General features: G+C 36.7%; 1 protein-coding gene and 1 long non-coding RNA gene across 2 annotated transcripts; one reads left to right on the top strand and one right to left on the bottom strand.

Moving 5' to 3' along the window:
- Window positions 1-70,074: 70,074 nt before the first annotated feature.
- Window positions 70,075-123,823, top strand: LOC132124722 (chondroitin sulfate proteoglycan 4-like). The gene is made up of 10 exons (XM_059535874.1): window positions 70,075-70,202; window positions 99,914-100,077; window positions 101,532-105,080; window positions 106,516-106,983; window positions 115,173-115,349; window positions 117,297-117,495; window positions 118,305-118,436; window positions 118,687-118,844; window positions 119,479-119,662; window positions 120,102-123,823. The coding sequence occupies exons 1-10, from the start codon at window positions 70,130-70,132 to the stop codon at window positions 121,901-121,903; spliced, it is 6,906 nt and encodes a 2,301-aa protein (XP_059391857.1). The 5' UTR covers window positions 70,075-70,129; the 3' UTR covers window positions 121,904-123,823.
- A 926-nt stretch (window positions 123,824-124,749) lies between these two features.
- On the bottom strand, window positions 124,750-127,895 carry LOC132124723 (uncharacterized). Its single transcript, XR_009426798.1, has 2 exons — window positions 127,796-127,895; window positions 124,750-125,346 (listed from the first exon to the last, which is right to left on the bottom strand). It is a non-coding gene; the product is annotated as an uncharacterized LOC132124723 (long non-coding RNA).
- Window positions 127,896-144,179: the final 16,284 nt, after the last annotated feature.

Raw genomic sequence — 144,179 nt, 5'->3', positions numbered from 1 at the left:
AAGCGGGTTCGCGAATCATTTGAGTCAGTTTGGGGATCGCGAATCATTCGAGTCAGTTTGGGAGTTCGTAGCGGGATCGCGAATCATTTGAGTCAGTTTGGGAGTTCGGAGCGGGATCGCGAATCATTTGAGTCAGTTTGGGGATCGCGAATCATTTGAATCAGTTCGGGAGTTCGTAGCGGATTCGCGAATCATTTGAGTCAGTTCGGGAGTTCAAAGCGGGTTCGCGAACCATTTGAGTCAGTTCAAAGCGGGAGTTCATATGAGTCAGTTTGGGGATCGCGAATCATTTGAATCAGTTCGGGAGTTCGGAGCGGGATCGCGAATCATTTGAGTCAGTTTGGGAATTCAGAGCGGGAACGCGCATCAATTGATTCAGTTCGGGAGTTCGATCATAGCGGGATCGCGAATCATTTGAGTCAGTTTGGGGATCGTGAATCATTTGAGTCAGTTCGGGAGTTCGATCGTAGCGCGATAGCGAATCATTTGAGTCAGTTTGGAGATCACGAATCATTTGAATCAGCTCGGGAGTTCGTAGCGGGTTCGCGAATCATCATTTGAGTCAGTTTGGGGTTCGGGAATCATAGCTCTATATGGATAGGCATTTTTAACTAATTTAGTAGTTCTAATTACGGTTTCCACGCGTGTTTAGGTGTGATATGTGAACTTTGTGTGCCTTTTAACAGACTTGGCAAGTGGCGCCGATACAGGATGGCTGCCTCCGTGACGTGCTCTACAGTTGTTTTTGTGTTTTTGTTAGTTTGTCCTGTCTTTAGTTATATTCCTGCAATCAGTTTCACCAGGGACGAATTGCTGGATATTCGGCAACACACATCTCCCGATATTTCACCAGTTTTCGACTATTCTGATGTTTTGCTAGACATTCTTGTCGGCGGAGCGGCTGCGCTGATCACACGCTTCAAGAGGACGCGCAGGCGGGGAAAGCGAGCGGGAGCGCTTGTGAGACTCAGAAAACGCGGATTTCGAACGCCGTTGCCTAGCATCCATCTGGCAAATCTCCGCTCTCTTCCCAACAAAACGGACGAACTGCTTCTGCTCTCTCGGACAAATAAAGATTTCTCTCACTCTGCTGCTCTGTGTTTCACGGAAACTTGGCTGAATGACACCATACCGGACAGCGCGCTCCATCTGCCGGACTTTCAGCTGTTTAGAGCGGATCGCGATGCAGAATCAACGGGGAAATCGCGCGGCGGCGGGACATGCTTTTACATCAATGAACGGTGGTGTACAGATGTAACTGTGTTAAAGAAGACGTGCTGCTCAAATCTCGAAACGCTCTTCATTAACTGCAAGCCGTTCTATTCGCCGCGGGAGTTTCATTCGTTCATTCTGGTTAGTGTTTACATCCCTCCTCAAGCGCACGTGAGCTCAGCTTTACAGAAACTCGCTGAGCACATCACAGAGATAGAACAACAACACCCGGACTCTGTTTTAATCATTCTTGGGGACTTTAATAAAGCCAATCTCTCCCGTGAACTGCCAAAATACAGACAGCATGTTACTTGTCCCACAAGAGACAGTAATATATTGGATCACTGTTACACAACAATAAAGGATGCATTTCACTCTGTTCCACGAGCAGCTTTGGGACGTTCTGATCACCTTCTGGTTCATCTTATACCGACCTACAGGCAGAAACTAAAATCAGCTAAACCTGTATTAAGGACTGTAAAAAGATGGACTAATGAAGCAGAGCAGGATTTACAATCTTGTTTTGACCTCACTGATTGGAGTGTTTTTGAAGCTGCTTCCACCGATCTGGACGAACTCACAGAGACCGTAACATCATATATCAGTTTCTGTGAGGATATGTGTATTCCTACCAAGACTCAGCTAAATTACAACAATGACAAACCGTGGTTCACTGCAAAACTCAGACAGCTCCGTCAGGCCAAAGAAGATGCTTACGTGAAGGGGGACAATGTCTTGTATAAACAGGCTAAATACACACTGGAAAAGGAGATCAAAGTGGCAAAGAGGAATTATTCTGAAAAAATAAGGACTCAGTTCACTTCGAACGACTCAGCATCAGTGTGGAAAAGTCTAAAGAAGATCACCAATTACAAGACACCACCCCCCAGCACTGTGGAAAATCAACGACTGGCAGACGATCTGAACGAGTTTTACTGCAGGTTTGAAAGAACACCCATCACCTGCCCTGAACACCTCTCCACACAACCGTTCACACCAATAACAACTCCTGCAACCAACCCTGAATGCCTCTCCAAACAAACGTTCACACCATTCACAGCTCCTGCAACCCATCCTGATCACCTCTCCAATCAACCGCTCTCACCATTCACAACTCCTGCAACCAACCCTGAATGCCTCTCCAAACAACCGTTCACACCACTCACAACTCCTGCAACCCACCCTGAACACCTCTCCAATCAAGCGCTCTCACCATTCACACCTCCTGCATCCCCCCTCTCCCCCACACCTGCAATACAAATCAGCGAGGATGCGGTGCGCCAGGTCTTCAGGAAGCAGAAAAGGAAAAAAGCACCAGGCCCAGATTGTGTTACACCAGCCTGTCTGAAATCCTGTGCTGACCAGCTGGCCCCCATCTTCACAAAGATCTTCAACAGATCGCTGGAGCTGTGCGAAGTCCCTTCATGCTTCAAACGCTGCACCATCATCCCCATCCCAAAGAAATCCAAAATTACAGGACTAAATGACTACAGGCCTGTGGCTCTAACGTCTGTAGTCATGAAGTCATGAAGTCATTTGAAAAACTGGTGCTGGCCCACCTGAAGGACATCACTGGACCCTTGCTGGATCCTCTTCAGTTTGCCTACAGAGCAAACAGGTCTGTGGACGATGCAGTAAACATCGGACTGCATTATGTTCTGCAACACCTAGACAGACCGGGGACTTATGTGAGGATCCTGTTTGTGGACTTCAGCTCTGCCTTCAACACGATCATCCCAAACCTCCTCCTGCCCAAACTAACTCAGCTCTCCGTGCCCACCTCCGTCTGTCAGTGGATCAACAGCTTCCTGACAGACAGGCAGCAGCTAGTGAGGCTGGGAAAATACACATCCAGCACCCGTACAATCAGCACCGGAGCTCCCCAGGGCTGCGTTCTCTCCCCACTGCTCTTCTCACTGTACACTAATGACTGCACATCTAAGGACCCCTCTGTCAAGCTCCTGAAGTTTGCAGATGACACCACACTCATCGGCCTCATTCAGGACGGGGACGAGTCTGCTTACAGACAGGAGGTTAAAGAGCTGGCTGTCTGGTGCACTCTCAACAACCTGGAGCTTAACACGCTCAAAACAGTGGAGATGATTGTGGACTTCAGGAGAAACCCCCCTGCACTCCCCCCACTCACCATCATGAACAGCACTGTGACTGCAGTGGAGTCATTCAGGTTCCTGGGCACCACTATCTCTCAGGACCTGAAGTGGGACATTCACATTGACTCCATTGTGAAAAAGGCCCAGCAGAGGTTGTACTTCCTTCGCCAGCAGAGGAAGTTTAACCTGCCACAGGATCTGCTGAAACAGTTCTACTCCACCATCATCGAATCCATCCTCTGCACTTCAGTAACTGTCTGGTTCAGCTCAGCTTCTAAATCTGACCTCAGAAGACTACAGAGGGTAGTCCGGACTGCTGAGCGAATTATCGGTACAACCCTCCCATCTATTCAAGAACTGTACTTATCCAGAGTGAGCAAAAGGGCTGTCAAAATCACTCTGGACCCCTCACATCCAGCACACTCCCTCTTTGAACTGTTGCCATCTGGTCGACGCTACAGAGCACTGAGCACCAGAACGACCAGACACAGGAACAGTTTCTTCCCTCAGGCAATCCATCTTATGAACAGCTGATAATAACTGTGGGACACACTACACTATTTATATTTATATACACTACACTTTTTATCCAACACACATACTTAGCGTACACGTAAATCTTTTGCACATAATATACATGTACATACATGGAACACACTACTTATATTTATATTTATATACACATACACTTATTTATCCAACACACATACTTAGCATACACGTAAATCTTTTGCACATAATATACATGTACATACATGGAACACACTATACTACTTATATTTATATTTATATACACGTACACTTATTTATCCAAACACACATACTTAGCGTACAGTTAAAATTTTTCCACATAATATACATGTACATACATAAATGCTCATTTTAATATATCTGCCATACATTGTCAATTTGTATATTGTCAATCCTTACCCACCTATTTGTATTTTTTTGTATTTTTTATTCCTTATTGTGTTTTTTGTTCTGTCGCTGTTATGTTGCACTGCGGAGCTCTGTCACGAAAACAAATTCCTCGTATGTGTGAACATACCTGGCAATAAAGCTCATTCTGATTCTGATTCTGATCAAGTATATTCAAAAACTAAACAAATCGTGCCTAAAAAGTGCAGGCATCTAGGCTAATGTAAAGTTACATGATGAAGTCATACTAGTGCGCGTGTGCATTTTGAGTGCATTCTTTCACTGCATTATTCGGTGTATTAAAATGCATTTATGAATGTATGTGAATGATCACAAAATTCAAGATATGGGGGTTAGAAAATGTATATATTTATATCATTTTATGTAGTTAATCAATATGACACGAAGAGTGCCATTTCAGTTTTTCTCAAAAAATCAGCATAATTAAAATGTGATATTAAGTTACTACAAACAATAATTTAATTACAAATACAAAATGTTGTAGAATAATGTAATATATGAATGAATAATAGCCTAAAGAACCTTTGTGCCAAAGGGGTTCTTTCTTGTCATTATAGAACCTTTTTAGCATAAAAAAAGTTCTTTGGAGTGGAGTAAAGAACCCTATGGTTCTATATAGAACCCCAATGAACCCTTTTTTTCTAAGACTGTACATTTGTTAATAAAGTAAATAAAACGAAAATTGCAAATAAATTAATAGATATGACCATGGAAAATATTTATTGCAAAATCATTGCTTTCGTGCCGTTTCATTTATGTTTTGCAATTCTTAATTGTTGTTTGCAAAAAGCAAACTTATTTCCCTCAATACTTTAATTTTCGTTTGCAAAACGTTAATTTTTTTGCGTATATATATATATATATGGCGTTAAATTGACTCCATAATTAACCTCTCCCGACCGGCAATCGGTTGGTCGGATGGATTTCTGACATGTCAGAAATTTTGGTCGCCTCTCGTGAGGTATCGCACTATTGAAGCAGGGCTACGAACATTTTCCGCGTTTCCCTCACTGCCCATGCGCGAAACCATAACTAAACTATGGTGACACGACAGTGTGGACTGAAGTGATGGAGGCAAAACTTGTGGAGTTATGGCAAAGAAAAATAAAAATAAAAGAGGGAAGAAAACGCCTGCTTACCTTCAGTTCGCGTTACAAAATGGATAACCCATATTGGCCACGTCTTCCGAGCCACCTGCGCCTCCAGATACGCCGACGGCTTTGGGGGGTTTTTTTGTGGACATTTCAGCACACAGAATTGCGCATATCACCAAAGCAGTGCGTTTATCCCGGGAGAGCATGTTTATTCTGAAACAGCCACAAATATCCGGGTTCTGAGGGATCCTACGTGTTGATTCCCCACAGTGAGCGCATAAAAATCATGAGCTTTGGCTTTACATCGCATGCGATCTACTCGTACAGTGTGAGTTGGTACCTTGCCGAAATCGCACAGAAATCATACACAAAACCAGAAAAGCAAAATTACTGGGAACAGCCTGTGATCAACTAACCGCTGATGACCCTTAACACTAATTAGCAGAAGACTCTAATTAACAGGTGACCCTAATTATTGTTTAGTAGGTGAAGTCAACAGCACACAGTATAAGAGGAGGAGAGAGCACGCACGTGAGTTTTCAGACTACGGATCTAAATTGTTCTCTGTGTTACTCAAGACCCTCAAGGGAAACAACAAAAGCATGGTTTTACTGGTGATGCACTCAAACAGGAAAAATGCATGTGAAAATGGAATCCCTAAATTCGATTAAACCGAAATCAAGAACATTAGCCAGTTTTCACACATTATATTTGGCACAGTGTTTTTTAATTAATAACTATTTTTTATTTGATGTTATTGTATATTCTGTAGGCATGTCTTAACCAAGATCATGTTGTTACTGTATATTTGATTTCACATCCAGAGATGAACATTATAAATGAAAATGTCTTCTCAGTTCAAATGACTTAGAAGTTTTTCTTCTTCTTCTTTGAGAAATGTTAAGCAACGGTCATTCAGACCTAAGGTTCAGTAAACAGGAAATTAATATTAAGTAACTTAACATTTTAAACAGAACCATTATCAACCGAACCAAAATTGGTCCAAATGAAGGCAAGCAGAAACAAGCATCTCTTTTTGTAACATTGTTCCAGAATGGATCCACATTCAAGTGAATCGTGTTTTGCAGTTTGCTGAATTAAATATTAAGTCACTCATTATTTGTTCTATGTATACATATATAAGATGAACATATTTGACCATTGTGCTCGTGTATTCTATAATTCAGACTTTTTTCTCTCAATTCTGAGTTTTTCCAAATTCTGGCTTCAACTGCAAGATTCTCGCAATTTTGAGAAGAAAAAGCCAAACTCTGAATTGAAAGAAAGTCATAAATCTGTTATCTCAAAATTCTGACTTGGACTACTAAGAATTGCAAGTTTATATCTTGCATTTGCGAGCTGTAAACACACAACTATAAGTAAATATTGAAGTTTTTTTTTTCAGAAAATGGAACAGCAAGGTATTTTTTATTTTTTCTTTATTCTGTGACTCAGATTTTCAAGAAAAGGTAATTGTAGGTTTTGTTGGACCCAGTAGCCTAACCCTGACCCTAAGTGTCACAAGTGTTGTGGACATTTCCCAATCCTACACCCCCCTAACACACACACCTCCAACTTCACATCCTGTCATTACTGTCCTACCAAAATAAAGGTCTGAATTTTCTTCTCAGAATTTGGAGACATATAAGTAGACAAATAGTGATAGGACTGTTCCTTAAAAATGTAAACACTTGTAACGATGTAAACTCTGAATTCTGTGGATTTGGTTTGGTTGGGTTTTGTGTGAGAGGTCTGACCTAACTCATTCACACTCAGAAAGAGTGAAACTCCTCCTCGGAGAGCAGACAGATTAAAGAGGCCAACCCTTCAGGCCTCCATTTCATAGAGACAGAGTGTGGAGACTGTCACATATGTATTTGATAAAGAAAACTCAAACACACACATACATATTTGGGCCGCACAGAGGAGAGAGATTACAGAAGATGCTGTTAAAAAGGAACCCGAGGACTGTCCTGGGGTTTTTAACCTTGTTTTGGGGAGCGAAGTCTCTGCAGATGACAAACTGGCCCATGGCATCAACAAGATGAAGTGATACTTCCACCACTGTCATATCAAAAAGAGCAACTTCAGGCCCCCTCACTCTCAGACAAACAGAGAGGGAGAGAGAGAGAGGAGGAGCGCTATATGCCTGAGGACATTTCTAGACCATCAGAAATGGTCTGTCGTCTGTGGAGGATCTTTGTATTTCCTACTCCTCACCTGCTCAGCTGAGACCACATGGATGTCTGCACCGCTGGACGCCCCGAGGGATGTGTTGACTCTCTGATCTCTGGGTCTGGTCACTGGGGGTCTGTCACTCAGGGGAATTTTCCTGGTTGGTGCCGATTTACGGCAGACAGAAGACTGAGAGATGTTTTAGTTCTGAATAGCCGGATTTGTGACGCTAATATGAAGTCTGGTCCAGCTTTTTCTGGTCACAAACCGTCAATTTAGACAGCAAGAGGCTGTCTTGATTGACATGTACAACAAGCTGTTGACAAATAAGTAGAGGAAAAAAAAAACTCTGCAACCCAGTTAACAAGAACATGTTCTAAGAATGTTGTGGCAACATTCCCATTAGGTTATGAAAAGGTTGTTTATGAATATTCTAGTTTAGTCTCATTTAAGAACAAAGTAGATTCTCAGTTATGTGAACATTTTCTAATTTTGCCAAGTTTATGGGAACGTCTCTCAACAAACGGAAGCAAGTAGTAACATTCAAACAAAAAACTTTCCATATTGTATAAATAATATTTTTGTGCTAACATTTTGAGGACACTTAAAATATTATATTTATATAACTAGAAGAACATTTGTACATTATTTTGAGAAGAATAAGAATGTTAGCCAAAGGTCTGAGAATGTTCCCTGTTAACTGGGAGATATTAACAATGTTTTAGAAGAAGAAAAACAGAGAAAGAATATGATTCATTCAAATAATCCACTCATAGTCAATAATCTGCACAAAATCATGTAAATGCATGAATTAGCAAAGTTATGCTGTAATAATATGTTACGAAAATTATTGTGTGAATGTGCTCTGAATTCTAAGGAATATTGTAACATTATTTCAGTTATTCATTTGTGTGTATAATATTTTCATTGGAAATTTCAATGATCATTGATACTGGTGCTTGAATTTTAAGACATTCTTGTGTACAATACGAGTCCGTCTGCATGCAATCTATGGCTAAAGGCTCATGACTTGTGAGAAATGCTCTCTGCTAATGAAAAAGGAGGTGGACTGGAAAAAACTCTTCTGTCTTGCAGACATAATTCCCTCTCTGAAAATTCTTCTTTTATCTTTATTTCAATAAGCTGTTGAGCCTCTGAGAGTGTTTGAGGGGTTTGAGTGTGCCGTGGCAGGACTGCAGTGGAGTTTAATAAGAACAGTAATCTCTAATGGTGCTCCGCTGTGGTTGAGGGTGGTAATATTAAACACGATGGGGGCCCCCTGGTGGAGCCCGACAAACTGCAGGAGCTTCACCCAAAAGCGGCAGTCAGCTGACTTACGTGTGTCCGTGATGAAGCCATTCCTGGCTGCGCGTATGACAAACTCTCACATGTTCTGGCCACCATCTGTAGAGCTGAAATAGGTCTGGCAGAGAAATCACCACGAGATGAGAGACATCAAACCAATTAGAGGATGGATGTAGTGGCCTGGATGCACTGGATTTCTGTGATGCATTATAATGAATAAAATTATCCCTCATTCACACCATAGTCACAATAAAGATAATGCAGAATGACCCATATTCAACCGAACACACCACACCCAACCCACTGTTGAGGGAATATCACTGAGTAAAGCACTCAGACACGGAGAGAGAAAGAGAGAGAGGGGAAAAACAGAACATTAGTTAATGTGTCTGGCAGGAAATGATTAGGACAGAAGCATTATTCGGACTGGAACTTGTTGCAGACCAAACATGAATTATGAGGCTTGTAAAAACACATTCAATATGGCGGCTGTAAGTTGAATAGTGAATGAACACAGTTAAACAAAGGAGTTTTGCTAGCGGGTTAATTAACTCACCCAAGCGCATCAAATGCATATTAACCAAATTTATTCACAGCATAAATGTTAATATTATAGTTTACATCTGCACAAAATGAGGCACAAGTTATGTGCTAGTAAGAATGTGCAGAAGTCAGGTTGTGAATTGTTTTATATATATATATATATATATATATATATATATATATATATATATATATATATATATATATATAATAACAACACTCTAACACTGACAACGAAGAACAGAAGTATAATTAGTTGCTTATTAGCATGCCTATTATACATATAGGCTGTTTATTAGTACTTCCAAAGCACATATTCTGCATGACCATATGTAACCCTGGACCACAAAACCAGTCATAGGTAGCATCGGTATATTTGTTGCAATATACACCAATACATTGTATGGATCACAATTATCGATTTTGAAATCATTAGGATATTAAGTAAAGATCATGTTCTATGGAGATATTTTGTACATTTCCTACTGTAAATATATCAAAACTTAAAGGGATACTCCACCCCAAAATTAACATTTTGACATGAATCAATTACCCCCATGTTGTTCCAAACCCATAAAAGCTTAGGAGCACAATTTAAGATATTTTGGATGAAAACCGGGAGGCTTGTGACGGTCCCATTAATTGACAAGTAAATTACACTGTCAAGGTCCAGAAAAGTATGAAAGACATTGTCACAATAGTCCATCTGTGTGTACTTTTTGTATGCAAAGAAAACAAAAATAGCGACTTTATTCAACAATGCACCAATTTGCCTTAAAGGAACTATCAGTTTCTTCACAAGCTGTAGTGCCTCCTGTGTGCAGCACATGTCTGAAACCTCTCATCCCGTTCACATCATGTGACGTGGGTCGGTCAGAACACTAAACCACACTTACATGTGATTGAAAGCCAGATTGAAATCCAACCCGCAGGACTTCTGGTGTCACGTGCGCTCAAACCGAGTGTTCTGGAACAGTTCTGGGACGTTTGGTTTGAGCATTGTGCGATACTCAGAGCATATCCAAACCCTGCTGAGCTGGTGTGAGAGTTTAAATCAGCCTGCTGGAGATAGAGACGCACACACACACACACACACACACACACAGAGAGAGAGAGAGAGTCCTGACATTAGTATATACTGTCACATATCCTGCCAAAAAAAAGCTTCTAGAGAAACCAAGACTAATCAGATCTGCACTTAATGTCTACATGCATGCAGAATTAATAATAATTATTATTATTATACAAAGCAGTAAATCTAAAGCCTTTCTTTTCATATTTTGTTCTGTCAAATAAAATCACTGTTATTTTGATAAAGCTGCAGTCCGTAAATTTTTTGTGTTCAAAATGTACAAAATTGATATAATAAGCGAGTACACCATGTATCCATTTTCCAAACCGTGTTTTTGACTTGAGCTGAATCACTACAGTACACATAAGTGTTTAAATTCAGACTATTTTATACTGGTTCGGGTAGGTACTGCTGCAGAGTAGCCACCAGTGCCTGCATGATTCATCATAGACACAAACAGAGAGAAACAACGTTCTGTTTATTAACCGCTAGAGTGCTAAAAGTTACAGACTACAGCTTTAAATATGTGTATATCTGTTTTGCCAGCTTTTATAAGTAGGCTATATTAGCTAGCATGCAAACAGCTTAGCAGAGCTAACAGACAATAACTAAAAAAACACAGAACTCAGAATTTTGTCAGTATGCCACACTAATACTCCATTTCAAACACAGCAATGGTTTGACTTGCCTGTCTTGAATATCCACCCTTTCCTGATTTGATTTTATATTTCTTAGCCTTCAGCACTAAGCGTCTCACACTCCAGCAAAGCTAAATGAAATGCTGCTGCAGTTTCTTCATCTGACTCTGTGAACACATCATACAGAATAAAATAATGTTAACACATTAACACTGTGGAACACCAGGTTATCAGGAGGAACTATTCAGTGTTAGAAATAAGCTAATGACTCCAAGTGTGTGTGATGTTTTCAGGAGAGCATCTTGGTTTGTGTGTGTGTTTATGCTGGTGACAGTTCTGTACGCCTGAGGGCTTTAGTGTGTGTGTGTTTGTAATGGTGTGTGAATGCTAGCGGCAAAGAGACAAGTTTAGCTACTCTAAATTAGCTGCTGCATATTTTACACTGTTGACACACAGATAGTGTGTAAAATCTCAAACTATGTAAAAATCAGTGTGTGTTTAATTAGACTGTAAAGAAACAAGGTGGATTCCTGATCTAGTGCTTGCTAGCTAACTGATGCAAATTGCTAATATAATAATAATTGTTTCTCAGCGAACACAGGGCGTTCTCACAACCTTCACTAGTGTTTTATTTGAAAGTTATGATACAGTTTATTAGGAATAAATTTCAAAAAATAATGTTTATGAAACGTTTTTTTATAATTGTATTAATATTTGATATACATTCTCAGCACTGATAGAAAACATTCTGTGATCAACATTCTTGGAACGTCTTTATGGTTTTTTTATATATATATATAAAATTATATATATATATATATATATATATATATATATATATATATATATATATATATTAGGGGTGTAACGATACGCGTATTCGTATTGAACCGTTCGGTACGAGGCTTTCGGTTCGGTACGCGGTAGGGAATCCAAAGTGCACCCAAACACCAGACCTGTTGGTTATTGGAGGATCTTCTATTTCTGGTCTGTTAAACGCATAAGCCATTTTGCAACGAGCCTTCAGCGTGTACTGAGTGAGCGAGCGCCTTACTCTGTAGTGCAGTGATCCTCACTATTTTTTTCACAAGAGCCACATTGGCAGAGCAAAATCAAAAGGCGAGCCACTTTTACGACAACATAAGTCACCTTTGCAAATGTGCATTTCTACATATAAATTGGACATCCCACAAAAAAGAAATAACACGGCCAATACATTTTCGTTTAAGAACAGATTTACTTTAATAGTGGGATGAGCGAAAGCTGGCATGCATGTCAAACAAAATGCCCCCAAAAGAAAAAAAAATCTCTATGTTTTCAGTGCTGATGCATTCATGTAACATTTAAGGGCACCTAAAAGCTGTCACAACGAACCGGCAAAATTAATGATTATGAATATGTAAAATATAGCAGAAGACATTTAATTTTTTTTTATGTCTGTCGGCTAGAAAGATGCTGACTCGTGATCTTCGCAGTAGTGAACGCGCCTGAGAGAAATGCACAGTTCATACGTGAGGGAGAGCAGTCTGTTTTCTTTCGTTTTGAATTGTTTTGTTTAAAAGTAGACATTTCAAGCTTTATATATAGCCTATTTGTCGGGTCTGTGAGGCAAGTAGGCTATACGCTGAGTTTCGGTTCATTCATGAGACAAACTCCAGGTTCACACCGGCTCTTTCGTATCGTGGTTATCTATTTTCTATTTACTTCTTATTAAATCCAGACAATTGGTTGATGAAACCTTGATTAAAATTAAGATACAATTAATACAAAACGAAATCAAATTTAAAGACAGGCTTTGTGCTTTCTGTTTGAGGTCTCAGTGAAAGTTTTAAAGCAGTCTTAGTGCCGCTGTCAGAGCACTCACGTCCGTAACGGAGAACTGTCCCGTCCATAAGATTTTTTTATTTATTTTTTATACATTTCTAAATAAATGCGACTTATAGTCCAGTGCGAGGCTAGGCCTATTTCTTCTTCATGGCGCATTTTTTGACTGATTCGCCTTATAGGCTACTCCGGAGCGACTTATATGCTATTGATAGGCTACACCTGTATGGATTCTCATTTTACTTTTTTAACTCCATTATTGAGCCGAGTTTTGCTTGAAAATAGTCTACTGTTGATGACTGTGCAAGACTAATGGATTCAGAGTCAGGCTTGAATGAGCATGCTTCAGACTCGTGGTGTGAGCAGAGCGAAATTGGAGCGGGAAATGCGACGCTCCGTCCACCGTCCTTTTGAAATTGCCGCTCTGCGCTCTGTCCAAGATCCGCCCGCTCGCGCTCCCCGCTCGCTCCCGCCTCACATGCTCTGAAGGCAAGTGGCAGTGTGATACTGTAAGCTACTATGCGAGCCGCCAGTTATAGCTTGACGAGCCGGGCAATGAGTAACTGTGCTGTAGTGGAAAACGTAGGTTTTAAGAACATGCTTAATGTAATTGAGCCCCGTTACAATATTCCTTCACGAGCTCATTTCAGACAGACCGTAATTCCTGCTTTGTTCCAAAAAACATAAGCCCCATAGAGAACCAATTGAGTAAAAACACACTCAATATAAAGAGTTATAGAGTTCCATATAACAAGTTACATCTTTGTATTTGTTCATAACTAATATAACATTTTCATTTTTTTTTACAAGGAGCTGTTTTTGTTTTATACAGTATGCTGTTAAGAAAACACCATAGAAGATGGGTAAAGAATAGCTCCATCATTGTTCAATGTAAAAAAAAAAAACATACTTTGTTAGTTTTAATAAATAAAACATTTTTATAAAAATCAAGGAAATTTATCTGCTAATTTTTTCTTTTTGCTGTATCTAAAACGTACCGAACCGAACCGTGACACCAGTGTATTGTATCGAACCGAACCGTGAATTTTGTGAACCGTTACACCCCTAATATATATATATATATATATATATATATATATATATACATATATATATATATATATATACTTGATAAACACTGTAATAAATGTTTTTTGTAACCTCTAAATAACATTATATCACAACAATAAAACTGGACATTTTAATATTTTTAGAATTTCACAAATAAGACTTCAAATTACATTATATTTTGGGTGAAAATAAAGATAGTATAAAGTTGTAATAAAAGTTTTTGTAAACTTTAAATATAAAATATATTATATATAAATATATTACATAACTAGAAATATTAACTTTTAATGTTACATCATGAAAAGAAAAACTGACCTTTTAATATTCTTAGAATATTAAAAATAAACGTTAAAATAGTTATATTTTGTTTGAAAAAGTTAAAATGTTGCAAAAATGTTTTTGTAACCTTTAAATAATGTTATATTATGATAAGAAAACTGGACATTTTAATGTTCCTCGAAAATTAAAAAATAGGTTTTCAAATAACGTTAGATTTTGTGTGAAAATAAAGTTAGTAGAGCATTGTAAAAACGTTTTTGTAACCTTTAAACTACATTATATCACAACAAGAAATTTTAACATTCTTAAAATACAAAAACGTAAACTTTAATGTTCTAATCACAACAACAAAATATAGGGATATAATATATTAATATATTAAGGATATTTAATATGAAGGATATTTAAAATCCAAATTAAAATATTAAAAATAAGTCTTCAAATAACAATTTAGGTGAAAATTAAGTTAGTAGAACATTGTAAGAAATGTTTTTATAACCGCAGGAACGTCTACCATGGGCTTCGGATAATTTGGGCAAGGGCGGAGTAAGTTCCAATGCAACACCCTCTCAGGCCCAGACTTCCCTTCGGGCCGAACGGTGTATACCGGCTGGCGGGGTCTCTGTTGTTGCTCCACCACATATGGCTGGACCTCCCACCGATCACCAAGTTTCCCCTTCCCTTGACGCCGATTGTCCCGCACCAGTACCCGCTCTCCAGGTTACAAAGGAGCCTCTTGAGCCGTTCTATCGTACAACCTCTTGTTCTTAACAGCTGCCTTACCGATCCGGTCCGTGACTCATTGGTAGGCCGCATGGAGCTGCTGGTGATGATGGTCCACCCAATCGGTAAGCCCCAGAGGCTCGTCGACCGTAGCCGTCAGATAATCCATAGCCATAATGTGTAAGGGGGCCTTAGGGCACAAGGAAACCAGAGGGGCCCGCACTTCTCTCCGGGCCTTAAAGAGCATACAGCGAGGGCATCCCTGGACACATAAGTTCACTGACACCTCCATCCCAGACCAGTAGAAGCACCTCCGCAACAGGGATACAGTCCTCTCCTGCCCTTGGTGTCCCAACTGGACATGATAAGCTTGTAGCAGCGGCTGGATTTGACCTTCCGGGACTACCACCTGGAGCACAGCTTCATGGGTTACCAGATCCTGGAGCGACAAACCACTCCATCCTTTAAGCAGAACCACTCCCATTGTCCAAGAAGTTTCTTCACTACCCGTGTCTGAGTCCATCTTTCGGCCGCTCCAAGAGGAACTCCCTGCTCCAGGCAAGCCCGTACCACCACCAAGTCACCATTCTGCTTTTGCCGCTCCTTCCATCGCTGCAGATCCCAGCCCCATCTAACAGGAGCTTCCTCCGGGTGAAACCCAGGCGCCTCTACCACTCTTACCATCAATTCCTCCTCCTGCTCAGCCGGGTGCCTCAGCGGCAGTGTTGGGGAGTAACTAGTTACATGTAACGGCGTTACGTAATTTAATTACAAAATTATTGTAACTGTAATTAGTTACAGTTACTACGAAAAAATGAGTAATTAAATTACAGTTACTTATGAAATTTTTAACGATTACAAAGGGGATTACATTTGAATATTTACACACATCCACATACAGATTTAACTGATTTCTTTCCCAAATTGCGCTGACTATTCTGAGACATACCGCCCTAATAATTTCCGGGATGCGGAAACACAGTCTGGTTCATAGAATCCAGTTATAAAAACGGAATGCCTAACGCGGACGGAATATGCCACATTTTGGATGACTAAATCAAAAGTAGGTCAGTACACTTGAATCAAAACATGACATGGACTAGTGTCTGTGAATATAAAGCCCCAAAAATGCAATAGCCTATAAGACTTGCACATTCTGCGTGTTGGAAATCAGGCACGGACTGGACACCGGGAGAACCGGGACAATTCCCGGTGGCCTGGCAGCCGATTTTGCCCCACTATTTAATATCATTATTGTATAATTGCCTGCCGAATGCACTAAAGCGATCATTTGCGAATCCGCCATTTGATAATTAAATCTCTAATAAGTAATGAAGTGTTAGTCATGACTCGCGCGCTCTCTGCGCCTCCGCCAAACGGTTTGGATCAGACTCCGAGTAATCAATGCGAGAGAGAGAGAGAGAGAGAGAGAGAGAGAATAAAGTGCACTGTGGAAGCGCACAGCTGGAGCAGAAAAGCAGAACTACTGTTCAGGGTTTTAGGTCAGTTTCATCTGTAAAGATGCTTTTTTGTCTTTTTTTATTTTATTTTATTTAATCAAGCAGCAGCACGTTGCTCACCATTCATCACTCAAAATACTATATAAAGGACATCATTATTATCTGTTGTAATGTTATAGTAGTAATTTAGCTAAAAAAAAATCTGATTTTTTTTTATAGGTTTAGGGGGAGCTACGACAGACAACAACACAACCCTTACGAAAATTAACATTTTAATATTTAACTATAAATCCAGAGAAAATGGTTACTATTGTTTAAATGTGGTAACCAAAAATGTAAAATTATTTTACAAATGTATTTATTTAAAAATAAATACAAATCCATTTGCAAAAAAAAAACAAAACAAGGTTATTTTACTTTTATATAGGCTAATAAAAGCAAGGTTAATTTTTGTAAGGGAAAAACATGACTCGTGTACAGTATTAGGATTTGTCTATAAAGATATTGTAGTATTGTAGAGTATTGTATTGTAAAGTATAGTTTTGTTCAATCTTGAGTATTAAAGTCAAGAGAGAAATGGATAACAGGGCAAAATAAAGAGACTGGAGAGAAAAATGGAAGTGAAGGTGCAGTTCAGGAGAGAACTTTAAATTATTTTGCATGTCCCCAAATTAAAGATTTAAACCTTTTTTATGTCAGGTCCATACAAAAAATAGTTTTGTCCATGAATTTGTTTGTATGAGTTTGAATTTTCCAGTCCGAATTTTTTTCCCAGTCCGCCCCTCCTGTAAATTAATGGCAAAGACATGGTTTCATTTACTACACAGAGGCCTACTGAAGCTCGCAGTGTTTTCAACCTCTGCTGCCTCAATATAGGAGTACACGAGCACATAAACATAATTTCTAGAACTGCTCTGTGTCACTTCATGCGCATTTTACTTATTTTGAGAAAACTATCATCATATACAAAGAGACAGCAGTTAAAAAAAACACCAATGTTTCAGGAGTTTAGTACACAGAACACGTCACATGCTTATTAGATAACTGTATTTAAGTTGATGTTTATGCTTTTATTTATTATTCTTTAATTAAAAAAAAGTAATCAAAAAGTACTCAAAAGTAATTAGTTACATTACTTTAATAAAGTAATTGAAAAAGTTACACTACTATTACATTTTAAACAGGGTAACTTGTAATCTGTAACCTATTACATTTCCAAAGTAACCTTCCCAACACTGCTCAGCGGGGGGCCACCGTTATCAGACACCGGGAGTCTGGTCAGTACATCAGCATTAGTATGCTCTCGGCCTGGTCGATACTGTAGCTGGAAGTTGTAGTTTGCCAGCTGGGCTACCCACCGCTGCTCGACTGCCCCCAATTTGGCCGTATGTAAGTGTACCAACGGGTTGTTATCCGTGACCACAATTACCTGGGCTCCCCACAGGTAATCTTTAAACTTCTCACACATCGCCCACTTCATAGCCAGCAGCTTGATCTTAAAGGAACTGTAGTTGGAATCATTCCGCTCCGCCGGATGGAGGCTCCTGCTCGCATAGGCGATAACCCGTTCCTTTCCCTGTTGTCGTTGGGCCAATACTGCTCCCAGCCCGGTACTACTAGCATCCGTATAGAGGATAAACGGTTGGGTGAAATCTGCATAGGCCAGAATGGGGGCCTGTAATAGCTCCCGTTTAAGCCTTTGAAAGGCTGTTTCACAGGCTGTTTCACAGGCGGAATCCCAAGCAACAGGGGGAGACCCTCAGCCTCGAGGGTGGCCCGAGCCTGCAAGGAGTTGGTTCAATGGTTTGGCAGTCTTAGAGAACTCTTTATAAAACGCCGATAGTACCCTACAAAACCCAGAAAGGATCTTACTTGCCGCACCGTCTTGGGTGGTTCCCACCCCTGAACGACCGCCACCTTGTCCGGGTCCACAGAAACTCCAGCAGCGCTCCCACAGTGGCCCAGGAATCTCACCTCCTTTCGGAACAATTGCCACTTGTCTGGTTGTAACTTCAGACCATACTTTTCCATCGCTCGGAATGCCTGTTCCAGATGCCGCAAGTGTGAGGCAAAATCCGGGGAATAAACGATCACATCATCCAAATACACCAATGCGGAATCCATCAACTGACCGCCCAGACACCGCTGCATCAACCGCTGGAATGTAGCCGGGGCGTTACAAAGTCCGAACGGCATCCGGTCCCATTAAAAGAGCCCAAAGGGGGTAGCGAACGCAGTCTTCTCACGGTCCCCCTCCTCCACCCATACCTGCCAATCCCCGTTGGCGAGATCTAAGGTGGAATACCATGCCGCCTGTGTCAAACTGGTGAGAGAGTCTTCTATCCTCGGCAAGGGGAAAGCGTCTTTCTTGGTGACTTGATTCTGCTTTCGATAATCCACACAGAGTCTCCAAGCCCCAGTCTTCTTCCGAACTAAAAGAATCGTTGCGGCCCACGGGCTGCTACTCTCGTGGATAACCCCCTCTCCAACATCTCTCGTAACAGGGTACGGATCTCAGAGTACAGAGTTGGTGGTACCGGACGGTATCGTTCCTGACTGGGCGCGGCATCGCCGGTACGGATCGGATGCCTCACAATATCCATACACTTATAGTCCTCGTCATGAGTGGAGAATATGTGCTGCCACTTTGCCAAGAAGCCCTGGAGCTGTAGTGTCTGTTCCTCTTCCAGACCCTCTCCTTGCAACGACTCCCCCAGGAGATGGGCCGGCATCCCCTCTCCAATAGGGTCCTTCTGAGGATCCACTTACCCAAGGGCCACCTCAACCACTGTGGAACTTACTTGACAAAGTGTACTTCTCCGCCTTCCCTCACCTGATAAGGGCCCACCGAGGTAACTCGGACCAACCGCTGAAGGCGATAGAGGGTAACGGGGTAGGGGTTCACATTCCGCAACCTCACCGAAACACGGCCTCCACGAGCCACCGCAAGTCCTCGAGCCACTTCCACATTCTGACAGTCCCAATGAGGCTCCACCAGGACCCAATCCTCTGGTCTGTACGACCGAATGGGTAACCGGGCCCAAACAACAGCTTCGCTCCTTGCCGGGACAGAAAGGGCATATCGACAGGCCACCCGGCCAGTATCCTCCCGATCCCCTTGGGAGCCGGCCATCTGGATCCTACGACAATCTCCCACGATCCTCTCCCATTCTCTCCTTTCCGCCATCGGAGTGGTTCGAGCTGGTCTGACTCGAAACACTTCTTCCCAACAATCTGTAAGAACATTCATGCCCAGAAGCGCTCGATGTACCCCCAGACAATGGTCTCGAACAACCACAACCCCTTTTTGTGGTACAGTAATTCCATGAATCTCAAAATCAGTTACCAAGTATCCAACATAGGGGATATCCAGGCCATTCGCCCCTCTCAGAGTGAGCCACGGGGCTTCCATTCCCTGCAGTTGACAAGCATCAGAGAGCTCTTGGGACAAGCTTTCGTCGATGGGGTCCCGACCACTTGACCCACAGTGGCCGGTGACTCTAAAAACCCCCTTGCGAACCTGGCCGCTGACCACACTGGCGGCTTATGTGCCCAGGCTCTCCGCAGCTGTTACATATTGGCCGTCCCTGTTCATCCCACTGAAACCTCGAACCAGTTAGCCTGGCAGGACGTCATCCCAGCTCACGACCTCCATCAGAATAGGAACGTTCCCGGGGCAAGGTGGGGGCGGTGTGGCCACCCCCTACGCAGCTCCTCCAAGAGCGTTCTAGAAAACTCCGTCATTTGCTCTTTAACATCCTTCATTCCAAGTTCCAAGTTCCGTCTGCAAGGTCTGTTTCCAATCTGAGACTTCCGAAGATGTAGGGGCACAACTCCCACTAGTGGCCATACACACTGAGGGATCAACCGTCTCTGTATGATCCGATTCCAGGGCCAAGGCCTCTTGCCGCAGGCCTTCGAACGTCAGCCCAGGGTCCCGGCGAAGCTGTACGCGTAAACTCTGCCGGATGGGCCCCTCACGGAGTCCCAGAAGGAACTGATCTCGCAATAAGGTCTCTTCTTCCCCCAGGCCATGATCACGTCACCCCTTCAACCTAGCAAACTGCTCTCGTAGTCGCAAGGCAAAGGCCCGCAGGACCGGGGTCCTTGTTTACAATTAAAGAACTGAGCTCTCAGGACAACCACCGGAGTGGCATCACCGTATTGTCCGGCCAGGAAATCGAAGATTTCTTGGGCGGTACCTCGGGTTGCTTCGGGTGCGGCTTGTACTTCCCTCTTGGCCTCGCCTTCAAGTGAATTCAGCACAAACTGGGTTTTCTGCGAAGCACTCAACCCCTGTAGTCCCGCCAGGTACTCCACCTGGGCCTTCCACTCTGCCAAAATCCACTCTGATCCCGTCCTCCATACTTCTGGGCCCAAGGGGCGCCCACAAAAACAGGCATAACTGGAGGCCGGACTGCCGGCAAGTCTTCATCTGCCATCGTGGGTCTCTGGTCACTCAACTCAAGGCAGAACCCTGCCAACTACGCCAAGTTGTCACGGGCCGGTTCCTGATCCCCACTAAATGTACCATCTCGAGGAGTTTACCCAGAGACACCAGAGACGGACAACCAGGTAAGTATAAAAGTGCAATTTTATTAAGTTAAGACCCTAAATACTAAAACAGAAGTTGAAGGAGTTCCCACTCTGTTTCTTCGGTTCAGCAGCAGTGGGGGCTTTTGGCACGATGGTCTCAACCCAACAGATAACCGAACGGGAAGCCACTCAATCCTTCCACTGAGCAGATAGCAGCACAGATAAAACTTCAAGATCTCCACTCCACAGTTCCCTCCCAGGCTTTCGATGTAAGTAATGATTCCTCCTTGGGACAGCCAATGACTAATACCTCACCCAGCGGTTTCCTTTCCGAATATGCCAGCAGATAGTGGGCCGTTCAAGAGTAGGATGGTTTCACTCAGCGGTCTCTCTTCGAAGCAGATGGCAGGTAAAGTGACAGTCTATAATGAGGAGCTTCCACACAGCAGCTTATCTCCGGAGTATAACAACAGAATATGGAACAGACAATGGTAGGATACTTCACCCAGCGGTTTCTTATCCCAGAGTGTGCCAGCAGGTAGTAAGACATGCAGTGTTAGGATGGTTTCGCTCAGCGACTCCTCTTCAAAGCGGACGGCGGATAGGTGACAGTCTATAATGAAGAGCTTCCACACAACAGCTTATCTCCAGAGTATAGCAGCAGAATATGGACAGACAATGGTAAAATACGTCACCCAGCGATCTCTCTTCCAGAGTATGCCAGCAGATGGTTAGACAATCAGTGGTGAGATGGTTTCACTCAGCGGCTTCCCTTCGAAGTGGACGGCAGATAATATGACAGTCTATAATGTGGAGCTTTCACACAACAGCTTATCTCCAGAGCATGACAGCAGAATATAGAACAAACAATGGTAGAATACTTCACCCAGCGGTTTCCTTTCCAAGTGTGCCAGCAGATAGTGGAACGTTCGGTGGTGAGATGGTTTCACTCAACGGCTTCTCTTCACAGTGGACAGCAGATAATGTAACAGTCTATAATGAGGATCTTCCACACAACAGCTTGTCTCCAAAGTATAACAGCAGAATATGGAACAGACAATGATAGAATACTTCACCCAACGGTTCCTTTTCCAGAATGCGCCAGCAGATACCGGAACGTTCAGTAGCAAAAGAGCTGTACCCAGTGGCTTTCCTTCAACATGGGCGGCAATGGACCAGCGACTTCTCCTCAGAGCGGGCAACGACAGACCAACAGCTTCTCCTCCAAGAGGGCAGCGGCAGACTAGAGAACAACTTGTAACAAGAGACTTTTCACAGCAGCTTATCTTCAGGATATAACAGCGGAACTTAGAACAGACAATGACCAAATCGCCTCCCTCCACGACCTCTCTTTACAATACGACAACAGTTTATGGAACAGACAGTAGTACGAGATCTTCACACACAGCGGCTTCCCTCCAGAGCAGACAGCAGAATTATCCACCCACACTCGTGCATATAATTGATCACCTCAAAGAATCTCACGTGTTCACTTCACACTAGGCACTGCAGTCCACAACAAACTCACAGCGATTACAGCCCTCGCTCACGGTCGCCGCCGGCAGCTTCTACCATCTAGATCTTAAATCTCCAACACTGTGAGGAATATTACGAAGAGATTTCAATCCAGGTCTTTCACTAATTTAGAAACGCTATCCACTGGCAATTATATCCACAAATATCAAAGACAAGAGGGCTTTTTTTGATATTTGATATTTTTCACAGAAGAATATCCAAGAGGCACTTAACTGCTGTATAGATGATAAGGGTGTTCAGCCGCTTTCCAATCCACATCCAGTTCACGCTGTGGATTCGTTCCTCCAATTCCCCAAAACGCTGCGACTAGAGTTCTTCCTTCCCGCCGCGCTAGTCCATCCTACTCTGTCTTTCCCCGCTCTGTCTTTTCCGCTTGGTCCTTTCCACCTCGTCCTTCCGATCACAATGTCCCTTTTATATTCCCCTGTTCAGTCTTCGTCCCAATCGCTGTCAACTTCCCTCCCATTGCACAGCTGCAACTCATCCCTTCATTACATCGCGGCGTCTAGACAAAATCCATGGGAGGAAATCCCGGAACCGGCCCGGTGTCACACCAAAACAGCCCCCACCCGGAAACATTTCCCGGGACAATAGTTCCTCCCTCCTGTCATCCCGTGACAGTTACATATAAACGTTCAGAATTTATTATATTTTGGGTGAAAGTAGAGTTAGTAGAACATTGTAAGAAAAAATGTTACCTTTAAATAAAGTTATGTCAAGAAAGCATTATTACATTTTAACATTCTAAGATTATTAAAAATAAGCTTTCAAATAACATTATATTTGTTCAACGAAAAGAAAGTTGGTAGAATGTGGTAAAAAATGTTGTTGTAACCTTTAAATAACATTATATTATTATGATGCAAATCCCTCAGAGGGCCTCAGATGATGATGAATTTGAAAAATCGCATAACCTTACATTGAAGGTAGGACCAGAATACCATAAAACCTTCTTTATGTATAAAAACCAAACCACACACAGTGATCTTAGATCAAAATTAAAACAATATTAATATCTCCATCAAATTTTGACACTGATTATATAAGATGGAGATGTTAGCGGTGCACAAAATCCCCAGACATGGGTTAAACAGGGTAACACATAGAGAAAGAAAGTGAGGAAAATGTTTTTCCTGCTTTGCTGGAAGGCTGTAGAGACTCCTGGTGTAAAAGTGCAGAAATCTCTGAAGTGCACAGACACTCACACAGAGAGACGTGGCCTCAGGAGCATGCAGCCCTCTTTCAAAACATACTTTAAGTGCTTTTAAGGGCTGCAGCTACAAACAGCAATCAGCATCAGTCCAGACCATTTCAGCCCCTCGCCGAGCACCACATCACTCCAGGGAGACACAATAACAATTATTACGATTTTAAATATTGCTTAATACTGGAAAACTAGTTTTTTATATATATATTTTTGAAGGAAATATGAGAATTGTTGGCTCACACAAACCTCACCAACAGTCCTACTGTGCAGGTGCTATAATGTCCTGATAACTTTTAGCCCACTGCTGTGCGGTTGCCAGATCATTGCTACTGTACATGCATAGCTAAACTGCTTCAAATGGTTTTTAGTGTTGATATGCAGTTGCTAGGGTGTTAGCCCAGGGTGTTACTTAATGCGTACTGACAGTGCACAAAATGTTGCTTTGCAATTGTAATTGTTAGAACGGCTGAGGTTCAGCATTCTCCCCTAAAAGTGATCCGACAGACCAACTCGTAAATTGTTGAGACTTGAAACTTGGAGGGATGGTAGTACTTACACCATTTACAATGTCACCAATGTCAGGGCTGACGGGGGGAGGGGGGAATGGGGGGGGGGGTGCTACAGCAATCAAATGTAGGAAAACACTCATAACTGCTAAACTGTCAGTCGTAGGCTCAAGTGTCCATTTCGGATTTTTTTGAAAAACATACATTTGCCAAACTAGTCCTAGGTTTTTCACCCAATCAGAACAAACGCAGTGCATAAAGATTCTCTGTATGTCAATATCAATTATTATCAAAAATACAAGCTGAACTTTAAACTCACTGTTGCGATATAAGGGGTGGAGCCGATTTTACTAAAATTTTCACCAAACTTGGAACCCTTAAGTAAGAGCTCAGCCTTACTGTAAAAAAAAAAAAGAAATGACTTCTCGTAATATGTAATTACATTGAAAAGGTCACACTCAGTGTTTACAAATGTGGAGAATGAGGACTGTTCAAAAGTTGTTGTATGTTCAATGACACATTTTTGGTGAATGGTGTTTGACTTAGTCTTTTCATGTTTGACTTTTTATCCATTTTATTTATTTTTATTTTTTTAGTAAATGGCAGATCGTTTCACTTAATAAGACCCTTATTCCTCGTCTGGTATCGTGTAGAGCCCTTTGAAGCTATACTGAAACTGCAATTTTGACCTTTAACCATTTGGTAGCCGCTGAAGTCCACTACATGGAGAATAATCCTGGAATGTCTCCATCAAAAACCTTAATTTCTTTTGGAATGAAGAAAGAAAGATGTAAACATCTTGGATGACATGGGGGTGAGTAAATTATCAGGAAATTTTCATTTGAAAGTGAACTAATCCTTTAAAGCACTAGAACCCCGATAACTGCTGTTTGAAGCTATATTTTTTATAATTAATTGAGTTGAGTAGTATTAAAGGGATAGTTTACCAAAAATGAAACTTCTGTCATCATTTACCATTTACCTTGATTTTGTTTTAAGCCTTTCTTTTTGCTGTTGAACACAACAACTTAAGGGTGAGTAAATGATGACAGAATTAACATTTTTTGTTGAACTATCCCTTTAACCCAGATACCCCTATCTATAGCACAAACAGTATGATGAATTGTGATATTGACTCTTACCTTAAAACACTAATTACCTGACAGTTCTGAAGTGTAGAACAGACATTCAACCTTAACTGTGATAAGAAATGATAGAGACATAATTATAGTTTCGCAGTCGATCTCCAGCTCTCCTGATGGTGAGAATCTCCCGCAGGCCCGGATTTGCAGCTCTGGATGGTTCTATTTTGGGAGTCGTGTGTCTGTTTTGCCCGGTTCCTGCGGTTCCTGTCGAGCGGATCTTCTGCTCATGCGGCTATACGCACCATTTCTCACCCTGACACTCAAATTTACACCCTGCCTGTTTTCCGCCTGACCTGCTTTTCTCATTGGCTGCTTCTGCACTCTGCCAAATGACACTAACTAAATTCAGCCTAGCTAAAACTCACAATGAGGAAATACATCGGATTTTGACCAGCAAGGTCTTCTCTTTCGGTGACTTGTCTTGCATTCTTTCTGAAACATAAACTGAGGATATTGTCTTTCTTGGAGCTCTGCTCAAATTTCCTCTGATAAATACATTAAAATGTTACTGAATGTTTACAGGCAGGTGGGTTTGGACACACTGTACAGGATTTTTTTTCTTCCCACTTTAAAATATTCCCAGTTTCATTTAAATTCTTGTATTATCTAGAGGCAGATTTTAATGTTCAGAGGTTACATCACTCAGAAGTTCTGCTGTACAATAGTTCAACTTCAGACGCTTCTTAAAAAAATTCTGAGAGAAATAAAAATAGACACAAAGGAGATATTAGCTGGCATTAAAAAAAACAAATTTCTGACTTTTAATTGCACATTTTGGTTTCAAATCGGAGCACAGTCTGAGACATTAAAGGGATAGTTATTACGAAAGGATAGTGGGGACAATATCAAGTAAAACAGATCTTTATTAGGATGAATGGCACCACTCTCAGAGTGAAAGTAGGGAAGCAGACACAGATCTCAGTAATGTTGGAAGATGCAGATGCAGTACAAAGATCCTTCTGAGTGTGATGGTATTTCCGAAGATGACGATGACTAGGCAGCGCAGGCTTGCACGGACAACTCGATCCGATGGTCAGACGTGAATTGGTGCATCCAGTGTAGGTGAATAGCAAAGGGCATAAACTGCAACGGCGAACTTCCAGCTGGCGACAAACCAGGAGACACGATGAGCCGAAGAAACAGGAACACAACAGGTAACATCCATAAAACAACGATCTGACAAACACAAGACGCATGAGGTGAGTATAAATAGACAGTGGTAATGCACAACACCTGTCGCTGATTTCCCGGAGAATAATCCGCGACCACGCCCACACACACACCCACACACGCACACATTCATTCATAAAATACACATACACAGTGCAAGGGATCGTCAATGAATTCCCCAACCGTGACAATAGTTAACACAAAAATGAAAATTTTGTCATGATTTATTCACCTTCATGTTGTTCCAAATCTATATGAGTATCTTTCTTCGGAAACACTTGTCGGTTGACTTCCATAGTAAGGTAAACATTTTATTTGGAAGTAAATGGCTACCAGCAACTTCATCATTTGTGATTTTCATTGTGAATCATTGTGACAAAAAAAATAAAAATATGTGTGAACTACCCCTTTAAGATTTCGGGTCTTTTTCCTCAGAAGAAACATCTAAGGAGTCTTTTTTTATTTATTTCCTGTTTAATATTTGTGATGTCTAGAAGTAACATTTCAGATATTATTTTTTCCCCGTGGACCCTTAATTAATAACAAGTATTCAATGCTTTTTTCCACCAAATATACTCTAATATTAACAGTCATGTTTCCTTGATAAAGTGGTGAATATGATTTTCCGTCGAGAGCCTGTGAAATGCAAAAGGATTCACAGCGTCTCTTATTGCTGTGGCATTCAGGACGCCACACACACACTGAGCAGGTTTCTGTGATGTTTCTCATGCTGCTGGGATTCAAATGGGGATCTTTATAACTGCAGTACTTTGCAATGACACATTTTCCTCAGATAAAAGCCCATTTCTCTGGTCTGACCTGGAAGAAGAATGACCTGGTGCCCCGTCTGCTGTTTTCACTGTCTGTCTCACGCAGCGAGTGTGTGTATGCGTGTGCGTGGCACCAGTTTGATTTGGTTTGTGTTCGGTGGAGAGCGGAGCGATATTGATGGAATGTCCCCTGTAGCCCAGCGAATTTAATTTCCCCAACAGTCGTCCACATCCCACAGTTCTTAGTCCTTACACAATAACAGCTACCTGGAGCAGTTGTGCTTTTCTAAACACATCCTGTATTCAAACAGTGGGCTTTTTCAAACACATTGTGCAGTGTGTATAACACCCTTCAATGCCATGCTCACCTGAGACTCTGAGATCGAAGAACCTACTGTGAATCCAGGCTAAGAAAAAAAAATGGTTACAGGGAGACACTGGCTCGTGTGATGAAACATTAATAAATAAGCAAATATCATATAAACACATAAAACATATATAAAATATAAGCACTGTTTGATAAGTCTCCTCTATGAAAAAAACATCTGTAAAGTCCCATATCACACAGACACACACAACAATCAATTTTAGCTTTCTGAAAATGTTATGAGAATGTGACTTTTGAACGTTTTTTTAAATATTAGAGGAACATTCCGAGGAACATTATAATTTTGAAACCATCATGAAAACATTATTTTGGAATTTTTTTTAAATTCTCAAAACTTCATGTTTTTTTATGCATTAAAAAATGTTTTTTCTTGGTTATGTAAACGTTATATAGAGAAAGCTTCCATTATTCTAAAATGTTATGAGAAGGTTACATTCGAATGTTCTTTCAAAGTTTAAACACAGTTTTTATATTTAAATAACTTTTTTCCTTGGTTATGTAAACGTTAGAGGAATGATTTTGAAACCATTGTGAAAATATTTATATCTGTTTTCTTTTTGTACAATATGTCTTTTTTGTTGTTTTTTTAAGTATTAGGAAAGCTTATTTTTAGTTATGTGAATGTTAGAGGAACATTCCATAGTATGATTCTTTTATGAGAATGTTAAATTTTAATGTTCTCTCGTTATTTACAACACCAATTTTTTTTATATAAATAATAATTTTCCTTGATTATGGGAATGTTAGAGGAACAACTTGTTTAAATGTTCAAAACATACTTTTTTTTGCAATAATATTTTTCTTTTCTTGGTTATGTCAACATTAGAGGAACATTCAGTTCTACCATTCAAAAAAATGTCTTGAGAGCATACTATTTTTATTACTGAGGAAATATATTGAACACTGCTCTGAATAAATTCTGAAAACATACAAACTAAACCATAAGGGTGAGGAGAAGCTCAAATATATAAGGATAAGGAGTACATTGTTCCCAAAGTATGTTTCCTCTCAACATTGTGAGAACGAATATCAAAAATGTCCCATAAGTATTACTTTGAGAATGTTTCATCCTTTAACCTTTAAAAAAAGATATTTAAATGTATGGGAATGTTTCCAGTTAGCTGGGTTGTTACAGGTAAGTGCAGAAAACACCGTTGATTAAAATGATTTATGATATAACGGTATATGTGTCAAATTATGGACATAAGTTTTGCCTTTTCTGTTGCCTTTTCCTTGTTGCCTTACTTGGTTTTGTTCCTGTCCTAGTTTAGTTCATTGGGTCATTATCTTGTTTAGTTCATTATCATTTATCCTCCTCCTTTTTAATTTGTCATTGCAAATTTTTATTTTGTCACATTTGCCGCCATTTTAATAGTGGCAACCATTATCACAGTCTTAAGATCTGTACAGTATAGAAACTAAATGGAAGTGGAAGAAAATGTCAAATGAACTAATGAAAATAAATATTCCAAGTTAGCTTTGTGTGAGGAACCAAGCATGCCGCCTTAATTCAAAATAAATTAATTCATAAAATGCTAAATATGGGGGCTTTAAAGGCATTTTGTGATTAATCTGTGTAATTTCTGCAGTAATGTTTTGGTCTTCTTCTGATCAGAGAGTGCTTTTCTGAAAGAGCCAGTTTGCGCTGACACAATTTAATAACATCAAATCATCTCTTAATGACTCCAAGCTGCACTCTAAATAAGATGAAACGTTCACATGGCTTCGGCACACAATTATAGGCCTTCATTTCATTTGCAGCTGAAAATTCACACTGAAAACCTTTATTTGATAAAACACTTTCTGTTTTGACTCCAAAGCAACTCAATCCTAAAACTAAAATTCAAATGGGAAGAGGTTATTCAAAAATCAAGAAATTCAAAAAACCTTACTACCTTAAAAGTGGTGCATGCAAATCAAAAAGGTCAAACGTTAACCTTCAAAAACTCCTTTTATGAGGGCTGTGGGCAATATTAGACAAAAATGCTGTGCATGGATTCTTACATCAAAAATCCACCGGAAATAGTGAGCTGTGGACCTTTGGAAAGCTATTTTCAGTGTATTATGATTCGGGACGCACTAATCCCAATCTCAAATGCCATTTAGGACGGATATTGTGCAAATTGTTCTTTATCCCAGGTCATCTAAGGATCCTCATTAAATAAAAACCTCAAGCTAATGCGGCTGTTAAAAGGTCTACAGCAATATCATTTTCCCTTGATATGAAAAACATGTCTGATAGGTCATTTGTGATTAGAAGTACCGAGATAACTAAATCAGGCTTTCTTTTAAATATAAATACTGTCCTTTATAATAACAAGCTAGGATAGGAAAAGTAATCAAATGGTATTATTAGAAACCCTTTGTTTGGTTGTTTGGCTTTGTTACCTAAATGAGAACTGGGACTGGAAAGATAACATCCATCATAAACACAGAATGAAAATGATCCAGCTATATTAAAGCAGTGTAATTAACGGGGCAGAAGGGTTTGTTAACCCTGATGTATTAACGAGAGGACAGACTGCAGTAACAGGCTGGAGAGCATGCTAATTAACTCATAAACACATGCGCATCTCCAGAGTTTGCGTAGGGTCGTGAATGTTTGTGCGTTCTGTCGTATTATTTAGTGTAAGTAGTTGTACAGTGTTGTTGAGCCCTGGAGTAGTTGATCTGAATGAGAAAAGTGGCCATAGAAGAGGAATAGCCTGCTATAGCGCCCCTTGTGGCAGCACTGAGAATGCAATGCGCACTCTGTGTTATAAATTGGTCATTTTGAAAAAGCTATGAAAGCACGTTTCCACCATATAATAAAACAATTTAAAAAAGTAACTGTGGCTTCATCTCATAATTTGGACATTGTTTCTTGGAATTCTGAGGGGGGGAAATGAGTGGTAATTGCAAGATATGAACACAGAATTGCAAAGTTTAAACTTTTATATATAAAAACATTTTTCTAGAACTTTTAAGTATATATCTCGCAATTCTGACTTTTTTCTCTAAATTTTCTTTATATCTCGCAATTCTGACTTTTTCCTCAAAATATTTCATTTCTATGTTGCATTTCTGAAAACTTTTTTCTCTAAATTCTGCATTTACATCTTGAAATTCTGAATTATTTCATTAAATTCTGAGTTTATGTCTGGCAATTTTGCCCTTTTTTCTAAGAATTCTTTCTGTTGCAACTCTGACTTTCTCTAAATTCTGCATTTAGAACTCGCAATTCAGATTTTTCTCACAATTTTTACTTTTTTCTCAGAACTCTGAGACTCTCACAATACTGACTTTTTATCTCGCAAGTCTAACTCCTCTTCTTAAAATTTCTAGAAAAAAGTCTGAATTCATCTGTTCATCTGAAAAAACATGATCATCAAAAAAATGTAACATGCACATACTTTTTATTTTTTTATGTATTTATTTATTTTTACCTTGTTATTTTGAATGCTCTCATATAAATATCAAACATAAAAATGAGGGAAAAAAGCAAACCAGTTCATGGGAGAGTCTTTGAAAGCTTCACTATTTCCAGCAGCTCCTTTGGGTGATTCGCAAATTACTTGGCAGGAACAGCCATCAATAAAACCTGTGCTGTGAAGAAGTTCATCTGTAACGTCGGTTTGATGATTGATTTCCACACTGAGCCGATTCGTTTCAAGCGTTTGCTCTGCACATTAACTATTCATATTCATAATCTGTGTCAGTCGCAGTGCTGTGAAAAGCCAGCACTGGTATTATTTTGGAAATACATCAAAGGGAAACAGAGATTGACCAAAATCACACTAAAATAGACCTTATGACATGCACATATGATTGCATAACAAATCTTAAATGCAGGTGTGAAAAGCGAATTCAATCAGATTCACAATTTTTATAGTCAGACTTTGCATAATGCATTTATATATATATATATTTATATAATCTTGCCATCTACATTGTAATAACAAAACAACCATGCATTTTAAATAGAAAAAAGAGAGTATTAAATCCATTTTATCTAGTTAAATTAATAATAAAAAAAAAAAAAATTAGGCATGAACTAAAGAGTATACCATTAGATAAACACAACATTTACGATATATTTTTCTTAACCAACATGTTCAAAATGCTTAAGTATTTAACTACACCAAACAATTGGAGATATCACAATATAAGCACTGCACTGAATATATTATGATATTATTGTATATTAAGGTCCATGCATTGAGATCAAGTGCATCCAGTGTTATTTTAGTATTATTTATAATAATGATATTTATATTATAATAATAAATAATTATTGTATTTATTTATCATATGTTTCTGTGGCTCAAGTGGTAGAGCATTGATGTAGCAGTGCAAGGTTGTGGGTTCAATTCCCAGATAACACGTTAGGTAAAAAATGTAAGCCTGAATGCACTGTAAGTCGCTTTGGATAAAAGCATCTGCTAAAAGCTTAAAAAATAATTTATTTTTAAAATTAGTTATATATATATATATATATATATATATATATATATATATATATATATATATATATATATATATATATATATATATATATATAATCATTTTATTTATTTATATTATTATTTTTTAGCTGTCGTTTTAGTGCTCCAAATTATTTCTATTAGTTACAAAGGCAATTTTGGCTTACATTACGTTTTTTTATCTAATATTTTTTGTATTTCAGTTTTATTTAAATTACAAAGAATTCTTTTTTTTTTTTTTTACAAAAATAATTTTAGTTAATAATAACAACACTGAGACATCATGCAGATGGGAGTTTAAAGCTTTTAGAGATCCTGTGTTCACGCTCTGCCAGATAAGTGACCTGCCATTATCTGAGAACATGAAGATCTCTGTCTTCTCAGAAACCGAACCCAACAAGAAACATCAATTACCAATATTTTTAAACAACTCCGTTAGAGTACAAATATATATATATATATTTGTCCAGAGTGCTCTGCTCTATGGTGAGTAATGCTCAGCTCTTGTCAAATCTGCTGCGGCCGCTGGCAGCACGCCGGTGCAGAAAGCACCCTGGCCATGAAGCTTGGCAGTGTTTGTCAGAGAAAAGTCCAGCACTCGAATTCTGAGATCATTACTGAAAACATCTCCACAGGCACTCAGTGCCCACGTCTCCCGGACCAGAGCTTCATTTCTCAGCTTAAAGGACTTGTCCATGACATTTCAGATTTTGGAGGTCTGCAGAAAGTTTTTGGTTAGTAATGCGGTTGGAGCTGAAGGAAAGGATGTCACCAGAGGAACACACTTCAAGCATTCACTAGCGACTATCCTGAGCAGTGACATCAAAGACGGTGAAGAGGAAAAAGTATGCTTTTAAGAGCCTATGCAAATACATTTTAATTAGTAAATAATGTTTTCAAATATTTTGCATCCAATAAAAGGCAAGTTTGAAATTGCGCGTAATTGGCTCAATTTTAAATTCTGAGTGAACTAACTCTCTTGTCTCTCTGGTCTGATGAAATAATGAAGAGAAAGGGCTAAATCCAACAGGTTAAATTATTGAAATGTTTGCTTGTGGATTTTCCATTGTCGAGTCTCTTGGCACAGTTTTTCCTGACACATTCGTGACCCGGTTTAACTCCACTGAAAGTGGAATGAAATATTAATGGAATTAAGTGACAATCACAAGCTGGCAGTAATCTCAAGCCATTCGTCAGCGCAGCTATTACAGCCTGCCAGAGGCTTTATTTGAGCATACAAAAAAGAACAACACACACATCGGCTCCTAATAAACTACTTCAATTCTGAACTATTCTATATATAAAACTTAATTGCACATCTTTATTTGTGTTAATGCGCTTTTATATGTAACACAGTATTATCATAAGTATTGGCTAATATGAAAGGACAATAAATAAATAGCCTAGTACCAGAAAAAGGTTTACACACACACACAAAGATACATAAATAAACATATAATAACAGAATATAGTAAAATTTAAATAGCATATTTAAATAAATAAACAAATTAACAATTAAATGAAAATAATACATATTAACAGAATATAGTAAAATATTACATTTGGCTGAAATAAATAAAAATAAACAAATATTTATATAAAATAAAATAAAAATTACAATTAAATATAAAGTACTCATTATCTACAAAATAAAGTACAATATAAAAACTATATTAAGGTCTTACCACTAATAATGTACATAATAAATTAAGTATCTCATTTGGCTGATGTGCATGGATAAATAAACATGTAAATAAATAACAGAATGTAGTGAAATAATAATAATTATAGTAATTTAATTGGTATTGCATCCAAAATAAAAGTTTTTGTTTACAATATGTGTGTGTACTGTATATATATATTCACCCCCGGAGCCGTGTGAGGGACATTTTATTACAGATGCATGCACTTTATTTCACGTCTTCTGAACAGTTGAAAACAAACATCCACTTAACCCCACTGAAAGTCTTGGAAGAGCAAGGACAATTTTAATATAACTTCGAATGGATTCGTCTGAAAGAGGAAAGTCACATACACGTAGGATGCTTCGAGAATGAGTAGAAGATGGACAAATTTTCATTCTCAGGTGAACTAACCCTTTAATGATAATTCGGGTTAAAGGAATATTTATTAAAAAAAAATACTATCCTGCAATTTCATTCATTCAAACCTGCATTTGCAAAGCTCCATTAAATGTGACTCTATACAGCAGTATTTTCGAAGTATTTAAGACATTTACGAAGAGAAGACAAAAGCAGAGGGTTTTGATTTCTTTAAAGCTAGGATACAATTGTAAGTTATTCAGTATGGTTATAAAAGAATTAAATATCTGTGGAGTGAAACTGACCTGAACCAAAAAATTCCAAACTGAGCTGTATTAATCAGTATTAATGAGGAAATGTAAATGAGATGGATCGGTTCTGACTGCTACAGTGTGGGTAATTTGTTCCCGAGGGTGTCCTGAAATTAACATGAATTTTAAAACCCTCTGATTTATTTATTATATCTAAAGCCCTTTTTTTATTTAATGGAGCTGAAACAAAGAAATTGGTATCAGTCAGAGGCGTCCTGCCCATTCGAAGTGAGGGGGCACGTGCCCCCTCAGATTTGCCAAGTGGATTTTAAATGCAGCTTCCAAACGAAAAAAAAAAATTGCAGAATATTATTTTTTATATATTTGATACAATCACAGCGGTGTGATTGGATCGTTCAGTGCACAGCATCAGCTGCTAAATTCAAATCTGCGTTTGCAACACTTCATGATAACCAAGCAGAAACTATTCTGTTGCGCTTATGGATGCAATGGCCAATCAGAGATGTCCAGAAGAGTCATCACTGAAACGCAGTGTTTTGTTCACTTGCTCGCTGACTGAATTATTTAGCGAATTCTCTCATCAGAAACGACAAAAAGTGCAGATGTGCGTACGAATGTAAGTAAGATATTCGTTTCATAATGTAAAGTGCTTCAGTGATTTTAATGGGAGTTTTTGAGAGTGCCTGAACTCTGGCTAGACTGAATGAAAATGTTTTTTTGATCATGTAAATGTTCTTTACTCTCTGTAAAATGAAAGTGTTAAAATAAGTATCTTACAATATTGTTATTAAAATTTACATTAAATGCAAATTCAGTCGTATTAAAAATATTTGATGGCATGATATGGCACTTAAGTAAAAAGTCAGGTTTTTATGTGTAGTTAATAGATTACACTACATTTCCATATATTGATCAAATAGCAATCTATAAAGGTGCAAAACGCGTTTACCTACACATATTTGAGAAACGAGATATTTCCTGATATATTAAGCATGTTTGGAATTGTTTTGAATAAAAAGGAAAAAAAATAATAAAAAAATAAGCCTATATCAGTTATACAGTGCTTTCGTAGAATGACTTATACCCCCTTATATACATTTTTTTGTTTTTGTAATTAAATGTGCAAATGTTATTTTCTTTAAAAAAAAAAGCAAATTTTTTGCTTTGTATTTGTTTTATTGCACTGTATTTTTTATTTGTTTTTATGTTATTGCTTTAAGTTAAACTAAATAAAATGAAAAATGTTGCCTTGGAAACTTTTATATTTTATTTCACATAATGACATTTTTTTATATTAATTCGAGTTTCAGTTTAGTAAACTATAATAACACTGGTTTTAAATGACAAAAAAAATAACTGAATAGCTGAAGTGTACAAACGAGCAGAACATACTGTAATTGTAAAAAGTCTGACAAGTTCTTAAAACACAACACATTCCATTTCTTTTTATTTAAAAAGGTACTGCATAATAGGAAGGACCCTTTAAAAACACACGTTTGGTTTTGCATCAGATTCAAATGTTATCAGACATGTTGGTTCAGTAACCCCTCAGTGTAATAACCTGTTTCACCCTGACCCATCCACCACACCTGAACATACTCACACCTGATCATTTCCTGATTAGCTTGTGACCACTGTGCTTTGTGGCCCTTAAAGGCTGTATATTCTCAGTCGCAGGTTGACATTTCCCTCCGTAGATAAGTGATTTTCCTCCAGGCGTCAGCAGGGAGAGCGGAGGAGATGCTGTAATGACCGCTGGTGAACAAGCAGCCTACTATCACTGGAGGGATACAAACCTAAAATCAGGGATAAATTTAATCTCCAGAACATCACATTTATGATAGAAATATTGAGATAAAAGCCAATTCAAACTTGTGCTCACTACAACTTTAATGACAAAGACAAAGAGAAACAATATTGTGGGAATCATATTTCCAAGTAATGAATGATAAAACTATGAGTTAATTTATCCCAATATCACCATGGAATAAAAAAAAGGAAAAAAAAGTAATGGCAACTTTTTATTTCACAAATCAGAAATGTTTCTGTTCTATATCTTAATATTCACGCTTTCTTTATTGCAATTTTGACTTTACTTTTTTTTTCTTTTTTCTATGTTCCCTTCAAAATTTCTATGTTTTTCACTATTCTGACTTTTTGTTTCAGAATTGCCCTGTAATATTTTGGAATTCTGAGGTTATCAAAGTAAAAAAAAAAAAAGTCAAAATTGTAAGATATAAACTCAGAATTGTAAGATGTAAACTCAGAATTATAAGAAATAACCTCAGAACTGTAAGATATAACCTCAGAACTGTAAGATATAACCTCAGAATTATAAGATATAACCTCAGAAACTGTAAGATATAAACTCAGTACTGTAAGATATAAACTCAGAATTATAAGATATAAACTCAAAATTATAAGATATAAAATCAGAATTATAAAATATAAACTCAGGACTGTAAGATGTAAACTCAGAATTATAAGATATAAACTCAGAATTATAAGATATAACCTCAGAATTATAAGATATAAACTCAAAATTATAAGATATAAACTCAGAATTATAAAATATAAACTCAGGACTGTAAGATGTAAACTCAGAATTATAAGATATAAACTCAGAATTATAAGATATAAACTCAGAACTGTAAGATATAAACTCAGAATTATAAGATATAAACTCAGAACTGTAAGATATAAACTCAGAATTATAAGATATAAACTCAGAACTGTAAGATATAAACTCAGAATTATAAGATATAAACTCAGAACTGTAAGATATAAACTCAGAATTATAAGATATAAACTCAGAATTATAAAATATAAACTCAGAATTATAAAATATAACCTCAGAATTATAAGATATAAACTCAGAATTATAAGATATAAACTCAGAACTGTAAGATATAAACTCATAATTATAAGAAATAACCTCAGAACTGTAAGATATAACCTCAGAATTATAAGATATAACCTCAGAATTATAAGATATAAACTCAGAATTATAAGATATAAACTCAGAATTATAAAATATAAACTCAGAACTGTAAGATATAAACTCATAATTATAAGAAATAACCTCAGAACTGTAAGATATAACCTCAGAATTATAAGATATAACCTCAGAATTATAAGATATAAACTCAGAATTATAAGATATAAACTCAGAATTATAAAATATAAACTCAGAACTGTAAGATATAAACTCATAATTATAAGATATAACCTCAGAACTGTAAAATATAACCTCAGAATTATAAGATATAACCTCAGAACTGTAAAATATAACCTCAGAATTATAAGATATAACCTCAGAACTGTAAGATATAAACTCAGAATTATAAGATATAAACTCAAAATTATAAGATATAAACTCAGAATTATAAGATATAACCTCAGAAATGTAAGATATAAACTGAGAACTGTAAGATATAAACTCAGAATTATAAGATATAAACTCAAAATTATAAGATATAAACTCAGAATTATAAAATATAAACTCAGAACTGTAAGATGTAAACTCAGAATTATAAGATATAAACTCAGAATTATAAGATATAAACTCAGAATTATAAGATATAACCTCAGAAATGTAAGATATAAACTGAGAACTGTAAGATATAAACTCAGAATTATAACATATAAACTCAAAATTATAAGATATAAACTCAGAATTATAAAATATAAACTCAGAACTGTAAGATGTAAACTCAGAATTATAAGATATAAACTCAGAATTATAAGATATAAACTCAGAATTATAAGATATAACCTCAGAAATGTAAGATATAAACTGAGAACTGTAAGATATAAACTCAGAATTATAAGATATAAACTCAAAATTATAAGATATAAACTCAGAATTATAAAATATAAACTCAGAACTGTAAGATGTAAACTCAGAATTATAAGATATAAACTCAGAATTATAAGATATAAACTCAGAATTATAAGATATAAACTCAGAACTGTAAGATATAACCTCAGAATTATAAGATATAACCTCAGAAACTGTAAGATATAAACTCATAATTATAAGATATAACCTCAGAACTGTAAAATATAACCTCAGAATTATAAGATATAACCTCAGAACTGTAAGATATAAACTCAGAATTATAAGATATAAACTCAGAATTATAAAATATAACCTCAGAACTGTAAGATATAAACTCAGAACTGTAAGATATAAACTCAGAATTATAAGATATAAACTCAGAACTGTAAGATATAAACTCAGAATTATAAGATATAACCTCAGAATTATAAGATATAACCTCAGAAATGTAAGATATAAACTGAGAACTGTAAGATATAAACTCAAAATTATAAGATATAAACTCAGAATTATAAAATATAAACTCAGAACTGTAAGATGTAAACTCAGAATTATAAGATATAAACTCAGAATTATAAGATATAAACTCAGAATTATAAGATATAAACTCAGAACTGTAAGATATAACCTCAGAATTATAAGATATAAACTCAGAACTGTAAGATATAAACTCAGAATTATAAGATATAACCTCAGAACTGTAAAATATAACCTCAGAATTATAAGATATAACCTCAGAACTGTAAGATATAAACTCAGAACTGTAAGATATAAACTCAGAATTATAAGATATGAACTCAGAGTTATAAAATATAAACTCAGAATTATAAAATATAACCTCAGAACTGTAAAATATAACCTCAGAACTGTAAGATATAAACTCAGAATTATAAGATATAAACTCAGAATTATAAAATATAAACTCAGAATTATAAAATATAACCTCAGAACTGTAAGATATAAACTCAGAATTATAAGATATGAACTCAGAATTATAAAATATAAACTCAGAATTATAAAATATAAACTCAGAACTGTAAAATATAACCTCAGAATTATAAGATATAAACTCAGAATTATAAGATATAAACTCAGAACTGTAAGATATAAACTCAGAACTGTAAGATATAAACTCAGAATTATAAGATATAACCTCAGAACTGTAAAATATAACCTCAGAATTATAAGATATAACCTCAGAACTGTAAGATATAAACTCAGAATTATAAGATATAAACTCAGAATTATAAAATATAACCTCAGAACTGTAAGATATAAACTCAGAATTATAAGATATAAACTCAGAACTGTAAGATATAAACTCAGAATTATAAGATATAAACTCAGAATTATAAAATATAAACTCAGAACTGTAAGATATAAACTCAGAATTATAAGATATAAACTCTGAATTATAAAATATAAACTCAGAATTATAAAATATAACCTCAGAACTGTAAGATATAAACTCAGAATTATAATATATGAACTCAGAATTATAAAATATAAACTCAGAATTATAAGATATAAACTCAGAACTGTAAAATATAACCTCAGAACTGTAAGATATAAACTCAGAATTATAAGATATAAACTCAGAATTATAAAATATAAACTCAGAATTATAAAATATAACCTCAGAACTGTAAGATATAAACTCAGAATTATAAGATATGAACTCAGAATTATAAAATATAAACTCAGAATTATAAAATATAAACTCAGAATTATAAAATATAAACTCAGAACTGTAAAATATAACCTCAGAATTATAAAATATAAACTCAGAATTATAAGATATAACCTCAGAACTGTAAGATATAAACTCAGAACTGTAAGATATAAACTCAGAATTATAAGATATAAACTCAGAATTGCGAGAAAAAAACAAAATTGTGACATATAAAATTAGAATTTTAAAAAGACAAAAAGACAAAATTGCAAGATATAAATTAAGATATAAACTCAGATAAAAAAAACACACACAGAATTGTGAGATATAAACTCAGAATACCAACTTTTTGTCTCGCAATTCTGAGTTTACATCTCAAATTCTACGTTTACATTTCCCAATTATATTACATTATATATTCCCTTCTTTTTTCCCAAGTTTTTTCTTGCAATTCTAAATTTTTTGCAATTCAATTTTTTCCCCGTCATTGAATAAAAAATAAAAAAGGTAATTGCAGCTTTTTATTTCACGATTCTGACCTTATTTCTAGCAATTTTTAGTTTATATCTTGCAGAAACTGAATTGCGATGAAAAAAAAGTTTAAAAAAGGACAGACGATTTAACTGCCTCACATGTATATAATAAACAGAAAAATATTGTGCGATGGTACGGACCCTACTATATAGTAATCGTTATAGTTATCGTTCTTGGTGTGAACAGTCCTTTAACCTTGTTTTTCCAGTGGACTTGTTTTCTAAATTTAAATTGTGCGTATACATGTTCTTTGTGTCCGACTGCAGCGAGCAAACAAGGATATCTGCTATTGTTGTTGGATCCATCCCTAGAGTGGGATGCAAAAGTCAATTTGTTCTTATTTAACCGGAGCTGTCCGTTCGGTTCCTCCTCAGTGGGTTAAACCCAGGGGAAAGTCCTCAGGGAATCTGTTGCCGCCTTCCTGTATTCGCCTTTACCTACCTCACTTCCTGTCTCGCACATTATTCATCATTTAATCTCACATTCTCTCTGTGTAAATACAGCCCGGGCCTTTTCGTCCGTCCCTTCCTGTCAGCAAATACCTCGCTTCAGTGACATGTCGGTTGGAATTGTAAAAGTCATAATATTATAATTGAATCTAAACACCTTTGAACCGCTCTTCGCTCTTCATTAGTATGTTATAGTCAGGAGACTGCAGACTTTTTCCACATTTTCTGCACTGAAAATCTGTGGAACGGATGGAAACATGATAAAACATGTTAAATCATGGTGTCTGAGGATGATTAAAGAGCATTAAAATGTCTAACATTCACTTTTTAAACATCATACATTTACATTCACAAATTTAAGGCCATAAAAAGTCTTGAATATCTTTAGTAGCATAGAAATTAGTCTTAAGAGTAGTTCACGGAAGTCTTTAATAACACTTTTATTATGGCAGTTTCATGCTAGTGCTAAGTGAGCTCTGAGTGCTGCATGTAAATGAAGTGACGACTTTGTCAGTATCATTCGGTTTGTTTTTTTTATTGGCTGTGCATTAAGATCAAGAATCAACTTTTGAGCTGGAAATATACTGTGCTGCATTACAAAGTGTTTAAATGTATGATACAGTATATAGTTTAATGGAATATACACTGATTCAGATTCTTTGCCTTTTTAGTGTTAATACAGCTAAAGACTGCATTTGCTTATGCTAATTTATATACTAACTTCCACTGCCAAAAAAGGATACAATATTAAATAGCCCTAATAACCTGTCATATCCAACATATTAATGTGTTAAAACATTACAATTTAATGAATTAATGTAATCATATTTTACATTACGTATATACTACTAATGGTCTTAAATCTTTGATTTAGTACTAAATTAGTGTATTGACATTTGCATTAAAACATCCTAAAATGTCTTAGATTGAATACAATATTAGCATCAAAGTCTGTACTCATTGCAAATAAATAAATAAAAATAAATAAATACAGTAAAATAATAATAATAATAATTTATTTATAATATAATTTATATTTATAGGGTTAAACTTCTTACAATATTGCAAATATGCAAATCAATTATCTAAAAACTTTCAAATTAAAAATCATGTGAACATTTTTTCAAAAAATCTATTAATGATTAAAAAAAATGGAAAAAATGAAAAAATAAATAAATAAATAAAGCTCTAGCTCGAACTGAAAACATAATCATAATCAAAAGATTAATTAATTAAATTGAAACTTTAGCACAGATATTAAATTGATCAAAATGTTTATAATTCTAAAGAATGCTGTATATTTTTCTATTCTGAAATAAAAAAAAAAAAGGTTAAGCACAACTATTTTCATCATTAATAATCAGAAATATTTCTTAAGGTGCAAATCAGCATATTAGACTGATTTCTGAAGGAAGAATTAAAATATATTCAAATAGAAAACCGCTATTTTAAATTGTAATAATATCACAAAATGTACTGTTTTTACTGTATTTCTGATCAAATAAATGCAGCCTTTGTGAGCATGGAAAATATTTTACAACAGTAGTGTACATACTCAATGTGCCATTTCTTATTCAAATGTGTTATTCAACAAGAAAAAGAATAGAATGGGACTTGATTTTATCTGTTGGTAATTCATTGGATTGTAAAAAGTGGGCATTACACATCAGAATAAAGTCAGGTGTTTGCGTCTGTTCTAAACAGCACCCTCTGGAGTTCTGGAGGTGATGTCGGCGCAGGCAGGAAGTGGCAGCGTGATCTCCTAGAGGCAGTTTCCTGTGTTTCAGGGCACCACACACAGGTAGATGTCAGTGTAATGAAGCTTAACGGCCCGCCGTGACCCGGTGACCTGTGACCTCGTGCGGCGAGCGACTGATTGATTGATGGATAGATGGATGGAGACACACAGCAATGCTTCTGTTGCTGCTGCCTGCTGACCGCTGTGTGCATCTGACCCCTCATAGCCTTTACCTAACAGAGAAGTGACAGATGGACACACACACAAGCTGTGTCCTTCACCCTGCTGCATCTCAGTCATTTAGATGTTTCGATCTGAATGAGATTCCCCAGCTGATCAAAACTGTGCTCCTGAAATGTGTTTCCACTCGACAGCTCATGCAGTTTCTGGCTGCTTTCACATTTAACTTGATTGCTCGGTTTAGACCTGACGTCTCACACTACCTTTCTGCCGCAGGTCTGTTTTCACATAGAAACATGTGGTTGTAAACTGTGATAAATTTTTGCCATCACAGTCTACTGCAGATGTAAACGGCGAGTACTTTATTTGTCAGCTGTGAGGACTGGCCAGGAAGGTGCCAGACTGGAAACTATTGTTTACTTCACTATTTTACTTGTGTCTTTCTGCCATTTGCAAAATTATAAGAGATGAATATTATATTCCAGGGCACAGGTACCCATTTGTATATGAAATATACAAAAACAAAACCCATAAAAAATCAGAATACAATATAGCAAAATAAAATTATATATATATATATATATATATATATATATAATTTTTTAATATAATTTAATAATATATATATATATATTGTATAATCTCTCTCTCTCTCTCTCTCTCTCTCTCTCTCTCTATATATATATATATATATATAAACACTGTGTGTGTGTGTGTGTGTGTGTGTGTATATATATATATATATAGGTTTAACATTATATGTGTGTAAAAAAAGAACAAAAGATTTTAGTGTCCCTTTTGAATCGATTTTGTTTGTCTGTTTAGTTAGTTGGTCCTGGTCACTCTTGTCAGGGTTATTTAACGGTAATGACCAGCTGACTGGAACCAAACTTTAAAATCAAGCAGCCGCAGATCTGAAAAGGCCTCAGATCTCCGGCCACCGGTTCATTCTAGATGTGATTATGAATACCTGCCGGCACAGGTTCACTCTCGTCTGCTGTATAAAGACCAAGCAATGAGTCTTAATTAAGCAGAAGAGATCACAGCCCACAAATTGACATCAAAGGCCGCCAAACTTCCTTTCATTTCAGGCCGAGCGATGAGAATGGACATGCGTCTCTGTCAGCCTGCTCTCTGTCTGTCTGTCTCACATAAAGAGAAGTCCACTCGAGCAGAGGACATGCAGATGTACTCAGCTAACCGGTGAGCGCAACGAAACGCCTCCTGACAGACGTCCTGTTTAATGTCTGAGCATCAAAGCAGAAACTCCCTGATGGACGGGCACACCGGTTCTTCCCGGGCAGCCGGAAACATCAGAGGATCTAAATGGAATGGGGTTCGATTGCTGGGTCCAAAACAAATTTGATTCTTCCCCGTCCACCTGTCAGAGAGAGTACTAGCTGCATCTGTTTAACTAGGGTAAGTTTTGTCAGTCACTCACTCTCCAATCGGTACAAACCTATGTAACTTGCTTTCTTCAGTTGAACAATAAACACAATTATTCTCTGATTTATATGTCTTTTGACCATATTATTAAAGTCATTGGGCACACACACCCTACTCAATTTAATTCAGTAAATTAGTAAAAACTAATTAATGAATGGAAAAAAAAATAATAATAATATAATAATAATTATATATATATATATATATATATATATATATATATATATATATATATATATATATATCATATTTTATATTTATAATGTATGTATATTTTTGTGTTTGGGTTTAACATGATGACATGATGACAAAATATAAATTTGGCTTCATTACCCCGTGTTTTTGATCCTTGGGATTTAGAAGATTATATATCATTAATTAGACAAAATATTTCTGAAAATATTGTGCTTTTCAGTAAAAATGTGCCCACAAAATGGTAAAAAAAAAAACTAAATTTCCAATATAAATAAATATAACAGATATAAACAGAAATATTTAAAATACTGATAAATGAAGAAAAAAAAGATATTACTATAACATAAAGAATTAAAAGAAAGCCAATTTAAAATATTGATAAATATTATATGTGTGTTCATATATTTTTGTAAAATTGTATTTAGAACTATCAAAACTCAAGATCCTTCATAGATTTAAAGTAGGGCTTCAGATAAAGCTGGAATTTGCAAAGAGAGGACTTTCATAACTTTGAATGACCCTTCAGAAAACATTTATGTTGATTTTTCATTAACATGTAAGCAGAAACTAATGTGTCCACTAATGTGTTTCTTAAGGAATCTCATACCTGATTCCCATTCAAATCCACTTTATCAGCATCTTCAATGGATAAACCTTGGAAGCTCCTGCCTTCATATCTCAAAACACATGAATATGTAAACAGACGTCTAATGTTTGGGGATTGTAGGATTTTCTTATCGTCTTGCAGAAATACCCCACGCCTGACTTTTCTCCCGTAGGACAACAAACACAACCGCAGGTACCAGAAGTTCATCTGCTGGGGTCTCAATCACTTGATTACACACACACACACACACACAAGTGTTTTCTGTGCGTAACTGTTGACACAAGTGATTACAGCCTCCAAACCACGGAAGCGGGTGAAGCAAATGTCAGTAACCTTCACAATGACAATAACCACCATTAAAAATAAATTAAAATGAGTGTTCCTGGAGTCTCGGGAAGCTGAATCACAAATCCTCCCGCCGTGTTTTAAAACCACATCCACCAAGGACACTGAACAATAACCAGACGAGGCTTTCCGATCACATTTTCTTCCAAATTTCTACTTCCCAGTGGAAAGGAGAATGCTGTTTTTTCCCGTTCAGAGAAAAGAGCAACCACATCTAACAAACAACAATGCTGTCAGCAGCTGATTTGGCCCTGCGCACCGTGAGCTAGACTCAGTTGGCCGCTTGTCTCGTGTTGCTGTAGGAATGAGGATAACAATGCCTGCAGTTCACACAGAGAACAGGATGAAGTTGGGAAAAAGAGTGTGTTTCTGCTGATATGATCGAGACAAACGCTCAAAATGTGTCAATAATAGGTTTATTTTGTGTTCTGTAGGCCTAAGCTTTCTTGAGATTAAGCCATGAGATCACATGTTGGTTATTTGCGCAGAAACGCTGCTGAAATCTGCCAAAAATGACATTCAAAAGTCACTCCATCTACCAGAAAGTAATGATATTGGTATTTTGTTTGGTGCCTGATTAAAAATCCTGAACAAAAATCGCTGTTTGAGGTTTCCCGTTTCCTTCTCTCCAGTAGCGTTGTTATTGTTAATATATATATATAGAGAGAGAAAGAGAGATAGAGAGAGAGTTATATATATATATATATATATATATATATATATGGATACACACCACACACACACATATATGTTAATTCAAATAAAGCTGAAATAAAATCTCAATATTAGCCTAAATATTAGTTTTTATAATATTATAAAAACTACCTAAAATAAAATAAATTACTTTCAAGTTTTCGTTAAGTTAATCTAAAATGAATTCCAACTGAAATAAATTTATTTATATATATATATATATATATATATATATATATATATATATTACAGCTAATCAGAAATATAAAACACCAAAAAATGTTAATGAAATGAAATATAAAAAATGTAACAACTTTTTCAATATATAAATAAATGCCATACTAGTGTCATGATCCAGTCATGATCCAGAACTTCCGTAAATTCACCACCAGAGGTCAACCAAAACACAGACTGTCACACTACACAGTACACCCTGGACTACATTTCCCATGCTCCACTGCACCAATCACATTCACCTGATAACAATCAAACCATGCACCTGAGACCAATTACACACACACACACACACACACACACACAAACAACACAATCAATCAGACACGCTTTATAAGCATTGGACTTCCACTCACACACTGCCGTGTATTGTTCTGCACATATACCTCTCCTAGCGATAGCTATATACCAAGCAATTTCATGTTTGTTTTCATAGTCTTGTCTTAGTTTCTAGTTTTCATAGTTTAGTTTTTTCCTGCCTTGCCCTGTTTCTTGTGTTTTGTCCCTTTGCTCTGGATTCTGGATTAAACCTCTTGCTTAGCCCTCTGGATATTGTTTCGTTCATCAAAGACCCGCACGCTTGCCCTAGGATTATTATTTGTCTTGCCCTCTATAAACCTGTTTGCCAGTGTTTGTTATAAATATTTTTTATAAAACTGTAAAAATTGATTGGATATTATTCTTACATGAGATAGAATGATTAGCGACAAAAAAGTAAATGTAAAGAATTTAAATGAAAATTACAAATGCTGCCTTGACAACTACTTGAAATAAAATAACCAATTTAAGTTTTTAGTAAATTAATGTAAAATTAACTAAAACTGAAACAAAAATAAATCACAGCTCACAAGAAATGTACAAAAAAATAAGTGACAAATTCATTAAAACCAAATTATTTTATATATATATTTAAAAAATATATATACTGAAATTATTACAATTATATTAAAATAATTAATTACATTAAAATTATTTCCTAATTCTACTATTCAAATTTGGGCAAATAGTCTTACTTCTTGATCGCTAACAGGTGTGTAGTACAAATACATTCCTAGACATGCTACTGTATGTCTGCCAGGTTGCCAATGACCTTTGACCCAGATGTAAAAATGTATAAATAAATAATATACTTGAGTATTGTTAACAACTGAATAACCATTTTCTTGATACCTTGATACTTTAAAACAGCCATTCAACTCAAAGTGCTTCCCATTTTTTCTATATTTTTTCCAATCTAATGGCTTCTTGGCTCCTGCGGCATTATGGGATAGCAAAGGGTTCACTAGCCGCACACTTGAGAACACAGTCTGCTGTCTGCATAATGTGTAGCAGGAAACTGCACACAAGAATGACTTAAGAGACAGTGTTTTGTGTACGAAGACACCATTATGTCACGTCTAATGATCTAGAACAAATTCAAGTGTGCTTTAGAGATAACCAAGTCAATATTTAATGACTTTGATGCTTATTTCTCTGTAGAAATGCAACCATGAGCTGAAAAAAAAGAAAACATGGGCATTTATGAATTCATTTAACTTTCAACTGCTTCATCAAATGGCATATTTATTCTTCCACCAACAACGCAAGATTGAGAGTCTATAAAGCTAGGAAAAATCTAATAAAATGCAATGTAGAAAAAGAAAACTATTAATTGGGGCAGATTAAATAATAATAATAATAATAAAATACATGTATATTAATATAAATAAAATATATTCTCTGTCTTGACTTAAAATGTATAATTTCCTGAATTTGTAATGGAAATCAAGACAAGAATACTGGAGGGGGAAAAAATGCAGTATTATCAACATTAATGTTGGCCTAATCCACATACTCCTCACAAATACACTAATGCCATCTCGTGTGACAAATAAAAAATAAAACTAAGCCAAACTGAACACATGGAGACAAAAAAATCTGAACTGAATCCATCCTTAATATGACTAACAGGGACTCGTGCATATTATAAGGGGTTGGTTTCCCACGCTGTGAAAGTAAATCTGTAAAGGATCTCAACAGACACTTCCACTCTGTAAAATTTTTTTAAAACCATTTTATTTTGGAACATTCTATTTTAGAATTTTCCAAATATTACAAGAGTGTTAGGTTACTTTGAAACAAGCAGTAACATTTAAAAAATGTTCAGAATGTTTTCAGAAATAATACGGCCCAATAAGAATTTTTAAAAACATTTACAGCCAATCAAAATCCACCCTGCTTCAAATAGCTCAATCATTTAAAGCAGATGACACAACAGCGGCACATGACCGAGCGTTATCGTGCGTCAGTGTGAATGCTAATATAGCTAGTTATCGTTATTGTTCTTGGTGTAAACAGGCCTTTAGACTAACAAAGCTATTAGCATCACTAAGTTTAGTTAATCAACACTATAACATCACAGTCATTTTCTATTCAGTGCTCTTTCGGCGTGCTTTCATGAGCAGCGGGATGTAATTCTCCTTCACCTGCACAGAAGTCTCCTCTGCTGCTCGGAGATCCCGTGCTTGTCATTCCAATGTTTTGTTGCTCTTTTTTTGATCTTCAAAGGCGCTGGTTTGCCAGGATAAAACGCAAGAAACAGAGACAGCCTTTCATGATATGTATGTGTCTGGAAGTTTAATGCACCAACACGGGCAGTGTTACGCAGCAGAACTTTTGACGGACGATTTCCAGGCCATGCTGATCTTCTGGAGAAGAACACGTGGATGTTCATCTCGGGATCTCCATCTGAGAGAAGGCAATGTGACCAAAATATCACAGTTTGGGTAATTTTACAGCAAATCTTTGTATTTGTATTTGTATTGTATTGTATTGTATTGTATTGTATTTTTTTAGGGTTATAGTTGTAATGCCCTTTAAAAAAAAATAATCTAGTAAATTAAATACTTGATAAATTAAGATATCTTTTTAACTGATGGACACAAACCAGAATATAAAAGTTTGGCATCAGTGAAAAAAAGATTTATTTTTACACTTTACTTACAGGGTAATAATAATAGTAGTAATAATGTAGTAATAGTAATAAAGTAAATATTTTATTTATTTGTATTCATATTGTATTGTTATTTTATATTTGTTAAATACAAATGATTTATTTATATTATATAATATTATATAAATGTATATTATATACATGTTAAATAAATATTAATATTTCTTCAACAATAATAAAGTAAAATGATGAAAACAATACTATTTAATGGAATTATTATTATTATTATTATTATTATATAAACATATTAACAAGATATATATATATATATATATATATATATATATATATATATATATATATATATATATATATATATATATATATTCATGTTAATATCAAATTAATAACTATTATTGTTGTTGTTATTGTTTATAAATAAGAATTATTAGTAAATAATCATTATCATCATCATTATTATTAACAGGATTGATGTAATGTTATTTAGTATAATAATTGAATATTAATTTTGAAAAGTATTCTAAATCTAATAATATTAGTATATTTAAAAATTAATAATAATAACAAAACAACAAGTTATTCCCTGCCTTGAGTTACAGTGGGGGAAAAAATTCAAAATGATAATGATAATATAAAATAATATTTTAAACATAAAAGCATTATTTAATATCATATAAATCAAATAAACTGATAAAGCAGATAAATATATATATATATATATATATATTTAAACAGGCCTAATTTATAAAACTACATTTTATATTTTATATTTACATTTTAATAATAATGAATGTAATATTAATAATATAAATAACATTATATAACATTAACAAAAAATAATATTCTAATTGAAATATATTAAGATTTTGTAATTATTATAATTATTGTTAATATTAACAATAACAAGTTCTTCCTTGTCTTGAGTTGTATTACTCGTCTGCTCTACACATTAATAGCCCTCAAATACTGTACAGTATATGTACCATGGTATAAACAGTGCCCTATCACAAAATCTAATTTCTACCGTCACACACTATCAAGCATCATTTCGGCCAATCCTGGAGTTAATTACAGTTTTTGACTCACGATTTGGGTCTGACGGTAAACTACTCTCGTCTGTGACATGTGGTGGCTCTAAAAATGTCCACCGGTTTTGTAATGTGGTCACACGACAGCACCACAGAGCGACTCACTCCACCCACGGGAAGACCAGCCCAAACTCTCTCCATCTGCTCCCAGAAAACTGTCCCTCTCTGCTGAACGCATGCCAAGAGATTCGCACTGATGCTGCTTCGCCAGTGTTTTTATGCAACGCAACCTGCTGGCATTTGTTGAAGTCAGTGCGATGAAGCTGCACATGCACAGAAAGCCTGCTCCTGGTCTGTTTGTTTTCCGTTCACGCTTCTATCCCAGTAGCCGATGGGAAGGGTCAGATGGTTTAAATGTTCCTGCTGACATTATTCAGCAGCTGTTTGAATCACAAGCCTGTCAGCAGCAAAGCAGTGTGTGTGTGTGTGTATGTGTGCTTTAACACTGACAGTTAAATGCTGCATTCCAATTTTGGTAACACTAGTGTCTTTTCCTGACAGAAATCATTGTCTGAGGGTTTTGGCTGCTGTTTTCTAGTAATCACAGGCACTTTCTGTTTCCTCTTGTGCACTGACACTGAACACTTCTCACGCATTGAAGGTGTGAACTGAATTCATAACTGCGAGGCTCGTTTGAGGAAGAGGCGATTTAGCGGGCGCAATCTGTCTCCTGTTGTGTTTTACGTTGTTTGTGTGTGTGTGAAATTGCTGATGATGGTTTAGATCCAGAAAGCCCAGCGGCAAACATCTGCTTGGGTTCCACACAAGAAAGCGCAGAACAGCACCATCACGCAACGAGGCCCGTCATCTTTATTCTGCATGGCTTTACATGCACACGCACATATATTTGGGAAACCCATATATGTTAAGAAGAGAGCTGCATGCTAGTATCTTATGAGGCTATTTCAATTTGATCCAATTTACAATCTTAATTTTGAATTTATCCAACCACCTAACTAAAGTCTACCATGTTATACCTATATATCTCTCATGGTCCAATCAAATCTAATCTATTTCAAATCACATAAAATATATATAATAATAATAATAACTACATTTAATATTAATAGTATTATTAATTTATATATATATATTTTATTTAAAATATATTCATAACATTATCAGGTACTTCATAGTCTGCTTATTTGGGATGCATCCTGTTCTGCATTATATATTTGTATGTTTTATAATATATTTTATATATTATATTTTTTTTGGTTATACTCTGAAAATATTTCTGATGATTTGGTCAAATACTCTGTAAATTTCCAAATTAGCCATTTTTACTTTTGCTTACACAGTGTTGCACATTATTTTATTACAATTCTGGTTGATACAAAGAAAAAAAAATCATTTTATAGCTGATAACTGTTTAATAAAGATATAAAATATTTAAAGTTTATACCAGTGGTTTTCAACCTGTGGTCCAATTACTATTAAAATAAATAATAATATTGTTAATATACGTAAAAATGAAAATAAAAGTCATAACATAATAACATCATTTCATATATATAATTAAATAACAAAAAATAAATATTAAACTGTAACTATGCATTCACTATTCGAGCTCGCTGATTGGTTTAAGAATAAACCGCCAATTTATCTTAGATATTTTTGCTGCTAGCTTCTGAGTACTAAGTTATTATCCCAACAATAGCGGGGACAGTTAATTTTTTTGCAATGGGCCGCGCAAACATATGTGTTTGGTTGTGTTGAAAAAGGTTGGGAATCACTGGTCTATACTATTTGGTCTTTAAAAAAACTCCTTCCCTCCATTTTTTAATCAGTATCACTGAAATATGTCATTTTATGTAAATAAGATTTTGTGATTTGTGAGTGCCTTTTCGTGAAAATAAGGCAACATTGGGGCTTGATCCATTAGGATTTAACTGGATTGCAAAAAGTTTACTATGATATTATTTGTTGCGTTTTCCCCCCCATCCACGCAGCAGCCTTGGTTACATCAGCAGAGAAAATGATGAAGATTTACCAAAATAATGTGCACTAATGAATCATGCACAATTAGGCCAGAGGCATTCGTTAAAAAAGTAAATTGGGTCCATTTGAATTTCACATTGATTTTAAAGCACGAAATGGCTGTTCTGGATGCATTAGAGGATTCAAATCTTATGCGATTCAATCATTAGAGCTCTTCCTGTCACTTCAGCTGCACATGACATTTAAATGCATTACTCTGAGAAACCATCTCCGGATGTGAAGCCTGACAGTTTGAACGATTGTTATTTTGAAGGGGAAGATCGTAGCAGGTAAAAATGCGTCTTGTGTTTCTCATTAGATTCAAGAAGCAGCAGCTTCTCCCCCCGTGACCATTCGGCAGCCTGTAGCACAAGTTTATTTAATAATGCACACAGCCTAAATGCATTTCCTCCGCATTTCACAGCAGATTTACAGTCCGATGTTCTTAGAAATCTCATCTCGTTACATCATCAAACATCTGTGTTTTATAGCAGACGGCATGCAGAGAAAACACACGCTCGGATTGATTTAGTCATTCGAATGGATCGGTGAGGTTCAGATGTGGGATTCCCAACACATGGGTCAAAAAAACAAAGCTAAATGTGAATAATATAGATACAGTCACGAGTAAAATTGGTGCAAAGTACTTGGTGGAAGCCAAAGTAGACCGATGCTAACATGAGCAGATTGTACAACATGCTTTCAACCTCAAAAACCATAAACAAAACTAGATGAAGGTTCAAGAAAATGTGTTTATGCCTTGTTTCATTCAGGGAATTCTAGGCCTGTGAAAGCATAAAGCATCAAATATTGTTACGGCATATTGCTTACACCTTTAAATATGAAATACAGCACTATCATCAATACTTCAACTTCAATTTGTGATGTAATGGATCACAAACCAAACTGGTCAGCTCTTCCTGTTATCAAATTATGTCCTTTTATTATTATTATCATTCACACAAAAAGAACAAATAAACCTTTTTCCTTGGTGTTTTTGTCATGCTATGCTTGCTAAATCTTGCTAAGCATTATAAACAACAAATGATGAATGTTTAAGATGAATACAGCTTATTTAAACATGGCACGGCTGAAGATGATGTCACTTCCTCCTGATTATGATTTAAAGGGACAGTTTTAAGGAAGCCATTTTCCAGCACTGAATACAAATAAAAAATAAAATAAAAAAAAGGTAATTGTGACTTTTATCTCACAATTCTGACTTTTTCTCACAGTTGCATGATATAAACTCACAATTTCAAGTAATAAAGTCAGAACTCGCAATGCTGAGAAAAAAAGTCTGAATTGCGAGTTTATATCTCAAGTTTTTCTCAGAATTATTAGCTTAATTTTCGCAATTCTCAATTTTTTCTCACAATTGCACGTTTACATTTTGCGATTCTGCCTTTTAAATGTAGATAATTTACATGTTTTTATGGCCACATCATCTACTTTTTTTTTTACTACATAATAATAGTAAACTGTACGAAAAAAAAAAAGTTTGCAAGTTTAATCTTAAAAAAAAAAAATCGGAATTGCAAGATTTAAAATCTGATGAAATTCTGGAGAAAAAAAGTCTGAATTTCAAGTTAATATCTTGCAATTCCACCTTTTTTTTCGCAATTGCAAGGTTATATTAAGCAATTTTGAGGGGGAAAAAAACACATACTTGTTCGATTAAACTTGCTAACTTTTTTTCCATACAGTTTACTATTATTACATAGTAAAAAACAAAACAAAAAAAAGTAGATGATGGGGACATAAAAACATGTAAATTATCCCAATTTAAATCAAATTAGTATTTTTTATAAATTTGGTAGTTACAGTGTAAATAGTTTAATTATTATATGCATCTTAACTTGGAAAATGTATTGTGTTAATACATTTTTCCTAAATATTTTAAATGTAAACATATATTTTAAATAGAATCTGGCTATATGTAAAATGCATATGCTTTAAAATGTTTAAAAATGCATATTTAATATTTATAAATGTTTATTTTTATTCTAAAAATTCAAAATGTGTTCTTTTAAGGTATAGTGCTTACTGTATAATTAGCTTCTTTTAAAAATTCTAGAACTCTATGGCATGCGCTTTTTTCACGTGTGCGAGGATCTGAATGCACTAGTATCAGTTTGTCTTCATCAGGTTTGTCTAATTATAAATGGGATCCAGAGTCTCCATCTGCTCACAAACACAAGAACTCCTGCCAAACAACACTCTCTGTTTCTCTCTTTCTCTCTATCTCTTTGTTGTCTTTTTTCTGTCCGTCTCTCTCTCTTCCTGCAGTCGATTGATCAACAGCTCCCCCCACAGGTTTGTAAGGAATCTATTTTTCTCTGGTTTCCTAGATTTCAGGCAAAATGTAAAACTGATGAGCAGCACAGTAGTGAAAGCACAGGTTGTGGTATGTTTTGCATCTGTGCTTCGCATGTTTGTTCTGATTCCAGAGAAGCACAGTTGATTGTCTCTCATAGTTCAGTTGACACTGGTCTCTGTGTTGTTGTGGTCCAGCACTGCCAGATTCCCTCAGGAGGTGTTGCTAATCAAAAGCATCGTAAGTGCAACCAGCTTCTCGCAAACTCGACGCCGTTATTTTAGTTTATCTGTCTGTTTATGTTCTTGTGGTGACTGTGAGGCGTTTATTGACTCAGAGCTGATAGCGTGAGACTCGCGCGCGTCTCTGCAGGGCCGCTGGATTGATGCCCGTCACTGAGAGTGTTCAGGTCTGATACACACCTCATAAAGCAAACAGGCTTCATCAACTTGAGAGAAGTCACTGTTACCATGCATCAACCTACAAAACAAATGTCTTAAATATTCTTAATTTTTTTCATTCTTAATTTTTATTTCCCTTGTTGCAATATTAAAATATGTTAATGCATTCTAGTATTAAATATATTTTAAAATATTTCTCACCATGCAGAATATTTCTTGAATTTACCAATCAAAAGCAAAAAAACTAATCCCACACACTATGCAAAAAATATCTAAATATTTATTGACTACATTTCGGTCTTATGACCTTCTTCAGGAATTTTTGATTGAATTGAATTTGACTGAAAAAAAAATTCCTGAAGGTCATGTGACCGAAATGTAGTCAATGAATATTTAGATATTTTTTGAATAAATAGGGCACAGGATTTGTGTTTTGCTTTTTATTTTTTATTTTTTTACTGGCTAGTCTTTGCTTCCAGTCCACCTGTCCATTGCCATCAGGTGTGCAGAGTTTAATTGTTAATTCAATTTACCAAAAAACATTATATTTATTAATTATTTTTTTATTTTGTTTTAGTATTACATATATATTTTAATGTATTTTAATATTAATATGAAAATATATTGTATTATATTTTCATACATTTATTTCAGTATATAATATTTATCATTTAATACATGTTCAATTTTCTTCTTGCTTGATTTTTCATGTGTCATGTTTTAAAATCAAAAGTATATTAATGTTAAAATATAAAAATGTAGTTTCATGAATGTATTACAGTATATAATATTTACTAATTAATAAATATTCTTTTTCCTTGATTTTCTCTTGTATTCGTATAAAATACAGTTTAATAATAAATGATAAAATAATTTCATTAAATATAAAAATGCACTTCAGAATATTCCATCCTGCTAAAATTAGATATTTTTGTGTCCAGAATTAACAAAGTTGACACCCTTGTTTAAGATAACTCTCTCAGTCTCTATCTCTCTGTGATTATGTTAATAATTAAGTTCCAATTAAAAAAACACATTTAACAGACACAATCACCCAAATAGATTCAATTAGACTCTTAATGGACCCTTTGCACAAGAATGTGAAACGGTCATCAGCATCATAAATCCTTGAAAGTTTTTCATATTTGTATTTTTTTTTAATGCATGTACATTTATAACACTGTTCTTTGAATTATATCACCTTTGCATCAAATTACAAAAAAAAAAAAAGCTATTTATAAAGTTATGCAGTGTCCATGGGAACGTCGGTAAATTTGACATCTTTCTTTCTTCTGAATGCCCTTATCAGTTTCTCTCAGTTTTTTCCCTTTTATTGAAAGTCAGGAAAACACTATCGTGGAGTTGTTCTATTGTTATTTGAGCAAATGGGAATGCAAAAATTAGATATATGTGTTGTACTATCCCATTCACGGCTCTTCAATTTAACCCAACTATGACGACTTGCGCTGCTGAGAAACCCGGAAATGTGAGAAAGGTCCATGCTGTATGTGTACAGTATGGCATACATGAGTACTTCATTCAGTGCCTCATAAGTTCATGGCGAATGACTCAAATGCTATGATTCATGTCGGAGCTGGTTGATTTGCTTCTTAGAACTCTTTACTGAAGACTTTTCTGAAATGCCCATGGAGAAAATGAATGAGGGAAATACTTCCCCAGACCAAATCGCTGCTGCGGTTTATTGAACTGAGTAACAATCAACTGCTCTGAAACTCTCAGTGAAGTTATTCAGCAAAGTATGAACAGCACGAACATAAAATAATGTGGTTTTTTTATGTTGTTAAAGGGATACTCCACCCCAAAATGAAAATTTTGTCATTAATCACTTACGCCCATGTCGTTCCAAACTCGTAAAAGCTTTGTTGGTCTTAGGAACACAATTTAAGGTATTTTGGATGAAAACCGGGAGGCCTGTGACAGTCCCATAGACTGCCAAGTAAAATACACTGTCAAGGTCCAGAAAAGTAAGAAAGACGTTGTCGAAATAGTTAATCTGCCATCAGTGTTTCAAACGTAACGTTATGAAGTGACGAGAATAATTTTTGTAAGACTTTATTCAACAACTCCTTTGTCAACAGTGTCCTCTGTGTCTCTCCATATCACCGTAGCCGTGCCACAAGGATGCGCTGTTTCTACGTGTATTTCACTTTGATTTGAAAGAAAACAGCGCATCCATGTGGTGCGGATGACACAGAAGCGCATACACAGCATTCAGTGATATGGAGAGACACAGAGGGGACTGTTGACAAAGAAAAAGTTCAATAAAGCTGATTTTTTTTTTCACACTGTGGCGGGGGAGGCGTGGTTTAGCGAAGTCTGCAACTGGAGAGCGAATGAAGAGATGAGCGGTGGTAAGTGGTTCAGGTGAGAGACAATTAACAGCTGGGTCTCATTGCAGTGATTGGCGTGGGGAACCGGTATTTAAGCCGCACAACAACCGGCAAAGGATGAGAGAGCTGAGGACTCGGGGGGGAAAAGAGCAGAGGCGAGCTGGAGAAACCTCCAAGCAGACAGCACTAACGTAGCGTGGAAAGACGTTTGAACTTGTGCGCATGTGGCGCGACTTTATTTTCTGTTTCATTTTTGTTTTGATCAATAAATACCCACGAGCCTAAGAACACCGATCCCGGTCTCCTTCCTCTTTGTTCATCTGAACCATACCACACACACAAAAAGTGTTCCCGTCGCTTCATATAACCCAGATTTCACGTCTGATGGCAGATGGAGTATTTTGATGACAACTTTCATACCTTTTATGGATCTTGACAGTGTTATTTACTTGCCAGTCAATGGGACAGTCAGAAGTTTCCCAGTTTTCATCTAAAACATCTTAAATTGTGTTCCGAGGATGAACAAAGTTTTTATGGATTTGCAAAGACATGGGGGTAAGTGATTAATGACAAAAATTTTTATTTTGGGATGGAGTATCCCTTTAAGTGTGTATATGACTGACATTCAGTGATCAGAAACTGTTTGATATTCAGATATTCTACAGTTTTGTTTTAAATCATGGAAAGAGCAGATCTGTCTGACACATTAATTCAATAATGATGTGCACCAGACGACATGTATTTGTGTAGTCTTGCATAGCCAGAATTTTGACAACTAGCAAGTCTAGTCCACTTTGCAATTAAATTTGCTATTGTTCGTTGCTTGCTTATTCTGACATATTTTGCCAAACAATATTATATGTAATTTATATTATAAATATATAATATTTATAATATAAATGATTATCATATATTTTTACCATGATTTACAGAAATAATGAAATTCAGTTTAACAATAGTTTGTATACTATATAATCCTTTCAGGCATATTTAGAACAAGAATCATTAGGTGAATATATATATATATATATATATATATATATATATATATATAAATTAGAATGAAGTGGAAAAGTTCATTCATTTCAGTAATTCAACAAAAATTGTCGAACTCCTGTATTAAATAAATTCAATGCACGCAGACTGAAGTAGTTTACGTCTTTGGTTCTTTTAATTGTGATGATTTTGGCTCATATTTAATAAAAACCCACCAATTCACAATCTCAACAAATTAGAATACTTCATAAGACCAATAATAATAAAAATAAAATAATTTTTTTTTAGTGAATTGTTGGCCTTCTGGAAAGTATGTTCATTTACTGTACATGTACTCAATAGTTGGTAGAGGCTCCTTTTGCTTTAATTACTGCCTCAATTCGCTGTGGTATGGAGGTGATCAGTTTGTGGCACTGCTGAGGTGGTCTGGAAGCCCAGGTTTCTTTGACAGTGGCCTTCAGCTCATCTGCATTGTTTGGTCTCTTGTTTCTCATCTTCCTCTTGACAATAGCCCATAGATTCTCTCTGGGGTTCAGGTCTGGTGAGTTTTCTGGCCAGTCAAGCACACCAACACCATGGTCATTTATCCAACTTTTGGTGCTTTTAGCAGTGTGGTAGGTGTAGGGTAGGGTAGGTGCCAAATCCTGCTGGAAAATGAAATCAGCAACTTCAAAAAGCTGGTCAGCAGAAGGAAGCATGAAGTGCTCCAAAATTTCTTGGTAAATGGGTGCATGGGCTTTGGTTTAAAAAAAACCAATGGACCAACACCAGCAGACACTGCACCCCAAATCATCACAGACTGTGGAAACTTAACACTGGACTTCAAACAACTTGGGCTATGAGCTTTTCCACCCTTCCTCCAGACTCTAGGACCTTGGTTTCCAAATGAAACACAAAACTTGCTCTCATCTGAAAAGAGGACTTTAGACCACTGGGCAACAGTCCAGTTCTTCTTCTCCTTAGCCCAGGTAAGACGCCTCTGACGTTGTCTGTGGTTCAGGAGTGGCTTAACAAGAGGAATATGACAACTTCCTTGACACATCTGTGTGTGGTGGCTTTTGATGCCTTGACCCCAGCCTCAGTCTATTCCTTGTGAAGTTCACTCAAATTCTTCAATCGATTTTGCTTGACAATCCTCATAAGGCTGCGGTTCTCTCTGTTGGTTGTGCATCTTTTTTCCTTCCACTCAACTTTCTGTTCACATGCTTGGATACAGCACTCTGTGAACAGCAGCTTATTTGGCAATGAATGTTTGTGGGCTTACCCTCCTTGTGAAGGGTGTCAATGATTGTCTTCTGGAAAACTGTCAGATCAGCAGTCTTCCCCATGATTTTGTAACCTAGTGAACCAAACTGAGTCTTCAAACCCCTAGGTGTTACCCTTTTGTAAGTTTTTAATCATTAAAATGTAATTTAGTTAAATGAGATAATTATACATATAATTCTATTGTATTAACTTATATATAATTATATTAATTATATTATATAATTATTATATTATAATTAGGGTTACAATGGAGCAGAACATTTCTGGTAAATTTCCAAAATAGTTTCCAAAAAATCCTGGAAAGTTTCCAAAAGTTTTAAAAAGGTTACAGAATTGTATTATTTATTTATTTTGCCTCTTTGAAACCCTGTTATATTTAATAATTACAAAATTACAAATTACAAGTAAACTAATTGCCTTACAGTACATATAGTATTTTATATAGTATTTTTTTGTAAGTGTAAAATAACCTTTTTCTTATCCACTGACTTTGTCTTCAAATCTCAGGAGTCACTAGCAGAGGATTTTGAGGGACTGCATATATTCACATGATGTTTATAGCTCCGGTGATCGGCTCTTATGATGACAGCTAACGGATGAACGCTAATGGATGGCTCTCTCCAAATGTTCAGACCTCAGTGTGTGCTTATCAACACTAAATGATGAGACTTTAGCTCAACAGACTCCAATTTCAACTGTCTGACTTTAGTTCACATACGTGTCAGCTGGATATCGACTCACAGGCTTTTTTAACCAGTCAGAGTGTGTTTTAAAGCAAGAGGGAGAGAGGTTTACGTCTCTGAGGGTTTCCTGTTCTCCTTCCTGCTGGGCTTCATTTTACTCCTGGAGATTTTTGATGAGTTCTTTTGGAAAACATCCCTAAAACACTGCTTTCCCTCTCTGTCTCTGTCTCTCTCTCTCTTTTTTCTGCTCTCAGCATGAGAACAGGAGAATTTACTCCGACCCAGGAGGAGCTCAGTGATGGGGGAGAAAGAAATCATCATGCATACAAATCCAGGCAGAGAGAATTGAAAGGTCTCCTGTTCTTCTGAATGTGTTTTTTTGTTTGTGTCTAGAGGGGCATCACGCTGTAATTATTGACTTTTCTTTGACTAGCTCTTTTTTCATCCTCTAAGAGAGAGGGAGGAGTGGAAGCCTGTCATCTATTCCCCAGCGACTCTCACTCAGGTTAAAATGCCGAAATCACAGAGCAGCTGCGGTGTGTTCAACACTAACGTGTGTGTGTGTGTGTGTGTGTGTGTGAGAGGTTGAAGTCTGTTTTAAAGGGTCATACAGTATCTTGGAAGAAAACTATTGCACACTGTCATTTGCATATCTGTGCATGGATAAAAGCTTTGCTTGATTCACAGCATAAATTTGGTCTTACATTTAAACATTGAAGAATTCAGAATATTCAATATGAGGACAGGCCTGTAAGACAATTAAAATAAAATGCCCAAAACATCACCATATACGCTTTCCCCAGAGACAACAAGAAAAAAATTGTTAAGCCACGTGTTTTGTTTCACCTGGTTTTAAGCAATTCTTAAACACCTTTATATGGGCTTGTATACACATAATCAGCTGCATTTTATAAGTAAAATTGTATTGAAAAAAAAAATTGTAAGGTAAATAAAATAACATTAAATATGAATTTTAGATGGAAAAACTAGAGCTACAATAAAATGGAAAAATAAATTACACTGAATCATAATATTTATAACTATTATTATTATTAAAATAATAATAATAGCACATAACAAAATTTATAAAACATACTAAAATTAAAAGCTATTTCAAAATATTATAAAAGTGAATAAATAAAACTGTAATATTATTGGTATGAAAATATATAAATAAGTGTCCATTTACATTTATATAATTCTATAAAATTCATTTATATATATATATTTATATATATATATATATATATATAGATATATATAGATATATAAGTGTTGTCAAACGATTAATCTAAAACGATTAATCACATCCAAAATAAAAGTTTTGTTTATATAATAAATGTGTGTGTGTGTTGTTTATATTATACACACACACACATAGTATATACAGTGCATTTGTATTGTTCTCTATTCCATAAATAATTTTATCATCTTTATAATCTTAATAAGTTATATAAATATTTGTTAACATACAAAAACAAATGGATGTACACAATAAAATTACAAACAATATAAATACAGTATATACAGAGCATGTATTGTATAATGTCACAGACTACAGGATGTCAAATGTCAAAATGTCAAATGTCAAATTTATTTATATAGCACCATTTATACAGACAAGCTGACCAATGTGCTTTACAAAGCAATAATATATCACACAACAAACAGAGCAATAAAAATTAAAAGACAAGTTACAAATTATTAAAAGCAATTGAATAAAAGTGTGTTTTCAGGCATGACTTGAAAACTGACAAGTCAGATGCAGAGCGAACATGATTAGGCAAACTATTCCATAGTGTCGGGCCCGCAATGGCAAAGGCACGATAACCTCTGTGTTTTAACCTGTACCGTGGTATAGATAAAAGTTTCTGTGTACCTGACCTAAGATCTCTGGAAGGATTGTAATGTTCTAGGAGCTCAGATAGATAGAGGGGAGCAAGGTTATTTAGGCACTTATAGACAAATAAAAGAATTTTAAAATCAACCCTAAAGCGAACCGGCAACCAGTGAAGGGATGCTAAGATCGGTGTAATATGTTCACGTTTGCGAATGCCTTTTAAAAGTCTCGCTGCTGCATTTTGTACTATTTGAAGACGTGTTAGAGTTGTTGTAGTAGTCCAGTCGAGATGACAGGAATGCATGTATCACCCATTCAAAAGCTTGGGGACATAAAAAAGGCTTAACTTTAGTCAGCATACGTAGATGGAAAAACAAGATCTGACAACAGAATTCACTTGCTTGTCCAGTTTTAAAAAACTATCTAACGAAACACCAAGATTTTTCACACAGGTATTTACTGGCAAAGAAAGTGTATATGTTTCAGGGAGGTGGTTTAAACTACTTTTAGAAGGACCAAAGAGTATAAGTTCCGTTTTATTTTCATTTAATTTTAGGAAATTTGCAGACATCCACTTCTTTATTTCGTATTAGGCACGCCAACAAGTGCTCGAATGACTTTTTTCCTGCCCGTTTAATAGGGACATAAATCTGAATGTCATCTGCATAGCAGTGAAATGACACATCATATTTTTTAAATATGGATCCCAGAGGGAGCATATATAGGGAAAAAAGCGTAGGGGCCAGGATTGAGCCCTGAGGGACCCCCCATCGAAGGTGGGCAACAGAGGACATAGAGGAGCCAAAACGGACAGAGAATCTTCTATCGGTTAAATATGAACTAAACCAATTTAATACTGTTCCTTTCAGCCCCACATCATTTTCGAGTCTCGACAAAAGAATATCATGGTCCACCATGTCAAAAGTGGAGCTAAGATCTAAGAGCATTAAAATTATAGAATCTCCAGCATCTGTTGTCAGATAGATGTCATTAAAAACCTTCAGTAGTGCTGATTCGGTACTGTGGAGTGCTCGAAACCCGGATTGAAACTTCTCATATATAGAATGTAAATTTAAATAAGAATGAAGTTGATTAGATACAATTTTTTCTAGAATTTTTGAAATAAAAGGCAAGTTAGAGATAGGCCTATAGTTATTTAAAACAGCAGGATCAAGATTTGGTTTCTTGATTGATGGAAGTACTAAGGCATTTTTGAGATCAGCTGGAAAAATCCCTAAACAAAGTGATTTATTAACAATGGTGAGTAAACTTGGTCCTAATGTGTCAAAAAGTTGAATTAAACTACGAGGTGGAATAATGTCTAATAAACAATTTGTAGGCCTAAGATGGGTAATAATTTCATGTAGATGCGAAATAGAAATAGGATCAAATTCATGACAGACTGAGGAGCATGGAGGTAGCATAAACTGAGTGTTTTCAGTGTCGTAATTGTTCTGAAATTCATCAGTACCTGGACTATGATTTTCAATCTTATTAGAAAAAAATTTAAGAAAATCATCCCCATTTAGGTGGGAAGGTACCGGATATGCTTTAATAGGTGGATTTAAAGCAGAGTTTATAGTAGAAAAAAGTAATTTTGTTTTTTGTCTATATTTTTCAGTTATTTGTGTGAAATACTGACATTTTGCCTTCTTAACTGCATTTTGAAAATTAGATAAGGCATCTCTCAGTACTTCGTAATACACCTGAAGTCTATTCTTTCTCCATCTTCGTTCAGCCTGTCTACATAGCCGTCTAAAACTATGTACAGTCTTGTTCAACCACGGCTCAGTTTTTTTCTTTAAGCGTTTAGGTTTAAGTGGAGCAACAGAATCTAAGACACTTACACAAGTAGAATTAAATCGTTTGAAATGTTCATCTAAATCAATATTAGGAAGAGAGCTGTCTAAAAATGCACTATCACAGATGTTTTATACATCTGAGAAAAGTTAGATATAGCAGTTGAATTTAGTGTCCGAGACCAATGTACTGGCTCATGCATTGGAATTGACTCAGGGACCAGAGGTATAGAAAAAATTATTGGCTTATGATCAGAAAAATTAAGTTCACTCATTGTTATGTCAGAAACTGATAGTCTGTGTGTTAAAACCAAATCTAGTGTGTGGCCCTGTACATGAGAAGGGCCATCTACCCATTGAGAAAGTTCAGATGATTCCATCAGATTTACGAATTCCTTTGACAAAGAATCAGTACCACAGGATGAAAATCAATGCTTAATGAAAATAATAAAATAAAGCTGACCATATAATCATGTGTAGTTTTATTATAGGCCATATTAACAATATATTACCAGAATAAATATTTCCCATTACTGCATCTGTTTTACTGTCCCAACCATGCATGATTATATGTGCATATTATATACACATTTATTAGTATTTAGCACTGTTTTTCCCATTGATTTGTGCGGCATTACTGATTGTATAATGTTCCGAATGCACAACTCCTCCATCAGACCATCCAGACCAAGAACCTTTCGGTAGACCATCATTACAGCAGTAAATTACATATGGGTATCTTAAAGAGTATGGCATGTCAAACTAAATTATAACTTTTTGGAGGGAAAACTTTCTGTAACATTTGCTTCTGATGTTAGAGGTTGAATCTATGTTTTCCAGTCAGCAGAGAATGTCTGTAATCTGTCTGGAATGAGCATCTACTCCAGCGATGAGAAACCATCAGCACATCCACTGATCACTATGGCAAACAGCCACACACATGCAGGACAAACGCTGGCAGAACACTATCAATTCAGTGCTGGCAGTGGTGTGAGCTTGAAAATGTCAATGATAAACATTAATAAAGACAGACCCAGAGACAGAGAGATCAGAGGCATCTAATGCCACTTTATGTTGACCAAAGGCTGAACAGACAGCTGTGTAAAGTGCACAGACCATCTCTGCTTGTCCTGGTCTCTAATTCTCCTGTCAAACAGCCCAAACAGTGGCACGATGGAGATTCAGAGGCATTGGATTGAAATCTATCTGGATAGGTGTAAACAGCATCTTATATAGAAAATACTGTATTTGTTCACAGATGTATGACAGACATGAAGTAAATTGCAGACACAAAAACAAGTTACAAACGACCTCAGTGTGATCTGTCCAGCAGAGAGCGCTGTTCTCAAAACTACCCCTGCTGCCTGCTAATGCAAACTCATTCACCCCGAGTTTGTTTTTTGTGGTAAACTGGAGTAAGTGTTGGTAAAACTTAATTTGATAATCCCCTTTAGACATTCTATGAACTATAGCTAACTTTGCAACTAAAAGTCAGCAGCCAATCATCAGAGTTGTAGACTGTTTGCATAATATCTGCTAACACCTATTTTGATGGTCCCCCTACAGATATTCTACTCATCTCAGTATATTCTTCTGCCAAATTAGCAATTCCAGTCATTCCTCTTTTGTTTTTACTAAAAGGTGGAGTACCACGAACATGTAATTCATGACTCCTCTGTCTGTATAGCGGATTAAATGCAATGCCACTAGGTAACATTCTCTAATGGATATTTTCAAAAAACGATTCACATGGAGTAATCTTTTTTAATCTAATATGAAAAAATGAAAATTACCCCATGATTTACACACCCTCAAGCCATCCTAGGTGTATATGAGTTTATTCTTTCATCTGAATGCAATTGGAGTTATACAGTATTATAAGATGTCCCGGCTCTTCCAAGCTTTATGATGGCAGTGAATGGGTCGAAATTTTGAAGATTTTGAAGGCCGAAATAGTGCATCCATCCATCATAAAAAGCGCTTCATACGGCTCTGATGGGATAATAAAGCTCTTCTGAAGCAAATCATTTCGTTCATGTAAAAAAAACAACTTTATAAACTGTCCTATCCTTATTTAAAACTTTATGAACCGTAATCTCTAGCTTCTGATAACTGTTGTCCATACAGTATGTTCACGAGAGAGTGGCATTCCAGCAGATGACGTGTGCATAGCGTAACTCCAGTGAGAATATGCTAATCTCACAAGAACCAAGTTTTGTTTACAGCAAAGGAAACCCAGTATCCTCTTGGCTTATCTCAGAATCCTCCAATATTTTTCTTTACAAATCCTCATTTTGTACTTCCAATTATTGACTAGTGTTTTGTTTTGCTGTCTTCTCTACGTTTGTCACTTCTCACTGGAGTTTACATTACGTCCCACGTCACCCGCTGGAACACCACTCTCTCGTGAACGTGTGTCGGACAGTTAAGGTCATTGCACACTGAGTCCAAAATTTTTGCATGTAAAAAAAATAAATACAGGACCAATGATTCGGATCATGTTCGATTTTCTGTTTTCGCATCCGTAGCAAGCATTTTGATAGGAAAGAATGACGAATACGATAAAAGCGCATACAATTATTTCGTACTCAGTGTGCAAGGACCTTTATCTTTGGGAGGCCATCATTAAACTTCTTTTGATGGATGAATGTCCTTTTTTGGGCTTCAAAAAATAAAAATTGGAAAAATATAAAGTTTGGAAGAGCCAGGACATTTTTTAATTTAACTCCAATTGTATTCAACAGAAAAAAATATGTCGTATATACACCTAGGATGGCTTGAGGGTGAGCAAATCATGGGGTAATTTTCATTTTTGGATGAACTATCCCTTTAAGTGGTCTAATTGTATCATCTGTGGAAGGCGTAGGACCAAAAAATATTTGTCCAGTCATATCCCTCAGTCCAAGGGATCTGATAGGCTGTCCTTCCTGCCTGTCAACATATCTATTTGCATACCTCCACAAACCCTTTTCAGAAAGACATGATACGTCATCAGCTCGTTCCATTACACTAGAATGAAAGGTGTTATTATTGTAATATTTAGCGTTTTCTTACCATAAATTAGACGTAATCTGACAGCGTTGCATTCAACCCTCCACCAGTGCCAACTCTCATCGTGCCACTGGTTATCCTCCTGACTGCCTTTGCGTGGTCATGTGTTTTGGATGAGCTGTGGCTTTGGAGAGTGATTTGCAGAGAGGGTGGGATATTATGCTTTCAAAGCTAGCTTTTTTTTTTTTATTGCTAGCCACTCTAAAATTGTCTACCCTATCTTTAATACTTGTTTCCTTTAACACACTGTACATTGATCTTGCCATGCATAAAAGTAGCCATTGATGCTGAAATGGCAATAAAAACATAGAAAGAAACAATAACTTAATTCTAACGATAACAAAACAGTCTACAAATACTCTAATGAGAGATTTAGCCAACGTGTAGTGTAGTTACCGCATACCAATGTGTTACGTGAACTGAAAATTAAAAAGGGGATATTTTGGTTCTGCATAATTTCTAGTAAGGGCTCTGCGGCTCATATTTAAGAGGATAATGCATATAAAAATTTATGAGCACTATTGTTAACGTACTGAGACAAAAACACTCCAATTTAATGGATCATTAAAGCTGCTGTACTGTAAGTGTGTTTCTAACTTCCATCAAGCCGGATCAGTCCGCCGTCCTCACTCCTAGAACTACATGTCCAAATCCTGTCAGCAAACAGGTAAAATGATTGACAGGCCGAGAGCCGTCTACAAAATTGGCTAACACTCACGACTGCTGTCAGAGAGATGCGTGTGATTTCCCAGGACATCTATTTCAGTCATACAGAGGACCCAAAAAATATTTTGATTCTTGAGTTACACTTAAAATTGTATGAGTTTCATTCCATTAGATGCTTAAATATAAAAGCAAGCAGAAGCAAATTCTGTAGGAGCTTGCGACTTAGTCATTTTGCTCAGTGTATTTTAATCAGCTGGTGTTTTGGTGATTTTTAGTGCATATATGACCCTGTCTTAAGTCGCATGGGTATATTTGTAGCAATAGCCAACAATGTATGGGTCAAAATTTTCAATTTGCTATTTCATTAAAATAAATGCCACCAGGTTTGATATTTTGTTATCTAAAGTAGTGACATTTAGACATTTTAAATGTGTCTTAAGCATCCAAATATTCTGTGGGGCCGCTATCTATCAGGTAGGGATATTACATGTGTGGAATTATAAATTGCTTACAGGAGCTTTAGGCTCTCCGGTAATTTGATACCAGCAGCTCCCATAAATTCGACAGAAACTAAGCGTGGTGCAGAGCTGCGATACGGCACTCCTGAGCTGACTAATATAAACACGAGTGTTTGGGATTCCAGATGATGTCATGAATAAACAATCTAACACTGCTGCGACCATAGTTTATTTTTAGTCTTTTAAAGCCATTGTGACAATGAGTCTTTGTGAAAGTCTGTAAACTATTTTTGGGGGTGTTTTTGAAGAATTACAGCAACACACAGATGGCTTTTTGTGAAATCAGAGATGCATGCCGGCAGACGGGAAGGGAGTGAGGGGGATTCTCAAATGGTTTGTGTTTATTAGGGGTTATGTGTGTGCGTGAGAGTTCATTTTTAGCTCAAGTCCAAGATAAGACTAAATACTTCAAACTGCACAACTGTTAAGCATTACACTGTATAATGATTAGTGGTGTTTGCTAAATTGTCCTATTTCGTCTATACACAATTGATTTCCACCTGGCGGATGATAAAACGGGCAGTAAAACCCATAGATTGACATTAATTTAGGCCAGTAATAAACATCCTTGCAACCACCTTGAAATGCCATAGCAACTACTCAGAACACCCTAGAAACCACCTTTCAAAGTCCAATTTAGAAACTACTCAGAACACTATAGCAACCACATTTTCTTCAGAAAATCTTCAAATCTGTTTGTTTTCAGTAGACGTTACAACAGTTACCCCATTAATGTTCATACTAATAACTGCTAAAAATTCTTCTCGACATACAAACATGAAAACATATTATAAACTCATTCAACATAGATTTAATAAGAATCTAGTTATTTTTATATATTGTTAAGAACCTTTGCATCAATTGCAACAAGATTTCTTTAAGTTCTAAATAAAACAATGATTACTGAAGTATGTTTTGCGATTTCTACTTCAAAATTGAATATAATGTCACTTTGCTTCTAAATTCAACCCCAAATTTTAATGTAGAGTTCTTGAATTGGCTGTCAGGTTCTTTTGAGATTTGAAAGTTATTTTTGTCATACTTCAAGTCCTTCAGTTCAGCATATTGGTTTCTGGGATCTTTAATGCATCAGTGCATAGATGGCTCAAAATAGTCACAAAATAAAAGTTGCTACAAACAGAAGTTGCTATCATGATGCCAAGATGTTGTGGCTGTTTGTAGCATGTTACTATGCCAGTAACCAGGGTGTTTTTTGGTTCCTTACTAATACAACTCAAAAAAAAAACACTTAATAAAGTTTCCAAAATTGGGTTTTCACAATGTTGCCATAGAAGAAGCGAAATTATCATAAAATAACCATTTCTCTTAGTGTAAATGACATTTTAAGAATCTTTTTTCCACTATAAAGAACCTTTTGTGTAATGAACAGAAGTTCCAAGGATGTAAAAGGATCTTCATTGAATCATAGATGCTAAGAGAATGTAAGCTATTTCGGTTCCTAAAACGACATCTAGGTGATTATTTCACACATTTTTCATCCAATCTTCAGATCTTCAAAGGTTTACAGAAACGCTGAGGTCCGTCTGCTTTTTGAATGAAAGCTGAATCATTTTACAGAGCACAGAGGATGGAGAAAAAGAGGTGTAGCTTTTCCAGAGGGGCGTTGCAGGGCTGGGCAGGGTGTGTATTTGTGTGTAAGGGGCTGTTTTTTTCTTTCCATTTGGGGGGGTTCAGGGTATCATTTTCATCCGTGTCCGTCCCGCCCCCTCCATGAGTACACCCTGCACATGCTCCAGGTCCCAAAGTGGCCACAGAGACTCTGAGACTCGGACTAAAGTGGCAAGATGAGCGCCCTGTCTCCGCTCCTGTCTGCCCTCTTTCTGGCACTGCTATACCTGCTCCAGACTTCCAATGGAGGTAAGACTGCTCAATCTCAATGCATTAAGATTAATAAGACAATGTAGCATAATATTACATGTGTCTGAATATTTGAAAGCAGTGCAAAAGTTTTTAAAAGTTGCATTATTGTGTATTCTGCAAGAATATGGAGCTCAGTGGAGAAGCTTCAAACATTTCTCAAAGTGTGTGTTGAAGCAAAGGTTCCCTCACAGAAAAACTCATTCATACTTGTGAGGCTCGAGTCTGTTCTGCCGGTGTGTACAATAAACCCACAGTTCGGCGACCCCTCCTTCTCGTGCTTCCGTTGAGGGCTCTTTGCGTGCATTTGGGCAGTCTGGCAGCGGCTTGCACAGATCAGAGGTCCTAAAATAAAGAGTCACTTTCAGAGGTGTGGATCAGCTGCCCTACGCACAGATGTTCCTGCTTTTCCGCTCCGAGATCTTTAGCAGCTCCTGTGAGACCTGCAGTCTAATTAGCGCGCCAGTTAAAGTTGCACTGAAGTGACCCATTGTTCAGCCTCGCATCAAAGCATTTCTCCATCCCAGCTGCCACAAACTCACATGACAGAAGTGAAAACGGCAACACCGGCAACTGATCCACAATGTGCGTTTGAGTTGGTAGACTAGAAAGAGTGTTTTGGCATCTGCGTCCTGTTTTGTTAAACACCACATGAGGACCATGTGTGGAAACATGAGTAAGAGTAATTGGAAAATAGTCAAATCAACGCTTAACTGGAGCTGTGAGATGGGCTCGGGTGTGGCAGGGCAAGGCAAGGTGGGCGTGGCATGGATTGACCGGGCGTGGCATAAGCAGATGTTCAGAGTAAAGTTGTGTAACAGTCAAATTGTGTCTGGAATAGATTTGGTCAGTTTTAACCCTGTGAAGCCTGGAAAAAAAATCCACTTTTTTTAAATAGAACGTTTGGACCTTGAAACTTTAGACAAAATACATGCATAATTTTTGTCAAATTTGATGCATCAGGCTTTTTCGCCACATATAGTATAATATTCTGAGAATACATTACTCTGAGGCCAAACAGAGCAAAAATATGCAATTTGGTGCAAATGCTAATATTTATATGGCCAAAAAGTAAGATGAAATTCTGATAGCTTGATAGATATTTAAATCACTACTTACATAAAATGCAAATAAATCCGTATATCCTAATATTATGTCTTGGTAAGATATGAACAACTGTCAGTTTTACAGTATTGTACAGGGCAAAACGTTAAGCAAAGCAATACAAGGATGCACAAATGAACATTCCTCAAAAGCCTAAAGTATCATATTTCATACATGATTTTCTTATAAATTATGTACTGATAATCAATAAAATCGAGTTGCTTTTCAGGCATGGCTTAGCAAAGGGCCAGCGTTTCATAGGTTGACAAAGAGTCAGTCTATATTTTGGAACACTTTTAGCATTGTTTGTTTCAGCGATCCGACATGTCAACTTATTTCTTGACTAAGCACATGAGTTTGGGGTGGGGTTTCCTGTTTGATTGGTAGATGGAAGTTAGGGAAACTTACTTGTAAACAACTATTATTTTTACAGTCAAGCTACTAAAATAGCTATAATATATACAGTATATATATTAGTTTGGGGTTCTATCCATTGATTGTTGACTGGATGGACTTAAACTCTCTGAATGTGAGTTTAAGTGGACTAAATTGATTGGCGAAGTCTGGCATATATTACCAGAGAGAAGTCTGTTGTTTTATCATAAAATCCAGTTTGCTTAAAAATGGAAAGTTTGATGCAAATGTTACAAAATGAAATATGGGCATGAATGAATCATTCATATTAAGATCAATACCTTTGCATTTAGAAAATTACATTTCATGGGCATTTTAATATGAATCATAAGGCATAGGAGACTGAATCATGGTGAACCAGATATTATTGACTCTGTAAGCAGTAACACTGGTGGTCTATGAAACCTCCAAACTGATGTCTGTCGCCATGGCAACATGCTACACAAACAGGCCTGTGAGCTGGTAAGAATTTTAGGTTATACAAGGAGTGTGTGGATACGTGTTGTGTTTGCAGCAGTGCATATGTTTGAGTCCGGGTACTTGGCAAGGTAATAAATGTTTGTACAGCTCTGCACATTAGATTAATAAACATAATATTTGCATTTGTAAATTTATGAGATTAGTTCGCCGGTCTCAGAGAGAGCCGCAGTTTCCAGCGCAACAAGGGCTGTCTCAGAAACAGAAGGCAAACATTTATCTTTGCTGATCTCTCAGCGGTCCGCTGTTTGTGATCGGATAATGGGACAAATGTTTTAAGATTATATGCGTACCTTGAATGGAAGTAATGTGCCATACAGAAAAAAAGCAATAAATCTGTCCATCCATCTTAGTTTTAGACAAAGACTTCTTCCCCAAAATTGTACAGATTACCTGATTTTACTCTAGGTTTGATTTCATTTGATTTTGATTCATTTGTGTTTATTTCTGTTCTAAAGTTTTATAATGTGTTCTGTGTTAATAGTGTAAGATATGCGGATGGTGTTTCAGACTGATTCGAACTAGTAACTTTTATTAAAATAACTATTCCTTCAAAGAACCCTCTCAGTTTGAGTTTAACTAGTTGCAAATTATGTGTTTGAGACACTAAAAAGATTCATGTGTTCATAAATTGGACTACACTGGTCATGTAGCATAAAATGAACCAGTGACTAAGAATCATGTGTTCATAAATTGGACTACACTGGTCCTGGGGTATGAGTTTGATTTAATAAAAAGACTAGGTTCATAAGAGTCACTGTTTTTTTATGTCAGGCTACATGTGCTTGATTCACTGTAAAGAACTAGTTCACAGGATTAAGTGACCAGACGTGCCACTTTCCAGGGAAGTAGTACGTCTGGTCACTTTATCATAGGAGTCATTTGTTTATGAATCGGACTAGACTGGTCATGCGGTATGTATTTGATTCACTAAAAATAACTAGTTCATAAGAGTTGTTTGTTTGTGAATCAAATTACACTGGTCACATTGCGTTATTTTTGTCTGCAACCTGTGAGTACAACTGATTTGAAAGACATTTCTTGCCATTATTTTACACTACACAATCTGTTTACTGTATCACTTTCACAACTCAAATAAAGTAGGATTTATTTATTGAGTTTTTGCATTGACTAGATTGCAAATAATCTATATTTTCACCCAGCCCTACCTCTTCCTGCCTTGGTGGATGGTTCTTTGGCCAGCATAAGCTGAAATTCAGCTAGACTTTATGCTGATAGTCAAACATCTAGATATGGGAGACTAACTCTATTTCGGTAGTTGAGGTAGGGTCTGCATCGTTCCCGTCTGCAGTCCCCATGGAAACCTGCCGCCCACACAGGAATCAATGCAGAAAGTTTTGAATCCCTGATGCTTGAGATTTTCCCTTCTCACTGTCCTCCTCAATAAATGATCTGTCAGTATGAAACACCGTACACACACACACAATCTTGACAATACCAGACTATAGGGAAGAGATAAACTCCATACTCTATATTCCTGTAAATTCATATTCATCCAATGGAATCTCATGTGGCACCAAGGAAACACAGACGGTTTGTGGGTTTATATACCGTGTAGACTGGGCAGTCGTCCCCACAGTCGCTCTTGGCCAAATCACTGTCACAATAGATCAGGTTAAATTTATCTTTGAGATCATCACTCAGCTACTGCTTCATAAACAGACCTAAACACACTTGCACCCTAGCGGGATGCCACAGTGTGGTATGTAATATCCTCTTTTGAGAAATTGAGGTATTTGGTATTTGAACAAACCAATAACTTAATATTAATTTAGATTTTTCTTCTAAAATGCCTTAGGAGACACAAATGAAACAATGGTTAACATAACAAGAGTACAGAGATGTAAAACAAATGTAGATGTAGATGCAGTGGTGGACAAAGTACACAAATTAAGTACTTGAGTAAAAGTACAGATACATATAATAAAATATTACTCCAGTAAGAGTAAAAGTACTCCTTTTTCAATTTTACTCAAGTGAAAGTACAAAAGTACTCGATTTTTTATGTACTTAAGTAAAAAAGTACTGAAATTTTATATAGGCTACTTAATTTAATTTTATATTAGCACATATTTTTAATAATCCTACTGCTCAAAATACCTGGAATTTTTCCAAAATAACCACTATATGGAGTCAAGATATATTTTTGTTGTTGAAATGGACTACGCTGATGAGAGTGATGTTAACTGTGAAAGCTTACACTGTGATGTACCTGAGAGAAAACAGATGACCATCTGACTTTCACCAGTAAGAACAAAGTCTTTTAAAGTTTGTTGTTTTACAGAACATCACAGTTAGGCCTATATATGACATGATAATAAGGCCGGAAGTTAGGAAGAACATTTTAAAGGAAAATATAATTATATTTTCAAAATGATTTTTTCAGGGGCGTAGATTACGTGGGGGAAGTGCCCCCCCCCCCACCCCCCACTTTTTATATCACGGAAATTCGTCCCCCGCACTTTTTCGGTCAAGTGTGTTCGCATAGAGGTTTTCAAGAGCTGGTGTGAATAAATATAGATTTAAGCTCAAAGAGACGGGATAGTCTGCACATGATTTGATATTTTATTCGGACCCAGAATACAGCGAGATGAACATCACAGAGCGCTGAACTCTCCTGCAGTGTGTGTTTCATTCATACTCGAAGCCGGAGGGCGCTCTCGCCCAGAAAGTAATATCAGGAAATTCCTAATATGGGCAAAAGCGTCCAGCTATCACTGTATGAAAACAGTTTTTACACAGAAAAAAAAGGCCAGAAACGTTTGGAAACACGAAGACATTAAACATACGATTGCAACAATATATGGTTTTTCAAGTCATCTTCAGCAGGTGATAAATAAAGTATGAACAATGCAGTGCTAATTGACAAAAACATTTTGTAGTATATAAACAAATCATTATTATTTGTTATTGTCCAGCAGTTATAGATTTCTAAGCCAATTAAAAGTTAGAAATTTTAGAAAAAATTAAGTTGCCTATTGTATCCACTACCAGTCAACAGTTTTTGAACAGTAAACTTGTTAATATTTTTTAAAGAAGTCTCTTCTGTTCACCAAGTCTGCATTTATTTGATCCAAAGTACAGCAAAACAGAAAAATTGTGAAATATTTTTACTAACCTATTTATATTAACTGTTTTTTATTATATTTTATTATATATCCATAATATATTATGGATATATTTCAAAATGTAATTCATTGAAATTTCAAAGCTGAATTTTAAGCATCAATACTCCAGTCAGACAATCCTTCAGAAAAAAAATAAATAAATAAGGTTTCTTTGATGAATAGAAAGTTCAGAAGAACAGCATTTATTTTGAAATAGAAATCTGGAATAATCTGAAATAAAAAATTATGTCTTTATCATCACTTTTGATCAATTTAAAGTGAAGGTACATACAGCCAAGTATGGTGACGCATACTCAGAATTCGTGCTCTGTATTTAACCCATCCAAAGTGCACACACACAGCAGTGAACACACACACACACCCAGAGCAGTGGGCAGCCATTTATGCTGGGGCACCTGGGGAGCAGTTGGGGGTTCGGTGTCTTGCTCAAGAGAACCTTAGTCATGGTGTTGCCGGCCTAAGACTCGAACCCACAAAAGAGTCCTTGCTAAGTAGAAGTCTTCATTTCTATAATTTATTTTCCAAAAAACAAAAATTATATTGACTGTAAGCTTTTGAATGATATAGTGCATAATGTTGCAAAAGCTTTTTATTTCACATAAATGCTAATTTTTGGATCCTTATATTCATCAAAGAATACTGAAAAAAAATACTCATGTTTTAAATATTGATAATCAGCAAATCAGCATATTAGAATGATTTCTGAAGGATGTGACACTAAAGACTGGAGTAATGATGCTGAAAATACAGCTTTGATCACAGGAATAAATTACAATTTAAAATACATTCAAATAGGGATCAAATAAATGCAGGCTTGGTGAGCAGAAGATACTTCTTTAAAAACATAAAAATCTTACTGTTCAAAAACTGTTGATTGGTAAGCTATATAGATTAAAGAAATGTTATATAGCCTACATATATAGCATATATAGCATATATATATATATATATATATATATATATATATATATATATATATATATATATATATATAATTTCTGTCCCCCTCACTTCTGAAAAGTGGATTTTGGATTTTTTTTCCCTCAAACCTTGTCTGTGGTGTAAAAAACACCCCTGGCCAAACAGGGTGCATCTCTTCCCACTTTGATAATTACTGTAGTTACCATGTTCTGAACATCACATCCTTTCTTTTCTCCCCAGATGTATATATATATAGGTGGTTGAATAAAAATATTTGGACATTATTTATAAGAATTACCTCAACTTAGCACCAGCAAGCTTGTTAGCTAGACAGTTAGCATCAGCTAACAATATTTACTTATTTTCAGCACGGTTATGAATAAACATTCATGTCTGTCTACTCGTCTAGTTAATCCAAACGTTACTGTTGATAAACAATATAAAAACAGACGTCACATATAGGGATGGTAGCATTTTAATAAAACTGTTAACATTACGGCAGCAGGGAATTTGAACGTGCATGAGTTATAGTATTTAATCTGTGTAATTTTAATGTTTGTTTTTTTTATTTAGTTTTTTTACCTAAAATTGACGTGTCTGCATCGTTTGCACTCGAGCATTCCAGTGGGCTTAAATAGATCACTCTTTACAACGGATTTAGTTCCCAAACAACTGACAATTTTGACCTAAATATGATTTTCAGTTACAATAATTAATCCAAAATTTCGACATTAGTAACTTACTTTTAGCAACATCAGACGCACGCGCGCTCACAAGATCTCCCGGTTCTTACTTCTGTAGACTCGCACTAAACGGTTCAATTGAATCAGTGAGTGGTCGACTCCAGAACAGCTGCTATCCATAGACAGTACGCTGCAATCGGATCATTCTTATTCGTAAACGAATCGTTTGGTGCGATTTGCGATCCGATTTAAATTTATTTTGAAAAGACTCAGTTCGTTCATGATGAATCAGACACCGCTTCTGCATGTCGGAGCACGTGATATATTATAGGGAGTAACGATATGTTTTATGAAATGTAGTGAAGTTAAAAGTACGATTTTATGCTTTGGAATGTAGTGAAGTAAAAGTAAAAGTTACACAAAATAAAACTACTCCAGTAAAGTACAGATACTTGAAAAATGTACTTAAGTACAGTAACGAAGTAAAGCTACTCCGTTACTGTCCACCCCTGTGTAGATGTAGTTTGATGAGATCTCTGGCATTTGATTGCACTTAAATTTATTAAATATTATAGTTTTTAATTTTGTTTTCAACTTTTAAATTCAGTTTAGTTTTTGTTTATTTATGTTAATATTAGTTGATGTTTTTTTCTGAGATTTCTAGTTTCCATTTGTTTTCATTTTCATTTTAGTTTTAGTATTTTAGGTCTGCCAAAGTTAATACTAGTAGCATTTTAAAATGTTAAATAGTATTACTCCATGTCATAACTACATGCAAAGTGAAGCTGCGACACGCGATAAAAGGTATCTTGTCCATGTTAATCACAGTTTTTGTCCTAACTAGCCACAACAGCGGCACGCAAAATGTCTATTTTAGAAACAGTTTCTATTTCTGCGTTGTCGCAGCTGGAGCAACAACATATGACAGTGATAATCTCAGGTACTGATTATGTGCTTTATTCAATGTTAAACCTTTCTAATGTGAGTTTGAATACCATTTTGCATGACATTTATAGCTGTACTTAAAGCAACAAGGGGTTTCCATAACAAAGATGGTATCAGTTACTCAGCATGTACTTTTAATAATGTTACAATTTGTAACATTTATTAATTAGATGATAAACTTGTCCATTTCGCTGGGAGTGCAGTGCGCTTCACAATGGCTATGATATTTAAATGTTTCTGTGGCATCACGTCTGCTTAGAGACTTCAGCAAATGTTCTCATTCATTTCTAACAGAAATGAACTGAATATCAAAGAAATATTCCCTGTGATTTTTCTATTTAAGTTTATGTCACTTCACAGCTTTTCGAAGCAGTAAGATTTTGATTTTGAAAATGATTAGATTCTGTTCTAATTGAGATGCTTATGAAAGAACATCTGGAATGTTTCACAGTACACTAACAAATGAGAGTTGTATGGGTTAATAGTGAAAGTTTAAACCGTGTTGAGTGAATACTTAGTGATTAGATTGAGTTGGCCTGGTGGAGTCTCAAAGGGGAAGTTTTGCATTAGTCATCTTCATAAGACAGCACAAGGAACACCACAACATCACACAGTTTCCTCAGAGACAAAGCTTTCCAGTCTGCTGATCAGGAAACTAGGCCAGCAGCCACTATCTGGCTTGACAAGATCATTTACAGTGCGGTATCGCTCGCACTAGAGAGGGGCACAACTGTCCAACCGCTGGGATGCGTCCATGCAAAAACAGATGGATGAAAAGACATCTGTACTTCACAAAACTCATGAAATAAAAAGTATTTTACAGTGGATATCTACACAAGACAGCATTTATGACATATGGTGTAAGATATAAATAAATTCCTGTTTCTCAATCTGAGAAATCCCATGATGGCACTAAAAATAAAGGCTTTAAAAAGGGTTTTGCGGTCTGATGCAACAGGAGAACTGTGCTTCTTTTGAAGCTTCTTTAGTAATATCATGTATACTGTAGAACTGAATGTTTACCATGTTATTTGCATTATAATTCATTGTGCTTTGAAAAGTACCGTTTAAAAACATCAAAACACCTTATGTTCTTTGATGTATGCTGATTGTTTATATAAGAAGCTAGTTTTAGTTGTTTTTAAATTTGTATTTAAGTACTAGTGAAATGGAAATAGCATGGTAAATAGTAAGTACTACGATATATATTTAAGTAATATAGTATTACTTTTGGTTTATTTACCATAGTCTTTGAAGTACACTGGAGTAAAATGAAAAGAGTATGGTGAATTGACATTGTAGTTATTCAGTGCCATGGTATATCAAAGTATTATACCATGGTACCATTACAACACTTTTTATGAGAGTATAACGTAACACATGAACCTTTTTAATCTTCAAATAATCACTTAGCCAACTCGACAAAGCTATATCATTAAAATAATTCCTGAAAACTAGAATCTTTGTGAACAGAATTTAATTTGTGAACTTCTATGGCTACGGTGCTCTCTGGTTTGGCTAGAGTTTGTGAACGAATTGGCGACAGAACTGATGCTAGAACTTTCCACTGAGATCCTCACGTAGCCGTTAGCATGCCTGCGTGTCAGCTCTGACTTCTGTCCTGCATTAAACCTCCATCCAGCCAGAGGCGGACTGGGTAATTTGCAAACGTCTCTTTAGTAAGGCACTCTCTGGAGACAGAGCAGAGCACTGGGATGGGCCTTTCTGCAGTGGAGGGGATAAATATAACCCGCTCTCAAATGGGGCATGTGCTACCTCAGAGGCTGCTGTTAGCAGACTGGGTGGGGTAACAGCTCGTTACTGTGAGTCACAGCGACACAGTTATTCCGTCATCGCAGGATTCTGTGAGCTTAAAATAAATTGGAGGAAAGGAATTATATGAGCAGAGTGTCGGGAAGAGTGAAAGCTGTCAGTCACAGTCCTCTGAAGCACAACTTCATCTTTAACATAGCAACAGTCTATGCACATCTTAATGACTTTTTAACTAGTCTTTTTTTACTTGCTTTCCAGTTAAATATCTAAAATTTCTTTAAAAAAGAATATATTTACTTGAGATGCAACGATGCTTAAGGTATTAAGACTCCTTTTCAGAGAATGCGCTTTTATATGAGTGAAAAGCAATGCTTAATGTCTTATGCAGTGTTGCATCTCAAATAAATTTATTGTTTTAAGGATCTTCACATAATTTAACAGGGAAATTATACAAAAAGTACTTATTAAGTAATGGGATTTTTGTACTGTAACTTTATACCTAATCTATACCACAACAGTCTCTTTAGATGCTCTACCGCAGCACTCTATATTAAATTTTATACATAAAGTGTAATGCTACTGTATACAGCAGCATGTTCTATAAAGCAATTCTATATCTTAATGCAACACTCTATAACGTAACTCTATACGGTGCTCTTTAATGTATTTCTTTACAACACCAAAGTCTCTATACTGTAATGCTTTATTTTATAACTCTATATAGCAGCATGATCTATAACCAGGCCTGGTGCCAGAGGACATCTCTGTGCCCCCTCTCTGGACCGAAAGGGACAGACAGAATTTAACTCATAGCGTAAAATAGTCTAACTGATTGCTTTTAGATGGAAAAGCTGCCCATACCTCCTGGTCTAGGATATGTTTTCTTCGTAATAATAACATAACAAAATAGATTTGGAAAACAAATTCTGCTTTGGAAAGCGTCAAATGATTTTACAATGCATTTTCGCAGAGGTGAGCAACGTAGCCTATCACAGACATGTTTGTTGATTTCTACAACGCAATAGACAATCAGAAGTGTTTAGGTTGGAATCCACACACTTGCCACTTTTTGTCCAGTGCTGAGTTCTATCATGCTCATAACTTCATAATTTTTTTTTTCTTTAAAGTTTCATTGTGTCGTGACATTCATTGGTTAAAATGGAACTTTGTGATATCATTATGAATGAGTGACAGTTTTTAATAAATTAGGCAGTGCTCTTTGCATGCTGTATACGATAATGCAACAGAGCCTGGTCCACACGCAGGATAAAGGTAAGGAAACGGTTATGAATTATTTGTATTTGCTGCCATGCCAAATCATTCACCTGCTTGCTTTTCTATTTAAGTGTTTTGTGAACATTTATGCTTTAATAATAAATAATTGTAACACTTAACAATAATGTTTTATTAGTCAATGTTAGTGTTAGTTAATTATTGTAAAGTGTTACCCAAATAATTTATTTTGAGCCTTCACTTGAACCTAACAGAAACCACTCCCACACCCCAATGCGGCCCACCCAAGAAACAGACCCCATGGTCATCCAAAGTGCTTTACAAATTGCCTCACATTCACCCATTCATTCACACACCGACGGCGATGTCAGCAATGCAATGCGCCATCTAGCACGTCGGGAGCAGCTGGGGTTAGGTGTCTTGCTCAAGGACACCTCGACACTTGGTCACGTGGAGATTGAACCACCAACCTTCCGTTTTGTAGACAACCTACATGAACCACTGAGCCACTGCAGCCCCATAACATAACATTCCTCAACATTACTTAACAATATTCTTTACACCACCATGTTCTTAAAAGCAGCTCTATACAGCAGTACACTCTATACTGTTACATAACGTAATGTAACGTAATGTTATAGAGCAACTTTATACACTCTATAATAAAACTCTAATGGCGCAACATGCTCTGCAACAAGATTATACCATGACACTCTTATATTAGAGTTCTATTACCAAAACTATAGTGCAACAGGGTGTATAAAGCATCTCTATATAGGAACACACTCAATACTACAACTCTATGGAACAATTCTCTTTAACGCAACTTTAGACCTCAGCGCTCTATAACGTAGCTATATACAGCAACATACAATTAAAAGCAACTATACAAACTATAATGTAAGACACTATATTTACACACTATAATGTAATGTAACATATAACATAATGTTATAGAGTAACTCTATACACTCTATAATGCAACTCTATGGCACAACATGTTTTGTAACAAATTTATACTATGACATTCTATAACGCAACAGGGTGTATAAAACAAATGTACAGCAATATGCCCTATTCAACTCTATGGCACAACATACTCTATGAAGTAACTCTATACTGTGGTGCTCCATAATGCAGCTCTGCAATGCTAAAGGTACTATAAACAACTCTATACCATGCACAACACTCTCTATAAAGCAACTTTATAGAGCAAGCCTATATTGCAACACACTCTATAGTGCTACTCTATACATGACGCTCTATAATGTAACTCTTCAACACTAAAGGGTCTATAAAGGAAATCTGTACCACAACACATTCTACAGTATAACAACTCCACAACGCAATGTTTTTTATAATACAAAACTATGGTACAACATGCTCTTTAATGCAATTCTATAGATCAATATGGTATATAACACAACACTATTTTATGCAACACAGCTGATAAGGCAACTCGACACTGACTTTTGGAAAAACAGCTACTGCTGCTACTGTGTACTGCATATGTGTAGAGTGTGTGGATGGTGTGTGGACTGTGTTTGAAGTGTGTGTGGGTGGGGGGTAATAAGTTCTCTAATACTTCACCAGCCCCTTGGGGAAACATTAGCAGGGCAATTAGCCATTAGCAACTCGTGTGGACGTAAATGAACCTCCTGTTTGGAGGTCTCTAACGATGTGAATTTATTAACCAAATGCTCCAGTCTTCTCACAGACACAAACCGGGTGTTCTCGGGGTGTTTGCATGCTAAGAATCCATATGGATCATTTTAATTGCTGTTAATGGTAAATGAAATCCAGGCCATTAAAGCTCCATGTTCCGTCTCTGAATTCCACAGAATTTTGACCCCGTCCTCGACATAAACACCGGAATGCTTTGGAATCTCAACGATTCCCCAGAGTGCAAGCTATCTATTATATATGAGGTTCTTCTGAGCATTTCTAAAAATTTGAATGTTATCTGTCATTACTCATTAAAATAAGATACTCAGAGCTGAATTTAAAGTAAATGTTTGACCTGTTCTCAATTAGAATCCACCCAGCCACGTAAAAGCCCAGTCAAAGGTCTCCCAAAGTGAGACAGACCGCCAGAGAGGAATCAAACAGCTACTCTGCAGTCCGTTTGCATAACAGACAGTAAACAGCCATGAGTTTAAATCGATAAACTCTCGTAATAAAGTCAGAAGAGCTCTGAATGTTGGTCAGGTCTGGAAGCTTCTGGGGAAGGTCAGGGAATCGAAGGGCGAATCTGCTGGGAGAATTCCAAGCAGCTCCTTCAAAACACTTTATCTGCAAGCAAAAGAGCCAAGCTGCATTCTTCAAAAACAATGAAAAGATCTAATTATCATTCCATATTTCCAGCCCGCATGCACGCCAATAAGCAGCGCCTGAAGTGGCCTTTGGGGAGAATTGCATTTTGATGGATGCGTGAACAGCTGCTATTGTAGGAATGCTGGAAAACCGTGAATTTGACTTCTGTTTTCGCTACGTGCCGCTAGCACAATGCTCACTCTCTTGTAAGCCACTTTGGTACGAAAGTGCGAATATCGTAAATAGTTTTCCATGTGTCACCTCAGTAGAACGAGTAACGTCGCAGAATGCAACTTCAGGACATTGCACAGAACAAACAGAGGTTTCCGAACAGCGCCAGTTCAACTTGGCAGTCTGTCTGACTATGAAGTGCTTTCAAAAGTCATGGAAAATGTGAGAATGATGGATGAACACAACTGCATGAATCCTATTATGAAAAGTCAGGGACAAAGCTGAACTTTACTCCGTTTAACGGATGTGAAATTGAGCGATGCTGGAACGGCTTATACAGGCATTACCGAACATCTGTAAATGGCTTATAATTCCAGACAGTATCTGGATTTTACAGTCTATTCGGTGACTGTAATCCTAAACTATAAAATACAAAGGAAATATTTTATTACCTTTCACAAAAGTATGGTGGAAAATTCAGATATATGCTTAAAAACGGTGTATACATTTTCTTGGCAGTTTTGTCTTCTGCTTTGAACTTCTACAGTAGTTGGTTTTTACTCCAACGAAATATTTAACCTTACAGTTACATCAACATAATGTCCATTTATTAGAATATTTAAGTTGATTTTCATAGAGTTTGATATCTTCTATCCTTTAAAGTTAACATGAAATCAAAACTAACCCTATTTACTTTATTTATACATGTGTCTGGGCTTATTGTGAATGATTTATTGCACATTATGTAGATTTGTTTCATTGAATACCCCTTTTTAATCAAAAATATAAAATTGTTTGTGAATGCTGTTTTAATGTTAAGCTGTAATTATTTTTATTGTGGAAATCTGTACATTTTCAGTTCATGGCATTTCGGCATGCAGATTCCCTGGTCAAATTTCATTAGACATATTTTACCATGATTACTTTGACATGATTTTTCAGTGCCCATTGAGCTGCAAATGTCATGTTGTTTGTGCTTTGCATCCTCCAGTGAACTCTATGTACAATTTGTTCTCAAAACGTGTTTTATTAGGTGTATTAAAGTGTGATGGATGGGCCTGATGCATCAGTCTGGAAGGAAAGGAAGTTGGTTATTTTTACTGAAGACCTTGTAAAGGGTTTTGTAGAGCTATTCTATTGTCATTGGCAGAGCGAGGTAAGATGGACAACGCCCTCGACCAACAGCCAAACCATTTGGCACCAAGTTTAGGGAGCTTCTGGAAGAAGCCGTTATTCAAAGTCTCCTTTTTTGGTAGTTTTTTTATTCAAAAACTGTATTTTTTCCTCACCACTTGGTTTTCCATGATGCAGTGTGACATTAAGTCGGTGGGGTTTCAGCACAAAGACTCTTTCTTCCAACAGAAAAATTACTTTTGTTCAGACTCTTTACTTTATTTGCTCCGTTTTCCTTTTCCACCCGGGCCCCCATCCGCCCTCTCCCCTCCCGTCGGCCCCTCCTGTCTGAGTTTGATTCGTCGGGTGCCTCATGAAAGTTAAAAAAAGCAACTCTCCCTTTCATGAGCACAAAACCACTTTAAGGACTGCCATAGCAGTACTCAAGACAGTGGTGATCCTGTCCCTTCCCGTCTACCTCTGCCAGCAAAACCATAATGACTCAATGAATTGAGTTAATCAGCGGAAATGAGCAACGCTGACAAGGTGTTACGAACCCGCTGTGATTCATAGACACACACACGGCACACATGCAACTAGGTGAGGGAACTCTGAGTAACGGTTGCACTGAAAGAGCATGTTTGTGTGAGATTAGCACTCTATAAACATAGAGCTTTTCAGGCACAAAAGGGGTATAAATGAAGATTTACACACACTTTTACTAAATTACTTAACTTTAGTTAATATTATCAATAATATTTAATAATAAAATATGATTAAAATGTATTAATATGATTAATTCAGTAATATGAATACTATTACTAATACATATACTTTTATTAATTTTTAATTGTAAATATTAAACGTATTAATACTTTTTTATAACAATATTATTTATACAATTATCATTATTATTATTATGAGGTGAGACTCATATTTGAAAAAATTAATTATATTTAAAACAGTTAATACCATTAGTTAAATTAGCTACATTAACATAACATTAATTATAATATTAAAATCATTACGCTTGTTAATAATTATTTATTCAGTATTATTTTTTTTAAATATTAAAAATAAAATTGATTATTATTACTATAATGATCTTAATTATACTTAGAACAGCTGATAATATTTAAATTAAATATTCAGTTTATTATTAAACCAATATTATGAATTTAAATATTATACAAATAGTATTATTACTACTGCTACTTTGAGAGTGACACCTTAGACTGGGGTTGTTTATTAAATTATACTTATAAATGCAATAAATAAAGACAACTGATAATTTTATTATTAATAATAATTATTGTTGTTGTTACTGTGTGTGTGTGTGTGTGTGTGTGTGTGTGTGTGTGTGTGTGTGTGTGTGTGTGTGTGTGTGTGTGTGTGTGTGTCTGTGATTTGCGGGTCGTGCAGTAGCTGGATGGGATGGGTGGGGTTAGACACCCTTGTCCTGCAGTCACACACACACTCTGCCTCTGCCTGTCATCAACTCTGTCATTTACAACTTTAAAATGTAACAGCATGTGTGCTTCAGCAAAAAGATTGTACCACCCAGCACACACTTCTAGATGCTAGACTGTATATAATTTTATCCCAAGCCACCAATTTCCTGTAGCAGTGCTCTTATAATCAAGTCTTTTCAACTCAGTCAAGTCAATATTTCATATTTCTGAAAACTCCTGTCCTTTTATGCATTAACTATGCATAACTACTAACTTTTTAGGCCTTATTTGTTTCTATTTCTTTCCTGTTTATAATTTTAGTGCTTATTTCGGTTAGCTGCAAGGCAACATAAAGCTAATATTCTTTTGATTTGTTCATCTAATATATTATGTCTGATTTTATTATTTACCTTAATTCAGTTACCACGTTATTGCAATCACCAAAAATGTTTTCAATAATGTTTGTTTAACGTTGATATTCATGAACCTTACATCTCGGAAGAATGAACCACACCCATATGCCAAGGTTAGCCAATCATAACCAGGGTAATTTACATATAGCACTTAATGGTACCTACTGTAGCAGAAACAGCCTAGGAGTCTTAATATCATGTGAAAAACAAAACTATGACTTGTTTGGGGTGCAAGAGTCCTTGACTAGCAGGGAAAATGTGTGTGCAATTTATAAAAAAACATTTTTTTAATCAAGTCTGATTTTCTTCATTAGTGCCTTTTGTTATCCCACCGCATGACTAATTCAAGCACAAGGTTTGAGTTAGAGCATAAAAAGCATAGTAATATGAAATTGTTTACAGTCATGAAACATCTGAGTATATAAAAAGTCATCAATCAAACTTACACTATTTGAAATTTGATTTATGATGCATTTAAGAGCTTTGCAGTTCTCACTCCTGATTCATGACACTGCTATACAACATCTTGAAGGAATCATGAGAAATGTGCAGCAGGTTAGTTTAGATGAGTGAGTGAACGATTCGGCCAGAGAGAGATTCAGTGATGCTTAGTAGGGGTAGACACCATTTTTAGACACCATTTTTAATCTGACGTGAATGAAAACGAGGCTGTGAAAAATGTTCTAGAGTGTTTGTTAAAGAATTACAATTGCTGTTTATTTGAACAGACAATTAGCTTTAAATATTAAACTTCTGTGCAGCACATGAATGATACCGAATCGTGCAAAGAGTGGGTACTTTTCTAAGCAATCAGACTTTCAATGTTCAACTCAACTCAAGTAAAATAATCAAACGTTATACGTGTTTTTTACAGACAATTACGAATTATTAGTTCGGTTGGTTCGGTGGCAGACTTTTGACTTTAAATATCAAGTTCGGTCTGCATAAACTGTTTAATGTAATCAGAAAGGAACCGTCTGGCCAACATGCAAAGTGGTGAACCAGTTCATTCCAGGATGGGTTCGTCTGAAATCACATATCATAATAATAGAAGTAACAGCATGTTCCCATAATAGCACAGCCATTTTTGATAAAGCTGGTAAAGACAGTATCAGTCTGACACAATGTGCTCATCCATACACACACTTCAGCACACTTAGGAGTCTGTGAACTTAGAAAACACTAATCAGATGTGAAAGATGTTACTGTGTGTCACAACATGTTCTGGAATGCACAGCACAAACTTTATTAATGTTAAATAGAGGTTTGCAAATTGGTTCCTTGTGTTGTTTGCAAGCAAATTGTTTACTGAGTGAGATGTTTTCACCTCCTCAGAAATGCTTTTGCACGTGTCCAGGAACGCCCAGTTGATGGCATGTTAAAAACGAAGTGCCGCCGTGGTAATAAATGTGTCTTGGGTTACAAGCCACCAACAATGAACAGATGAAAAGATGAAATGCACAAAGTCTGCTAAACAAAGAGTGTATAGTTGAACTAAAAGTGTGGTCAAAAACACCCCAGCTGCCTCCGAGTCAATTTCTGCCGTCAAGCCAAACAATAATCCCCAATCTGGGTGATATTTCTGCTATCAGATGGAAAAGCTCGAGCGGTGAGGTGAGAGTGTGTGCTGAGGTTTGATGTGCTCCATCAGAGACGATCCACATTTGATAAGACTGATCTGTCCTGTAGGCTTAGATCTTCTGATTTGAGAACAATGTCGGTCTGCTTCAGACCCTAGTGAGCAAGGCTAAACTTCTTTAAACTCTGTGCTAATGGTGGAAGGCATTGATAAAATAGGGAGACATGATGCAATGGACAAAAAATTTACAGAAACAGAACCTTTCTTCAGCTCTCAGCCAATGATCTGATACTCAGTAACCTTGCTAGAAGGTTTAGCTTGTTTCCCAATATGGTTACACTGGTCTGTTGAGGAAAGACCAGCAGTCTTTTTTGCTTTTTAGTTTTTTTTTTCAGGAGAAAAGACAAAAATAAATAACTTTTTCTGAGCTTCTGAGAAATGCACTCAGGTTATTTTATCCCTAAAGGAGATGAGTAATGCTTTAAAATATGGTCAAAATTATTATAATGTTGTTGTCTGCAACCACCCAACCATACTGAAGGTGCCCATGAGACGTATAAATATACAGGTGAAAAGCTCATTTGGATTTGGGACAGAGAGAGAGAGAGAAAGATTGAGGAGAGATGGATGGATGGATGGATGGATGGATGGGATGTCCACAAAGAACTTTGTCACAGTAATTACTGAATGCTGAAGTTCCAGGGTGTTTTTTTGTGGTTCCTGCTTCATTCCTCAAGGCTTTCCTGCAGCTGATCATTGTAATCTATCCTCATAATGTGAAACATACGAGTGTGTCAGCAGCAGTGGCTACAGTTAGGCCTATATCATGTGACCCCTACAGGTCAGTCAACACCAGGGGTCACCTGTATGTGTGTGTATGTGTGTGTGTGTTTAATATATTGTGAAGGCAGAGTAGAGATCAGTAAAGGGTAACAGGACCTGCGGAAGCTTTGAATGTCTCCTCAGAATTAGGCTGATTTATAGTCCCTCCTATGAGCAGGAAACATCCTTCACACTAATCTACACCAGAAACTGGAGAGAAACCTGTAGAGAACAAGAACTTTAAAATATACTGAGCTTCACTGGCAGCATCCTAATAAAAATCATTTTCCTAATGAGAATTTTTGTTATAGTTTGCATAGATGTATATTTGCATAGATTGGCTTTAATACAAGAGTTTTTGTCTCAAATTTTGTAGGAGAAAATACACTTATATTCACCATAAAATAAACTTTTCAAATTAAATATGTCTTTTGCTCTTTGCTTTTTCATTTCTGACTCTTCTCATTTTCAAATATTCCTCCTTATCTGTCTGGGGACGTGTCGATGAGGTGATCGTGAGAAAATCCATATGCACTCAAAAAGAAAACGCACTCCTGACTTTTACAGTGTGTTATAGATGTATATGCATCTGTTTTATGCCGTATGAGGACTGTACATACACGCATCTGTCAGCAAATCTCAGAGGCTATATGTTGACTGTGTTGTATGATGAAAGGGTGTGTTTTTCAGCTAAAGAGATACCTGAGGGTGTTTAAAGGGCACTTTGAAGAGATGCTGACATTCAACAGATTTGTTTAAACACATACCTTTTCACACAGACACACACACACACACGTTTGTTTTTGTGAAAAGTGGGGACCACCAATAGGCATAATGGTTTTTATACTGTACAAACTGTATATTCGATGGCCCTTCACCAACCCTACACCTAACCCTCACAGGAAACTTTGTGCATTTTTACTTTCTCAAAAAAACTCATTCTGTATGATTTATATGCGTTTTGAAAAATGGGGACATGGGTTATGTCCTCATAAGTCACCCTCTCCTTGTAATACCTGTGTCATACCCATGTCATTATACAGAGTTGTGTCCTGATATGTCACAAAAACACGCCCACACCTTCTCTGTGGTGATCTCCAACCGAGCCACATGTTTAACCATTATCCTGCCATCAGTGAGAGTTTGATACTCGGCGAGCCCCAAACTAGCAGAACTATCTCATCTCTGCTGCCTTAAAATCAGACACATAAACCTTGTGGATTAGAAGCAGTTTGATTATAATTAAACCCCATTGGTTTTCACACAAAAAGACACACCGAATCACTTTAAACTGAGAATGTGCACTCCTGGAAAAGGTTTTATTTGTGCCATTTCCTAAGGTAAGATTTACTGTTTCTAATACTCATATTTAAGGCTTGATCAAACTTTATTAACTTTAGTTCTGAACCATTTGTTCTATGAACTTGAATGTTTCCTCGAGTTATATGGTTTATTGGGATGAGGTCTACGATTACTTTTTAATATAGTATAATTCAGGTGTATTATTACTTTTTAATATAATATAATATAATATAATATAATATAATATAATACTAATTTAATATAGCTCATGTTATATTACATTTATATTTTTTAATCTATATGTAGAGAGAAAGGTTTTTTTGAGATTTAGGGGTTAGGTTAGATTATAGCAAGTACTATTAGCTTAGTATAAATCATGGAAATAAACAACTATCACAGAAAAACAAATGTGTGTGTGTGAGTGTGTGTTTTGGACGTCAGATTGCTGATCAAACACACCAGCACTTGTTTTTACAGCCCAGAGGAATTCATGCGCACATGCATATGTGCATTCATAAGCATAAAGGTTCAGTTGTCAGAAGTAAAACCACTCTACATTGACATTAAAGAGGCAATTTATGTGAAAGATCGGTAGCCCAATGAAATCTTTCATGCAACGCTGAGCTGATAGAAATCCGAAATTGACCTCATGCTAACAGCACAAGGCTTGCGTTGTTCGACGAGTTCCCTCACATTGAGACGTAACGAGAGTCGATGTTTACACAATCATTATGTAACACATCTGTGTTTGAGCACAGCTCCTTTAAAGGCATCATGAAATCACAATCAGCACTATTTACTTTCCTAATCAATGTTTATAGTCATATTGTGCACAAATCAATGATGCATTCCATTCTAAAAGAAAAAAACAATGATTGATGCATCTTTCATCAAATAATAATCTTCTTCATCTCCAAAACAACTTGTCTTTTAACTCGAGGCCTTTAGTGCTCGGCCAGTTTTATGCCAATATCTTCATCTACCCTGAGAATATACATATGTAAAAATTATACAGTATATCATCTTATAAAACACATGCAATATCACTCTTGATATTGGGCAATATATGTTATATATAATTTCAATACATGGGTCTCCTCAAAAATGCAACAATTTGAGGTATCATACAGTAATGGTTTTTAGTTGCCTTAGCAAACAATATCTTAATAAATACATTTTTGGAAATAGTTGACAATGAATGTTAAATGCAAGGTGAACATTTTCTTTTGCATAGAATATTAATTTCCATTAAATATTGCACAGTCTGAAAACTTCAGAACTTGAGTTGAAGGTTTTTCTTGCTCTGTTTGCTCCCATGGAACTGTGTTTTGGTACTACAGCAGGTCAGAAGTTAGAGGTCATGTTTTAAGGTCAGAAAGGAGCATCCGGGCAAAAGAGTTCATGTGTTCAAGAACTCCATTCAGAGACTGATATCTGAGCAAGAAACTCTATTGAGATCAGAAACTTAAAATAAGTGAGATCCCAATCTGAGTGTTCATAAGGGGCGGGGCTTAGTGTCTAAATCCTAGGTTCTAACCATAGACTGTATAAAAACATTGACGTAGTGTCCGTGAAGTCACCCGTAGGTTTCCAAAGAGTGGGCGGAGGTGGCCGTCGCCATTGCAGCGCATCACCACACTTCACTCCCGGATAATCGAAAATGGGCAAAAATGCGAGCTGGTTGCTGAAACCACGCCCACCTAAGTCGATGGCAGTGACAGCAGCAGCAATCCACCTGTCACTCAAGTGACCGCGGCCTTATTTATGCAGAACTTTAAAGTACACATGAAATCAAAATTATTTCAGTTTTCAGTTCGGCAAATTATTCCTATTTTCAGTTCCCATAACACCTGGTTGCAGTCAAAATGGCTAGATTTTTTGCATTTCCAGGAAGCAGGAAAAAAATAACAAATCTTCTCGCTGGAACGAGACTGCTGACGGTATGTCAGGTGGTGAGTAGTCCTCAACAACTGACTGCAAACTTGTGTTCAAATCTGCCTCCATTTCTGAATGAAACACCTACTTTACTACATCCAATCAGATTACGGTAGAAAAACTAACAAACCACGCCCTCTGCTTTCCTTATTCAATATTCCGTTTATCTCGGAAGTACATCAAAATACGGAAGTAAAATCGATCGCAAACTTGCGGTTCCCGCGGATTTTCAGTCTTAATATAATTTAAATAGATGTGTTATAAAAAAAATTCACCCCCTTCACAGTTGTCATGAAGGGCAAAATTAGCTATATAGACCAAAATATTTTTTTTTACCAGGCTGTAAACATGTTTTTTTTCTGCTGTATAGTTGGTCGTTGTAATATGGGGAGTCTATGGGATTGACTGCCTTTTAGCGGCCAGTTGACAAATTACAGTTTTCGGCACTTCCATGTGGGCTTCACAAGACAGAGCGGGAGATTGCTGCTTGGGTTTACCCCTTTTTGCCCTTTCAATGTCTCTCTTTAGCATGCAGGACATCATGCCAACGGGGCAGTTTCTTGCACTGCTGCGGTGAATCGAGCGTCAGCTTCTAAGCATTCTGCCAGAAGCGTCTAAAAGTGCTATGTGTACGCTAGGGAAAATAATTCAGCATGTTCCCTCATTCTCTGGACATGAGCTACTGCAAACCAAACATGGGCCTCAGCTCCTGTGGAGAGTAATAACAGTCGTTTATGACGTCTGTGCATTAAGACACATTTTCTGGGACGTTTTAGTCTCTGAGTCGAGAGAGATGGAAAAATGGAATAGAAATGTGGAGTTTTCCCTCCAAATGCACATGTACCCCTCTTACCTTTTACCAACCCCCACTTCCTGCTCAGCAACAGAATCCAGACCTCTGACCTTTAAGTCCAAACTTATATGGATTCTCGCACTCAAATGCCTGCCCTTAGTATGTTAACATATATTCAGATATGACATATTCAAACAGAAAACAATTGTTTTAAATTCTAATATTTTACATTACATTTAATATTTTGACAGATTTTACGATTTTTGTGTTTTGATCAAATAGAAGCAGCCTTGGTGAGCATAAGAAACTTCACAAACATAAATAAAATCCAAACTTTTGGATTATTTTGTGAACTTTTGTCAAGATATAATATAATTAATATACAATTAAATGCCTTTAAAATGACTTTTCTTTTTGATGACATCATCAAGGCCACTCAAGTCCACTTATTATAGCTTTCTTGCACCAAAAAATGTCTATAATTTAGTGTCCATGACCACTTTTCTCTCTCTCTCACTTAACATAAGAATGAATGAAACTGGTTTCAATTTAAGCACTTTTTTTTTTACTGTACATTTAAGATGCGTAAATATATACTGTATGTAAATGAGCTCTGTTATGACTTGGTTAAACATCACCACCACTAAGTTGTAAGTATGTAAATGTTAATAGGTTACATTATATCTCTTTAATGTTTTATTGCAAACATGAGTATAGAGTATTCCTTCAAAGTCTTTACACTGTTATTTTACAAGAACTAGGTAATTCTTGTTTAGCATGCAATTACTCCTTTTTGTTTCTTCTTTTACAGTATAACATTTTTCTGTGTTTCTCTGTTTGTTTTAGCAGAGAACACTCTTCTCAGCCTCCTGTGATGACTTTTTCTCATCTCTCTGTTTGTGTTCAGTGTATTTTAAGCGCATCTGCAATTTACGCTTCTTGTACAAGCACAGAGTGGTGTTTTCTCATGTTTTCTCATGAGTTCTGGCTCGCTTGAGTGTGTAAGAATGTGTGCACGCTGTTTGTATTTAAAGGTTGAGATGGTTTAATTAATATTAGTGTCTGCAGTGTTCTGTGGAAATGGTGCAGCAATTCCCTCTGAGCATGTGTTTGAGAGGGAAGAGGTATCTGAGTGAAATGTGAGGGAAGGGAATAGAGCTGACCCTCTCTGGGTCAACAGTACATTTGAGTTCAGTTAAATGTTCTCAGGGTTCTATAAAACCCACAAGCAGATTTTGTCTGCTGTTACCCCCTGAGAAACACTAGCTCTCTCTTCAGTTCAGCTCTTGGAATAAAGTCTGATATCATTCTAACAGCACTTTTAAACCCTCAAGTCCTCTGTAAGAAAAACAATTCCCAGAACACCAAGATTAAAAGTTTTTAACAAGATTTTTGTTTTCTTTTTTTAAAGTTCGATGTAGTATATGGACATAACATTATACACTAAATATATGGCAAGAAAAATATAATAATACTAAAACCAATGCTAGTATGGTCTTGCATTAGCGGTTAAGAATTATTATAATTAATGCATAGTCAAATGAATTAAAAGTTGCCTATAAGGATTTTTAAGCATGTTGAAGCTTTATGAATTAGTCATTTGCTTAACCGATTCGTTCAAATCCTTGATCATTCTAGAAATAAACCACTGAGTGTAAGTGTGAATCACTGAATCATTCATTCAACCGATTCATTCAAATCACTGATTCATTCAAGAAGGAAACACCACCATCGTGTGCTTCAAGGAGACATACAGTGATAAATTTGTGTATTGTACTGAGGCTGTGTTACAAAAATATTAACTCAGAATCTTATTTCCGTCTATCGCATAGGTAATCAAACTTTGTCAAAACTTAATTAATGAAGTCAGTTTCTGTTATACAGCACCTGTATAAAAGTAGACAATCAGACAAGTAGTTGGTCTGAATTGTGTGGTTAAATTAATATTTTCAGTGTCTGTCATGTACTCACCCTTGTGTTGATGTATTAACGTCAGGAATTATTATGCATTCAGTGCCCTAGCTGGTTTTCCATACAAGTGAACAGAACTGAATTTTAAGTTTTTATTTGCAGAAAAATTTCTCCTCAGTCAATAGCTCTCAAACCTCATTTGTGTATATTCAAATATGGTACGTCAAAGATGCTTCATCACGCAAGTTTTGGAGTACTATTAGCGTTATTACCTCGTTTAAAAAAAGATATAGGAAATATTCATATTAAATATTCAAGTTTTTTTTATATTTTTGTCTGTATTTTGGATGATGTATTGCTCAGAGAAAGTTATAAAGCATTGTTTTTCATTTCCACCATTATTTTTTATATTTTTCTCTCTGAGAGGAAAAAGAGGCCTACGTGTTTACTGATGTGTCATCATCCTTATTTTCTTGAAAAATATTATTTTCTTGAAATTTCTTGACAGACTTTGATCAATGCGGAGGCTGGTTTTGATCTGCCATAGCAACAGCCATGCACATGAATAGCTCAGGGTCTATATAGAGAGAGACTCCAGTAAAACACAGCTTTAAGATTGATGTAATTACAACCATCCCCCTTTCTCTCTCTCTCTCTCTCTCTCTCTCTCTCTCTCTCTCTCTCACAAACACACACACACACACAGCCGCTACATAACTAGAGGAACAGCACAGCCGCTATTTACTATGTTTAATCTTACCGGCAGCTCTGTGGTTTGTTTTAGGAAATGTAATGGTCACTCATTGTTACCATGGAGAGCACATGTGAAAAGATGTTTGCCATGGTTTGAGATGTTCTCTTAAAAATTTGATATTTTACATACATTTTTTGTGTTTGTATGAATTGTGCAAACAAACCTTTTGGTTACCATGGTTCACATTTTCTTTTTTTATTGTAGTTGTGTAAACATAATTTGGGGACGAAAGCTCAGGTAAAAGGTCAGAAAGTCATATAATAAGAGCAGGTGTATGGTGCAGAGACTGGATCAAGTCCAATCCTGTTTTTATGGGGAGAGATCCGTTTATTCCCCATGACTGCAGCCGTGGACAACAAATCATTTGTGAGCCAAACGAGCAAGCGAGTTAAGGTCACCTTCAGAGAGGTTCAGTCTAGACAGAATATAGCTGTGATAAAAAAACATGCTTCATTATGGATTCTTTTAGTCTGGTTTCTCTGCCTATGATCTACACATCTCTTGTTTTCAGAGTAAACAGCAGGTTGCTTCCGCTAGTTTCGGTTGTTTCTGTTTCCGTGTGAATCTTCCGGTTATCTGATGGGGTTTTGAGGAACTAGGGTGCATCTGATTCATTCACAGGATGAGGAGACAGAGACCCACTTAGTTCCCTTTGAGCACTAAAAATACTGACTGGAGCGGCCCTCACGACAGTGCCATCTGCCCTGGCAGACATCCTGGGACATACGCACACACAAGCACACAGTTTCCCAGGGCGTAGCAATAGCAGCATCATATGATTAAGCTAGTGTGACTTAGAAAGACACATCAAAGAACAGGACTGCAAACAAATCCACTTACTTTATGTCCTAAATAGTATATAAGATTAGGCTGAACGCATCCCAAAGCACAGAATGTTGAAAATAATTCTGTTTGGAGTGTGTGCATCCATCCATGCTTTTTCACCCCACTTTTTCAGACTCAGACAAAGAGACAGATACAAGACTGTACTTTATGACTTATCTTAAGAAGCATTGCAAATGACAAAAACTATTGAAAAAAAACTAATGTTAAAGATGTTATATATAGAAACAATATATTTTACATTCATTTTAATATCTGCATGTCATGCATAGTAGTTTGAGATCATAGGGAAACTATTACGTAATTTGTGCTTTATAGGAGTTATGGGAGTTATTGTTTTTTTTGGTGGAATATGCTTGTCACAGTTCACTGATTGGTGGAGATTTCTCTGCAGAACCATGGGTAACGTAGATTTAATCAACTAATTCCATTGTTGAACTCCATTATTTAAAAAAATAAGTTGAAATAATGCAGCTTCAAAAAAAAAGCATATACTACTGATTAATAATATTATAGCTTATAGTAGGTCTGTTTGTAAAGGTTTATTGTTAAAGTTCCCTTATGAAGAAAATGAATGGGATTTTTATTTCCTGAACGTGGTTGTTGCACTCTATAAAAGTGGAGCTTTGATTGTTTTTGACTTTTATATTGCATTAAAATTCCATTACACTTTTAAATATATTTTATTGTGTAATGCACATGCAATGTGTAACAAATGGTTGTCTGATCAACAATGTTATGTCCAACTGCATTATGAATTCATGCATAAAAAAGTATGTATTTTTTAGGTCAGTGTCCTTACAGTTTAATTTGAAATGCACAAGAACGTTTTACTTCAATATTCTGACTGTATCTGTCAGAATATTAACTGTATCTAACTGTATCTGCTTGTGTGTAACTGTATCCCAGAGTGAAACAGAATATTAAATTGGGGAAAATAACTGGACTTTAATTAACAATTGCATTGATTGTCAAAGTGGACATTATTTTGCAGAATGGAGGTTGTTTGGAGAACGAGGGATTCAAAAGAGGCATTTGTCACATAAGAAGAAAAGATGTTTTAAGCTTATTGATTTTGATGATTACAAAGACAAATGTCCAAGGAATGGGTATTATTAAAGTAAATAGGTTCAAATCTGCTTTCATGTTGGCTTTAAATAGATTTATTTTCCTACCAATGCCAATTAGATTTTGTAATTCCACTTTGGCACACATACATTCCATGTTTCTGTCCATACTGCCATCGCTCTCGATTTTTCCATTTTTGGTTTTCTTTTCTGTTCCCATCTATAAAATAACTGGTGTGTAAAGACAGATGTGCCCTTTGCTTTAAACCGATGGAGTTTCCTATTCAACTAGCCAGCAGAATAACGCTCATTCACAAACAAAAGCCTGCCGCCTGTGATTTTTGCATCCAATGAGATGTGACTGGCTTATAAAGACGAGAGCTGAGCTGAGTCTTGGTTAAATGTATGGTGCATGTTGAATCTTGGAATGGCTGGGGGTCTTCAACACATGTGTCCCATTTAGAATCCCCTCAAAGAGTATTAATGGGTTCCAGATTCATACGTGCTGGCTGTGCTCACTGTGGCCCCTTGTGTATTTTCTGGTCTGAGCATGCTCAAAGCGCACTGACAATGGATTGAACCTAAGAGTCCTTGGGCTGCAGTTGCCCATTCTACCTCCCGTGTGCACCATGAATTTTCCAACAAAAACAGATCTGATTATCATAAAGCTGAGGGAAAGATTCCTAGCTAATTCCATATATTCTCTCTCTGGACCTTGCAGAAGGTCATTGAGCTCCAAATCGGAGTTACAGAATTCAGATAAATGTAGCTTCATTAAAATTCATCTTGCTTTTCTGGGTTCTATCTACTATCTAAAGGCTATGTGGACAGTCTTTTACAGAATCAAATCTAAATGTTATAACCTTTTCAGCATTATAGATTATTATATGAGAGATCATATGAGCTTCTGCGTTGTGCTGTGCCTCCTGTTGTGTTTGGCTCTTTTGGCGAGATTTATGTGTTTGTTTTTTGGAGTGCATCGACTGAATGTATATACAGTAGGGGGTATCTGTGAGAACCTTTTGCTGAACTGTGTAGATCTCTGCATTCTTTTGGTGCATCGCTCACTCAAATGGGCGTTTCAATTACTCTAAAGTTGGTCTTTGTTCATAAAATAGATATTTTGGCGCAGGAAAATAGTTTACTCCCATAGTTTTCTGCACATCCAGTTGACTTTATTTATGGTGAGTATTAAGTGCTATATATCTCTGGAAACATTGTATTTCCTTTGTTCATGAAAACAGAGGAACAAACAGAAACGCATCTAGGCAGGATGCCACTGTCTTAGGAGTAGCAGTTAGCTAATCACAGTAAATTTTGCTGAATGATTTCAGATGCTACTCTATTATGTGTATATTTAACAGGGTAAAGAAGTAATTCACTCAAAAATCTGTCATTATTTACTCACCCTTACATCATTCCAAACCCAGACTTGCTTTCTTATGTGGAACAAGGAATTTTGAAGAATCTACTGTTATGTTTTCATGCAATCAAAGGGTACAAGCATTCAAGTTTCAAAAAGGATGGAAAAAAACCATGAAAGTAGTCCAGATGACTGTATTCCAAGTCTTCTGAAGTCAAACTTTAGCTTTGTGTGAGGAACAAATAGAAATTTAAGTCAGAGTTTACTGGTAATCTTTGTCTGAATAATTTAGTGAGTTCAAGTGAACAGGTAAAAAGAATGATTCACCTTGGATTCACATTAGATTGAGTAAACCTAGATCACTCTGATACTTGAATAAATCTTTCAGACTGGTTTGTGAACCAGATCTAACAATTCATTCAACAAGGGGTGAGTAAATGATGAAATAATTTTTATTTTGGGGTGAATTGTTCCTTTAATTCTCATGAATATACCATTGTGATATTTTTAACCTTAATTTACCATGGTAACTTTTATTAGTATTTGCCTAATATGTGACGTATTTGTTGTGACAATAGTATCCTGTTGTTGATCTTGGATAAGGAAATTACATGAGTCATAAATTGACTCCTGACCCTCTACCAAGATGTTTGACCATAGTTCCTGTGAGAATGTTCCATTTCTGGATCCTTCCCAGAATTCCATGAAGGGGTTTCCCAATGAGTACGGCCGTATTATGTTTTACCGTAGCATAAACGCTGTTGATTTGGCCCCTGGAAACCTATTCAATGGAACGGGGATGTCCTTGACATAAGGCTCAGGAGTGATGTGTGAATGATTTACTAAAGGAGTAAAAGCAATAGCCAAAAATCTCATTTGCAATCCAAGGCAGGTGGCTACATAAGCATACAGCCGAACATTACTACACTAAGCTCTGGAATTTTTTCCTGCAGAAAAGCAGTTATATAAACATTCTCATGGGGCCAAAGCTGGAACTCTCCAGAACAGTGTCATTTCTATACAGTACAACAGCTGACAAGACAGCTGGAAAAGTTTTCAATTCAAACTCACATCTGCTGTGTGTCTTCCCACTTCCACATTCACACATTAATGGTTCACGTCATCATTAAAATATTTAAAAAAAAAAAAAAAAAAAAAATTATTCTCCAATTGTGTTTGCAGCTTCCTATTTCGGGGACAGCTACTGTCGGATAGATTCTGTTCAGGACCTGTCAAGTTTTCAAGTGTCGCTCCAATTTGAAACAAGCAGACGTAGCGGTCTACTCCTACTGGCAGCAGGACACAGAGATTACCTCTCACTGGAGCTCTACAATGGCAGATTACAGGTGAAATACAGTACACTTAGATCACTAACAGCTGCTCATGTCACCTTAAATCACCCTTTGACTTCTAGTTGCTTTGTTGCTGTTATTCACTGTCAGAGTGAACACTCTTTCAGTGTTAAACTGCTTTGAATAAAAGTGCCTTGTATATGACTACTTATTCACTAAAGACAGAGAACAAATCTGGCAAAATCAGAAAACACAGGGTGCAGTTTTGCATAATATCTACTTTGCAATGTAAATTAAAACCCAGACTGACTAGACATAAATACAATCTCCACTGTTTTCTCATGGCCCTTCAAGACTTCAGGGCCCCAGAAGTAGCCACACACTGAGAAAATCTCTTGTGAGTTTTTGAGAAGCAGCCGTTTGGCTTGTGGTGAGAGGGATGACTCACATTCACTTCCAGCTCCGCTGTGTCTGAATCGTCAGTTTTTCAACTCAACACATGGAAAAGGCTTCCGCGGCTTGAATGAGTTACTGGTTTGCTCTGAGATATTTCTTCTTCATCTGCAGCCTCCCTAGAAAATGGCTCCCGCTCAGCAGAGATAAACAAAGACGCTCAAACAGCTTGCAATATGCTGCAATATGAAACGGTACCAAGAATATTTCATCGATGGCGGGATTTGTCATTAAAAACATATTAACATATTTTTTTCTTTGGAGGCTGCAGATCTGAAATGAGATCTGTGATATTTTCAGTTTAAGTGGCTACAGAGTGTTTGAAATACTGTGTAGCCAACTGATCCAGCAAAGTCTGTATTAAAATTTCACAGCTGAATGCATGTATAATGCACTATGAAAAATTATATTCTTAACCAGTACCTTGTCTTGTATTCTAGTAAAAATGTTTAAAGATAAATGTACCTGAGAAGCAAAATTATATATATTAAGATAACATTACCTAGTTGTGCTTTTAGAGAAAGGAAACCCCAAAACCCTGAACAAACTTACTACACGTATTAACCTTCAGCATGCAATTCCTCCAGCCAATTTGTGCTACAAACATGAATGTTACCTCAAATAATATTGCAAGAAATAAACCAAAACATCTTAACCGATTAGCAATGTACTACAAAACACTCAGAGCAGCTTAGAAACTGCGTTGTTGTTTTTTTTTTTTAAACAGCTGGTTAGCTGTTTTGTAGCATGGTAGCTGGTTTGAGCTCCTAGCTCCTGCTCAGGACCAGCTTATAACCAGCTTGTGACCAACTAATGACCATCTCTAACCAGCTGCCATGCTTAAAAACATATCAGCATGTGCTATTTTTTTTTGGGGGGGGGGGGTTGTTCAACAGGGTAACCACTCAAAACACCCTAACATCATGGCAGGAACTTTTTCACAGGCAAACAGCACAAATGTTTTTGTCCAGTAAATGTAAACATGATGTTTTTCTTCTTATATTTACCAGTCACTTTTTTTGTTTAATAATTGGTTTGTCTGTGTATCTTTACAGGCTAGAATTGACATGGGCTCCGGAGAACAGGTTCTCTCCTCCACCATGGGTCTCCAGCTCAGTAACCTTCTGGAGCATCATGTGTCTCTCATTATGAAAGACTCCAAACTTACTATGGCCATAGACAAACTGTATACCACCTTCATCCCAGTGGAGAATGAAGATGAGTACCTGAACATCGACAAGGGCGTTTTTCTTGGGGGTGTGAGGGACCTGGAAGTGGAGTACTTGAGCACAGCTATTCCCTCCCTGCGTGGTTGCATGAGCAACGTTATGTTTAAATCTCATGATTTTGATATTCTGGATTCAGCAGCTACAGTCTGCTATGATACCAAGGACAGCTGCAGCAGTGAGTTTGAGGCAGGGGACGGAGACGCCACAAGCTTTATCAGTCCAGAATCATTCGTCTCTCTCCCTACCTGGACCAGACTTAGCTCAGGCTCCCGTAGCCTGGAGATGCTGATGAAGACGACCATTGAAGATGCTCTGTTGCTCTTCCACCCAGGACACCAGACAGACTTCATTGCAATCGGAATGGCAGGAGGGTTCCTAAAAGGTGTAATGGATCTGGGAAGTGGAATGTATGTGCTAGACAATGTGCAGGTGAAAGTTGATGATGATCAGTGGCACAGAGTAAAAGTTCAAATTGGCCCCAATGAGTTCTTAATAAATGTGGACAGTGACATAGTTTCTCTCCCTCTTAATGAGACAGAAAATCTGGATCTAGTGGGGAACCTGTATCTAGGAGGTATTCAAAGAAAGATGAAGGATGTGTTTCAGAATTATTTGGCTCGTGTGGAGGAGGAGGTCACAACAGAGTCCTTTATTGGATGTTTAGGAGAAATCAAGGTGAATCAGAAGGGCAGAAGCCTGCAGGATGCTCTGATAACTAAAGACATTCATGTGAAATGTGAAGGAGAATATGATTACTCAGCTTATGATGAAGATTTGGAGTTTACAACTTCACCTCCAGTAATAATCACATACTTTAATGTTAATACTGATGAAAGACACTGTTTCCCTACAGAGGACTTGCCAGAGATGTTCCGCAATATTTCCAGGCTCCTGGACATAACTCCTCTGCTGGTTCTTGAGGGAGGAGAGGCCAACATTGACATTGTAAACCTAAACCCAACATTTAACCTAAAAGCTGCAGGTGTTCGTGAATCTGAGATCATCTTTACTCTGCTGAACGATCCCAGGTATGGAGTGGTTGATATGAACTTAAGACAGACAAGAGTAAAGAAGTTTACCCTTCTTGATGTTGTCAACAAGAAAATCAAGTATATTCATGATGGTAATGAAAGGTATGGAGATCAAATCCAACTAGAGGTGACTGTCCATGGAACAAATCTCCCAGAGTGCTTGAGTGTTGCACACAAGTTTGTTCTACCGGTGGAGATCATACCCTTCAATGACATCCCTCAGCTTAGTGCAGGTGACATCTCAATCACAGCTTATGGGCGCACACGTTTGAGCCCCAACCTCATTAAAATCTCAGACTCTGACAATCGTTGTGCTGAACTTGAGGTCACAGTCACGTCGGACCCTACTGCTGCTGGATATCTGGAAAATGCTCAGCAGCCAGGATTTGGTCTAAGAGAGTTCACTTGTAGACAACTAAAAGAAGGAAATATCTACTATGTGCACAAAGGAGGAGAAGTGCCAGAACTTACCCTGCAGGTCTCAGATGGAGATTCAGTTAGTCACTCAAGCACATTTAAGTTGCTTATAACCCAGCCACAGATGACTGTAGTCACAAATACTGGCCTTCTGATCACCCAGGATGAAAGCACCCCTATTGGAATACAAAATCTGGCCATTTCTGCAACTCCAAAAACTGGTGATGTTGTGTATAATGTCACTCAGCCACTTCAGTTTGGAGAACTGCAGTTGATCTCAGATGATGGGGTACCAAAAAGAGTCACACTATTTCATCAGTCTGACCTGGAGCAAAACCGACTGAAATATGTTCCAAACCCCACAGTTGATCTCAAGGGCACAGAAACGGAGTTTATTCACTTCAATGCACAGCTTGGACAGGTCGTCCTTCCAGACAATTTATTTATGATAGAGATCATGCCTGCTCTTATAGGACTAGCTAAAAGTGTTCCTCTAGAAGTTGAAGATGGACAGCAAAAGGTCATTAAAGCTGAACAACTACAAGCTTTTGTAATGGAAAGCAACACTGATTCAAGATCAATCCAGTACATGATTACAAAAAGCCCAGTCCAAGGAGTCTTGATGATGCTTGATAAAGAGTTGTCTGATGGTGATACCTTCACCCAACAAGACATTTTGAATGGTTTCATAAGCTACAGTCCTCGTGTCCGCAGAGCGGTTGACTTTGAAGATCAGTTCCAATTCAAAGTAATCACAGAGGATCAGTACTCCAGAGTGTACACCCTTCCAATCAAAATCAAGGCTGATTCTGATGCTCCTGTCCTCATCAATGAGAGACTTGTTGTGCTTGAAGGAAATGAAAACATCATAAATAAAGAATACCTCTGGGTTCAAACCTCTACCTCAACAGACTTTGTGTACAGGATAGTGCAAGATCCTAAACATGGTCGTCTTATCAGAGACTCCCCACCAGGAATGCAAAGGTTTGATGGTGCAATTCAAGTCTTTAGCAATGAGGATCTTTCTTTGAACAGGTTGGTCTACAAACATGATGGATCAGAGACAAGTCATGACCAGTTTTCCTTTCTGGCATTTGATTCAAGAGGTGGCAATGGTTGGCGAGAAGAGGGTCATGAGGTACTGAGGGGAGTGTTTAACATTGCAATACAATCCAGGAATGACTATGTACCTCAAAGGGTAATTCACAAACCTTTTAATGTTGTCAGAAATGGCCAGCGTTTATTGACCACTGATGACATTTTGTTCAAAGACGATGACTCTGACTTCAATGACACCCAGCTGGTTTATGTGAGAGTGGGGATTCTTTCAGGAAACATTGTCTCTGCAGTAGACCAAACTCAACCTCTCTACCGCTTTACCCAGGCTGACCTGAGAGACGGAAAGGTTTTGTTTGTCCATCATGGGGCAGATCGTGAGCGATTCCAACTTCAAGTATCTGATGGTTTACATAAGACAACAGCTATACTTCAGGTGCAAGCAGGTGACCCTTACCTACATATAGCCAACAATACCATGGTGGTCATGGACCATGGTAGCACCAAGACACTGAACACTAGTCTGCTAAGTGCAGAGACCAACGTGGACATCAGAAGTGCAGCTGAGATCATTTATGATGTGACTTCTCCTCCCAGTGATGGTAGGATTATAGTCAGTGGAATTGAATCCTCTACATTTACACAGGAGGACCTGACTAAGGGTGTGGTCTCCTATGAACACAGTGACCAGAGCCTTAGCTCAAAAGATTCATTTGCCTTTACTGTGCAAGCTAAGGGTTGGTCCACAGAGGGCACTTTCAGGATTAAGATATTCAAGAATGGATACCTGTCACAGCCAAAGGTCGTGTCAAATCTTGTGATTCTTGCCTATGAAGGAGAGCATTCTGTTATTGATGCAAGCCACCTGGAGGTAAAACTTAATACCTTTATTAAATATTTTTTATATGTTGGCATTTTATGGCATGTTCTTGTTTCAAGTACATATTTAGAAAAAAAATATGCTTAAATGTGTGTAAATAAGTTTAGTATAAATTTAGTAAAAAAAAATGCTCTTGTAGACGCACTACAGAACTCTGACCTCTCGATTGCCATTTGTGGATCAAACATAAATTTGCAAGTTTCTGCTCATATATAATTATTGTACTGTAGTGAATTGGGTTTAATAATCATAATTATATGATCTGAACACTGATTTTTTTTTCCACTCAATGCCTAAATTAGATTAATTTGTATCACAAAAAAAGAAAATTGTTACCAAATCTGCTGAAGAAAAAAGGTTTTCTTCAACTTGTGTGTGTTTTAGGAAAGAGGCCATGAGAGTGCTTTCATGTCAAGTCAAAAGTTGTTATCCAAAGACAGAAAGCCAGTGCTTTAAAAACATATAGCAGAAATATTAATATCAGTTAACAAAGACATCCAACAGTCCTTAATGATAATTTGTGTTCAGCAGCTGTTGCATTACAGTTGTGGAAGCTTCCAGAACCGCAAGAGCACGGCTCCCAAAATCCCAGAATGCTGGTCTCATAAATCTATCCAAGAGCTGCTTTGCATTTAGTTGCAAACTGTGTGTTTTAGAAGAAAGAAAATGTTTCAAATGTAGTTGAAACTCTGCAGTGGTTCTGCTATTGTTGACGCTCCACTGAGTGTAATTTCAGTAATTACCCAAGTGTCGCAGTAGAGGAAACAGCCTCTGCTCAGATTCATTAGGACATTTGTGATGCCTGACATTTTACGTTTTGTGTTACTTTTTCCTCCAAGTGTTTCAGAGATAGATCACATGCTAAATAGAGATTTGGTATAATCTTATTTATGATAACAGCTCAAGGTTTCTATAATTTACCATTCAGGGCCATTTGATAGATCAAAACATTCTTTATGTATTTTTGAACTATGTAAATATTACTCTAAGATTTAAGTAGAAGGGATAGTTCAGCCAACAATGAAATTCCTTTATTCATCCTCATGTAGATCCCAGTGTAGCATTTTTTTTTTTCTTCAATGTAATTTTCATTTACATGTGTTCAAATAGTGGCATGTCAAAATAAGTTAATGCCCTTACATTATTGATATCAGACATAATATTTAAATGAAAATACAAATTCTTCAGCAGTTTGAATTTGAAATGACATGACAGTGAGGCTTTTAATTTTTAGGTTACCTTTTCATTAATACATTAGTGAACGAGTATTCAGTACATTGTGAAAGAAATATTCTGCATGTTCTAAAGGTAATTACTATAAAAAGATAGCTGGTACCTGGTTGTCCGTAGGGATATGCAGTAATTCAAAGCAGTTTTTCCAGGTTCTTACTGCACTCATTTGAAGGACTTCTTGCCCTCCTCTTAGGTTATGCAAAAAGACATCCTGCCCAAAGAGATGGTGTACTCCGTCAAAGACTTTCCACGGCTGGGTCATGTGGTCGAACTCAAAAATTACTCAGACAGCACAGCGTCACCCGTGCTGGACTACATTCAATCCTTCACACAAGAGGACTTAAACCTGGGCAGAATCTTTTACGTCTCTGCTTCCCTTCAGGGCCAGGATCACTTCACAGTCGATGTCAGCAATGGCTTCACCACCATAGAAGATCTACAAGTGCAGGTGCTCATTGTTCCGCGCATCATACCAATCCAGGTGGTCAACCTCACTGTGAGGGAGGGTGGATCTGTGGCGCTGACCCAAGAGGTTCTGAATATCACACACCAATTCTACCGTTCCATGAACATCGAGTTTATAATGGAGGAAGCACCTCAGCATGGAGATATTAAGTATCTGGATGTAGAAGATGGACTTGTCACCTTCACCTGGGAGGATGTGAGTGCCAACAAATACACAACATTTTACTATTATTTATATACTGTACATTACACTTTTTATTATATTAATGTTTTAAATAAGCTTTTATTTTTATGTTCAGTTTTCATTTTAATTTAAGTTTTAGTCATTTTTCATTTTCATTTTACCTCGGAAATGTTCACCAACCCTTAAATGGTTGTCAGAGGAGTGATCATGGTTTTTAGTCTTGGGAATATCTTAAAAAACATGTTCACCAGCTCTTAAATGGGCATCAAAGAAGTAGCCATTGAGTAACCTCAGAAACAAGTTCATCAATCTTTAATGGCATCAGAGGATATAGATTTTTCCATTGAATATTTAGACTATTTTATTTTCGCTTTATTTTAATTACTGAAAGCAATTTTGAATAGTTTTAGTTTCTTTTCATTTTAGTTAAGAATCACAACACTGACATGAAATTAAAAATTCTGTTATAATTTACTTGTTTTCTTACTTTCTTCTGTGGAACTGAAGATGAGATATTTTGCATAATCCACACACTGATTTTTACTATACAACTACTGCATATACCTGTACTACATGTCCAGGAGGTCGGAATATCCAAAAAGGACACAAAATCTCCATAACAGCAGTCCACATGACTTATAATACTATAATGATGCAGCTAGAATATGCAAATGAGATTTAAGATCTGCAGTGCCTTTCATGTAACTTCAGAAAACATGAATTAGAATAGAATAGAATAAAATAGCTTTTGTTGTCATTGTATAGCTGTACAACAGCATTTTTTGCTCTCACATTGAAAGTACACACATACATACAAAAATTTACATTTAACAAAATGTAATCAAAGATACAGATAAGTAAACAGTGCAATTGTAAACAGGTATATACAGTAGTAGACAGTGCAAATGTGAACAGTTATGTAAATCAAATGTGTGCAAAAATAGTGCAAATATAGCAGATATGTACAGAGAAGGCTTAAATATACATAGCTATATGAGTAGTAAGTGTATAGTACTTAGTATACCACAACCTTGAAGATTGTGTTTGAGTGATATGTCTTCTATTAATTTCAGTTCAGGTCTAAGATGGCACGTGGATAAAAACTGTTTCGAAGTCTGGAGGTGTTTTCTCGTGGGATCTGTAGCATCTTCCAGAGGGCAACAGAGTAAAGAGGTGGTTGCCGGGCTGGGGAGAGTCCTTTATTATACTTCTGGCCCGACGTATGCATCTGGTGCTGTAGATGTCAGCCATAGAAGGCAGCTGTGCACCAGTGATTTGATGACTCTCTGCAAAGCTTTTTTCTCAGCTATAGTGCAGCCAGCATACCACACCAGAATGCCAAGGGAGAGTATGCTTCCCACTGGACAGTGGTAAAAGAACACAAGCAGCTGCTGAGACAGAATAGATTTCCTCGGCATCCTCGGGAAGTACAGCAGTTGCTGTGCCTTCTTGACCAGGGACGTTGTGCTAACAGTCCATGAGAGATCCTGGGAGATGCGTGTGCCAAGAAATTTAACAGTGGTCACCCTTTCCACCATTTATCCTCCTGTGTATAGAAGGGTTCGTTCCTCTTTCTGTTTCCAGAAATTGATAGGTTGAGTGTTGAGTGCCAGGTTGTTACTGATGCACCATTCTGAGAGTTCAGCCACCTCCTCCCTGTAGGCGGACTCATCACCATTTGTTATCAACCGCAGCACAGTTATGTCATATACAAATTTAATGATTGTGTTTGTTCTGTGGGTTGCGGTTGAGAGGGTATAGTGTATAGTATATAACAGAGGACTCAGCACAGAGCCTTGAGGAGCTCCAGTGCTGAGAGTCAGAATGGTTGAGTGATGCCTCCCAGCCTGACAGTCTGTGTTTGGTTTGATAGAAAATCCTTTACCCAGAAACATATGTCATCATTGACACACGGGCTAAGCAGTTTGGTGACCATTCTGCTGGGAATGATAGTGTTAAATGTGGAACTGAGGTCCACAAACAGCATCCTTACAAGTTTTCCACGGTGCTCCAAATGATTCAGAGCAGTGTAGAGAGCTGTGTTGATGGCATCATCAGTTGACCTGTAATCTCTGTATGTATACTGATGTTGATCCAGGGTGGAAGGAAGTGATGATGTAATGTGTCTGAGTACCAGCCTCTCGAAACACTTCATCACAGTGGAAGTGAGAGTCACAGTTCTGTAATCATTAAGATTGCTGAAAACTGTTTTCTTGGGATGGTCACAATGGTGGCAGACTTGAGAAAGTTGGGGACAGTGCATGCTGACAAGGAGAGGTTGAAGATGTTACAGAAAACCTCTGCCAACTGATCTGCGCAATCTCAGAGTGCCCTTCCAGGAATGCCGTCTGAACAGGCCATCTTTCTGGAATTGACACTACAGAGCACTTTTCTGACCCCTGCTGTACTTATAGAAGGTGCCAGGCTGTCAGTGGTGTGTAACAGCACCTACTCAGTCTCATGGAGGAATTGGGATAGACTTGGATGGAGTCTAGCTCGGAGCATGATGCTCCGCTCTTTAACAGAACATCTCGAATATATGTATAGTTTCTGATCGACAGACAGGCACACAGAACAAACAAAAAAAACCAAAATGTTTCTGAGCCATAAAGACAAATTTTATGGTCCTGTACTGTCCTTTTTGGAGCTTGAAAGCCACTGGTCACAATATGCTTTCATTTTTCGCTCAAGCGTTTTGGAAATGGTTGTGAGTTTCACAGGAGGAAGAAAGTCATGACATGAGGGTGAGCAGATGATGACAGAATTTTCATTTTTTGAGTAGACTGTTCTCATTTATTGAGGAAACAGTGGAAACAACTAATGATGCCTTAATTACAGGCTTGTTTGTTTTGTTTGTTTGTACTTTATGTCTGCAATGAGAGTTAATTCTTCTCACGATAAAAGAGCTGTACTGGAACCAGAGGAGCTGTCATTGGCTTTAATTAAAAGGGCGAACAACCTCATGTAATGGTTTCTCAGAGACTACCAGGATCCCTGTGTAGCATTTTGCCATATCACTGAGGAACAGTCAGGCATAAAATAGCATTTTCTGCATCTTAATTACAAGCCGTTCACAGAATAACAGCTATTGAGGCGGACCTTGATCACGCCTGTCTGATGCTCGCTGTGTTTTAGAGGCTCAAGGACACAATTTCTCTTTCTTCCACTGTCTTTTAAGATTTATCTAGCTCTCTTTGTTTCCAGCAGGCCCCCCAAAACTACTTCGTATTATGATATCTAGTGGAGAGACCCAGAGGTCTTCTAGTGGAAAGAATGAGCAGGGAAAGACTGGCAGTAGAATGAGTATTCTGTTGTTTGAGAGTGGTTAGACATTGCTCTTACGACTGCTGTTTCAACTTGATGGAAATTCTGACTTGCGCTTCCCTGCAGCCATGGGCCAGAATAAACTAGCCCATATATCCCACAAATAAAGCATTTACACCGCGACACCAGGCGTGCAACACTGAGAACAGAGATCAGTTTAACTCGGGAGCGATTCAGCCAGAACAGATTTACTTCCCAGGTTATTTTCAACTTCAGGCTCAATTTCTGTGTTACCAAAACGGAATTGCAAAGTCTCAGTTTTCAAATAGTGTCAGTTTTATCTGGATATTCAAAATGTTACTCTTTAATGTAGCGTGTGAGAGATTAGCATCTTCACAACAAATTTACAGCAGTAAAATCTTCACAGAACATCAATAAAAATTTAAACATCAATAAACCATCTAGTACACAGTTTTTCTTGCTCAATTTGTTAGTCTTGTTTTCCAATAAAGTCTCTAAACATTCCTAAATTGAGCTAGATTTACTTGAGAAGCAAAATGACACAATAAATAAGGTCTTTTTCTGAAAGAAATATCACAGTTGAGTGACTTAATGCTTAAAATGAGAACGGATTTCTGCCAATGGCCTTGGAAAAATAAACTAGTTTTCCCTTTGAATTAAGTTGATCTTTTCTGGCCTCATCGATAGATTTTTTTGTTGTTTTTGCTATAAACTCACTTAATTGTAAAGAATTTTTCTGAAAACAAAATGTAACATGTTAAGTAATTTTGCATATCAAGTAATGTTTAAATATTTGTACTGGAAAACAAGACAAATACCAAGAGTAAGAAATTATTGTATGTATGCATGTATTTATTTATTTATTTATTTAAATTTTTGCAGTGTATATAGCTAACATCAGGTTTACCAGCTGTTTATCTCTTAATTTTGTCAGATAATTTGTAAAAAAAAATTAAATAAATAATAATAATAATAATAATTTAAAAAATATATTTTTTTAGAGGTCATTTTTCCAAGATACGGTTTTCAGTATTTCTAATATTTAATCTCATCAATGTTTTTGAGTATGAATGTACATTTATTATACCTAAATAATTTGAAAGCTGAGACTTTGCTATTTTCTGTCAAAAACTAAGCGACTCAAAATGACAAAGCAGGTCGCATATGCTTTTGGTGTTATTGAAAACGGCGGCGTTGACATTTTGAAGGTCTGAAGTTCGAAATAACATTGAAAATTCCTTTCAGCGATTGAGACGCAGCAGGACTTGAGTGATGTTAGATTGACAGATATCATATGCAATGAACACAGCTCTCAGATCAGACAGAGAAGGGAAGATTGAGAGAGAGGGAGATCACAGATGGAGGATAGATTGAAGAAGTTCAGTATCAGTGTCTTGTGGCTTTAGCCCAGCTGTCAGAATAACTTCATTGTTTGTAGCCACTCCACACTTCATCTTAATACACGACGTCTTAACCACTCTGGCGCTCGCTGTCCTGTGCTACGTTTCCCTTCTTCAGTTATGCAATGCTTTCTGAAACACAACTAATATGTTCCATATGGAAAAAAACTACTGCGCAGGAAAGGAACCAAGGCGGAATTGTTCCTAAATTAAAGACGTATGCGTCATGCTCATTACTGAGCTGAATGTGCCGTTTCACTATTCTGTGTTGTGGAGTCAGAAGTGGGTTTGTATACTGCCGGTCACCGCTGCCACACCAGGGGACAGATTGTAATGATAGCTTACGGTGCAGCATAGTGGCAAACATTCACAATGCACTGAGATGAAAACATCTCAAAACAACTTACAGGCTTCAAAAAGAAAGAGAGAGAACGGATATTAGCATGTCATGACGAAACAATCTGGAATACATTTCTCCTCTGCTACAACAATTGACATCTTATGTAGATAGTCGCCAACAGTTATCGATTTCATAACAAATGTAGACTAAACAACAGCAGAATAATGTGAAGCAGCTTTGGCGTTTTCCTTAGGACTTTGGACAAAGTGCCAAAGTTGCTTACTGTACAAAATCAAACTCATATTAACATAATTAATGGAATAATCACTCAAAAATTTAATGGAAATCATTTACTCACTCTCATGTCATCCCAAACTAGTCACGTTCTTTCTTTTGTGGAACTTAAAGGAGATATTTTGAAGTTGTATGTTGGTAACCAAAGTTTTGGTTCCCATTTACTTGCATTGTGTGTTTTGTTTATTAATGCTCCATGGAAACCAAAAACTTTTGGTTATAACATCTTTTCAGTTCCACAAAAGGGTTGGAACAACATGATGGACTTTTAATAATACAATAAATTATACCTACAGTATTAACATTATTCTTTTTCATTTTTTTATATTAGCATTACAAATGGTTTTGGGGAATGTCACAAACCTGTCCATAGACACGTTTCCACCGCAGGAACTTTACCCCGGAACTAGGGACTTTGGGCAGGTACTTGGTGTGTTTCCACCGCAGGAACCAGGAACTAAATAAAGAAGTTCCGGGTAAAAATTTCACCCAAAAAAAGTCCCTGCTTGCGAGGTCATGTTAACATTTGGGAGCCAATGTGGCTAGCTTCTATCAAGTGATAGACGAATTTGCTGCTAAAATGCAAGTAGAGTTTAAATCAACTCAAGTCATTTAACGTCAACAAATAAAAAAAATGTAAATCATTGGCATGCACACTTTAAAACAATGGACTGTGGCTCATACTGGCAGACTGAGATGTTTCTCTTGTTCCTTCGTTTCCTGCCCTTTTTTTTTACCTGTATTATCAATAAAAATGGCAAAAAGGTCAGAGATTCTCAGCCATTAGCATGTTAGCTCAAACATTTGACCATACTTGGAAAACTGAGGTCTTCTGTGAACAGTCGCAAACAGTATCGATTTCCTGGCAAACACAACGATTTACTGACTAAGCAGCAGAAAAGAAATGAAGCTCACATTTTCCCTACAAAAGCTTCTGTTCTCTCAGAGCTTGCGACATAACAGTTAGCATACATGCTGTGACACATTAAGCCACATACTGAAAAAATGACTTCTAAGTTAATCGGCCTTTTTACTTGTTTTCAAGTCGAAATATCTAGAAAAACCTTAAAACAAGATACAGTTTACTCGAGAGTTCATATATACAGTATACTAGAAATATGATAGATGGATGATGGACGGACGGACGGACAGATAGACGTCCTCAAAACTAATGTTACAATGATACTAATAGAAAACATTTTCATGAAAATGTTTTGCAGGTTGGATTTCGTGCATGGTTAATAGGATTTGAATCCAGCTTGTCATATTCTTCACATGGTTGTCTGCCCTCTGTCTCCTTTAAATGCTTCTTATAAAAAAAAAAAAATGTTAAAAAGGCCAAAAATAAACTTAGATTCTTACAAAAAAAAAAAAAAACATTTCACCTTGATTTCAAATGACAACTTCCATAAACACCCGCCATAAGTTATCGATTTCCTGACAAATATGCAGACTTGAATGATGTCAGAAAGAGGAGAGGCACAGCTTTTCTCAAAACAATTTCTAAAAATTCTGTTAGCATAAGCTTGGGCTTAGCGGTTAGCACACAGCTCTAGGAGCTTGGTGCTCATACTAATGAAAATAAGCCCAACAAATTAAATGCCAGTTAGATTTTTTGTTTTCTGAAGAAAATGTGAGGGCCTTTGGTCAATGCTAAAATTTGTACTGTGTGCAATGATCTGATCATCTGGAGCCTGTTCAAATCTGTATAGCATATGTTACATAGCAGACGTCTGACCTCCTGCGCCGGACACACTAACATAGTTTAGTTTCACATGACGCACTCGCAGCTGTGGGGCTTCCTAGAGTTTGCTTTATGTTTGTTTGACTAAATCTGCACTTTGTTTAAAAAGTGCATCTGACCACCCACGTCAAATTCAGTTTTAGTGTGACGGATGTACATTTAATTGTGAAGGGTAACAGACTGAGAAATGGCTTGTTTGGAAGAACAGCTTCACTATTCACAACCATGTTAATCTTAGAAATAAAAAAACGTTGTAGATGTGGCGTAGTGGTTAGAGCACATGTTCAGACATACGTTTGTGTCTGACTTGTGATAATCTGTCATGGTTATTGCAATTCGAATACATTTTAAGTATAAGTTTCCTCCATCATTTTCTGTCATTTCTCTATTCTATCTAATTTGGTGTTCTCAGTAAAAAATCATCAGCCTTTTAAAAATTGCTTGTAAATGTAAATGCTGTATTATCAGCAATATTGGATTTTTCCTTTTTGTCAATTGTTTTTATTTTTTTAATTGGGACAGGTTTTGTATTTCTTTTTGGAAATTATCGATCAAAGGCCTCTGAACTTAGGCACCTCAGTTTTTTGAGTAAAAAAAAACATTATTTGTGGATAATTATGACAATATTTGCTCAAAAACTGAGATGCATAGGCTTAGATCAATAAGGCTTATGATCAATCAGTTTCCAAAAGAAATACAAAACCTGTGCTAATTGAAAGAAAACAATCTGATATAAAGGTAATAATATAGCTCCTCCAAAATAATGTAGCTTCTCCAAAATCCTCTCCAGGTCAAATTGACCATAACACAACAGGAGGGTTATACTATACATAAAAAGTGCCAAAAATACAGTAAGATTCTGATTAGCAACAAGAAACAATCCTGAAAACAGGAACTATGGTTCTCATGGTAGTTTTTGTATATTTATTTCATCGTGTCGTAGGGAAACTGCATCTGCAGGAAATTTTTAATGTCTTGTCACTTGAAAAATGACAAAATAAAGCCGCTGTAAAACCAAAAATGCCCTAATGGTAAGATAAAGGATTAGGAGTGTGTGTGTGTGTGTGTGTGTGTGTGTGTGTGTGTGTGTGTGTGTGTGTGTGTGACAGGATTTTTGATGTCTGTTGTGTTTCCTCAGGTACAACAGGGACAGGTGTACTACATCCACGACAGCAGCGAGACCACAGAGGACAGTTTCACACTCATGGGGACTGCTTTTCACATCACCCGCCGGAGTGCGTCCCTGACCATCGGCATCACAATCCTCCCTGTGAACGACGAGCCGCCCCGCCTCCAACACAACACCGGAATGGAGGTACACCGAGACCTTTTTCCCCGTTTTAAACATTAATGTAGCTTCTAGAACAGAGACATAGTCAGAAAATTCAGAGCGACTCCCTCCGCTGGAACACAGAGTGTCATTCAGTGCTTGCTCGATGTTGTCTGTGGTTTCTGGTCGCCGTGGAGACTCATATTTTTGGAAACCATGACGGTGGGAAGAATTCGGCTTCTGGGCTGAAGGGAAGGCCAACCAATCAGAGACGCCGCTTGACTCCCGCAAAATGTGAAATAATGATATGTGTGTTTTTCCACATGCGGATAGTTCCCCTTCTCGTGCGCGCGTGCCTTCTCTCTGTCTGTCTGTCTCTGTATTAGACATGCTTTAATCCAGGGACACCTCAATTTTCAATGGTTACTGATGATAATAACAGAGAAAGTCGAAAATTCAGGGCTGCTCTTTTCAAAATTGTAAACACGTTTTACCAGCACAGTATTTTAAACACACTTAGAATTAACGTGATTTCACTAGAAAGTGCCTGATTCATATTTTACCCTAAAGTCAAAAGTATCAAAAGGGGAACAATGTATTTAAATATGTAACAAGTATAATATTTATTAATTTATTAATAATTATATATAATAATTATGTGTGTGCATATATATATATATATATATATATATATATATATATATATATAGACAACATTTTTTAACAATTATACTTTTTCCAATTATACATTAGTTTTCTTTTTTTCATTCGCAGTTATGTATATTATTATTTATTAAATTATTACTGTATTATTGTGATATGAATAGAATTAGCTGCATAATGCAAAATATATAAATAATTCTAAAGACTGTAATGTGGCAAAACATTTCTTTATTGGAATTACAAACAAATACTACTATGGTATCTAGGAAATCATAATTTTCACATTACAGTAATGTGAATGAGCTCCGTTTTGCATTTCGTTGCAATTATTGTCACGATGCAAAAAATCGTTGTGTTCCCTAAATGGCTTTGTTTTACAATTTCATGTGCTTTTACTTTGACTTTGGCATGAAACATTAAACTTTTGTTAGATTCATCCACAAATACACAATCACTCGATTAATCAAACACACAGAGTAATATATCAGTTCTGGGCTCCCTTTGCTCTAATGTAGAGACCTTATAGAGACACACCAGTCTAATCAGAGAGAGGTTGCAGTTTCCCATCAAAGCAGACCTCTGCACAGCATGATGGGATTTGATTTGCCATGCAGTCTCTGATCCATGTTACATCTATTAAACATTGAGTATGAAGAAACCGCAATTTCCAGCCCAATTTAGGAGATATTTGTTTCATATGTTTCACTCGTTCTGTACTCTGGTCTAGTGCTACCATCTAGTGGATGCCCGTGGATATAGGACACAGGAAGTGATGAAAAGGTCTTTGACTAGTCACCAGGGGGCAGTACAGATAGCTATATGCTATGACTAATATTTGCCCTGGTAATGACACTGCATTGCCCCCCATTAAATAGCACTCATAGAAGGAAAGGAGATGATTTTACATGCACTTAAATCTTGAAGGTCACGTTATGTGGAAACTAGATTACTAAATGATAATGAGTTTGTAGACCTTTCTGTTCCAGGGCACTACGCCATGTACTCAATTCCAGTTTTTTCCCTCTGCCTCTCAAGAGAGCAGTAGATGGAGGCAGTGAAAGCGTTCAGGAACAGATAAATGGGTGTTGATGTGTGGTGCTCACATGGCAGCCCTGCACTCTCCCAGCTGAATTTCATCATTTAAGAATGTCTTTCAGCAACTTGTCCATTACACATCCATTAGAGCAACATCAGAGGAGACATAATTGCCTCTTTCACATCTCAACGACTCCAGACAGTTAGAAACCTCTGAATACAACAGTTTAGTTGTTCCATCTTGTTTATTGGTTTGTTTATCTCTATGTTTCTGTGTCTGCTCTCTCCTTCCAGCTTCTAGCTGGCGAGGAGTCTGAAATCACAGCCAATATGCTGAGCAGCGAAGATCTTGACACCCCTCCGGAGGAGCTGGTGTATACCATTGAGATGCACAGCAATGGGATTGTTGCCTTTAAAGTGTCCCCGGATGACAGCGTGGACAGTTTCACCCAGGCTCAAATTAATAACGGAGAGGTTTTATTCATTCATGAGGGTGGGTTGACATCGGTTTCTTTGAATTGAGTCCTTAAAAACCTTTATGATGAGGGACCAGAAAGTTGTTTTGGGGCATGTCAATCAGAACAGCCTAGCAACCACATGGAAAACACCTCATGTTAAAAGCCACTTTCAAAGCCCACCACAGCAATATACTAAAAACCTCCCAAATCTGCATAACAACATAGTAAAACTCAGTCAATATGTCTTCGCAACCATATAGCAACCAGCTAAAAACAACTTAAAATACCTCAGGACACCTGAGCAATCATATATATTAGCAGCATCTAAAAAACACCTTTAGCAACATGCCAAAACCCACTCAAAATACATTAGCAAATGCATAGCAACACGTTTAAACAACTCAGAACAACTTAGCAATCATACAGAGTAGCAGCGTCTGAAAAAAACTGTTCTGAACACCTTAGTAACATGCTAAAACCCACTTAAATGAGTCTTAGCATGTTAGCAAATGCCTAGCAAAAACAAAAAGTTGGAAAAAAATAAAATAAATACCCTACAATTATATCATAGTAGCTGCATAGTAACAACTAAAACCTAATCATTAAAAAACAACACAGCAGTCATATTCAGTAGCAACATGATTAAAAACAACACTTTAGCAACTACACAGGAACATGTTAAAAACAAACAACTCAGCAGCAGCATTCAAATTTTTTGATAAAAGTTCCCTCAAATAACATTTACTTTGATAAATCTAATGTGCTGCAAGAAGCCATTGAAGAACCCTTGTTTTAAGAATATAACATGATGTAGTGAATATGATGTGCTTGTGTCTGGTCTCAGGCTCAGAGTCTGGTGGGTTCAGCTTCACCGTGACTGATGGAGAACACACTTCACCTCTCCAACGCTTCACTGTCAAGGCAAGACAGCTCACCATCTCCATGGAAACGAAGGGAGAACTCATGGTCTTCCCAGGTGGGCTCCACACAAATCCAGATCCCTATCTTTCTCTTGGCCACATAAAATATCTTTATTGGCCCAGAGAGAAATTGTTCATAAATCTTCAAATGGGGGGGCCATTTTTCATTTTCCTCATCATGAACAGTCCAAAATCTTATCTGGAACAACTTTGTAGATGTCAATTATAGCCGCATGACAGTCGCTAAAACATGTTTCCATGAAGAAATCAGTAAAGTGATATTATTTGTTTGGTAATGCTTGTCAGGCACCAGGCAGGTGATCAGGGGAGTATTGCGGGCCATAACAAGTGAAGGCGGTGATGAAATCACATACTCACTAGTGAAACCTCCTCGCTTGGGACGAATAATCAAACCTAACCAGCGTGGACAGTTTGAGGAGATCACTAGATTCACACAGACTGAGGTAAATAATATGGTATTGTATATTTGTGAAAATGTACTTGCAGAGGAAACCAGTAACACATACAGGTACATTTTAGAAAGGTTAAGATTTTATCAGCGCAAGTAGTATTGGTATTAGTATTATTTTACAGAATAATTTTTTTTGTATAAAAACCCTTAAAATGAGCCTTCAGTAAAGCCTCTTCCATTGTAATGCCATCTTTGGCCACAAGAGGGCAACATATGTGCATTAAATTTAAATAATTTATAATAATTCATGCATTTAGCAGACGCTTTTATCCAAAGCGACTTACAGTGCATTCAGGCTAACAGTTTTTACCTAACATGTGTTCCCTGGGATTCGAACCCACAAACTTGAACACCTAACGCAATGCTCTACCACTTGAGCCACAGGAATTATTAGTGGTCAGTAGAGGGCAGCACTATTCTCTCATTGCATCCAGGCTTTTGCCTGATTTAAACTAAACTCATGAAATCTGTATTTCACATTTAGAATTTAGAATTCAAACTATATTCCTTATTTGCTGTTTTTACACTCTGGTGCTTCAACATCTGACCATTTGATCTGTTTTATGAAAAGCTGTATAGGCTGTGGCCAGTTATAAAAGGGTTTTTGATTCCTCTTGTGTGTTCAGTTGGATGCAGGTGCCATATATTATGAGCATCAGATGCCGGCCGAGCCCTTCTGGGTCCTGAAGGATTCTGTTGAGCTGGCCCTCAAATCGCCCCTAGCAACAGAGCTGCATCACAGCCTGCCAGTCACTGTGTCATACTACGCAGCCAATCAAAATGTGTCATCTCAGCTCTGGAAGAACAAAGGTAGCTACCAATTAAATAAAAAATTTTGGAGTAGGGGTTTGATTCAGGTGCTCTCTGTCAATTGAAACCAAAGTAAACAGAAGACTGATAATAACAGGCAAATGTGGTGGGAACTGAACACAATGCAGTCCACATTCAAACTTGCTTTTTCTGCATGAGCATTGTTACTCAATATGGTTGGAGCTTGAATGCCAAGGTTTCTCAAAACTGGCCCTGCACTGCAGAGTTTAGCTCAAAACCTAATCAGAGACCACCAAGCAATCTAATCAAGGTCTTCAGAGTTATTAGAAATTACAGGTAGGTCTGTTCGATCAAGGTTTGGCTAAACTCTACAGGGTAGCCCTCCAGGTCCCTGTTGTATGCTAATCTCTAGGACACAGGTCTAATAATTAAATGTAATTTAATTCCTTTCTTTTGGTGTTTTGTTAATGTGTTGCAGGTGTGTCTTTGGTGCAGGGTCAGTCTAAAGTGATTGACAGCTCTGTTTTGGATGCTTCTAACCTGCTGGCCAGTTTGCCGGAGCAGAAGCGGACAGGGCAGGACATTGTCTATGAAGTGCATCGGTTCCCCAATCATGGACGACTCACTCTCGGAGGGTCTGACCTGCCTCGTGATGCTCCCCGTTTCCTGCAGGATGACGTGGCACGTGGTGATCTAGAGTACAATCACGATGACTCTGGAGCATCTTCTGATAGCTTCTCTTTCCGGGTCCATCTGAACCCCAGTGGCCGCACTCCGCAAGTCCAGCCCGGTGCCGTGGTTCTGGAGGAGATCTTCCTGATCTCCATAAGACGGCGAGACTCAAACCCGCCAGAACTTGTAAGCTTGGACTTGCTCCTGGAAGCACTGCAGGGCTCCACGACCATCATCTCCAAAAACTACCTCAAAACAGTTGACCAGGACAGCACACCAGACGAGGTCCGATTTATCATCTCCAAGAGTCCAGCTAATGGATACGTCATCTACACAGACTCTGGAGATCGGATCAACCGGTTCAGCCAGGAAGACATCAACACTGGGCGGGTTGCTTTTGTTAGCGATGGAAGTCTGTCCGATGGTTTCATGGAATTTATAGTTTCTGACGGGAAACACCAAACAGACCCATACACGCTGCATATCGGAATCCTAGCCAAGTCTCTTATACTGAAAAAAGCTCCAGAGATCCACGTAAGGCAGGGAGATGACGAGACGCTAATCACAGAGGATATGCTGAGCACCTCCACTGGGGGTCCTGTTGAGGAAGATGTACTCTACAAGATTACCAATGTCCCAAAATATGCAGCTGTAATGGTGGACAGACAGCCCACATCGGCTTTCACGCAAAAGCAGATCAAACAAGGAAGAGTGAGTGTCCGTTTCATTAAGTCCACCTCACCGAGAGATAGCGTGGCCTTTATGGCCCGAAGCAGGGCGGCAAATGTGTCCTCTGTTCTCAACATTACTGTGAAACCACTGGCAAAGTTAGCCCAGAATCCCCTGCTCCCCAGAGGTGCTACTGTACTCGTAGACAGAAAGTTGCTGGACGCTACACCTCTGGCCAACAAGACCAGAACATCTCCAACTTTCAGCATTATCCAGCAACCTCAAGGAGCTCGGTTCGTCAAGAGGGGTGAGCAAGAAAATGGCCAAAATGTGAGTTCCTTTACCCAACGAGAACTGGATGAAGGTTGGATAACTCTGGAGATCTTAAACACAACTGGGGGTCAAAACACTGGAGGTCAAGGTCAAGATGAAGCACGCTTTCTCCTAAAAGCACACGGCGTTCCTCCTGCAGAGTGCATCTTGCCCTTCCATGTGGTCCCTTATGACCCTTCTAGAGTTTATGGTGCTACACTGCTCAAAGTGCCACCGGTGTTCGTCAAGAGCGATCCAGGTCAAGCCGAGCCCAGGTGGAGAGATGGTGATGTGGCTTCTGGCAGCACTACAGCGACTCCTGTGGTGTCTAGACGAAATACTCTGTGGGCCATCCTTATTCCCATTCTCGTCATCCTCCTACTCGTGCTCCTGGCTGCAATGCTGGCCTACTACTTGGTACGTCGCAACAAGACTGGGAAGCACAACGTCCAAACAGTGGCAGCAAAGCCGAAGAATGGAGAAGTGAGTCAGGAGACTTTTAGGAAAACCGATCCTGCGAACAACATCCCCATGTCAAACATGGACTCCAAAGGGGCGGATCCTGAGTTAATACAGCACTGTCGGACAACAAACCCAGCACTGAAGAAGAACCAGTACTGGGTTTGAGATGGGGAGGCGACCGGACACTTGTGTTTTCAAGGCCTTGAATCATTCCAGTCAGTGTTATACAATTTTCTTACCATTATTGATGTTTCAGAATTGAATTCCAGCACATATCTGAGTTTTGGGTTTCTTAGATGGCACAGCCAGATCTGTGTGTGTGCTGATGTTCTAATACTCACATGGTAATTTCTCAACTGAGGTGGAATTAACCAACTTTTAAGGTACTTTTGGACAAGAACATAACATGTTATGTTTGAACAATCCTTCTTATGTATGTTTAGGCAGTAACTTACTAAGATCTTATTTTTAGTGTTATTTACGTTTATGTTTGTTGCTTTTAAACACCAATCAATATATGTGCCATTTTCCCAACAGCCTGTTTTCTTTTGTGATGCATTGTGTAATTTAAAATTGTGCTGCCAATTTGGCACCTTTGTGATGGCTTGTTTAAAGGAATATGCTGAGTTCAATACAAGTTAAGCTCTGTCAACAGCATCTGTTACATCATGTTAATTACCTGAGAAAATATCAAAATAGCTTGCACTTACAGTGGAAGTCATTGCTCCTTTAAAATACACACAGAAATATAGCCACACGACTTCAATTTTCTAAATTACCAACTGTCTTTGAATGACTTACTAGCCTTGTCTGTGAAAAGTTATCCAACTTCAACCAATTATGGCCACATAAAGTCAGTAAACTCTACTCCTAAATCCATCCACCTAGAAAAGTAGTCCCATTGCAAAAGGTATTATTTATTTTAGACCAGCTTTTCCAAACCTATTCCTTGAGGCACACCAACAGTACACATTTTTTATGTCCAGGATCTATTTCAAGTTGTGGAGTTTCTACTAATGATATCATGAATTGATCATGAATGAATTTGGTGTGTTTGACTAGATAGAGTTTGAAAATTAGGTTTGGTAGTTAATAAAAACGCTTTAACAAACATTCAACCAACAACTTTGCAATATATTACCCTATAGATTCACCGCAAGTGCTTGTTAATAACGTATTTTCTTGTGGTAATTGACAGCATAACAGTCATAGAATTATTAAGTTGAAAATATGCTTTGATTTTGTGTTATTAATGTGCATGATGTAAATTTCAACCATAGATGGGCTATTGTAAAGAATGGTTAAAAAAATGTGGAAAATGCAAGAAAAAACTACAGATGTTGAAGGTGGAAACAACAAAGTGGATTTGTAAGAAAACTGAAGGTACCTGTGTTTGTACAACTTGTTCGAAAAAGTATAACAATATATTTTGGCCAATTATTGTTTTGTACAGAACTGGGATAAGTTACAAAGCAACAGTATTATGGTCAATGGAGTATAAATAGAAAAGTGTAGTACAATTGAATGTGTGTGAGATGTAACAGAAGTTGGAAAAATTATACATACTCTGCTTCAGTTTGGTCAGATTATGGTGCTAGTGTCGCTTTAAAAATCGTATTATGCCTGCTCAAAAAGAGTAATCTCACAGCCATGCCATGTATAGCTACTTCTCAGTCTTGACACATAAACAATGCTGAGATTTAATCGTTTGAGACTGTAAATGAGACTTCATGTTTACTAATCATCATATCACTCGTGTGAAAGTAGAACGAACAGCCTTACTGAATGCTTTTAGTTATTTTTCTATAAATCTATCTTTTCTACTCTGTTTGTTGTATGTGTTTCGTCCGTAAAAGCTTTCATCCACTGCACTGATTACAGGCACTGAAGAACTCTAATGTTTTCTCCTTCAGAACTGCAGCCACGGACAGGAAGTGAGTCAGCAGTGGCTGTAATCACGCTGTGTCCTGATTGGCTGCGGGGAAGATATGAGGTCATTATTCCTCAGACTGCAGCGTCTATTTTCCAGAGCTGCTTCTGAGCTCAGTTCACAACTTTTGTTTTAGGTTTAAAAAGACAGACAATTATACAGAGCACATGCATTAAAAAAAAACTACTTTTTTTAGTTTACTACAAAACTCTGCTGTCTGAGAAATATAGTTCTGCAATGTTTGAAATAAAGAAACTGAAATTCAGCTATAGTCCACCAAAAATAAAAAATTCTGTCATAAGTTTACTCAACCTTACATTATGTCGTTAAAAACCTCTATGACTTTCTTTCTTCCATAGTTTGTGTCACTGAAATTTAAATAATATATTTTATGATACTTTTTGGGTTTGCTAGTCACTGTTGTATGGAAACAGTAACCTGGACATTTTTCTAAATGCCTTTTTTCATGTGGGTTCCACGGATGATAGAAAGTCATACAGGATTGGATCGTCCTAAACATTCTTAAAAATTGTTTATAGAAAGATTTCCATTTGTCACTGGTTCTCTCTGAATTGCAGTTAATCATTTGGGCTGTCATCGGCTGAACTGTATAATAAGATGTTTTAATGGTTGTTTGGCTTTTCTTATCTTAAAACAGTGACGTTCCTTATAATCACATCATTCCAGAGTTTAATTATAAAGAGACATGATCAGTTCCCAAGGTACTGCATATGGAATTTATATCACTGTTGATCTTATTTTCCCTTGTCTTTATTAGCTAGTATTAACTGCATATCCTGGGGTTAGGATATCCCATCTGAGACCTCAGGACATTTGGATCTGTTTGTTTCTGCAGAGCAGAATTGAGATCACATGAAAACTCAGGACATCAAGGGTATTTGTTCTCTGGGTATTTATGGGAATATGCTGACCTTAAACCCAAAACCATGTGCAACCCTCTTCTTTTGTGTTTTTGAATTCTGTTTGCTTGTAAATGTATTCTGTCAGATCATAAAACCTGTCATACGAATCAAAATGCACTTTCCTCCAGCTCTTCAATAATTTCACTTGTGGGTGAGAGTTTTCATTTCCAGTATTTATTTTTTTAGCATCTATATTCGGTTTTGGTTTTGCTCTTTTAAAAAGTTTGTGAACATGCAATTCATTATGTCCCTATAGAAAAAAGTAATATGTCATGGTCCCAACAACAAAATAAAAAACAAAAAAGATTGCTTTCGTTTCTTGAATTACATTGTTTCTGTGTTACATAACATGTTAAAATGATCATATGTAATATTTTATATAAAATAAAGATACACTGAATAATTTATCTTATTAATAATTTTGGCCAGCAGATGGCGCAAGGGTGTCTATTAGTATTTCATGATCTCTCATTTGCGCTCATTCTTTCCTACCAGTGGCCTTTTCGCTTTCTTCGGACCTTCTTGGCTCTTTCTTCGGAATAAGACTCACTGTCAAATGCTCCACAGGCCTGTTACTATAGCTGACATGACTGTTTTCAGCATATTACTTTGGCACCTGCTACAGATCCTTTTAGTTTGCTCATTCGCTAACTAAAAGACTTTTGTTTTGAAGCGTCTCACCATACGAATCAGTCAAAACAGCTCAGCTCAACCAGCCAATCAGGTCGCGCTCCAAACACAGTCAACACGCCCATCTGAAAAAAATGAAAAATAAATATTAAATAAATTTGTAATTATGCTTTTATATATATATATATATATATATATATATATATATATATATATATAATGCAGGTGAATTGAATAGTTCTGGTTTCTGACTCAAGCAGAAACTAACAAGCAGGTTTTTTAGCAGCACCTGTTCTTAATTACACAGTTTAAATGTTGGAAGGATTAAAGGTTGTTGCAATGCATAATGAGTGGCATATTTGAGAAAGATAATCAACATAATTTAAATATACACTGCAAAGGCAAAAGTTTTTGCACATCCGCTTTTAATTAAGGGGTTTGGCTATTTCAGATACACTCTTTACTAGCAGGTTATAAATTTAAGTGTATGGTCACACAATCACCAAAGACAAAAGAATAGTGCTCTGCTCTGTATAAGAGGCAAGTTAATAAATGTGAAACTAATATGAAGTGTATGTTTATTATTATTATTATTGCTTAAAATATTGTAGGAAAATATGAGCCATTAAAAATGGATCTGAAAACTGAACTTATTTAAAAAATATATAATTATGGCAATAGATGCAGGTGCTTTGTTTGCTGCCTTTCACATTTTAAAATGCAGAAACTGGACAGATTTGCATAGAAATGCAGAAGGGCTTTGTGTTTTACCAAATAGATGTTAGTGTCCAAAAAATAGATGTTAGTGTCTAAAAAAAGAGAGAGGGGTCACCAGAGTTCATGCTTTCTCTCTCGTGGTTTCTCAGTGGTCAGATGTGTCAATGCTTTAGGGTGTGTTTGCAGAAAAATCACTGCACTTGACTTAAAAAAATACAGAATCATTATTGCAGTGTGGTTGCCTAGCTATAGTCTTATACATAGGGTTAAAATCAGTATCTGTACATATGCAAGCAGCAATTAACTAAGCAAATTTGCAGTTGATGTATTTCCTCGACCCAAAACATGTGTAGATCATATGAAAGGGCCCCTTCTGCTTCTGATCGTCCCGTCTGGGTGAAATGTGCCTCACAGTTCTGTTTTTTACATCCTACAACTGTGTAATGGTCAGATGTGTTTACGATGGTCTGATACACTAATTGGTTTAAAAAGGAGTTAAAGTTAAATGTTCTCCTGGCGAAAGCAGCCAGCAGGAAATATTTCGCGTAGTGCCCTAGTTAGAGTCCACATGTCTGGGTATGTGATTTGAGACTTGTCGTCACTGTCTCTGGGACTTTAGTTTCCATAGTGCTGCTCTCAGGGATGCTACAGAGAAGATATGCAGTCTGGGTAGACCGTTAGTTTGAGGAATGAGCTCTGGAAAGGTACTTAAACGGTCTCAACATAAAATGTAACATGAAGAACTTTTTTTTTTTACCTCAAAATCCCTCTACAGTGAAACATGGGTCTTCATAAGAAGAGTATTGTTGTGCAAACCACCCCTGAAGGAGCTTTATTTTTAAGGGCTCTCTAAACAAGGCATGTCTGTTGCCAGATAATGTTTTCTCTCTGTAATGTAAAGTTTATTTGCAGGTCAGATGTGTTTGTGTCTCACCCTGTCTTTCCTTGAACCTTGTGAACCAGAGACAGAGAGGAAGAATTTCTACAAAAAAAAAAACAATAACAACGACCTGAAGACGACGAGTCGCCACACATTCTGTCACAACAGGATCAGGCTATTCACTGTATCTCACTGTCTGTTTTCCCTATAATACGCCCAGTATTTTATCAGCAAATAACAGAGGCTCACTGGCAGCAATGTTATTGACTCGAACTGGAGGCAGGGTTTAAATAGAGCAATGGCCGCTCTGTTTCTGTGTTCTAGAGCATTAACTATTAAACGGTCCAACAATTTAATGCTCCTCTACTATTTGATAACCTGAATAAAATGTTATCTGCAATATCACTCATCTAAAATTGAATTGCTGTGATTCTTTAATATGAATACGTTCGTTTCAACATCATTCTTGAAATGTAAACATTTAAACAGTAGCTAGGTGTAGCCTTTTAAACATTTGTTTTCATGACGGATTTATTCAAAGTTTGACTCACATGACTGACTTTGCTGAATGCAGGCAGCGATCTGATGATGCCTGATATGAACTTGGGTTGCTAAATTAACTGAATGAATATATGAACATATATTCCATGATTGATAGGTCACAGCCTACCCATGACAAGATTTCACCGCACGTTACTGATTCAAACATACATTAAATAAAGAAAAGGTCACTAACAGGATAAGTAAGATTGAATATGTAACATCCAATATGTAACATATGAGCAGATATATTTGCAAAACACTCTTCTTATTTGTTTAGCTAACTATAACTGTGAACACTGAATGGCTTCCTGAGGTAAATGTCACGGTCTGTGACATACTGTTTACAAACTGTTTTACTGATGTCTTTCCGAGGTTAAAACACTGATTAAGCTATTACATGACACACAATACATGTACTGTTTCTTTCAGCTCACCTTTTGATGGTCATTCATGTTTATTTTCCCTTTAACTTGCAGTATTGAGGAAGAGATGGGTTCCTGTGCTCTCCGCGCTGCCGCTTTAAATGAGGTGTACAATCGGTCACGCATCATTTAATCGCGCCAAAACAACGTTTATTGTTTGAATTTCTGTATAGATTCGACAGAATTTGAAAGCTGTGACTTTGTTTCATATCAAAAGAAAGCTTTAAGCTTCTGGATTGCAGGCATCGTACAAATTATATTTGTTCAAGAATCAACAGAAAACAGCATAGACTAAAAGATGTTCATCGGAATAAAACCTGATTAAAACGATAAATTGATATTGACAACCACACAGCTGACACCTATTGTAGTTTATCTGTGTTTTTTGCCAGGACTAGAATAAAGCCATATAATATGGTTTCTTATCAATTCTAAGATAGATAGATAGATGTGTTCTAATCATACTTTTCTCTATACTCGCTTAGCTTTCCCTCACTGCTCTATATAGCTAATCTGCTTTTTAACATTAACATATATATAAATAAATAAAAAATAATAATAAAAAAACCTTAGTAAGGCTCTGCTCTATTTAGGCTCTGCCACTCTACATTACTGCTCTATAGTCTTAGATAATCTGCTTTAAATCCCTGCTAGTCCTAACTCTACATTTCTTTGTTTTCTATGACCTTAATACTTTTAAACTACTCTGCTTTTGTAACATTTCACCTCCATAATTGCTCTGTTCTATATTCTTACTTCTCTATAACCGTTCTGCTTTTCTTTACTTCTCTACTCAGCTGCTTTGCTTTATAATTGACCCGTTCCTTATCCTTTCAGCAAAATAACTATTCTGCTTTTTAACTTTGTTCCTCCAGATTCTTCCATTTTGAAACATCAGTGCTCGTCTAAATCACAAATTGCTCTTTTATGGTCTTCTCTATAACCACTCTGCTCTTTTAACCCTACTTATTAAATGCTCTAGGACTGCTCTGCTCAGCCTCGTTGCTCTAGAACTGCTGCTCTGTTCTAAACCTCTGTTATATGTCCTCACTTTTTGCATGTATCACCATTTCACTGTTGTATGATCTCACTGCTTGTTATGATCCCACTTCTCAATAATTTCACTGCTCTAGAATCTTACTGTACCATGATCTCATGGCTGAGGCATTAATGCAGATGTGAATAGCATGTATAGCTGTGTGTGCATAAGCGTCGTTCTTAGTGCCTATGACAGATTTCTCCACAGGCATGTGTGATTTTAGTGTGTAATGTTGTAGGAGGTTCCTCCATTCTCACGCAACCATCAAAAAAACAGGGAAATTTCTGACTGGATTTGATGAACAGATGTTTGATGCCTCAAATAAGACATGAAAAACTGAGAAAGAAACGGAGGAAATGGGACGTTTTGAGTTTGTTGTTTAAAAAGATTTGAAGACATGAGTGGAATGTAGGCTCAGTGTTCTGAGGAAGTGACTGTTGTCTTCTGGGAACTTTGTTTGGCTCAAAGGCAAGGGGGCGGAGTCAGGGGAAGGTCAGCACAATTAGGGGGTGTGGTCCTAACATTTCCTACTCATCTCTCTCTCTCTCTCTCTCTCTCTCTCTCTCTCTCTCTCTGTCTCTCTCTCTCTCTCTCTCTTAGCGCATGTCCGGGTGTTTGTTGAGCGGAGTGAGTGGTGTGGTGCGTGTGTGGTCTTTTTTTGTGCCCGCTGCGGCTTTAAAAGATATTTTCTCTCTTTTTTGTGTGTGTTTTTTGTTTGTTTGTTTTGTTTGTTGTGAAATTAGCAGAGAAGCTTAACTGAGCGCCTGCTTAAACCAGTCCTTTGCACTGGGAAGCATGGCGACTCAAGGGGTTAAGTTTCTTGATTCACTCACGCGGCACCACGGTGTGAAGGTGATGGCTGTGGGGAGTGTGGAGGAGTGTAGTGTAGCGGTCGGTGATGTAGTGGGTCATGAGTGTGTGTTAGCGGCGTCCAAAATGAATAACTCAATTGTTCTGTTCCTAAATACAGTAGAGAAAGCAAATGAAGTTGTTGGAAAGGGAATAAACATACGTGGTTTATTTACTCCAGTACTGCCTCTTTCTACTCCCGCTAAAAAAGTCACCATTTCAAATGTACCTCCCTTTATTAAAGATGAGATGTTGATGAAGGAATTGTCACGCTTTGGCAAACTGATTGCTCCCATAAAAAAGATCGCTATAGGATGCAAATCGGAGTTAGTGAAACATGTGGTGTCTTTTAGACGTTTCACGTATATGATTCTGAACGGAAATAGAACTGATCTTGACGTAAATTTTAAATTTAAAGTGGATGATTTTGATTACACCGTTTTTGTAACAACAGACACGATGAGGTGTTTTTCTTGCAAAAAGTCTGGTCACTTGATCCGCGAGTGCCCGGAAAACAGTGCTCATCACAGTGGGCAGAATGATGGTGAGAAAAGTAACGCTGAGCAGAATGAAGACGAGGAAGTTGCCAGTAGTTCCAATGTGCCGAATTCTAGTGGTCCAAAAATCGTGTCTGTAGAATTTTTTTTTTTGAATCTGAGCTAACTAGACAAAGCGTTGAATTTAATGAAGGAAACGCCAAAAAAATCTGAATTTGTAATCGATGAGAGTGTTGAAAGCAATAGTATTGATTGTGGAGAAGCTCTTGGTAACATACAAACAATGTAAGATCAGTTTTCTGATACTGAGTCACAAGTGGAGAGTGTAATTCAAAATGAGGACACATTAATGGATTTGGATCAGGTTGTTTTTAAAACACCTCTGAAGAGGGAAAAAAATGACAAGAGCATGATTCTGAAACAGGCTAGAAAGAACCAAGAAGAGAATAAAGTGGACAATGAAAGCAGTGAGAGTGAGTGCTCTGATTCCAGCGGCTCCGTTTGTTCTCAGTCCAATTGGTCATGTCTTGAATATGGAGTGGATAAGATCAAAAAATTCTTGAAAGTGACCAAAAATATGAGAGGAGTGAAAATTTATGAATATTTTCCAGATCTCAGAAGACTTCTGGAAAATATTAAGTGTTTAATGAGTGAAGGAAGATTTACAGATAAAGAAGTATATCGTTTAAAAAAAATTGTCACAAAAATTCAACTCCAATTGAATAATGATGATGAAATGGTATAGTATTTATGCCCTCATTGGATGTTTTGCTCTCTGTGCTGTAGTTTCTTTTTCATTTTTATTTATGAGTGACATTCGCATTGCATCTTTAAATATGAATGGGGTTAGAGATTGCAGAAAGAGAGCTCAGATATATGAAGTAGCGAATCAGAATAAAATAGATGTGCTGTTTTTACAGGAGACACATAGTGACGTGAAAATTGCTGTTGAATGGGCTAAAGAATGGGGCGGTCTTCTTTTTCTGAGTCATAATACTTCACTCAGTGGAGGAGTTGCAGTTCTGTTTAATAAAACTTTTGCTCCCTCATCTTGTTCAGTAGAGGAGGTTGTAAAAGGTAGATTCTTAAAGATAAAAGCTCAATTTGAGGATCATGTTTTTTTTTTATTTGTGTATATGCACCAACCTCCCAGTTAGAAAGAATGTTGTTTTTAGATCATTTAAATACAGTAATAGAAAAATGTGATAATGAAGAATTTTTGGTGGTGGGGGGAGATTTTAATTGTGTTGAAAGAAATATAGATAGGAATCATGTAGAACCACATATGGCTTCACGCCGGAAACTGATACAAATGATAGAAGGGAATGAGCTTTGTGATGTATGGAGAAATGCTAATAATGATGTTGAACAATACACATGGACGTATGTTCGTGAAAATGTGTTGTCAATGGCACGATTAGATAGATTTTATGTTTTCAAACATCATCTTAGTTTTTTGTAAATGGCTCAATTCTTCCAATTGGTTTCTCTGATCATAGTTTGGTTGTGTGTAGAATGATTGTTAGTTCTGTTAAAATAAGTAGTTATTATTGGCATTTTAATGTGACATTGTTGTCAGATTTACAGTTGAAAGATGTTTTTAGGTTTTATAGGGAGTCTTTAGAGAACAAAAACATCTTTTTTCCTCTTTACAGGAATGGTGGGACATTGGGAAAGTAAATATTAGGCAACTATGTCAACAATATACTCTTATGGTCACAAGTTTTTTTAACTCAGTCTATAAAGAAGTTAGAAGAGGAAATTATTGAAATTCAAGTTTTAATTCAAGAAACCGGAAATCAAGACCATTTAGATTCCCTTTTCATGAAAAGATCAGCTTTGTCTGAATTCTATAAAAGAAAGGCACAAGGGGCATTGGTCAGATCACGTTTCCAGGATGTAGAGCAGATGGATGTTCCATCAAAGTTTTTTTTTCGGACTAGAAAAAAAGAATGGTCAAAGACGGTATATTCAGAATTTAAGGTCTGAACCTGGGGTTCTGTTATCAGACCCAGTCGAAATAAGGAAAAGAACAGTAACATTTTATAAAAATCTTTATAGTTCTGATCATAGGATAGATTAGATCAAGAGGTTGATGGTTTCTTCTTTGAAGATCTGCCAAAATTATCAGAAAGTGCCAATGCAAAACTTAGTGAAGATATAACTTTAATTGAACTTTATGAAGCTCTCCAGAGTACGCAAAACGGGAGAGTTCCAGGGATAGATGGGATTCCTTTTGAATTCTATAAAGCATACTGGGGCATTATAGGAGAAGACTTGCTTGCAGTTGTTAGTGATAGTTTGGTCGGTGGTTTTTTACCACTTAGTAGTCGGAGAGCAGTTCTTACACTCCTCCCAAAGAAAGGAGATTTGAGTGATATTAAAAATTGGAGACCAGTGTCCTTACTGTGCTCCGACTACAAAATTTTGTCTAAAGTATTGGTGATTAGATTAGGGAAAGTTTTAGATGACATAATTAGTCCCGAACAATCCTACTGTGTGCCTGGAAGATCTATATTTGATAAAAAAAAAATTTAATCCGAGATTTGATGGATTTTTCAAAGATTTGTGGTGTTAATTTTGGCTTGATTTCCATTGATCAAGAAAAGGCATTTGATCGAGTAGAGCATGATTATTTATGGAAGACTCTAGATGCCTTTGGTTTTAATTTGGTTTTTAAAGGTTATATTAAAGTATTATATAATGACATTGAGAGAATGTTGAAATTTAATGGTGGCTTGTGTTTTCCTTTTAAAGTTCAGTGTGGAGTGAGGCAAGGTTGTTCATTATCAGGCATGCTCTATACATTGGCAATAGAACCACTTTTGCAAAGGTTGAGAAGGGTATTGAAAGGCCTCAAATTGAGGAACTGTGAAAGTACTTTTGTTTTATTAGCTTATGCTGATGATGTTGTTGTAATTGTAAAAGAGCAAAATGATGTGAACCTCTTAACGAAAACTTTGGATGATTTTGAAATGGTATCAGCTGCAAAAGTGAATTGGTCAAAAAGTGAAGCTGTTTTAGTGGGAGAGTGGATAACAGCACCCCTCAAAATCCCTGGTGGTCTGACATGGAAAAAAGATGGGTTAAAATATAGAGTTTATTTGGGGGATGAGTCTTTTCAATTAAAAAACTGGGAAGGGATGATTGAGAAAATAAATGGTAGACTGGATAAATGGAAGTGGATTAAAAAAATATTGTCCTATAGGGGTCGAACCCTTATTATTAATAACCTTGTTGCTTCATCTCTTTGGCATCGACTGACTTGTGTTGACCCACCACTACTTTTTCTTGCTAAGATACAATCGATGTTGATAGACTTCTTCTGGGATAAGATGCACTGGGTGATTCATAGCATCTTGTACTTACCAAAGGAAGAAGGTGGTCAAGCATTTGTGCATCTACAAAGTAGGACAGCAACATTTCGTCTACAATTTATACAACGTTTCCTGACAGGCCCAGAGTTTGTAAGTTGGAGACCAGTGGCAAGTGTTGTTTTAAAAACTGGTGCAGGTCTAAATCTGGACAAATCCTTATTTTTATTGGACCCAAAAACTTTAAAAGTGGAGAAATTTCCAGTTTTTTATCAGAATCTTTTTAAAGTATGGAGTCTTTTTAAACTCCAAAGGAGAAGCAATCCCACATCGTTGTATTGGCTTTTGGAAGAGCCATTGCTTTATGGTGCAAGACTGGACATTACTAATGCATCAATGTCACTGGCAAAAGCCTTTGTAAAGGCAAAAGTGGTGACTCTTCGTCAATTAACGAGTCTGGCAGGACCAGATTTTATGAAAGTGGATGCGGTGGCAACACAATTGGGGTTAAGATCCACTCGAGTGATTGAAAAATACTACGGAAGGTGAGGAGGAAGGTGGAATTTTTTTGGATTCAGAAAAAGTAGTGGTCATGGACCTTGAAGAAGTAAAGGGCAAGCGATTGTACAAGTCATGTGTGAAATGTTTTAATGAAAAAACATTAAATGGAAAAACTGATACACCTTGGCGAATTGTGTTAGGTTTGGATGAAGTTTTTAAGCCAAATTGGAAAACTTTTTACAAGCCACCATTAAATAAGAGAATTGGAGATTTGCAGTGGAGGATTTTACATTGTATTATTGCTGTAAATGCTTTTATATCTGTTTTGAATCCTGATGTAGGCCATGAATGCCCATTTTGCTCACAAAGGGAGACTGTGTTTCATGTTTTTATGAATTGTCATAGACTTAAACCTTTATTTGAAGTTTTACAAAATTTGATTAAGTCTTTTGATGAAGAATTTTCGATGCAAACTTTTATCCTTGGAGTTAAATATACAAAGAGACGACAGAGAGAGTGTCAGTTGTTAAATTTTGTTTTGCGCAAAAGCAAAATGGCAATATACATGAGTCGGAAAGATAAAATTGAACAAAATCAGGAGTTTAATCTGGTGTCTATGTTTGGTGCTATGGTAAAGTCAAGAATTTTGATTGATTTTAGGTTTTATAAAGTTACTTCATGTCTTGCCATGTTTGAGGATGTTTGGTGTTATGGAGGGGCTTTGTGGTCTGTTGTAGATAACAATCTTTATTTTACTCAATTTATGTAATTTATTTTAAATAGTTTGTTTTTAATGCTTTAAAACACTTAAATTGTAATAAAAGTGTTTTCAAAATTCAATTCTCTCTCTCTCTCTCTCTCTCTCTCTCTCTCTCTCTCTCGGATCTGGCCTTAATCCAGTATCTACATCTGTAGAGTTTGGTAACTGTCTACTCCCTCTTTATGAAACAGCAATGTGTTACTATGAATCATATAAAAAATTTGTTATGGTTATTACAACATCTTTATCTTGATCTCAAGGTTTCAGAATGACTAAGGGAAAATGCTGATAATCCACAAAAAATTGATAAATAAATAAATAAAATAAAGCGAACAAAAGTTGGCACAGCACTCTTTTGAACATTTTAAATGATTTTGTGACGTGCTTGTCAAGTCAAGTCACCTTTATTTATATAGCGCTTTAAACAAAATACATTGCGTCAAAGCAACTGAACAACATTCATTAGGAAAACAGTGTGTCAATAATGCAAAATGATAGTTAAAGGCAGTTCATCATTGAATTCAGTGATGTCATCTCTGTTCAGTTAAATAGTGTCTGTGCATTTATTTGCAATCAAGTCAACGATATCGCTGTAGATGAAGTGATCCCAACTAAGCAAGCCAGAGGCGACAGCTGCAAGGAACCGAAACTCCATTGGTGACAGAATGGAGAAAAAAACCTTGGGAGAAACCAGGCTCAGTTGGGGGGCCAGTTCTCCTCTGACCAGACAAAACCAGTAGTTCAATTCCAGGCTGCAGCAAAGTCAGATTGTGCAGAAGAATCATCTGTTTCCTGTGGTCTTGTCCTGGTGCTCCTCTGAGACAAGGTCTTTACAGGGGATCTGTATCTGGGGCTCTAGTTGTCCTGGTCTCCGCTGTCTTTCAGGGATGTAGAGGTCCTTTCTAGGTGCTGATCCACCATCTGGTCTGGATACGGGTGACTGCAGTGACCCTGATCTGGATACAGACTGGATCTGGTGGCTACGGTGACCTCGGAATAAGAGAGAAACAGGCAAATATTAGTGTAGATGCCATTCTTCTAATGATGTAGCAAGTACATAGGGTGTTATGGGAAGTGTTCCCGGTTCCGGTTTACCTAATTAATGCAGCCTAAAAATCCTTTTACGGATTTGGATATTAAAAGCATATTAGTATGTTATGTGTAAGCCAGGTTAAAGAAATGGGTCTTTAATCTAGATTTAAACTGCAAGAGTGTGTCTGCCTCTCGAACAATGTTAGGTAGGTTATTCCAGAGTTTAGGCGCCAAATAGGAAAAGGATCTGCCGCCCGCAGTTGATTTTGATATTCTAGGTATTATCAAATTGCTTGAGTTTTGAAAACGTAGCGGACGTAGAGGATTATAATGTAAAAGGAGCTCATTCAATTACTGAGGTGCTAAACCATTCAGGGCTTTATAAGTAATAAGCAATATTTTAAAATCTATACAATGTTTGATAGGGAGCCAGTGCAGTGTTGACAGGACCGGGCTAATATAGTCATACTTCCTGGTTCTAGTAAGAACTCTTGCTGCTGCATTTTGGACTAGCTGTAGTTTGTTTACTAAGCGTGCAGAACAACCACCCAATAAAGCATTACAATAATCTAACCTTGAGGTCATAAATGCATGGATTAACATTTCTGCATTTGACATTGAGAGCATAGGTCGTAATTTAGATATATTTTTGAGATGGAAAAATGCAGTTTTACAAATGCTAGAAACATGGCTTTCTAAGGAAAGATTGCGATCAAATAGCACACCTAGGTTCCTAACTGATGACGAAGAATTGACAGAGCAACCATCACATCTTAGACAGTGTTGTAGGTTATTACAAGCAGAGTTTTTAGGTCCTATAATTAACACCTCTGTCTTTTCAGAATTTAGCAGTAAGAAATTACTCGTCATCCAGTTTTTTATATCAACTATGCATTCCATTAGTTTTTCAAATTGGTGTGTTTCACCGGGCCGCGAAGAAATATACAGCTGAGTATCATCAGCATAACAGTGAAAGCTAACACCATGTTTCCTGATGAGATCTCCCAAGGGTAACATATAAAGCGTGAAGAGTAGCGGAGGTACTCCATACTGCACTTGTGATCTATATGATACATCTTCATTCACTGCTACGAACTGATGGCGGTCATATAAGTACGATTTAAACCATGCTAATGCACTTCCATTAATGCCAACAAAGTGTTCAAATCTATGCAAAAGAATGTTGTGGTCAATTGTGTCAAACGCAGAACTAAGATCCAATAAAACTAATAGAGAGATACACCCATGATCAGATGATAAGAGCAGATCATCAGTTTGAAGGTTTTGGGGACATATCCTAATGACAATGAGGAATTTATAATAGTCAGAAGAGGAACTATGACTTCTGGAAGCACCTCTTTTGGGAGCTTAGATGGTATAGGGTCTAACATACATGTTGTTGGTTTAGATGATTTAACAAGTTTATACAATTCTTCCTCTCCTATAGTAGAGAATGAGTGGAACTGTTCCTCAGGGGGTCTATGGTGCACTGTCTGATGCGATACTGTAGCTGACGGCTGAATGGTTGCAATTTTATCTCTAATAGTATCGATTTTAGAAGTAAAGTAGTTCATAAAGTCATTACTGCTGTGGTGTTGGGAAATGTCAACACTTGTTGAGGCTTTATTTTTCGTTAATTTAGCCACTGTATTGAATAAATACCTGGGGTTATGTTTGTTTTCTTCTAAAAGAGAAGAAAAGTAATCGGATCTAGCAGTTTTTAATGCTTTTCTGTAGGATAGGTTACTTTCCCGCCAAGCAATACGAAATACCTCTAGTTTTGTTTTCCTCCAGCTGCGCTCCATTTTTCGGGCTGCTCTCTTTAGGGTGCGAGTATGCTCATTATACCATGGTGTCAAACTGTTTTCTTTAACCTTCCTTAAGCGTAAAGGAGCAACTGTATTTAAACTGCTAGAAAAGAGAGAGTCCATAGTTTTTGTTACATCATCAAGTTGTTCTGAGGTTTTGGATATGCTAAGGAATTTGGAGACATCAGGAAGATAACTTAAAAAGCAGTCTTTTGTGGTAGAAGTGATGGTTCTACCATACTTGTAACAAGAAGTAGAATTTACAATTTTGGCTATATGATGTTTGCACAAAACTAAATAATGATCTGAGATATCATTACTTGGCTGCATAATTTCAACACTATCAACATCAATTCCATGTGACAGTATTAAATCTAGAGTATGATTTCGACAATGAGTAGGTCCTGAAACGTGTTACCCCAATAGAGTTCAGAATGTCTAAATGTATAAATGCTGATCCCAATGCATCTTTTTCATTATCAAAATGGATATTAAAATCACCAACTATTAAAACTTTATCTGCAGCCAGAACTAACTCAGATGTAAAATCACCAAACTCTTTAATAAAGTCTGTATGGTGCCCTGGTGGCCTGTATACAGTAACCAGTACAAACATTACAGGGGATTTATCATTAATATCTGTTTCTCTGGATAATGTTATATGAAGCACCATTACTTCAAACGAGTTATACTTGAAGCCTGTCCTCTGAGAAATCCTGAATACGTTGTTATAAATTGAAGCAACACCTCCCCCTTTGCCTTTTAGATGCGGCTCATGTTTATAACAGTAATCTTGGGGGGTGGACTCATTTAAAATAATGTAATCATCAGGTTTTAGCCAGGCAGCTAGCAGACGGTCGGTTTAGCCAGTCTGTCTGCTTCCTGACCTGGGCCCCGTTAGTCAAGTATAAACACTAAGACTATTTGCCATATTTCTAGAGAGAAGAGTGGCGCCACCCCAGGAGGGATGAAGACCATCTCTTTCAATGGGTCAGGTCTGCCCCCAAAAGCTCGTCCAATTGTCTATGAAACCTATGTTATTCTGTGGGCACCACTTAGACATCCAGCCATTGAGTGATGACAATCTGCTATGCATCTCATCACCACGGTAAGCAGGGAGGGGACCAGAGCATATTACAGTGTCTGACATCGTGCTTGCAGGTTCACACACCTCTTTAATGTTATTTTTAGTGATCTCCGACTGGCGAAGTCGAACATTGTTAGCGCCGGCATGAATAACAATCTTACTGTATTTACGTTTAGCATTAGCCAGCACTTTTAAATTTGCCAAGATATCAGGCGCTCTGGCTCCCGGTAAACATTTGACTATGGTGGCTGGTGTCTCTATATTCATGTTCCGTACAATAGAATCACCAATAACTAGAGCACTTTCATCAGGTTTCTCAGTGGGTGCATCACTGAGTGGGGAGAACCTGTTTAATGTTTTGATCGGAACTGAAGAGCGGTGTTTTGACCCACGACTACGCTGCCTCACTGTCACCCAGTTGCCCTGCTGCAGGGGCTCTGTTTCCGGAACCGGACAATGTACAGGAATCCCTGAGCTAGACGCATCCAAAGCCGTATCTAAAGCCCTAACATTCTTACTGTCCTCAATTAAAGTTTGGATGCGTGTCTCTAATTCTGAAATCTTCTCTGTCAGCCTAACTATTTCCCTGCATTTATCACATGTGAATCCCTCATCTGCGACAGAGATAGATAAACTGTACATGTGGCAAGAGGTGCAAATAACAATAGCAGGAAAAGCCATTACTCACCGTGCTTGATGAAATATTCTTACTGCGGTTGTTTGATGAACTTGTGAAAAACTGGAGTGAGAGAGAGAGGAGAGGAGAAAAGAAAACAGGGATAGGTTCGAATGAAAACGCTAATGACAAGCTAACGAGTGCTAACGCTTTGCAGGTGTACTGCACTCACGGATATAAAATAAAAGTGAATGATCAAAATTGATCTGATAAGATTGATCGATAATATCAGAAATATGGTGTGAATTAAGTTATATTTTATCACTTTAAAAAAACAGAGAGTGAAAGTAAGATAAAGATTCTAGAGAAAAAATAAAAATAAATAAATAAAAACAGCTACACGGAGCTACGATTAGCAACAGAAGGCCAAGTAGAGAAAACACTGTCCAACAGCGACCAGTTTGTGGATTAAAGATTTTTTTGTCATCCTACAGCATACATTTTTATCCAAAGCAATTACAATAATGAAAATATTCGGTCTATTTTCAAATAATTAATAAATGTATTTTAATATTGTATATTGTAATATTTTAATTAATGTATAAAAATTAATACTACTTGTAAATTAAGTTTTTTTTATTTAATAGTTTGATTAAACATGATACATCTTAAAATTATAGATTGAATCTTTATGTATTTCAAATATTTTGGTTACACATACTTTTATTTACATTTTTGACATAAAATTTCTAAATGATAGATTTAAAATTTTATAAATAATTACAAAGAAACAGCAAGTGACACTGATTTTAATTAGAATTTTGTGATTTTTTTATTTTTTATTATTTTATTTATTTATTCATTTATTTTAAGTATAAAGGCTGAATAGTATTTTTTTTTTAATGTAAAACATACTCCCCATAATTTTTGTTTTATTTACCAAAAAACACACACAGAAGAAGATTTTCAGAATAAGACAAGCAGCAAAGAGCTATAGGAAGGCCAGATTAAGCACTACATGTAAAGAGAACATGGCCATCTGGCATTCTTTATATTGCCAGACACACTCATACATCAATTGTTGTTCTTCATACAGTATTGGATCATCATTACATCACAGTGACAGCTGCTCTGTGTTCCTGCAGTGTGATTTCTGTTTCGAACACTCCCTCTATAATTCCACCTTAAGACACCAAAAGACCTTTGGCCTATATTCAGTGAAATTCTTTAAAAAAGAGAGAGCTCTGGATGAAACATCGAGAGTCTTTGAAGCCAGTATTTATGGATCTGTTCGCTTAAGGATTCACAGCCTGAAACACCCATGCTTTCGTCTGAGCGAACCTACATTTGTTCGGAAAATAAGTCTCATATATCCTCATAACTAACTTAATAGCTCATTATCTTTGAATTATTATAATGTTAATCCCATTTAATCAAAAAGAATAAGCATCTCTTGAATCAGGAGTGCGATTATCCAATTCCTATCATTTTTTTTTCTCCAGGAATGTTGGAATCAGCTGCTCATCTGCACACAAGATGGCTGGCAGTTTCGGATCTGTCTAAAATTCCTCCTGTGACCTCCAGAGGAATCTTGTTCAGGCAAAGAATGTTTTTTTTTAAATGTGTCAAGAAATGTGTGTTTTACTTTATCATTTTACTTTAAGGAAATTATGATGAACAGATTTAGGTCAGCTTTTACGTTTAAACAATATCCGAGCAGTCCCAGATTTCAGAAATAAACATTAAAGGACAACTATTTGATTTCTTTGTTGTTAAGGAATAATAATAATTTATAAAGAAGCAAAATTTTACATGGCAAGCTTTGTTTATTCATTATATTATTTCAAGTATTACATACATATTATTTATACTATACTTAAGAGTGGCAACCTGCAAATTTGACCTAAACTGAAACTGATTTAATCCACGCTAACACTTTACTTGAAGCCTTTATGTCTTATGTCTAATCAAAACTATTTTTATAATGCATTATACATAAAGGCTTTAAGTAAAGTGTTACCAAATTAATTTTGTTGGTGTAAATTAATGAATTTAAGTTGATTCAGTTAAATAATATTTTGATATACTTGAATAAGGCTATTCATCTCTTACTTTTTTTAGGTCACTATTTTTCCTGTGTAATTATAGTATGTATGTATATAATGAATTTAATAAAATAAAATACAGTACATAGAAGCACCTTATTAAGATGTAATTGATTTATATAATAAACATATATTAATATTTAATTTAATAATTAACAAAAGTAACATATACTGTAGATGAAAAAAAATCTTGCTTAAAGCATAAATCTAGCAAAACTTAAGAAGGTTTAATGTTACTCATTTTTTTATAAATATGAATTTTACATAAAAACATATATAAATCAAAATGAAAAAACATTATGTGTCCACATGTTCATGTGTAACTAAAAATTATGTATTGTATTTTTGTCTAGTGATATTTTCAGCGTAGCTACTTCAGTGCCATTGTGACTGGATTGTAACAGCATGTTATTACTCATAAATCTGTGCCAGTCAAGAACGTTTTCATAAATAAAGCCCCAACAAAATGAAACCAAAAAAGACACTGAGTCCATTTTGAGATCTCTTTATTCAGATCCCCTGTTGAATACCAGAATGTGTAAAAAGTGTCAAATCTACACATTATATAAATTCTACCGTCCTCCTACAGTGAGTAAACACAGAGCAATGTGCTGGACACTGCCTCACACGTCCTAAAAGAGTCCAAAATCATCCGTGTGAGGTCTGCCCTTCCCCAAGAAACATTTTTGTGTCCATTCCTGCAGTTGTTGTTCTTAGTTTCTTGATATTTCAGCTCATTAAAACATCTATTTCTCATGGAATGTGTGTAATCCATCTTCAGATGTGACACTGATGCTATAAAATGCAAAAAGATCATTAAGCAAATGTAATATTTGGATAAGTCATGGAAACCCGTCTTTGCTTTGGTGAGGAACTCTGCTGTGCGTTTTAAGCTCAGCTGTATCCCGGAATGTGAGTGAAGATGCCAAGTGGACACACGCAACCCCCGTCACACGGTCTGTTTACGTTCCAAGGTTTTCCAGAGAATTAAAAACAGGGGCTTGTGTTTGTGTGCATTTTTCCCCAATTACCAGAAAAGAAATCCCCTACCAGATCGCTCAGCGTTGCTTTAACTGATTCGAAAACGATGAACATTTCCTCCTGTGGGCACATAAACATCTGGACACTAAAACAACCACAAGACTGGTCAGTTCTTAAAAATATTCTTCAGGTTGTTCATAGTAAAGTCAGCATGAAATGCAGTTTGCAAAACATTCATACTGCAACATGTTTTCAGGTAAAAAAAAAATAATTTGTTAAAATGTCTGTATATCTATTTAAAAAATGGCATTTGTGTTTTAAGAAAGAAAACTATTATTTAGATTAGAAAATTGACTATTATTTATTAATACAATGCTTGAGTCAAAATATATGGTAGTCGGTTTCCAACACAGAAATAAAAAATAAAAAAGGCAATTGTGACTTCTTATATCGCAGTTCTGATATTTATACAATTCTGACTTTTCTCAGAATTCTGAGTTTATATCTTACAATTCTGACCTTTCTCAGAAGTCCGAGTTTAAATCTTACAATTCTGACTTTTCTCAAAATTCCAAGTTTAAATCTTACAATGCTGACTCTTCTCAGAATTATGAGTTTAAATCTCACAATTCAGAAACTAAAAATTGCAACTTTTTCCTCTCACTTTCTGTTTTGTTTTTGCTTGGAACTCTGATTTCATATCTTGTGTCCAGCTGTGAGTTTTTAAAAAAGTAATGTTAAAGAATTGTTAGGAAAATTCTGAATTGTGAGAGAAAAAGTCACAGTTACCTTTTTATTATTAAAACCATAAAGGAAATGGCTTCCGTAAAATCTGCTCCATTTTTTAACATGTATAAAGCAAAACATCTGTTAACCCAAAGGTTTCAATTTTGGTCCTCGGTTACTAAGTGTGCAAACAGTAAAAAAGTTTACAATCTGAAACTTGAGACGTTTTACAGTTAAACCAAAAGCATTGTTAAAATCACAACTCTTAACCACAGAGTCAATTTAGAGATTGCAGCCTTGAGATTTACACAAACCTCTGTACCCCTTAAACCTAGCGTCTAAAACTAAAAATAAAGATTAGCCTACTTCTGAGGAAATTAAAACAAAAATCATTACCATAAGCTCAAAGTCCTCTCAAGTTTTTCCTGAGGGCTCACAAAAAGGAGAAGAGGAGGATAAGAGCTCCCTTTTGCTTTAGAAACACCCTGAACAAACGTTTAGGCTAAATGCTAATGCTAATGCTGCAGTGTTTCCATCTGATATTCAGAGTCTCTGGGTGGGGATTCTTGCCCAAGAATTCACAAAAACATGTTTTGTCTTAACCCTTGTCAAAATTTGTACCGGACTACAAATTACAGCATAGAAGAAGCCTGGTGTTATTCATCTGAATCACTAATGAATATCATATGACCGTCACATCTGATCCCTGTATCAAATCAAACCCATGCATTTCACCTAAACTCAGGAATCTTCTTCCGCCTGATTAAACTTCCATGAACCTGCTATGTGGGTTTATTTCTTGCTCATTTAGTCCAAGCAAATTTGGGCAACTGAAGGTTTCAAGCATCAAGTTATATTTCTGTAGTCACTGAAAGGGAAATGTTGCAAAAAATCCAAGCCAATTAGAGCACGTAATGTTTAAAATAAAGTTACTTTGATGCAAAAATGATGTTCTTAGTATTTCTGTTGTACAAATACAAATATCTAAACATTCTTAAATCAATAAACATTTACTTGAGAAACAAAATTAATTGTTTCCTAAAATATTTCTCAACATGAAATCCCTTCATTTTGATACTTT

This window comes from Carassius carassius, chromosome 43 (genome assembly GCF_963082965.1).
Source record: "Carassius carassius chromosome 43, fCarCar2.1, whole genome shotgun sequence".
Classification (NCBI taxonomy): domain Eukaryota; kingdom Metazoa; phylum Chordata; class Actinopteri; order Cypriniformes; family Cyprinidae; genus Carassius; species Carassius carassius.
This window is presented reverse-complemented; position numbering and strand designations above follow the sequence as displayed.

Coding starts and splice junctions, on each gene's coding strand:
- LOC132124722 (XM_059535874.1), top strand. CDS start 70,130: ATGAGCGCCCTGTCTCCGCTCCTGTCTGCCCTCTTTCTGGCACTGCTA. Junction 117,496..118,304: donor GGTTTTATTCATTCATGAGG/GTGGGTTGACAT, acceptor GTCTGGTCTCAG/GCTCAGAGTCTGGTGGGTTC. Junction 118,437..118,686: donor AGAACTCATGGTCTTCCCAG/GTGGGCTCCACA, acceptor AATGCTTGTCAG/GCACCAGGCAGGTGATCAGG.